The 140,683-nt window shown below is 37.0% G+C and overlaps 13 protein-coding genes and 1 non-coding gene across 14 annotated transcripts; 9 read left to right on the top strand and 5 right to left on the bottom strand.

Annotated features, from left to right (window-relative positions):
• Positions 1-18,275: 18,275 nt before the first annotated feature.
• Positions 18,276-18,382, bottom strand: LOC140813385 (small nucleolar RNA R71). Its single transcript, XR_012113920.1, has one exon. It is a non-coding gene; the product is annotated as a small nucleolar RNA R71 (small nucleolar RNA).
• A 563-nt stretch (positions 18,383-18,945) lies between these two features.
• Positions 18,946-22,419, top strand: LOC140811085 (uncharacterized). The gene is made up of 8 exons (XM_073168959.1): positions 18,946-19,423; positions 19,744-19,905; positions 19,960-20,206; positions 20,248-20,422; positions 20,927-21,009; positions 21,252-21,400; positions 21,763-21,927; positions 22,292-22,419. The coding sequence occupies exons 1-8, from the start codon at positions 18,946-18,948 to the stop codon at positions 22,417-22,419; spliced, it is 1,587 nt and encodes a 528-aa protein (XP_073025060.1).
• Positions 22,420-22,432: 13 nt separating this feature from the next.
• LOC140811083 (uncharacterized) lies at positions 22,433-23,034 on the top strand. The gene is made up of 2 exons (XM_073168958.1): positions 22,433-22,446; positions 22,545-23,034. The coding sequence occupies exons 1-2, from the start codon at positions 22,433-22,435 to the stop codon at positions 23,032-23,034; spliced, it is 504 nt and encodes a 167-aa protein (XP_073025059.1).
• Positions 23,035-46,344: 23,310 nt separating this feature from the next.
• LOC140811910 (ferredoxin--nitrite reductase, chloroplastic-like) lies at positions 46,345-49,150 on the bottom strand. The gene is made up of 4 exons (XM_073170034.1): positions 48,649-49,150; positions 47,865-48,219; positions 47,463-47,751; positions 46,345-47,220 (listed from the first exon to the last, which is right to left on the bottom strand). Exons 1-4 carry the CDS (start codon positions 49,025-49,027, stop codon positions 46,480-46,482), a joined length of 1,764 nt encoding a protein of 587 aa, XP_073026135.1. The 5' UTR covers positions 49,028-49,150; the 3' UTR covers positions 46,345-46,479.
• A 4,611-nt stretch (positions 49,151-53,761) lies between these two features.
• Positions 53,762-67,447, bottom strand: LOC140811082 (uncharacterized). Its single transcript, XM_073168957.1, has 2 exons — positions 67,078-67,447; positions 53,762-53,883 (listed from the first exon to the last, which is right to left on the bottom strand). Exons 1-2 carry the CDS (start codon positions 67,445-67,447, stop codon positions 53,762-53,764), a joined length of 492 nt encoding a protein of 163 aa, XP_073025058.1.
• A 4,769-nt stretch (positions 67,448-72,216) lies between these two features.
• LOC140813149 (U-box domain-containing protein 26-like) lies at positions 72,217-73,918 on the top strand. Its single transcript, XM_073171601.1, has one exon. It carries the CDS (start codon positions 72,573-72,575, stop codon positions 73,818-73,820), a length of 1,248 nt encoding a protein of 415 aa, XP_073027702.1. The 5' UTR covers positions 72,217-72,572; the 3' UTR covers positions 73,821-73,918.
• A 12,346-nt stretch (positions 73,919-86,264) lies between these two features.
• Positions 86,265-87,644, top strand: LOC140811081 (uncharacterized). Its single transcript, XM_073168956.1, has one exon. The coding sequence runs from the start codon at positions 86,265-86,267 to the stop codon at positions 87,642-87,644; it is 1,380 nt and encodes a 459-aa protein (XP_073025057.1).
• A 22-nt stretch (positions 87,645-87,666) lies between these two features.
• On the top strand, positions 87,667-88,494 carry LOC140811080 (uncharacterized). The gene is made up of 2 exons (XM_073168955.1): positions 87,667-88,034; positions 88,122-88,494. Exons 1-2 carry the CDS (start codon positions 87,667-87,669, stop codon positions 88,492-88,494), a joined length of 741 nt encoding a protein of 246 aa, XP_073025056.1.
• Positions 88,495-92,623: 4,129 nt separating this feature from the next.
• LOC140812978 (uncharacterized) lies at positions 92,624-93,918 on the bottom strand. The gene is made up of 2 exons (XM_073171367.1): positions 93,218-93,918; positions 92,624-93,101 (listed from the first exon to the last, which is right to left on the bottom strand). Exons 1-2 carry the CDS (start codon positions 93,708-93,710, stop codon positions 92,650-92,652), a joined length of 945 nt encoding a protein of 314 aa, XP_073027468.1. The 5' UTR covers positions 93,711-93,918; the 3' UTR covers positions 92,624-92,649.
• A 4,202-nt stretch (positions 93,919-98,120) lies between these two features.
• LOC140811079 (transcription factor bHLH95-like) lies at positions 98,121-100,032 on the bottom strand. Its single transcript, XM_073168954.1, is given in 4 exon segments — positions 98,121-98,204; positions 98,865-99,041; positions 99,043-99,348; positions 99,591-100,032. Coding segments are annotated over 4 exon segments (981 nt in total). The 5' UTR covers positions 100,005-100,032.
• Positions 100,033-102,147: 2,115 nt separating this feature from the next.
• LOC140812782 (small ribosomal subunit protein uS9) lies at positions 102,148-102,877 on the top strand. The gene has a single exon (XM_073171138.1). The coding sequence runs from the start codon at positions 102,217-102,219 to the stop codon at positions 102,649-102,651; it is 435 nt and encodes a 144-aa protein (XP_073027239.1). The 5' UTR covers positions 102,148-102,216; the 3' UTR covers positions 102,652-102,877.
• A 2,468-nt stretch (positions 102,878-105,345) lies between these two features.
• LOC140812781 (uncharacterized) lies at positions 105,346-114,616 on the top strand. The gene is made up of 14 exons (XM_073171137.1): positions 105,346-105,465; positions 105,695-105,956; positions 106,588-106,707; positions 107,220-107,287; positions 108,424-108,523; positions 108,740-108,811; positions 108,935-108,994; positions 109,075-109,204; positions 109,279-109,472; positions 109,570-109,754; positions 110,431-110,558; positions 111,646-111,911; positions 112,924-113,167; positions 113,484-114,616. Exons 2-14 carry the CDS (start codon positions 105,696-105,698, stop codon positions 114,029-114,031), a joined length of 2,376 nt encoding a protein of 791 aa, XP_073027238.1. The 5' UTR covers positions 105,346-105,465; position 105,695; the 3' UTR covers positions 114,032-114,616.
• Positions 114,617-122,870: 8,254 nt separating this feature from the next.
• On the top strand, positions 122,871-127,374 carry LOC140811923 (CBS domain-containing protein CBSX2, chloroplastic-like). Its single transcript, XM_073170048.1, has 8 exons — positions 122,871-123,153; positions 123,894-123,981; positions 124,061-124,125; positions 124,438-124,486; positions 124,933-124,985; positions 125,610-125,725; positions 126,770-126,827; positions 126,940-127,374. The coding sequence occupies exons 1-8, from the start codon at positions 122,935-122,937 to the stop codon at positions 127,009-127,011; spliced, it is 720 nt and encodes a 239-aa protein (XP_073026149.1). The 5' UTR covers positions 122,871-122,934; the 3' UTR covers positions 127,012-127,374.
• A 2,312-nt stretch (positions 127,375-129,686) lies between these two features.
• LOC140812869 (abscisate beta-glucosyltransferase-like) lies at positions 129,687-131,330 on the top strand. The gene is given in 2 exon segments (XM_073171236.1): positions 129,687-130,893; positions 130,895-131,330. Coding segments are annotated over 2 exon segments (1,437 nt in total). The 5' UTR covers positions 129,687-129,789; the 3' UTR covers positions 131,228-131,330.
• Positions 131,331-140,683: the final 9,353 nt, after the last annotated feature.

The following is a 140,683-nucleotide window of genomic DNA, read 5'->3' as shown; positions in this document are numbered from 1 at the left end:
AAAACTAAAAATAACATAATAGTGAATTTTATGAAAATCGAAATAAAAAACACAATGTACTTAAATGGAGCACATATAGACAAACGGTTGTCAAACGAAATTCTCTTAATTAAATAAATTATCATAATAATATTAAAATAAAACCACTAATCTTGTTATTAAGTTAAATATCAATTGTGATTTTGTTAACTTTTAACTCTTGCGTATTTTGTTTAACTTTCTCAGTTTTTTTAAAAAATACATATTATACATAGTCAATTTTATATCAGAATGGATCATTTGTAAATTAATATTGATTATTAATAATTATTTGTGTCACTCATGAAAAATTATTATTGCTAACTTGGGAGTCACTCATGTTTGCTGATAACATCGATGCTTAAATACAATTTACATACTTGTGATGATAATTAGATATCGGAAATCTGATTTCTAGTAATTCTCACATAACATTAACTGACACTTTTGCAAATACAGAGATGATCTACGTAATTTTTCTCAATATCTTTGGGTCTGTTTTCTTTGTTTATTGTCCATTGTTAGCCCTATTGAGCCTCGAGTTGATTGAGATGCTTGACTTTTCTTTATGCACTTATCTCATTTATCATTTTGATTGAACAATGCATGTCATTGGTTTATATGAGATGACTAATGGATTGAAGGAAATCTAGAACCCTGCCTGAACACTTTTCGAGGCGAAATACGGATAATATGTGATATATGAATGATTTAGGCAATCTTTGCAACCTGTTTAAGCCTTCAAGCCTATCAAATGAACATGAAATATCTCTAGTGTCCCATTTTGAGCCTATTAAAAATCAAGTGGTATGTGTCAATGACATATAATTAGCCACCACTTATATCTATTCTACATCACATAACAACTACCTAATGAAGCTTATACACTTAGTATCCTACCTAATTTTGAGAGAAATAAGTTCATTGGTGTTATAATGATTCAAATACTCCTCGAAAAGAAAAAAAAAGTTAAATGTGCATGAAGGAGTTGAAAAAGAGACAAAAAAAAAAAAAAAACAATCGAAGGAATGAGTCAAAAAAATGGTGAAAAAGAAAAATATGGGAAATGGAGGATATGATTGTGAAGAAAACAATAAGGGACAGTGAATGAAAGGAGAGTGAAAATTATGAAAATTCAAATATTTCTCTCAAATTTTGATTTCCATAACTTTTATTGTAGCCATGAGCCATAGCCTAATGTTATAAGCCTACAAGACCTATTAACCTTGTCACATTTATCCAATATACTAATGGAGAAAAGTTGTTCAAGTCAAGCCTATGGATACCTGAGAAACATGGTTAGCAAGTATGAACTTAAATCGTTTGCATGTAAGCATCTCATTGTGTGACATCCATTTTGGTATACATGTGTTGAAAACCTTATGAGCCAAATAATCACCAATAAAGTCATATGCGATCTGTGTAAGTGAATTTGTAATCTAAATGAAGTGTGAGTTGAACTGAACTAGCGATCTTTTGAATTTATAAGGCGAACGAGTGTTGTAAATTTATTTGAGCATTTGATTGGATAAATGAATATTTACATATCTCACACACACGTGACTCTTGAGCGATTGTGAAGTTGTTGCGTGTTTTTTTGATTGCTCGTAAGCGCACGATGTCAAGTTATAGTAACACGAAGTTGTAAGTACAAATGTTGATCCCACGAGGAGTGTAAACTAAAATTATATCAATGTTTGTAATTAAAATAGTCTCAACTTTATTTAGAAAAATTAAAAAAGATTTGGTTTACTTAAACGAATTAATTGAAAACAAATAAATAATCTAATCACCGAGTTAAGAAATAACAATGAGAGAAAATATCTAGAGAAATGATTTCACCAAGTTTTCACGCTAATTATTCCCAATTTAATTTATATTCATGAATTCCATTTGTTTAATGGTCAAGAGCACTTAATTATTTTATTCCCCCTTTCCCAAGTGATGAATAAATTATATCAATCAAACTTCTGATTCAATTATTCCTAATAAAATCTAAGTTTAATTGATAAGTGCAAACAATGTTCTTACCTAAGCCTCGCTAAATTTATACGCCTTCCGAATGATATAAACATTCAACGATGTGTCTCTAATGATCTACAATCCTAGTTCCTCTCCTGAGTTATAGAATTAATCAGACAATACAAAATTTATGGCCAGTAAATTGCAATTGAAATAAATACAGAGAAACACAATTAAATAAAAATGAATTCGATCATATAAAATAACCACGTCAAATTATCGTATCCACAAGGCTACATCATTCTCTAGACTGCAGAATTAGTTCATCGCAAAATCCAAGTGAAAACAAGACATGTTCAACAATTTAGACATCACAGCACAATAAAATATAGAAAGCGAAAGAAGAGATGACAAATCAGAAGTGACATCTCCGTCCCCAGATTCGTTGTTCTTCGTCTTCGTGATCTCTATTTGTGCTTCTTTCTGTTTTGTGCGTGTTCTCTACGGCTCTCGCGTGTCAATTTCTCTCACGGCGGCTGACCCCCCAGATTCTGACCTAACTTGCAGCAATTTATAAGATTCTGGACGCACGGCACGCGCGGTTGCGCGTGATGTCGCGCAGTCGTGCGTGAGTCTCTGCTCGTGTGCTGTGTCGTTGTGCGCGCGGTCGCGCATGAAGTGGCGTGGTTGCGCGTGCCTTGCTGTCGATCTTCTTGCATATCATCGCGCGCGGCTGCGCGCGAGGTTCTGGCCGAAGGCTTCATGGCACTATGTTTTCTTGACTCTACTTGGTTTCGTGTGCACTCTTTTCTCCATTCTCGGAATGACAACGAAAAAAAAAACCAAAAATGCATAATTCCGTTTGAAACTAACATAATTAAATATGGATTCTTATATAAATTAAGTGCAAATTTTGCACTTATCAAATCTCACAAACTTGAACTTTTGCTAGTCCCAAGCAAAATAAAATAAAATCAAATACTCAAGGAAAAAAATAACGCTAACGACTATAGTCATGTATATGCAAAAAGTGATATTGATCTCCGAATTTGCCTAGTTTAATGTGATTCATGATTTCCCAAGGGTCACATGCGTGTGTGATATGTCAATGTTCATTAACCCAATCGAATGCTCAAATAGAGTTGTCATACCCATTCGCCTTACAAATTCAAGAAATCCTCGGCTCAGTTTGAATCACATTTCATTAAAATACAAATTCACATTCACATATCACCTAGGACTTTATCGGTGAGTAATTGGTTCGATAAATATTCAACACAAATATACCAAAAATGAAATCACATAATGAGATGCTTGCATGCATATGATTAAAGTCTATACTCATTAACTATTTCTCAGGCATCCATAAGTTTGATTTGAACAACTTTCTCCAAGAGTATATTGGATAAATGTGACAAAGTTAATAGGTCATGTAAGCTTGTAGCGTTAGGCTATGGCTTTTGGTTACAATAGAAAGTATGGAAATCAAAATTTGAGAGAAATAATCGAATTTTCATCATCTTTACTTTCATTTTATTCATCATCCCCTTATTGTTTTCTTTCCAATCATATCCTCCATTTCCCATATTTTCTTTCTTTTTCACCACTTTTGATTCATTCTTTTCATTGTTTTTCTTCTTCTTCTCCTTGCCAACTCCTTTATACACATTCAATTTTTCTTTTTCTTTTCAAGAAGTATTGGAATCATTACAACACCAATGAACTTATTTCTCTCAAAATTTAGGTAGGATATAAGTGTATAAGCTTCATTAGGTAGTTGCTGTGGGATGAAGAATAGATACAAGTGGCGCCTAATTGTATGGCATAGACACACACCACTTGATTTTTTAGATAGACTCAAAATGGGACACTAGGGATATTTCATGTTGATTTGGTAGGCTCAAATGCTCAAACGGTTCCAAAGATTGCCTAAATCATTCATATGTCACATATTATCCGTATTTCGCCTCGAAAAGTGTTCAAGCAAGTTCTAGATTTCCTTCAATCCATAGGTCAACTCATACAACCCAATCACATGCACTTTTCAATAAAAAAGATTATGAGATAGGTGTACAAAGAAAAATCAAGCATCTCAATCTACTCGAGGCTCAATTGGTTAACGAATGATAATAACAATGAAACAGGCCCAAATACATTGAGAAAGATTGCTTAGGTCATTTCTGTGTTTGCAAATATGTCATCAATGTCATGCAAGAATTACTAAAAATCAGATCTCTATCGTCTATTTAGCATCACAAGCTTGCAACTTGTCTCTAAGCATCAATAATATCAATAACACGACAGTGCAAAATAATTGTGACTCCCAAGTTATCATGAACACATATACAATTCAAGACCATAAGTCCATTTTCATCATCGGCTACACATTTTACTTATCCGTGACTCTTCCTGACAATTATAATAAGTAGTAAAAAAAAATTCTACTAGACTCCTACTAAATACGAAAACTCTAGCTATTGTGCAGAAAATAAATGAATTAACTACTCAAACAATCAATACACAAAGCAATTTGTCCCCCCAAACTTACAGTATGCATTGTCCTCAATATATAATTTTAAAGATAAACGTGACAACACATACCTTTTGCACGAGTGTCAGAACTCGTCGCTCAAATTGTCGGCCGCAACATCTTCATCATCCTCATCCATAGGCTGCGGCGGTGGTAGGGTGGTAGAAAGGGAGCATGTACGCGGCGCGCGCAGTCGCGCGAGAAGTGGCGCGCGCATTCTGTCCTCTCGCAATAATTGAGCGCGCACTGCTGCGCGTGATGTCACGCGGTGGCGCGCATAAATCTGCCTCATCATATATATTTTTTTATTTTTTTTAAACACCTGCAAAAATAAAACAATTGAATCAATATTCGAATAATGAAAATTTAAAATTTACAAATAAAAGATTAAAATGAAATAACATAAACAAAACGAATGTATTGTGGGTTGCCTCCCACACAACGCTTGGTTTAACGTCGTCAGCCCGACTGTCACCAGTTTTGTAAGGCCCGAGATTTAAGTTCGATACTTTTGAATTGAATTATATAGTATGAATAAGAAATGCAAGAACAGACTGGAAGAAACGATGTTGCAAAAATTGAATATTTTTAAAATGAAGGACTGCACCCGCAGTGTAGTGGCAGTAAGTTGGACATTTTTACAGTAGCCAGACCGCACCCGCGGTGCTAGACAGACCGCACCCGCGGTGCTGCTACAGTAGGGTAACCGCACCCACGGTCTAGAACCAAGCGCACCCGCGGTCAAGCTTCGGGAAATTTTGGATGAGGATCAGTACGCATAGCGCACCCGCGGTCATGTAATGAGCGCACCCGCGGTGCAACGTGCAGAACAAAGAATTAGCCACTTGTTTGACATGCAATTGAGCTATATATATATATTGTCATCTCCCTTCAGAATCAGAACAAGAAAGCCGAGAGTTCCTCTCCCCTTTTTCCTTAAAAGTTTTCCAATTGTTATAAAGTGTGATTTCGAGGAATCCGTGTATCAGAATTCAAATCTGAACGCAGTACCGTACTCCTCTTGCTAGGGGCTACACAAAGACGTAAGTTTTGTTACGTTTAGACATGATTTGAATTTATGATGTTGCCAGAACTGAATATGATTCAGATATGGTGTTTCTACTACCGTAGGTATTGTATAATCGAAGTCAGATTGACGAGTAGACTGTTTATACAATTGTTATGATTTTTGGAGTCGATTTCACTGAATTTTCATATCAGATGTGTATCAGTATTGATTATGAGTTCTAGTATTATATCTGTGATGTTGAGATTGACGGAGTTATTCAGATTGTATTGTTATGTCGTCGAAACATCAGTTGATTTAGATTGATCAGATTCAGATATGATTTCGATTATATTGTGATGTCGATGATATGAATTAGATTGTATCTTGTTCAGACATTGATCAGATTACGTACTGATTTGAGTATTGATCAGAACAGATTGTGTATTGAGTTATTCACTGACACAGCGTATTTGATATTGTCATTTCAGATTTGATATGGACAGATTTGAATACAGGTCATCGTCTTCGTCAGACAGGGACGACAAAGGTATAATTCATGTGATATTCGGGAAGATACAACTCAAATAAGATCCCATTTGAGTTTCCCAACAAAATCACGTACTAGAATTATTGTTGTTTATTTTATGATATGATTATGATGTGTTTATAGATGATATATTCATATCTTTTGAGATGATTATGCTTTGTTAGAGATTGTTATTCATTACATTTAAGATAGGGAGTCTTGACAGAACAGTCAAACTTCTAGACGTTCGGTGATATCACAGCTTAGGGGAAGATCAGTCTCCTATTGTAGATGTGGATACAGATCAGGCCGGAGTCTAGGAATAAGACGTACAGTCACCCCGATTGGGAGGGTAGGTGATAAATCGTCTTATTCACACCGGGATCCCTAGAGTTATAGTTGAGTCGAGTCTAGACATGATTTGACTAGAACTGCATGCGTTTATGGATGTGGTTTCATAGACTATGAAACCCATTTTTATTGCTTTCAGTCATGATAGCATGTTTTATGATTTAATTTGAGCAGCATGTTTAGCTGATTTGAGTTGCATGCTTATTTTGAGTTAATTTCACAGACTATGAAATCTATTGCTTTTAATTTTATTCATGATAGAATATTTCATGATTTACTCTATGTATATGCATGTTTACATGTTTTATACTGGGATTTATTCTCACTGGAGTATCCGGCTGTTGTCTTGTTTTGTATGTGTGCATGACAACAGGTGGGACAAGATCGGGGTCAGAAGATGATGAGGGAAGACGAGTTTAGAGTGGTGATTCCAGACTTATTGTAGACCTGGTTTAATACTTGAAATTAGTAGTTAAACCTTAGACTAATTTGATCTAGAAACATGTTGTACAAGATTTGTATTATTATACTGATTTGTATAATACATTGATTCCATTACCTTCCGCAGATAAGATTTTAGATTTGCTTTATATCAGAAAGATAGATTTCAGAATTGAATCCAGGTCAGATACTGATTGTTGTTTTAGAATTCAGTATAGAATAACATTGAATGTACAGAATGATACAGAGTGAATTGAAAGAATTGAAAGATCAGTAGAAGAGTACTAACACATCTGATTTAGTGTTGCTCTTTGGCGTGTTTCAGTATCTTCAGAGATGTTCTGATGATTCTATGTCTGTTATATCTATGAAATTTTAATATAATTGCAGCATTCAATTGATCGAATCGAATATCTGAAGAGTGTATTGAATATTCTGAGAACTGTGATGATTGTATACAAAAATCATTCAGATAAGAATCCTGCTTGAAACAGATTGTATTCAGAGTATGCGATATCTGAAGTTAGTATACCGATTGATTTTGATACAGTTGAGATTGCGATCAGTGACTGATAAGATACCGATATCAAAAAGACCAGAACGTTCAGAAATGTCAGAATGTCAGAAATGTATTTTGTCTGATTTGGCAGATTATTTTATTCGACTGTCGCTTTATATCTGCGGAATATTATTATTGTTCTAAATCAGTAGTTGATACATCTTATATTGTTCTGAGGAGCATATTTGATTTGCAGAGGAGATATAACAGTTGATCAGAATGACATGAAGATATTTACCAGGAATCATTGTTTTATTAGTTCACTGAACTCACTAGATCTGTATAGGATATTGATATTTGTCTTTGATTTGATATTACTGTTGTTTTGAATCCGTATATGCTATAGATTATTGTAACCGTTGAGATTATATACAGTTCAAATCGAATCAGAGCTGAATTCGAGAATTACAGCAGTTCAGAAATGTGATCAGAATGTTCAGAACTTGAATGTGATAATCAGAGCAGAACATCGAGCAGAGTAGCAGATACGTGATTTGTACCGTATAAGAATGATTATCTTGTAATATCAGAATGTTTCAGAATTGTCAACAGAATTTGATATCGACAGTCAGAACAGAATACCAGGTAGGTATTTCTTCTTTAATTTATGTTATTAACTGATTTGTTTATGTCAGTAGTTCGGATCTGAAATCACAGATAGGGTCAGAAATGCACCGTAGTGGATTCAGTTTTCAGTTTGATGATTGAGAATGTATTATATTTGAGCAGATAATATTGATATAGACAGATTAAATCGGTTATGGCAGAATTTATGCTGAAAGGTTGGCAGAATTTGTACGGAAATGTCTGAATCGCCAATAAATGAAGATCGAAAGATAAAGATCAGAAGATTTATTACAGAATTTGTATATTTTTAATTAGACATGGGAAGTATATTTCGATGAATTTCATAATGAGATCACTATAATACTTTCCAGATTGTGATATAATATGATTGTGATTGACAGATTGTTCAATCTATATTTATTAGTTTGTACAAGATGACGTACAAACATAATCAAATGACACAGATTGATGTCAGGAAAAATGGTCAGAATAATTAGAATACAGAAATAGAGTATATCAGATTGTGATTTCCGGGTGATTTGTACTTATGACAGAGTATACCATGAGCTTTCTTTTAGATTTGTCACAGATTGACAGACAGTTAGAGTATATTTTATTCAGATATTAGAAGATTTTAGTAGAGTTATAGAGTGCTAGATGTTAGCACTAGTTGATATAATTTATTATCACTGCGTGACAATAGCTATCAGTTTATCAGATGGGTGATGAGATAGTTATAGACAAGACAGTATACAGTGAATACTACAGATTTCTTTTGAAGAAAATTCGAAGGAAGATGAAGATAGTTCAGAATGAACCGATTTAAGAAACTAACGTCAGATGATGACGATTGGTATTTGAAGCTGAAGACCGTATATGTCCTTGATTGGCCAAACAGATTAGATAACAATTACTGGTATTGTTTTGTTATGAACTGTGATTGGTTTATACGGATGGAGTATAAACAACATAGTAAGATTGATTCTGTCAGAGTTAGTTTAAGAAGTATTATGATAGTATACTTCATGAAGTCTTATTCCAGATTTGAAATCAGAGGTTGATACAAGAAAGAGATTTCAGAATGGATTCATTGAGATGAGGGTTTAATTTAAACTCTATTATATATATCTTCTGATATATCTGAATTGATTGTTTGTGAGTTCGAGGACGAACTCAGATCTAAGAGAGGGAGAAAATGTAAGGCCCGAGATTTAAGTTTGATACTTTTGAATTGAATTATATAGTATGAATAAGAAATGCAAGAACAGACGGGAAGAAATGATGTTGCAAAAATTGAATATTTTGAAAAATGAAGGACCGCACCCGCGGTGAGGAAAAACCGCACCCGCGGTGTAGTGGCAGTAAGTTGGACATTTTTACAGTAGCCAGACCGCACCCGCGGTGCTAGACAGACCGCACCCGCGGTGCTGCTACAGTAGGGTAACCGTACCCGCGGTCTAGGACCAAGCGCACCCGCGGTCAAGCTTCGGGAAATTTTGGATGAGGATCAGTACGCATAGCGCACCCGCGGTCATGTAATGAGCGCACCCGCGGTGCAACGTGCAGAACAAAGAATTAGCCACTTGTTTGACATGCAATTGAGCTATATATATTGTCATCTCCCTTCAGAATCAGAACAAGAAAGCCGAGAGTTCCTCTCCCCTTTTTCCTTAAAAATTTTCCAATTGTTATAATGTGTGATATCGAGGAATCCGTGTATCAGAATTCGAATCTGAACGCAGTACCGTACTCCTCTTGCTAGGGGCTACACAAAGACGTAAGTTTTGTTACGTTTAGACATGATTTGAATTTATGATGTTGCCAGAACTGAATATGATTCAGATATGGTGTTTCTACTACCATAGGTATTGTATAATCGAAGTCAGATTGACGAGTAGACTGTTTATACAATTGTTATGATTTTTGGAGTCGATTTGACTGAATTTTCATATCAGATGTGTATCAGTATTGATTATGAATTCTAGTATTATATCTGTGATGTTGAGATTGACGGGGTTATTCAGATTGTATTGTTATGCCGTGGAAACATCAGTTGATTTAGATTGATCAGATTCAGATATGATTTCGATTATATTGTGATGTCGATGATATGAATTAGATTGTATCTTGTTCAGACATTGATCAGATTATGTACTGATTTGAGTATTGATCAGAACATATTGTGTATTGAGTTATTCACTGACACAGCATATTCGATATTGTAATTTCAGATTTGATATGGACAGATTTGAATACAGGTCATCGTCTTCGTCAGACAGGGACGACAAAGGTATAATTCATGTGATATTCGGGAAGATACAACTCAAATAAGATCCCATTTGAGTTTCCCAACAAAATCACGTACTAGAATTATTGTTGTTTATTTTATGATATGATTATGATGTGTTTATAGATGATATATTCATATCTTTTGAGATGATTATGCTTTGTTTACAGATTGTTATTCATTTCATTTAAGGTAGGGAGTCTTGACAGAACAGTCAAACTTCTAGACGTTCGGTGATATCACAGCTTAGGGGAAGATCAGTCTCCTATTGTAGATGTGGATACAGATCAGGCCGAAGTCTAGGAATAAGACGTACAGTCACCCCGATTGGGAGGGTAGGTGATAGATCGTCTTATTCACACCGGGATCCCTAGAGTTATAGTTGAGTCGAGTCTAGACATGATTTGACTAGAACTGCATGCGTTTATGGATGTGGTTTCATAGACTATGAAACCCATTTTTATTGCTTTCAGTCATGATAGCATGTTTTATGATTTAATTTGAGCAGCATGTTTAGCTGATTTGAGTTGCATGCTTATTTTGAGTTAATTTCACAGACTATGAAATCTATTTCTTTTAATTTTATTCATGATAGAATATTTCATGATTTACTCTATGTATATGCATGTTTACATGTTTTATACTGGGATTTATTCTCACCGGAGTATCCGGCTGTTGTCTTGTTTTGTATGTGTGCATGACAACAGGTGGGACAAGATTGGGGTCAGAAGATGATGAGGGAAGACGAGTTTAGAGTGGTGATTCCGGACTTATTGTAGACCTGGTTTAATACTTGAAATTAGTAGTTAAACCTTAGACTAATTTGATATAGAAACATGTTGTACAAGATTTGTATTATTATACTGATTTGTATAATACATTGATTCCATTACCTTCCGCATGTTAAAAAAAAAAATTTAGACTCTGTTTTATCTTAATTGATAATTAAATCCCAAAGATGATTAAGAAAATGATTAGCATCCGGGTCCCCACAAGTTTATTCAAGGTGGGTTGTGAGAACTTTTGGGTGCCTTGATTGCCACCCTTTGACCTTCAACTTCCATGGTCAACTTTCCTCGTTTCACGTCAATGATGGCTCCAACAGTTGCCAATAATGGTCGTCCTAGGATGACATGAACTTTCTAACTGTTCTCCATGTCAAGTACCACGAACTCTGCTAGAACCTTCAATTTATCGATCTGAAGTTCAACATCTTTCACAATACCCAACGGTGTCCTGACTGATTTATCTGCCATCTGTAAGCTTAGTCATGTGGGCTTTATACTGCTTAATCCCAGTAACGCTCGCTCCTAGGTCACAGGTAGCTTTTTCCACCGATTTACCCCTATTTCACATGATATAACAAATTCCCATGGATCTTGCAGCTTCTGGGGAAGATTTCTTCGTGTTCCTTCTGGAAATTCCACTTCCTGGTGATCTGCAGATTCAATATTAGTGTGTAGGTTCTTGAGATCTTCAAGACCTTTTTTCTTTTGAAATTCTTCTTGTAATTGTAAAAATCTTTGGTTGGTAAGGAAGTAAAGAAATATCAATGCTTTGATTTGAATCATACCTCTCAAATTTCTTACCTCGAACTCTTTTGGTTGGAGTTGGCTTTTCATCTCGGATAGGTATGGGTTTAACCTTTTTCTCTTCTCTGTTTACCACTCCAATCTCCTCGTGCTGTATAAAAATGGCATTCACCTCTATTAGATTTTGTTCTGCAGTCTTTTGTACTGCGCCTGACGGTTGAGACGTGAATTGCTTCGTTATCTGCCCCACTTGCGACTCAAGGATTTTCAAGGAAGCACCAATATTCGCCATGTGTGTCTCAAGGTTGTCAAGTCTAGACTCAGTCCTAGCCATCCTCTTGCCAGATTTAGCAACAAATGTTCCAACCAACTCCTCAAATGATGGCTTCCCTTCCCCATTTGATGTATTAAACGCCGGTGGAGGATTCCATACATTCTTATTATTCGCGTATGAATTTTCATGGTTTCTCAAAACAGAATGATAAGTGTTAGGGGGAAGGTTACCTCGATATCCTCCATAGCCTACAAAATTCTTGTTGTTGATGTATTGAACTTCTTCAGGAAATTGTGATTCTTCAACAACAACCGATGGTCCCCCAGTGTTTTATGTACTCACTTTATTCATAGTCGCTATCTGTGTAGTCAATGTTGATAATTGTGCAGTGAGTGATGTGATATGATCCACAACATAAACTTCAGCTGTCTTTTTTACTCTTGCTCTTTCAGACGGCCATTGGTATGTATTAATAGTCATCTGCTCAAGCAAGTCATAGGCTTGAGCAGGAGATTTGGCAAAGATCGTGTCACCTGCCGCTGCATCCACTGTTGTCCGTGTTTGGCCATTCAACCCGTTATAGAAAAGCTCAATCTGTACCCAGTCTTAAAAGCCATGGTTCGGGCACTTTCTCAACAGCTCCTTGTACCTTTCCCACGCCTCATAGAGTTGCTCAAAATCAGTCTGCCTGAACGTACTAATCTCAATCTTCAACTGTGTAGACTTTGCAGGGGGAAGTATTTTGCCAGAAATTTAGTCGCCAACTCTTGCCATGTTGTGATACTCCCCAAAAGAAGCGATTGAAGCCATCTTCTTGCTTGGTTCCAGAGAGAAAATGGAAACAAACGCAATCAAATAATATTATCAGGAACATTATTAATTTTTACCGTGTCCGTGATCTCCAGGAATGTCCTCAAATGAACGTGAGGATCAGAAGTGGCAGTTCCAACAAACTGATTTTGCTGAACCATATTGATTAGAGCAGGCTTCAGCTCGAAATTATTGATGGTCCCTCGGGCAATGCCAGAATAATGATTGTTGATCGCTGGTCGGAAGTGATCTCTGATAGGTATAGCCTCTGGCGGGATGTGTCTGTCGTTCTCTCTGTGTTCAGCAATTACTTGCATCTCTTCTCTTCATGATTTTCTTAATCTTCTCGCAGTTCTTTCGATCTCCGGATAAAAAATAAGCACGTCAGGGTTTTGCGATCTTAGAATGCACTGTCAAACAGAAAAAATGAAAAACTCGATCAATATAAAACAAAAATAAAAAGCTCTAAATTAAAATCTAGATAATTGGTAACAATACTTATATAAATTCAAATTCCGACACTCCTCGGAAACGGTGCCAAAAACTTGTTGCGTGTTTTCTTGATTGCTAGCAAGCGCACGACGTCAAGTTATATTAAAATGAAGTTTTAAGTACAAGTGTCGATCCCACGAGGAGCGTAAACTAAAATTATATCAATGCTTGTAATTAAAATAGTCTCGACTTTATTTAGAAAAATTAAAAGAGATTTGGTTTACTTAAACGAATTAATTGAAAACAAATAAATAATCTAATCACCGAGTTGAGAACTAACAATGAGAGAAAATATCTAGAGAAATGATTTCACCAAGTTTCCACGCTAATTATTCCCAATTAATTTATATTCATGAATTCCAGTTGTTTAATGGTCAAGAGCACTTAATTATTTTATTCCCTCTTTCCCAAGTGACGAATAAATTATATCAATCCAACTTCGATTCAATTATTCCTAATAAAATCTAAGTTTCATTGATAAGTGCAAACGATGTTCTTACCTAAACCTCGCTAAAGTTATATACCTTCCGAAAGATATAAACATTCAACGATGTGTCTCTAATGATCTATAATCCTAGTGTTTCTCCCGAGTTGTAGAATTAATCGGACAACACACAATTTATGGTCAGTAAATTGCAGTAGAAATAAATACAGGAAAACACAACTAAATAAAAATGGAATTCAATCATATAAAATAACCACGTCAAATTATCGTATCCACAAGGCTACATCATTTTCTAGGCTGCAGAATTAGTTCATCACAAAATCCAAGTAAAAACAAGACATGTTCAACAATTTAGACATCGCAACACAATAAAATATAGAAAGCGAAAGAAGAGATGACAAATCAGAAGTGGCGTCTCCGTCCCCAGATTCGTTGTTCTTCGTCTTCTTGATCTCTATTTGTGCTTCTTTCCGTTTTGTGTGTGTTCTCTGCAGCTCTCACGTGTCAATTTCTCTCACGGCGGCTGACCCTCCCGATTCTGACCTAACTTCCGCAATTTATAAGATTCTGGACGCACGACGCACGCGGTTGCGTGTGATGTCGCATGGTCGCGTGCGAGTCTCTGCTTGTGTGCTGTGTCGTTGCGCACGCGGTCGCGTGTGCCTTTCTGTCGATCTTCTTGCATATCGTTGCGCACGGTTGCGCGTGATCTCGCACAGCTGCACGCAAGGTTCTGTCCGATGGCTTCATGGCACTATTTTTTCTTCACTCTACTTGGTTTCGTGTGCACTCTGTTCTCCATTCCTGGAATGACAACAAAAATAAAACGAAAAACGTATAATTCCGTTCGAAACTAACACAATTCAATATGGATTCTTATATAAATTAAGTGCAAATCTTGCACTTATAAGAAGTACAAGAAAATGGATAAGTCGGAGGCCAATATCACTGATTGCATATCCATGACTTATAGTTGTTAGTATTTTAGTTTTGATTGAGTTCTTGTTTTTATTTTGCTCGGAACTAGCAAAAATTCAAGTTTGGGGGGGTTTGATAAGTGTAAAAATTGCACGTAATTTATATGTTAATCCATTTGAATTATATTAGTTTCGAACAGTATTACACTTGGTTTTTGTTTTTTTTTTTGTCGTGCAGGAGATAACCTATTGGAATGGTTGAGAGCAATTAGAGGTATTTTTGAGCGTGAAAAGATGATGTACTAGAGCCGCAGCACCAAAAAACTAGATCCGCAATGCTAAGAAGATTATACAAGAAACGAGCGCCGCAGCGCTACAGTGCCCCTTTGTGCGAAAGAGAAGCTCCGCAGTGCAAGTCTGAAAGCGCCGCAGCGCTATATCATCGAAAAACAAGCGCCTAGGCCCTGTCCAAGCAGCACCGTGGCGCCTTACTGCCGAAGAACAAGCGCCTAGGCGCTAAGTAACAAGTGCCAGCGACGCCTATCCCCACGAAGAACGGGCGCCTAGGCGCTGCACACTCAGCGACACGGTGCTAATGATGGCAAAGCAAGCATTTGGGCTTTCAACTTACGGCCCAGACGAGGAAACAAAAGAAAGAACGAGGGTTCAGAAGAAGGGAGCCGCCTTTAGGGAAAAAAAACGCACGGAAGAGCAGGAGCGAACAGGAGACGAAGATCCGGAGTGCGAAGATCGATCAGTAATATGAAGAACGACGGAACTGGGGACAGAAACGACACTTCGGATTTGTCATCTATTCTTTCGCTTCTATATTTTATTGTGTTGCGATGTCTAAAACTTTGAACATGTTTTGTTTTGCTTAGATTTCGTTATGAACTAATTTTCCATTCTAGAGGATGACGTAGCTTTGTCGATACGATGATTTGACGTGATTGTTTATATTATTGCATTCCGTTTGGTTTAATTGTGTTTCTTGTTTTTATTCAATGCAATTTACTGGCCATAAATTGTGTGTTGTTTGATTAATTCTACAACTCGAGAGAGGGATTAGGATTATAGATCCTAAGAGACACATCGTTGAATGTTTATATCGTTCAGAAGGCATATAACTTTAGTGATGCTTAATGAGAACATCGTTTGCATTTATCAATGAAACTTAGATTTTTATTAATGTTTAAATCGAAGTTTGATTGATACAATTTATTCGTCACTTTGGAAAAGGAGAATAAAATAATTAAGTGATCTTGGTCATTAAATAATTGGAATTCATGAATATAAATTCAATTGAGAATAATTATCGTGGAAACTTAGTGAAATAATTCCTTTAGAAATATTCTATCGTTTATATTTCCCCATTCGATTTTAGATTAATCATTCATTTGCGATTAATTCATTTTCAAAGCAAACCAAACTATTTATTGATCTTTATAGATAAAGTTTTGACTATTTTAATTACAAGCTGATAAGTGCATTTTATGCACTTAAATTATCTTTATAAATCATACAGACTGTTAGTCTTTTTGAGCGGAATTACGCGCTTTTGTTGTTTTTTTGTGTGATTGCAGGAATCTAGGTGCGGATACAACACGTGCATGAAAACGAGCTAAAATGGCTCCCAGGAGAAGAAGTGGGAGCAATGGCTCGAAGGGTGGAATGCAGTAAGTCCTGCGCACATGCGCGACTTATTCCCGCGCACATGCGCGCAACTGGAAAAAAGATTGGAGCATATGCGCCCCCAAAGACGCGCACATGCGCGACCCATACAGAGAGTTCAGCGCATATGCGCCACTTAAGCCGCGCATATGCGCGAGAGACAACATGCGACAACCCGAGAGCAGCGCGCATATGCGCCGCTCATGGCGCGCAAGACGAGGAGCAGCATCAGAAGCACCCGCGCATATGCGCGAGTTTGTGCCGCGCATATGCACGCGGCGCGATGTCCACAAATAAAAGGGTTCGGCGTTGATTTTAAAAGGGGTTCCGAAATATTTTTAGCGCAGCCGTCACACCACTCGAGAGAAAGGAGAAAAAGTGAGAGCGCACGGAGCACGGGACACGAAGAACGGAGATAGAAGACGTTGAATCGGACACGGAGAAGCACTTTCATCTTTCGCCAACACGTTCTTAATTCGGTTTCTTACTTTTACGTTTTTAATGATTACAAACAGGTTTTGTGGTGATTTAAATTCGAGCATGGACTAATTTTATTTTCTAGAGATTGATGTAATCGTGGTTGAACCTATGTGAATGACGATTTGAATTTTCATTGAATTATTTCATCGTGTTTATTTGTGATTTCTTGTTTTTAATGCTTTTGAATTACTGGCCATAATTCGATCGATTACATAATTGAAATCTAACACTCGACAGAGGGGATTGAAATTAGGACAGAAGAAATCACATCGTTAGATATTTATAACGTGCAAAAGACGTATAACTCTGACGAATCCATAAAAGAACCTTGTTTACATTTATTACGTGTTACGTGATTTTGAATAGACATATTAAAATCAGTAATAGGTAGTACATTTCTATTTATCACTCGACAGAGGGAATAGAAAATATTGTGAGTTCTTGGTTAATACACATGGTGCAAAATTTAATTAAATGTTAGTCAATGTTAATTTAGCATAGGGGAGACTCGATGAAATCATATCTCTAGATTTATTTCCTCAGTGAATTTTCTGCTGCGTGCTAGAATTACAGGAATTGTTATTTTATTTGGATTGATTTTAAACCAACTATTTGATTTGTTTAAATAAATTCGAGCTATGTCAATTATGGTAATTATTATACAGTTTTAAATATTTACTCTTCGTGGGATCGATATCTGTACTCTAACCAGTACTAAAACTTGACACCGTATACTTGCGGTAGTGAAAACACGCAACAAGTTTTTGGCGCCGTTGCCGGGGAGTAAACTATTTAATTGCATATTAATATCGTTACTAAGTAGTATTGATTTTAATTTAGACTTTATTTTATTTTGTTTTATTTACTTGGTTAATATATAATCTTTTTGTTTTGCACTGCATGCGAAGATTTCAAAATCCCGACTTGCTGATTTTTGATCCGGAAATCGAAAGAACTACCAGGAGATTAAGGAAAGCAAGGAGAGACGAAATTAAAGCAATGGCTGAAAACAGAGATAATCAGAATGAGCTCCCAAGAGAGGTGCCAATCCGGGAACATTTCCGCCCAGTCATAAACGCTCACTACTCTGGAATAGCTCGTGGAACTATTGCTGCTAATAATTTCAAGCTAAAGCCCGCACTCATCAACATGGTTCAACAGAACCAATTTGGAGGAGCAGCCACCGCAGATCCCCATCTTCACCTCAGAACTTTTCTGGAGATCACGGATACGGTAAAAATTAACGGTGTTTCTGACGAAATTATTCGATTGCGCCTGTTTCCGTTTTCTCTTAGGGATCAAACAAGGAGTTAGCTCCAATCTCTACCGCTGGGAAGTGTTACTACTTGGGCAGATTTGGTTACGAAGTTTCTGTCAAAGTACTTCCCTCCTGCTAAATCTGCTCAGCTGAAAATAGATATCACCAACTTCAGGCAGAGAGAATTTGAAGTGTTATATGAGGCTTGGGAGCGATACAAGGAATTACTCAGGAAGTGCCCGAATCATGGCTATGCAGATTGAGTTATTTTACAATGGTTTAGATGGGCCAACTAGAGGGAATGTGGATGCAGCCGCCGGAGGTACTATTTTTTCTAAAACACCTGATGAGGCCTATGATTTGCTTGAACAGATGACCATCAACAGTTATCAGTGGCCGAGTGAAAGATCTGGATCAAGGAAACCGGCTGGAGTGTATGCTGTAGACCCGATCACATCACTTACTGCACAGGTTTAGGCATTGACCGCACATATTGCAGCGATGAACAAGCCAGGCCAATCTACGTCTGATGTAGCATTGGTGACTGCTGAGGAAGAGCCAGCTGTGGAGGAAGCTCAGTACATCAACAATCGTGGCTTTGGAGGTTATCGAGGTAATCCTCCCCCTAATACTTATCATCCAGGTTTTAGGAATCACGAGAATTTCTCCTATGCAAACAACAAGAACGTGTTGAATCTCCCACCGGGGTTCAATACACAAAAAGGGGAAGGAAAGCCATCTTTTGAAGATCTAGTTGGCACATTTGTGACTGAGTCTGGGAAGAGGATGGCGAGAACTTAGTCTCGTCTTGATAACATGGAGACACACATGGGTAATATGGGTGCCACGATGAAATCCTTGGAAACACAGATTGGGCAACTAGCCAATGCTTTAAAAGATCAGAATCGAGGACAGTTTCCCAGCAATACCGAGGTGAATCCTAGGGAACAGTGCAAAGCTGTCACACTGAGGAGTGGCAAGGAAATTGGGATCCCAGAGCCTACTGAAGAAAGTGTAGAGATTACAGTTGAGGAAGATGAGGGAAAGAGCGCAAGTGTTGGAGAAGAGAAAGTAGAGGAACCAGAGAAATTACTTAAACAGCAGTCCTTACCGAAGGTAAATTTTCCATATCCACAGAGGTTCAAGAAGAAAGGGTTGGATGATCAGTTTGCGAAGTTCCTGGAAATTTTCAAGAAAATACACATCAACATCCCATTTGCCGATGCATTGGAGCAAATGCCCAATTATGATAAGTTCATCAAGGATGTAATGTCCAAAAGAGGAAACTTCAAGAGTTTGAGACTGTAAAGCTGACCGAAGAGTGCAGTTCAATACTTCAAAGGAAATTACCACAGAAACTCAAAAATCCTGGGAGTTTTACTATTCCTTGTGTTATTGGTGGTTCTAGAGTAAATAGAGCTTTATGTGATTTGGGTGCTAGTATAAATTTAATGCCTTTTTCTATTTACAGGACTTTGGAGCTTGGCGAGGTGAAACCTAGCACCATTACTTTGCAGCTGGCGGACAGATCACTTACCTATCCACGAGGGATAGTAGAGGATGTGCTGGTAAAGGTAGACAAATTCATATTTCCTGCTGACTTTGTCATTTTAGATATGGAAGAAGACCAGGAGACGCCACTTATCTTTGGAAGGCCATTCTTGGCCACCGGGAAAGCATTGATTGATGTGCACAAGGGCGAGCTCACATTGAGAGTAGGTGGAGATGAAGTCGTGTTCAACATCTACAACACCATCAAGGGACCAAATGAGGTAAGTACTTGTAAGAGTATTGATATAATTGATTCATGTGTATCTCATATTGGTGCAGGAAAGTTGACAAAAGACTCTTTGGAGAGATGCTTGTTGGAATCAGCTTCTACACTGGATGAAGATGATTGGGATGTGCAAGAGGAGTTACTTGCTCTCAATACACTACCTAAGGAAAAGAGTGATGCCCAACTTGAAGAGTTACTTGAGGATGCAAGTAAAGAGGTACCAAAAGCATCCCCTGTATTGAAGGATTTACCTGAGTCACTTGTGCTACGCGTTCCTAGACGAGAGTTCAGTCACATCCGGTAATTATTTCGTCTGCTCTTACTATTGATGAAAAGGATAGGTTGTTGAGGGTGTTGCGAGAATTTAAATCTGCGTTGGGATGGACAATTGCTGATATAAAGAGGATTAGCCCCACTGTTTGTATACATAAAATATTGATGCAGGAGTCCTATTCCCCCTACGTTGATCATCAGAGGAGGCTTAATCCAGCCATGAAAGAAGTTGTGAGGGCTGAGGTATTAAAATTGTTAAATGCTGGTGTTATTAATGCTATATCTGACAGTTCTTGGGTTTCACCAGTACAAGTAGTGCCTAAAAAAAGAGATATAACTGTAGTTAGAAATGAGAATAACGAATTGATTTCAACTCGTCCAGTGACTGGTTGGCGAGTGTGTATAGACTACAGGAAATTGAATGATGCGACTAGGAAAGATCACTTCCCTCTTCCCTTTATTGACCAGATGCTTGATAGAGTAGGTGGTTATTATTATTATTGCTTTCTAGATGGTTATTCAGGTTACAATCAGATTGTCATTGCACCGGAGGATCAAGAGAAGACTACCTTCACTTGTCTCTATGGTACATTTGCTTTCAGGAGCATGCCATTTGGTCTCTGCAATGCACCTGCTACTTTTCAGCGGTGTATGATGGCCATATTTTCTGACATGGTCGAGGAAATAATGGAAGTTTTTATGGATGATATCTCTGTGTTTGGTACATCTTTTGATCATTGTTTGCAGAATCTAACAGCTTGTTTTGCAGAGATGTCAAGCAAAGAATCTAGTGCTGAATTAGGAAAAATGTCACTTCATGGTCTCAGAAGGTATTGTGCTTGGGCATAAAATTTCAGCTAGAGGGATAGAAGTGGACAGAGCCAAAGTTGTGGCAATTGAAAATCTCCCACCGCCGAAGAATGTGAAAGGGATCCGAAGTTTCTTGGGACATGCCAGGGTTCTATCGTCATTATATTAAATGATTCTCTAAAATTACTAGACCTTTATGTAATTTGTTAGAAAAAGATTCAACATTTATTTTTGACGATGATTGTTTGCAGGCGTTTAACAGGATCAAGGCAGCACTGATTTCTGCACCCATTATGATAGTTCCTGATTGGAAGGAGCCCTTTGAGCTCATGTGTGATGCTAGCGATTATGCTGTGGGCGCAGCATTGGGACAAAGACGAGACAAGATGTTTAAAGCCATCTACTATGCAAGTCGTACACTCAATGCAGCCCAACAGAATTACACCACTACTGAGAAAGAGATGCTAGCACTGGTGTTTACATTCGACAAATTCAGAACATATCTCATTGTCACCAAGGTAACTGTTTTCACTGACCATGCAGCTCTTCGCTACTTGTTTGCCAAAAAGGATGCCAAGCCCAGGTTGATACGATGGATACTCCTACTTCAAGAATTTGACTTTGAAGTTAAAGACAAGAAAGGTTGTGAGAACCAGGTGGCTGATCACCTGTCACGACTAGAGCTGGAAGAAGAACTGAAGGTGGAGCCGTCAACGAGTCGTTCCCAGATGAACAACTTTTCAAGGTAAGTGTTACACATCCGTGGTTTGCAGATATAGCTAATTTCCTTGCTGCAGGAGAATTACCTTCAGATTTAACGTATCATCAAAAGAAGAAATTTCTTCATGATGCCAAGTTTTATCTGTGGGACGATCCGTTCTTGTTCAAGAGATGCGCTGATCAGATAATTAGACGATGTGTAGCAGAGGAAGAAGAGGGTACGATTCTAGAGCAGTGTCATTCCTCACCCTACGGTGGACACTTTGGAGCATCTAGAACAGCAGCTAATGTATTACAGTCAGGTTTCTATTGGCCTAATTTATTTAAAGACAGTTATACTTTAGTCAAGTCATGTGATAAATGCCAAAGAGTTGGCAATATTTCTAGACAACATGAATTACCACTAACAAATATTTTGGAGGTGGAACTCTTTGATGTCTGGGGTATTGACTTTATGGGTCCCTTCCCATCTTATTTTGGTCAATCTTACATTTTACTTGCTGTTGATTATGTGTCAAAATGGGTGGAAGCAATCGCTACCAGTACTAATGATGCTCGAGTTGTTGTTAAGTTTGTCCACAGGAACATCTTCACAAGATTCGGAACGCCTAGAGCCATTATCAGTGATGAAGGATACGCATTTCTGTAACAAAATTTTTAACTCACTATTGGCCAAGTATGATGTGAAGCACAGGGTGACACTGGCATAGCAGCCGCAAGCTAATGGGCAAGCAGAGGTATCCAACCGGGAGATCAAGCAAATATTAGAAAAGACAGTGAAGACAAACCGGAAGGATTGAGCGATCAAGCTAGATGACGCGTTATGGGCGTACAGGACTGCATACAAGACACCTATCAGGATGTCTCCTTATAGGTTGGTCTTTGGAAAAGCTTGTCATCTCCCTGTGGAACTGGAGCACAAAGCATATTGGGCTGTGAAAAAGCTCAATTTTGATATGGGAGCATCGGGAGAGCAACGACTGTTGCAGTTGAATGAGATGGAAGAATTCAGGAATGATGCATACGAAAATGCCAAGATATACAAGGAAAAGACCAAGAAATGGCACGACAAGCAGATTCTTCGACGAGACTTCGAACCAGGGCAACAGGCGTTATTATTCAATTCCCGACTGAGGTTGTTCCCTGGTAAGTTAAAATCACGATGGTCTGGACCATTCATAGTGGAAACAGTGTATCCACTTGGTGCAATTGAGCTAAAATGCAAAAATGGTGAGACATTCAAAGTCAATGATCAGAGGGTCAAGCATTACTTTGAAAATGAAGTACGACACATGGACAACATCCCACCGGGAGAACCAAAGTAGACTGAAGAAAGTCAGGCTTATGACGTTAAACCAAACGCTGTGTGGGAGGCAACCCATGTTTATTTAATTTTTGAATTCGTTTTGTTTTTATTATTTTATTTCGATTCCTTAGTTTATTAATTTTAATTTTCTCGAATCAAGTATTAATTTGCATTTTGTTATTTTTTTGCAGGTATTTAAAAAAAAAAATGCAAAGGATAGTGTGCCCTGCGCACATGCGCGACGAATTTTCGCGCATATGCGCGACATTGGCCGAGAGCTCGGCGCATATGCGCCATTCCGAGCGCGCACATGCGCGATATTTACAGAGAGGTCGGCGCATATGCGCCAATCCGAGCTGCGTATATGCGCCACATTCCAGCATGCCGACAGTAGCTGCGGTGCATATGCACCACTTTAGGTCGCGCATATGCGCGCGACCTGTTATAAAAAAAAAATCGGCCACAGCGAATCAGACAGCAGCCCCCTCACCAAAAACACTGAACCCTTGTCCTCACACACCACCGATCGCCGCCGCCACTCGAAGAAAACCGGTCGCCGCCGCTCAAGCACCGACCCAAATTCCGGCACACTCCTAATTCCGGTCATCCTCTCGTTCAAGTAAGGGGTTTCTCTTCAGATTTTGTTAAAATTTTCAGATTTCATAGAAATTTGTTCAAGTAATTTGGGGGAACTCTTGATATCGTGAAGTGGGTACGTCGAATTGGTATACATTCTCTATGACTGGGTTGTACGTTGCATTGATTATTGGATTTGTTGGTGTGGTGAGATATTTGCTCTGCTACTTGATTTGTTGAATTTAGTTGGTGTTGGTGTGAATTGTGAGACATTAATTGAGATGGCACCAAAAAAGAAGTCAAAGAAGGGTGCTTCTTCCTCTTCGAGCTTTGATTCGCACCGATTTTGGATTGAAGAAGCCCAACAGGTGTATGAGAGCTCGATGACTCGGTCGATTATCCTAGAGAGGGGATTTAATTTATCAACATTACGTGGTTTTATTAAGCGCGAACTGCAAAGAAGACAGTGGGTTGAATTTGCTCAACCGCCTCTAGACGCTGTGATTTCTATCGTGCGAGAATTCTATGCCAATCTGCGGATACGGCATGATGAGTCAAAGGTACTAGTGCGAGGTAAATTGGTATCGTTTGATTCTCAGACGATAAATACGATATATCAGATGCCAAGCCTCGAAGAAGATGAGTACAGTGCATTTTTAGACGATGGGGTTGATTATTCAGAGGTCATCCGGACGGTGTGTCAGGCAGGCGCCGTATGGAAAATGAGCGCGAGAGGTCCAATCTCACTGAAGTAATCCGAGATGAACCCTAATGCAAGTGCGTGAACGTCATTCGTGTTGGCTCGGGTTCTCCCATACTCACATTGCCACGATGTAACCAAAGACAAGGTTGCGCTTGTCTTTGCTATTTTGATGGGCAAATCTGTTAACTTGGGAAAAATAATATATGGATCGATCATGAGAGCCGGCATAGAATTAGCTCCAGTCGCCCTTCCATGCCCTCACATTGTTACAGAACTATGCATACAGGCCGGCGTCTCTTGGTCGCCTGATGAGCAAGTGCTTATCGTTGCTCCCTATATGTCCTCCTGTTGATTCAGATGACGAGGACCTGCCACAGGCACCTGCTTCAACCACCACCACCACCTGAGGGAGCCCGACAGCGCAGGGGAGACAGATTGAGGCGACTAGAGATTGAGATGCAGGATCAGAGGCAGTTACTAGTCGAGTAGCGCCAGGTGCTAGATTCACTTCAGTACCGCACGGACCACATTATGGGATTCATGATGGATTTCACCTCTGTGCTCGCTCAGCGGTTCCCGCCTTTAGGTCCAGAAGATCCCATGTTTCCTCCGCCACCTGCTTGGCCACCACAGTATCCACCACCACCACCACCACAGTATCCAGGACCTCCTCCACAGTACCCACCCCAGCACATGGATGATGACGACGGTAACGGCGAGCAATGACGCTCGTCGTGGAAGGTATGCTTGTCCCATTTCTTTCTTGTTTATACATTGAGGACAATGCATATTTTAAGTTTGGGGGGGGGGGGGGGGTGATTTGATTATTTGATCTGAGCTGAATTTGATCTGAGTTGATTTGTGCTTTGATGTTATTTTGTTTATGTTTATTTTTTAAAAAAATAGTTAATTCAGTCTTTATGTTTTTTTCTAAGTCGTTAATTTATTTTTTCTTTTTTTAGAGTTGTGGAATTAAGGTGATAACCAAACAATGATGAGAGTTGACCCGAACTTCATGTTTTTCCTTGATTACGAATCTGAATGCATGCAATCTTTACTTAACTGTTTACACATTGACTCACGATTGCTATGATTGTTGATACATCCGATGTCGAGAGAGTGTTCATGTGGTTGTGATTTGAAATGAATGAATGGACTCCAAAACATGCATGTTGATTACTTGTTGTTGAGTTACATGTTCACTAACACAAAAATGATTCAGGCAGTTTTTTATTTATGTTGGGCCTGTTTTTTCTTGAATAATTTGTCAATTGTTAGCCCTTTGAGCCTAAATGAGAATGAGATGTGGAATTCTTTCTGTTTGAATATCCGAAAACATGATCTATCTGTGTGTTGATTGGTAAATTGAAAGTAGTCTAGAACTTGGTTTGGCACTCTTCGAGGCGAGATACGGGTATTGTGTGACTTAGGGATGATTTAGGCGATTTTTGGAACGTTTGAGCCTTTCAAGCCTACCCATAACATCATATACACCCTATTGTCCCATGTTTGAGTTAATGAAAATCGAATGGAGTGTGCCAAGGCACACAAAAGCCCACATTCGTATCAATTCTAAACTCCTACGTCAACTACCAACTTTTGAGCATATACACTAGTGCCTACCGAAAACTGGGAGAAAACGAACATGTGTATCACTACAAAAGTTCTTCTCCCTTGTGTGCATATAAGAATATCATGAAAAGGTGAAAAGAAAGAAAGAAATGTCTATATAAAAAAAAAGTTGAATAAAGAGGAAAAGAGTATGACATGTGATGTAAAAAGGAGGACAAAATGATGAAAATGTTGTGGCAAGGCAAGTGAAAGTGAAACAAAAGAAAGGAGACGCGTGTTGAAAAATAAATTTGTTTGTTTTCTCTCACTTTTGACTCCCTACCTTCATTTGAAGCCATAGCCTAACGTTATAAGCTTAAAAGACCTATTAACTGAGTCACACGTACCCAATATACTATTGGAGAAGAGTTGTCAAGGTTAAGCCTATGGACACTTGAAAAATACCGTCGATAGACACAGGATTTGATTGTGTACATGTGCGCATCTCATGATATTGGATTTTATTTGGTTAATTGTTGTCTTCATAATACCACTTTGTTTAGCCAAATGTTACCCTATAAGTCATGTTGATTTGTGAAGGTAAATGTGTGCTTCAATGATTTTGCTAATTACATGTGTGTCGAGGAGTCCAGAATTTTATGAGATGAACAGCTATGAACTTATCTTGGCATTTGGAGTGGGTAAACGAGAATAGCAGAACACACACGCACGTGAACTTTGAGTAATTTGGCATGTGTTCGATTCAACATCATGGAAACTATAATCTTTGATGCTAGAGGTTATCCTTTTATTCCACAATTCTTGCTCGTTTAGTTATTTATGTTCTTTAGGATGTGTTTAGTTTAGTTTAGTCTAGTTAATGTTTTATTTACTTTTAGTTTTATTTTGCTCGGGACTAGCAAAAGTTTAAGTTTGGGGGGATTTGATAAGTGCATTTTATGCACTTAAATTATCTTTATAAATCATACTGACTGTTAGTCTTTTTGAGAGAAATTACGTGCTTTTGTTGTTTTTTGGTGTGATTGCAGGAATCTAGGTGCGGATACAACACGTGCGTGAAAACGAGCTAAAATGGCGCCCAGGAGAAGAAGTGGGAGCAATGCCTCGAAGGGCTGAATGCAGTAAGTCCCGCGCACATGTGCGACTTATTCCCGCGCACTTGCGCGCAACTGGCAGAAAGATTGGCGCATATGCGCCCCCAAAGACGCGCACATGCGCGACCCATACAGAGAGTTCAGCGCATATGCGCCACTTAAGCCGCGCATATGCGCGAGAGACAACAGGCGACAACCCGAGAGCAGCGCGCATATGCGCCGCTCATGGCGCTCATATGCGCGCAAGACGAAGAGCAGCATCAGAAGCACCCGCGCATATGCGCGAGTTTGTGCCGCGCATATGCGCGCGGCGCGATGTCCAGAAATAAAAGGGTTTGGCGTTGATTTTAAAAGGGGTTCCGAAATATTTTTAGCACAGCCGTCACACCACTCGAGAGAAAGGAGAAAAAGTGAGAGCGCACGGAGCACGGGACGCGAAGAACGGAGATAGAAGACGTTGAATCCGGACACGGAGAAGCACTTTCATCTTTCGCCAACACGTTCTTAATTCGGTTTCTTACTTTTACATTTTTAATGATTACAAACAGGTTTTGTGGTGATTTAAATTCGAGCATGAACTAATTTTATTTTCTAGAGATTGATGTAATCGTGGTTGAACCTATGTGAATGACGATTTGAATTTTCATTGAATTATTTCATCGTGTTTATTTGTGATTTTTTGTTTTTAATGCTTTTGAATTACTGGCTATAATTCGATTGATTACATAATTGAAATCTAACACTCAACAGAGGGGATTGAAATTAGGACAGAAGAAATCACATCATTAGATATTTATAACGTGCAAAAGACGTATAACTCTGACGATTCCATAAAAGAACCTTGTTTACATTTATTATGTGTTACGTGATTTTGAATAGACAGTATTAAAATCAGTAATAGGTAGTACATTTCTATTTATCACTCGACAGAAGGAATAGAAAATATTGTGAGTTCTTGGTTAATACACATGGTGCAAAATTTAATTAAATGTTATTCAATGTTAATTTAGCATAGGGGAGACTCGATGAAATCATATCTCTAGATTTATTTCCTCAGTGAATTTTCTGCTGCGTGCTAGAATTACAGGAATTGTTATTTTATTTAGATTGATTTTAAACCAACTATTTGATTGTTTAAATAAAGTTGAGCTATGTCAATTATGGTAATTATTATACAGTTTTAAATATTTACTCTTCGTGGGATCGATATCTGTACTCTAACCAGTACTAAAACTTGACACCGTATACTTGCGGTAGTGAAAACACGCAACACAAGCACTGATATATTTTCACATACACACTCCTCGTGGGATCGATACTATACTTCCATATATTAAAACTTGACAACCATACGTTTGTGAGCGAAAAACGCACAACAGTAGACATTCCGACGCTCAAGTTAATATGTTGAAGAGAGTGAATATTTCATTTGAGAGGGAATATTTCTCAATGAATCAATATCATGAAAACCTGGTATTTATAGGAGAAGGAAATAAGGACTTTGTTTTCTGTGCCCAACTGCTACTCATGATGGATTGATTACACATGCCCTGCTTACTGACACTGTTAAGTCTGACAACACATGCTCTGATGAAGTCATATCATTCTTACGTGTGTCAAAAGATCTCACAATGATGATCAATTCATGGTATCCTATACTTGCGACTTTGAACACGTCACCTGTACCGAAAAGCCAGGTAAATATCCTAGGGGCAAAATATTGTTCTGATTTGTGCTACCCGGGCTCTGGCTTCCTAGGCCTTCACCCCCCGAGATCTAAGATAACCTTTGCTCCACTCTCCTGGCTATCTTAAATTCATTCTGGAGATAAATCCTGATATTTACGGAGAATTTAGGGTCCGATTCCAGCATTGTCACTAGTCCAGACGCAGGTTTCGAAATTATCCTAGGCCTGAAGTCACGAATAAGACCGTTAGAATGGGGCCAGGAGGGTGTCATGGCGTAGTCCCTCCGACGCTCAAGTCAGACGCTGAGGATATGAGTGGAGAGCAGCTAAAGGTGCTGCTGAAAAATGATATAGTGAATTCCCTAAGTGAATACTCAAACCTGGTATATATAGAAGAATACATGGGCCCTTGATGGCCTTGTCTTTCATTTGGGCTAGAGATGGGCCAGAGGTAGTGGTCTCATCCATGGGATATCACTAGTCTCTAGGGTCCGATTCCAGCAAGTGTCACTAGTCCAGATGCAGGTTTCGAAATCGTCCTAGGACTGAAGTCACGAATAAGACCGTTAGAAGGGGGCCAGGAGGGTGTCCTGGCGTAGACACTCCGACGCTCAAGTCAGACGCTGAGGATATGAGTGGAGAGCAGCTAAAGGTGCTGCTGAAAAATGATATAGTGAATCATCTAACTGAATACTCAAACCTGGTATTTATAGGAGAATACATGGACTCTTGATTGTCTTGTCTCCCATTTGGGCTAGAGATGAGTCAGAGGTAGTGGACTCATCTATGAGGTATCAAATCGGATACAAGTATTTCCCAAAAATCACCCGTTAACATACCATGCAAGCACTTTTATTATAGTTGTGAATTAACTTTTTCAATTGTTTATTTTATGTTGTTCGGTAGGGACTAACTCTTTGTCAAAACAATACGGGCTAATAGCATGAAAAGTCTTAAAAATATAAATTGACATTATAATATATTTTCTTTTAAAAAAATCAAGCACATTTAACACGTGTTAAAACAATTCAAACACATTTACCTGATTTTTAAGGTGTTTTATGCCTCGTTTTTTAAAATTTTAATATAAAACTTTCTGTTTTTTAAAATTTGTGTCCGATGCTAGTGTAACTTGCCGGAAACAATGAGTGAAACAAGTAAAAGAAAAACATTGTGTGAGAACCCGAATTTCCAGCAGCATTATTCAGTAGCAATGGAAAATTTCAGTAGAAGCTAACAATTCCAGCAGCAGTCAATAATTCAGAAGATGATATTTTTCCAGCAGACACAATTCCAGCAGACGGAATTCCAGCATATAGAATCCAGCAGCAGAAGAATTCAGCAGCGCAAGATTCCAGCAGACAGTTACTGATTCAGCTTAGACTTGTAACTGAAGCATTAACATGGAATAAAGGCTGTTAATGGCAGATTATGGCCATTAATTGAGAGTCTAACAGTCAGAAACATTGCCTATAAATATCACCCTCAAACACCTGAATTGGTTTACCAAAATCTTGAGTTGTCACTTGAAATATTTGAGCTAAGAGAGTGCTGATTTTCGAGCAGCAGAAACCAGTAGCAAGAACAAGCAGACTTCAGATTTCAACCGAAATACTTTTAGCAAATTACGGTAAATGGGCTTATGAATAAATATCTTGAAATCCGTTTGATAATTCTGTTTTAAAGTTCAGTTTCTGCATGATTTCTGATATATGATTTTGAAGCACTGAAACTCCCTAGTGAACTAATTGTAGGAATATATATTCTGAACATTTCTGAATTCTGATTCTGATTCTGGCCTCACCCCTTAGAGGAGAGAACATATAGGGGACTGATATCAGTTTAACCATGAAATTCACTAACATGTTCAGTGCTTACTAATTCTGAATTCTGTTCTGAAACCTGTAAATTTTGAATTCTGATTTCTGTTATGAAATACGAGTTTTCAGTATATTGTTGTATTTTTGTTTCTGTTGAAAACGATTTCGAAAACTGGGAGTTATTCCCGCCCCTGCTTACTGAGTGACAATCATATCACTCACCCACCAAACCCATCTCAGATAAGAACGAGGAAGAGTTGATAGAAGAAGATGAGCAACGTCAGTTTTGGGGCTGGTGATGAAGATCGTTGTTCTTAGTTCTGATTTATGTTTTATTTTCCGCTGCATCTGTTCAGACAATGTAATTTTATGGTTTTACATTTCCGCTGTAAAACATTTGTCATTGAGTTGTAACAGACAATGATTATTATGAATAAAAGACGGGTTTCTGAAATTCTGTACTTCTGAGGCTTGTTGTTTTCGAATGAATATTTGAGAGCAACGCCGGTGTCAACCAACCCCCGTCCCGGGGCGTGACATTGAAGTCGTATCAGAGCAGAACCGGGTTTCATAATCTGGGGAGGAGGAACTAGAAATAATAAGTTCTTATAGACTTCTGAGAATAAGTTCTGAAGGTTACTAAAATAGACAACTGAAAATAAGCTACTGTAATAGACTACTGAAACGAGTTTTAAAAAAAAAATATATTCAGTAGGCCAAAACCAGTAGACGAAAAACAGTAGGATAAGACCAGTAGTCTGAAACCAGAACCAGTAGAAGGAAACCAGTAGATCTGAATGCAGAAGACTGGGTCAGTAGACTCGGAATGCAGCAGACAATGCTGGAAAAGCAGCAGACTGAATGCAGTAGCATCAGAATTGCAATAGCAAGTGTATTACAGCAAGGGAATGCAGTTGTGGGGACCCGGGCTCTAAATCTTTTTCTTGGGATTAAATGGATTGTTATTCTAAAATGTGGGTCAATTTTTCGCTTTTATATTTAAATCAAAATGTAACTAGACAAGCACAAGTTCTTTATTTAATTTACAACATACAAACATAAAATCTATGTCCTGTTCCGTATATCCTCAACTAACCAGTAATAAAATACAGTACATAACAAAAGACAACTACTGGTCCGTCTGCTAGGCCCGAGATCTCCACGCTAACACGATCATCTCTGTCTCGACCCAAATCCTGCCCCACCTGTTGTTATGCACACATACAGACATAACAACAGCCGGAAAACCGGTGAGAACAAATCCCAGTATAAACATGTGAACATGCATATAAATACTATAAAACAGGAAACATGCTGATATGATTGTCATTCATATAAAATCATGAAATGCGAGCCTAATCATGTCTAGATGCGACTCGACTAAAACTCTAGGGATCCCGGTGTGAATAAGACGATCTATCACCTACCCTCCCAATCGGGGTGACGGTACGTCTTATTCCTAGACTTCGGCCTGATCTGTATCCACGTCTACAATAGGGGGGTGATCTTCCCCTAAGCTGGGATAGAACCGAACGTCTAGAAGTCTGCCTGATCTCCAGACTGTCCTATCTTAATGCATGAATACAAAATCTGTAAACAAGCATAATCATCTAATGCAATGTAACATGATCTGTAAACAAAGCATAATAGGAATTGAATACAAGTTCTAATAAACATCTAATGCAATGTAACATGATCTGTAAACAAAGCATAACGAGATTTGCATATAAACAAATCTATAATAATACCTATATCAAGATATAAACAATAAAACTCGTATGTGATTTTAGTTGGGAAACTCAAATGTGATCTCATTTGAGTCGTGATTCCCCAAAACAAAGCATGTAGTATACCTTCCGTCGTAGAATTGCTGTCACAGTCGAGAAGATGAATCTGAAATAGAAATGACTTTCTAACACTTCTAATTCTACTGAGACCTCGTAGGAATGACTCTAAACTGAGACCTCGCGCTTCTATTTATAGACAACGATCGGAAGATCCGATCTACTTCGGACGATCCGATCTGACATACTTCGGACGCTCCGAACTCACTTCGGACGTTCCGAATCCTGCATGTCTTCCACGTCTCCAGCCAACTGTCTCGGATGATCCGAACTACGATCGGTCGATCCGAACTATTGCATGCCATCCATGTGTCCAGCCACCTGGCTCGGACGCTCCGAACTCCGAACGGACGATGCGAACTCTGATCGTACGTTCCGATCTCGGTTCGGTCCTTCCGGTCTCACCGAAATATAAATACTCCAATATTCTCGATATCGGTCAACCTAATTCTCAATAGATATCAACACTATCATATTCTCAATCATAATCCAATACAGTACTTCTGTCCCAACAAGTCATAATCATACTGAAAATCATATATGATATCATTTCTTATTTCTTATGGTTATGTACAATCTTCACAACATATTCGTATATGTCAATCATTGTTCCGGGCATTACATTTCTCCCCCTCTAAGACAGAAGTTCGTCCTCGAACTGAAGTAACCATACAAAGTATCTAAAACAGTTTGATAATCTAAAACTGAATACATACTCATATCATATAAATAACTCGGGGTGTTTCTGCCTCATGTTTTCTTCCGTTTCCCACGTCGCTTCCTCAATGCCATGTCGACTCCACTGAACTTTCACAAGTGGAATGGTCTTCGTTCTGAGCTGTTTGTCCTTTCGATCAAGAATCTGTATCGGTCGTTCTATATAGCTCAAGGTGTGATCAAGTTCAGCTTCGTTCGGTTGAATAACATGAGAAACATCTGGTATATATCTGCGTAACATTGATACATGAAATACGTCATGTATTCCGGATAAGGAAGGAGGAAGAGCAAGTCGATAAGCTCGATCGCCAATCTTTTCAAGAATCTCGTAAGGACCAATGTATCGAGGAGAGAGTTTTCCGCGTTTGCCAAATCGAACAACGCCTCTGAATGGAGAAATCTTTAAAAACACTCTATCTCCCGCCTCAAATACTAACGGTCTACGTCTGATATTGGCGTACTTTGCTTGTCGATCTTGTGCTGTCTTCATTCGTTTCTGAATGATCTTTACCTTCTCAGTCATGTCACGAATCATATCTGGCCCAAGTTCTGGTACTTCTGAAACATCATCCCAATATAGCGGAGATCTGCACCTCTTGCCATACAAAGCTTCAAACGGTGCCATCTCAATGCTTGTCTGATAGCTGTTATTATAAGAGAATTCGCAAAGAGGTAGAGAATCTTGCCAATCAATGCCAAAATCTAGCACTACGGCTCTTAACATATCCTCTAATGTCTGTATAGTCCGCTCTGACTGTCCGTCTGTCTGAGGATGATAAGCAGTACTCAGGTGTAATGTCGTACCTAAGGCCTGCTGTAAACTGTGCCAGAAGTGAGAAGTGAATCGTGGATCACGATCTGATACGATAGACTTCGGCACTCCATGCAATCTGACTACCTCGCGAATATAAATCTCCGCCATCTGATCCTGTCTAAACGTCATTCTATATGGAATGAAACATGCGGATTTGGTCAGTCTGTCAATAATGACCCAAATCGCATCACAGCCTTTGGATGATCGTGGTAACTTCGTCACAAAATCCATGGAAATGTGGTCCCATTTCCATTCTGGAATGGATAAACTCTGAAGTAAACCCCCCGGCTTCTTCCTCTCGGCCTTCACCTGTTGGCAGTTCAAGCATTTAGACACAAATTCGGCAATGTCTGACTTCATTTGCTTCCACCAGAACTGTGTCTTCAAGTCATTGTACATCTTTCTGCCACCAGGATGGATGCTGAACCGACTACAATGTGCCTCCGTCAGAATCTGCTGTCTCAAATCTGCAACATCTGGCACAACTAGACGGTTATTCACGTACAACACATGATCTCGTACCTGATATTCTGATACATGCCCTGATCTGACCATTTGGATTGATCTTTGCACATTCTGATCAGTTCTTTGTGCTTCCTTAATCCTCATAATCAAATTGGGCTCAACTTGGATCGTAAAGAGTCGTAGTGGCTTACTATCTGTATCAAATTCTAATCCAGATGTACAGCAATTTTCAACTAACTTGTTAACACCTATCGTCGATAAGGACAAAGAACATACCTTACGACTCAAGGCATCGGCTGCTGCATTTGACTTTCTTGGATAATATTTGATTTCACAGTCAAAGTCTTTCAGAAGATCTAGCCATCTACGTTGCCTCATATTCAATTCTGATTGCGAAAATAGGTACTTCAGGCTCTTGTGATCTGAAAATATTTCAAATTTTTCGCCATAGAGATAATGACGCCAAATCTTTAATGCAAACACGATAGCCGCCAATTCAAGATCATGAATGGGGTATCGAACTTCATGTGGCTTCAATTGTCTCGAGGCGTATGCGATCACATGACCTCGCTGCATAAGAACACATCCCAAACCTCTATGAGAAGCATCACAATATACAACAAAATCACCTGTACCTGAAGGTATCGTCAATACTGGAGCACTGGTCAGCCTTTTCTTCAATTCAACAAAGCTAGACTCACACTCCTCTGACCAAACAAATGGTGCATTCTTTTGTGTTAATTGAGTTATTGGTTTTGCAATACTGGAGAAATCTTTTATAAATCTTCTGTAATATCCGGCTAAGCCCATGAAACTGCGTATTTCTGGTACAGAAGTTGGTCTCGACCAACTGATCACAGCTTCCACTTTACTTGGATCAACAGAAATACCATCTCCAGAAATGATATGTCCTAAGAAGACAACTCTATTCAACCAAAACTCACATTTTGACAATTTAGCATACAGTCGCTCATTTCTCAACGTCTGCAACACAATTCTGAGATGCTCTGCATGCTCATTTCTGTTCTTCGAATACACCAAAATGTCATCAATGAAGACAATCACAAATTCATCTAGATATCTCTGAAACACTTGGTTCATCAAGCCCATAAATACCGCAGGAGCATTTGTTAAACCAAAAGGCATGACAATAAATTCGTAATGTCCATACCTGGTTCGAAACGCTGTCTTTGGTATGTCTATATCTCGAACTCTGAGCTGATGATAACCAGAACGTAAATCAATCTTAGAATAGACCGAGGATCCCTGCAACTGATCAAATAGGTCATCGATCCTAGGCAAAGGATATTTATTCTTGATCGTTGCCTTGTTCAACTGCCGGTAATCGATACACAACCGCATCGACCCATCTTTCTTTCGCACGAACAGCACCGGAGCGCCCCAAAGAGATACACTAGGTCTGATATATCCCTTGGCTAGAAGATCTTCTAATTGTGCTTTCAATTCTTTGAGTTCGATGGGTGCCATCCTATATGGAGCTCTCGAAATAGGTACGGTACCTGGCGCAAGTTCAATGCTAAAATCTATCTCACGAACCGGAGGTAATCCTGGGATCTCATCTGGAAAAATATCTGGAAATTCCCGTACTACTGGCAGATCTGCCAATGCCGGGCTCGACTTCTGCATATCTACAGCATAAACAAAGAAACCATCCGCTCCTTTCTGTAACAGTCTGTTCATAGTAAGAGCCGAAATCAAGGGAATCCGAGATCTGGAACCCTTCCCGTAGAATTTCCACTCGTCTGTCATCTCGGGTCTGAATCTGACAATCTTGTGGAAACAATCCACGGTGGCTCTATACTTCGTTAGCATGTCAATACCGACTATACAATCAAAATCAGCTAGACCCAACACTATACAATCTAGGTCAATCTCATGCCCCTCAAACTGTAGAATGCAATGTCTAACCGTAGTTACAGATATTAATCCACTTCCCAACGGAGAATTAATAGACACAACGTCTAACAAAGACTCAACAGGCAATGAATGCAACAATGCAAATCGTTCTGAGATGAATGTATGCGATGCACCTGTATCTATCAAGATATAAGCAGGATAACCATAAAGGAGACAGTTACCTGCTATAACATCATCTGGTGCATCTTGTGCTTGCTCCTCTGTCAACGCAAACACTTGGGCCTGTTGCCTCGGAGGTTGAGTCACAGTCTGACTACCTCGGCCTCTGGGTGGAGTCGGTGCTGGTGGAGGCTGAAAAGAGTGAACCGACGATGCCTGCCGCTCAAACTGAGGTACTGAACCGGATGCTCTTCCACTCTGGCCTTGCTGTACACCTCTCTGTGGACAGACTTTGGCAAAATGCCCTGGTTGCCTACAAACGTTGCATCGGCCTGTAACTCCCTGGCACTGTTCAGTCGCATGCTTTCCTCCACAGGAACTGCAATAACCACCGATAAACCTTGAACTTTGATCAAAACCACTCTGTTTTGATCCGCTGGAGCTCGACGAACTGCTCCCTGGTCTTTTAAACTGTTTCCCCTTCGCCTTCAGCTGTTCTTTGCGTCCACTACCACTACCACCACTTTCGACTCGAGGAGGAGGAACTTGGGATGGAGGTAGTGGCGGTCTTGGACTCGGTGCAACATACGGAGCACTCCGTTGTCTAAGCAATCCTGCTTCAGCTCCTTTGGCACGATTCAATGCATCCGAGAAGTTATCGGGTCTCCCAGTATTGACTAACGTAAAGATATCTGGATTCAGGCCATTTATAAACTGATCCGCCATGGCCTCGTCATTTCCTGAAACATGAGGTGCGAAACGAAGCAAAGAGGAAAATTTAGCAACGTACTCTTCGATGTTCAATGGCCCTTGCCTCAGGTTTGCGAATTCAGCGCCTTTATCTTTACGGTAAGATACAGGGAAGAATCGTTGATAAAACTCGGTCTTGAATATCTTCCAAGAAATTTCGGTACCCCGCTGCTCTAAAGCTCTCCTAATGTTCAACCACCAATTCTTTGCTATATCTTGCAATTGATGGCCAATTAGCTTGATCCTCTTCTCATCACTGTACTCCAACGAGTCGAATAGCATCTCAATATCTTCAAGCCAACTTTCGCACTCGATGGCATTCTCGGTACCTTTTAAAGTGGGAGGTCGAAAGGATTGGAATCACTTCAGCAACGTCTCCATAGGGGTCGCCGTAACATCCATAGAATCTCCGGATGTACTCCCCTGCTCTGGCGCTGCTGGTCGTAGAGGTACGGCTGCTCTTCTAGGAGGCATATCTAATAATCCAACTGATTAGTAAACAAGATATACAACTGTCTCAGCCATCATCTAGTCAGTTACCTCTGATCTAGACTCGGTTCTGATTCAGTCAATCACATGCTGAAATTAATCAAATACCAAACAACATGTAATAAGAAAGCAATAATCATGCTAGCACATCATCAAGCAAGGAAGAAGACTCGATCTACCCCGCTCATTCTATCCTATTTCAGTCTAACGGAACTATCGGCTCTGATACCACCTGTTGTGGGGACCCGGGCTCTAAATCTTTTTCTTGGGATTAAATGGATTGTTATTCTAAAATGTGGGTCAATTTTTCGCTTTTATATTTAAATCAAAATGTAACTAGACAAGCACAAGTTCTTTATTTAATTTACAACATACAAACATAAAATCTATGTCCTGTTCCGTATATCCTCAACTAACCAGTAATAAAATACAGTACATAACAAAAGACAACTACTGGTCCGTCTGCTAGGCCCGAGATCTCCACGCTAACACGATCATCTCTGTCTCGACCCAAATCCTGCCCCACCTGTTGTTATGCACACATACAGACATAACAACAGCCGGAAAACCGGTGAGAACAAATCCCAGTATAAACATGTGAACATGCATATAAATACTATAAAACAGGAAACATGCTGATATGATTGTCATTCATATAAAATCATGAAATGCGAGCCTAATCATGTCTAGATGCGACTCGACTAAAACTCTAGGGATCCCGGTGTGAATAAGACGATCTATCACCTACCCTCCCAATCGGGGTGACGGTACGTCTTATTCCTAGACTTCGGCCTGATCTGTATCCACGTCTACAATAGGGGGGTGATCTTCCCCTAAGCCGGGATAGAACCGAACGTCTAGAAGTCTGCCTGATCTCCAGACTGTCCTATCTTAATGCATGAATACAAAATCTGTAAACAAGCATAATCATCTAATGCAATGTAACATGATCTGTAAACAAAGCATAATAGGAATTGAATACAAGTTCTAATAAACATCTAATGCAATGTAACATGATCTGTAAACAAAGCATAACGAGATTTGCATATAAACAAATCTATAATAATACCTATATCAAGATATAAACAATAAAACTCGTATGTGATTTTAGTTGGGAAACTCAAATGTGATCTCATTTGAGTCGTGATTCCCCAAAACAAAGCATGTAGTATACCTTCCGTCGTAGAATTGCTGTCACAGTCGAGAAGATGAATCTGAAATAGAAATGACTTTCTAACACTTCTAATTCTACTGAGACCTCGTAGGAATGACTCTAAACTGAGACCTCGCGCTTCTATTTATAGACAACGATCGGAAGATCCGATCTACTTCGGACGATCCGATCTGACATACTTCGGACGCTCCGAACTCACTTCGGACGTTCCGAATCCTGCATGTCTTCCACGTCTCCAGCCAACTGTCTCGGATGATCCGAACTACGATCGGTCGATCCGAACTATTGCATGCCATCCATGTGTCCAGCCACCTGGCTCGGACGCTCCGAACTCCGAACGGACGATGCGAACTCTGATCGTACGTTCCGATCTCGGTTCGGTCCTTCCGGTCTCACCGAAATATAAATACTCCAATATTCTCGATATCGGTCAACCTAATTCTCAATAGATATCAACACTATCATATTCTCAATCATAATCCAATACAGTACTTCTGTCCCAACAAGTCATAATCATACTGAAAATCATATATGATATCATTTCTTATTTCTTATGGTTATGTACAATCTTCACAACATATTCGTATATGTCAATCATTGTTCCGGGCATTACAGCAGTAGACCTTGCAAATGGCATAGAAGTTGAGGTGTTTTTCGCGCAAACTTCAAACGGCCATAACTTTTGATCCAGGAGGAATTTTTACCATTAAAAGTAGGCGTTGGAAAAAGCTCTCGACGAGGAGAACCTAACCTAGAACCAAATCGATTTAGCACCACCGACGAAGCCCAAAATCCATCGTTTAGATAGGGATATCATCATTTCCGTAAAATTTTCCAACTTTTCGAAACTTTGAGGAATTTTCATTTTCAAATGGCTTAGTATTTTTGCACCAAACTTGGTACCATTCATGTTCTTGATGTGAACGATTTTTAGTAAAATTTTCACACCATTCTGAGACCGAAAATTTTTGAGCTATTTTTCTGCTATTGAATGTTATAGGCTTACTGACTCTATTCATTCCAGTATTTGTCTATAACTCGACCTATATTCTTGAGATCATTTCTGAACATTTACCCTTATGCTTTTGGATGTAGGATATGGCGGACCAAAGTAGCTACATTAAGAGCTTAGAAAGGAAACTAGAAAAGCTCAAGGGGAATAACTACTGTTTAAAGTTGGACAAAGATGAGTTAGAGCATCGAGCAGAGCACTTAGAGGGTGATGTTCAACGTTATGCTCACTATCTGCATGAAGCAGAAGAGAGGAATAGGAAGATTCAAGAGGAGTTTGAAATATCCCAAGAGACTGTGGCAGAGTTCATCGAGCTACGTGATACACTTGTTGACAAGATCCAAATACTCAAGGATCATAATCACCAACTTGTGCACCAGCATAATCAGTATAGTGAGCAGACCGATGCTCAAATTCATGAGTTGCAGAGTACTGTTGAAGTTCTTAGCGACCAGAATGCAGTTCTGCATGGTCATATTGAACATCTACAAACAGTAATAGCCAACCAAGATGAACCTGAAAAAGAACCAGAAGAGGAAAAAGAAGTTGGAGAGGATCTTATGGATTTGGGATTAGGAGAAGTAGTAGATTAGTTTATCAGTAGTTGTTTTCTTTGTAATAACACTTGTTCCATTTATCTTCTTGTTAACAATTTCGATATTTCGTTGTAATTGCAATTTCTTGGGAAATCAATAAAATCTCTTTCGATCAATTGGTTTCATATTTAATTCTCGGGCAATTACATAAACATTGTGTTTCTTTTGTTTAGTCTCTATTCTGCCATCAATCTTAGAACTTTCATAACTGTAGGAAATGGACAGAAGACCAGTTAGAAACAATCGCAATCCTCGTTACGGCAACCGCAACAATAACCGCAACGATGAGGAAGCACAACAACAACAACCACCTCAACCACCACCAGCAGTTGGCCTCAGTCAGACCGATTTGATGGCCATAGCCACGATCGTGGCAACTACGCTGCAAGGGTTTGTCAACCCAAATGCTAATCAACCACCGCCACCACCTCCAGCTCAGAATGGAACGAAGCAGCACTATGAGGCTCTCCGAAGAGCAAGATTCCCTAACTTCGATGGAAGCACCGATCCAGAAGTGGGACAGAATTGGATGAAAGAGGTAGAAAACCATCTTCGACTACTTGAGGTTCCCCAAAGGGTCAGAGTAGAGGTGATTACACCTTTCCTTGTGGATAAAGCTGCCAAATGGTGGGAAGGAGTCTCACCAGCTATGATAGAGGCGGGACCTATCACTTGGCAAAGGTTCCGAGAAGCATTCCTGAGGCAGTACTTTCCAACAGCAGTTCGAGTGCAAAAGCTGTCAGAATTTGAAAGTTTGGTTCAAGAACCAAACATGACAGTGGTGGAGTATTCATCCAAGTTCCACTCATTGGGAACTTACTCCCCAACCATAATGGGAGACGTGGCCTTGAAGATGCATCGCTTCAAGAAGGGATTGAACAGCCGTATTCAATCTGCCCTTGCCGTTATCGAGCCCAATAGTTTTGATGAATTGATGGGAGCCGCCATCAGGGCTGAGAATGACATCAAGAGGCGTGAAGGCGAGAACAAACTCAAACGTCCTCAGCCAAGCCAGTACCAATCGGGCCAGCAATTCAAGAGGCCTAGGTTTTCGAGCAACCAATTTACCAGTACTCCATCCAAAGGAACCACTTCTTCTCAATCAAACAAAGAAGGAGTCAAGTGCCAAACTTGCGGATTCACACACACTGGTGAATGTCGTAGGAATTCCGGAGCTTGTTTCCGTTGTGGAAAGATGGACCATCGCATTGCTCAATGTCCTATGCCAGATCCAAGGAATAATCCAGCAGGTGGAACAACTCCAAATAAACCAAAGGAGAACAAGCCCAATGCTCGAGTCTATGCTATCACTCAAGAAGAGGCGGACAACTCGAATGATGTCGTAGCTGGTACCATTCTAATCGATAATATACCTGCCTATGTGTTATTTGATTGTGGTGCTACGCATTCATTCATGTCTAAGAGAATTGCCAAGAGGTTAGGAGCTAAGCCTGATAACTTAAAAGAACCATATAGAGTAGCAACTCCTGCCAATCGAATTTTAGAAACTCGCACTCTATATCGGAATATTGGTGTTCTCATAGAAGATCAGAATTTCAAGGCAAACCTGATTCAACTAAACATGGTGGAATTCGACGTAATTCTTGGAATGGATTGGTTAGCCAAGAATCATGCCGTAGTAGACTGTCATGGAAAGACGGTAACTATCCAAACTCCACACCAAGAGAAACTTTTATTTCATGGCAAGACGACCAAAGAACGAAAGACTCTTCTTTCTGCTTCTCAAGCTTGGGCAGCCATGAAAAGTGGAGAAGAAGTTTACCTAGCTATGCTAAGCGAGGTAAAGAAAGAAACCACACTCCCGCTTGAAGAGATTCCAGTAGTACAAGAATTTCCAGATGTCTTTCCAGAAGAACTCCCTGGCGAACTTCCTGATCGCGAAGTGGAATTTGAGATTAACCTAGTGCCCAATGCTACACCAATCTCAAAAACACCATACCGAATGGCTCCAGCAGAGTTAAAAGAACTCAAAGAGCAACTTCAAGAGTTGTTGGACAAGAAGCAAATCCGACCAAGCGCATCTCCGTGGGGAGCTCCTGTCCTATTTGTAAAGAAGAAGGACGGAAGCATGAGGATGTGTATCGATTACAGAGAGCTGAACAAGATCACAATCAAAAACAAGTATCCGCTTCCACGGATAGATGACTTGTTTGACCAACTCAAAGGAGCTTCAGTCTTTTCCAAGCTCGACTTAAGGTCAGGCTATCACCAACTCAAGGTTAAGACAGACGACATTCCGAAGACAGCCTTCAGAACAAGGTATGGACACTATGAGTTCACAGTGATGCCGTTCGGATTAACAAACGCTCCGGCAGTATTCATGGATCTCATGAACAGAGTGTTTAAACCATTTTTAGACAAGTTTGTTGTGGTATTCATCGACGATATTCTAGTATATTCGTCAACTGAAGAAGACCACAAAGAACATCTTCGTCTTACCCTACAGAAGTTGAGAGAAAAGGAACTATACGCCAAGTTCAAGAAATGCGAATTCTGGCTAGAGAGCGTCGCATTCTTGGGACACATAATATCAGCAGCAGGAGTATCTGTGGACCCTAAGAAAGTGGAGGCAATCTCAGATTGGCCTACACCAAAGAATGTGACAGAAGTACGAAGCTTCTTGGGACTAGCAGGCTATTACCGAAAATTTGTTGAAGGATTTTCCTCAATAGCCATACCTCTCACCAAGCTCACACAGAAGAACTCTAAGTTTCAATGGAGTGAAAAATGTGAGCAAAGCAAAGCTTCGAGACCTTGAAGAAGAAGCTTACATCCACACCAGTGCCAGTATTACCTATGGAAGGTAAGGACTACACCGTCTATAGTGATGCATCCAAAGAAGGTTTAGGATGTGTACTCATGCAAGAGGGAAGGGTGATTGCATACGCGTCAAGACAGTTGAAGCCGTATGAACAGAATTACCCAACACATGACCTTGAATTAGCTGCAGTGGTGTTCGCACTAAAGATTTGGAGACACTATCTTTATGGAGCCAAGTGTGAGATTTTCACCGATCATCAAAGTCTCAAATATTTGTTCACTCAAAAAGAACTAAATATGAGACAAAGACGATGGATCGAACTCATGAAGGATTACGACTTGACAATAAGCTACCATCCAGGCAAAGCCAACAAAGTAGCAGATGCTTTAAGTCGAAAGAATATGAGTAAGGTGATCCTGACATCACTTTCAGCACAACCATGTCTTCGAGAGACAATCAAGATGAGTCAAGATAGAGATCCCGCTTTGGTGAAACTAAAAGAGCAAGTTAAAGAAGGGAAATCACCAGATTTCGAGACGGATAACAAAGGAACATTGTGGATGAAAGGACGATTGTGCGTACCAGAGATCGATAATCTTCGACAAGAAGTAATGTCTGAGGCACATAAGTCGAAATTTTCAGTCCATCTGGGCAGTACCAAGATGTACAGAGATTTGAAGAAAAATTTTTGGTGGAGTGGAATGAAGAAAGACGTGGCAATATTTGTTTCCAAGTGTCCCGTGTGTCAGCAAGTCAAGGCAGAGCACCAAAGACCTGGTGGACTTCTTCAACCATTAGAAATCCCGGAATGGAAATCTGAACATATTTCCATGGATTTTGTAGTTGGTTTACCAAAGTCGAGACAAAGTCATGACGGAATATGGGTAATCGTGGATAGACTCACAAAATCTGCACATTTCTTACCTATCCGCATGAATTATAATTTGGATAAGCTAGCCACATTGTACATGAATGAGATCGTACGATTGCATGGAGTTCCAGCTAGCATACTGTCAGACAGAGATCCTAGATTTACATCTCGATTTTGGAAGAGCTTTCAACAAGCTATGGGGACTAAGGTTACTCTTAGCACGGCCTACCATCGGCAAACTGATGTCCAAACTGAGATGACAATACAAACTCTAGAAGATATGCTGAGAGCATGTGCCTTGGACTTCAGTGGTAATTGGAGCGAACATCTGCCCTTAATCGAGTTCGCATACAATAATAGTTACCACAGCAGCATTGAAATGGCACCATACGAAGCTCTGTATGGACGAAAATGTCGATCACCACTGTATTGGGATGAAGTAGGAGAAAAAGCCATCGTTGGACCTGAACTGATCCAAGAAACAGTGGATAAAGTTGCTATGATCAAAGAGCGACTAAAAGCTGCACAAGATCGACAGAAAAGTTGGGCACTTGAAAAGAAGACCTGTTGAATTCGAAGTTGGAGAGAAGGCATATGTGAAAGTGTCACCCATGAAGGGTGTAATCCGATTCAATAAGGCTGGGAAATTGAATCCTAGATACGTCGGACCATTTGAAATTCTTGAGAAAGTGGGAACGCTTGCTTATAGATTAGCACTTCCACCCGACATGTCAAGAATTCATAATGTATTCCACGTCTCGCAGCTGAGGAGATATATTCCTGATCCAAGTCACATACTGGAAGCTGGACCACTTCTGGCGGAGAGTAATCTAAATGAAGAGCTGAAATATGAAGAGATTCCGATTCGAATTGTGGATCACAAAGACCAAGTACTGAGGCGACGAACTATTCCATATGTCAAGGTACAATGGTCCAACCACACCGAAAGAGAAGCTACTTGGGAGTTGGAAGAAAAGATGCGAATACAATATCCCTATCTCTTTGAAGATCAAGTATAGCCAAGTTTCGAGGACGAAACTTTTCATAAGGAGGGAGGGATGTGAGAACCCGAATTTCCAGCAGCATTATTCAGTAGCAATGGAAAATTTCAGTAGAAGCTAACAATTCCAGCAGCAGTCAATAATTCAGAAGATGATATTTTTCCAGCAGACAGAATTCCAGCATATAGAATCCAGCAGCAAAAGAATTCAGCAGCGCAAGATTCCAGCAGACAGTTACTGATTCAGCTTAGACTTGTAACTGAAGCATTAACATGGAATAAAGGCTGTTAATGGCAGATTATGGCCATTAATTGAGAGTCTAACAGTCAGAAACATTGCCTATAAATATCACCCACAAACACCTGAATTGGTTTACCAAAATCTTGAGTTATCACTTGAAATATTTGAGCTAAGAGAGTGCTGATTTTCGAGCAGCAGAAACCAGTAGCAAGAACAAGCAGACTTCATATTTCAACCGAAATACTTTTAGCAAATTACGGTAAGTGGGCTTATGTATAAATATCTTGAAATCCGTTTGATAATTCTGTTTTAAAGTTCAGTTTCTGCATTATTTCTGATATATGATTTTGAAGCACTGAAACTCCCTAGTGAACTAATGGTAGGAATATATATTCTGAACATTTCTGACTTCTGATTCTGATTCTGGCCTCACCCCTTAGAGGAGAGAACATATAGGGGACTGATATCAGTTTAGCCATGAAATTCACTAACATGTTCAGTGCTTACTAATTCTGAATTCTGTTCTGAAACCTGTAAATTTTGAATTCTGATTTCTGTTATGAAATACGAGTTTTCAGTATATTATTGTATTTCTGTTTCTGTTGAAAACGATTTCGAAAACTGGGAGTTATTCCCGCCCCTGCTTACTGAGTGACAATCATATCACTCACCCACCAAACCCATCTCAGATAAGAACGAGGAAGAGTTGATAGAAGAAGATGAGCAACGTCAGTTTTGGGGCTGGTGATGAAGATCGTTGTTCTTAGTTCTGATTTATGTTTTATTTTCCGCTGCATCTGTTCAGACAATGTAATTTTATGGTTTTACATTTCCGCTGTAAAACATTTGTCATTGAGTTGTAACAGACAATGATTATTATGAATAAAAGACGGGTTTCTGAAATTCTGTACTTCTGAGGCTTGTTGTTTTCGAATGAATATTTGAGAGCAACGCCGGTGTCAACCAACCCACGTCCCGGGGCGTGACACATTGTCCTTCCATTATCTACCATAATATCATAAATTTTTACCGGGACGCACGTATAAGTTTCCAGAAAGAATACCATAATATCATAAAAAAATTCAAGAAAGAATACCATAATATCATAAAAAAATTCAGTATGATTCATAACACTTGGTATGAGTTAACAAATCTTTATAAACAGATAGCACAGGTTAAAGCTATTTCGTTCCTTATTACATATCCAACCAACAACAGAATCAATCTTCACTTTCTTCCCTGTCTCTAGGAACTGCACCAAACTTTTTGACCAACAAATCCACAATCAATGGAACCAAGTCATCACAAGGCACACCCTTCTTATAAACGTCTCCCAAATGCGAGTCACTCCCAATCCTCCCCCCAACGAAAACATCAGCCCCCTCGACTACTTTCCCCTCTCCGTTCCTCGTCATGCATCCCATGAACCCGATATCTGCCACCTGCACTTGGCCACACGTGTTAGGGCAACCAGTCCAATGCATCCTCACCGGTCTCGTGACAGAGACGAGCCTTTGAACCTCCTCGGTTACCTTTAGTGCACGTGCTTTCGTCTCGATTATGGCTTGTCCGCAAAATTGGTTGCCAGTGCAAGCCACCAAGCCTTTCATTAGAAGAGGTGGCTCTGGGAAGAACCGGTCCCTAAGAAGGGGCTCGTTGAGCAGTGCCTTGATTTTCGAGTTCTCTACATTTGGGATTATTATGTTCTGTTCAACCGTGAGGCGGAGTTCTCCTGATCCATACAAGTCTGCTAGTCGTGCGAGTTCGTCCATGTCATCAGCTTGGACCCGACCGACAGGTATGTGAATGCCGATGAAGCTATAGCCTTTTTGCTTTTGAGGGTGGACTCCAAAGTAGTCTCTTCTCTCCCAGTTGCTTTGGACAAGATCTTCCGATGATGCTCTCTCTAAATGCAACTGAGGCATCCTCTGCACAACTTCTTCTCTAAATCCTTCAATCCCCTGTGTCATCAGGAAAGTGCAAGTTCAATATTAAGAAACTCGATTATCCTAAACATGTACTCCGGAAATGACTAAAAATATACACCCCCGGCTGGAGGCCGAATTAAGTTGTATCTTGGCTCACGACATGCAGCTGAAAATTCAATAATTTTAACCAGCTAAAGCTCATTAACAAAATCGTTTCGTATTCAACGTAGGAGAAGCGGAGAAGGGAAATTACAAGAAGAGACAGAATTACTTACTAGTTCATCAATAAGCCACATCATTCTCGTTTTCTGCCTGTTTCCTCTCAAACCTAGATCTCTAAATGTTTCGAGTATAGCTTTGCAGATCGGGAGTATATCATCACCAGGAACCCAAGCATCAAGAGGGATCGCCTCTGCACATCTCTTTGGGCTGAAGAACCCCCCAACGAGAATATTAAATCCAAATCGACCATTTTTCGTGGCTGGCATGTATGCAAGGTCGTTAATGTGCGGATGCTCGTACAGATCGTGTGAGCCTATGACACATACATTCCACTTTCTCGGCCTGCAAAAGTTGCACCAACAGAGACTTTAGCCTAAAAAACCAAATCCCCTGTACATTTTCCATAAAACCTTTACAGATATATTGAATTATGCTTCAAAGTAGTACTAACTAACAGGTTGGTAAAAGCTGGATTGCCCCGCGAATTAGCAGTAATGAATTGTGAGAGCAGATTGTTATAAGGCCTCGTATCGATGATTTCATGAGGATCAATACCAGCAAGGGGATTCCCGACTGGATTCCGCACATTGTCCATTCCACTCTGCAGACTAGTCAATCCAACTGCTTCGAGCCCTTTAAAAATCTCCGGTACATCAGGCAAAACAACGCCACGAATCTGCCAGTTCTGCCTCGTGGTAACATCAGCACAACCATCCTTCCCATATTTCCTGATAACACTCGCCAAATATCGGGTTTGGGCACTTGTCGATACCCCATTTGGGAGCTTAAGTCTCATCATGAACCGTCCATCTGTCCATCAAGAACAGCAAATTTACAGTTCAATAATTAGGAAAATAATTTCATTGATCGAGATATTTTCAGAAAATAGTAGATGTAGCAGATAACTATAGAGGCAAAAGAAACAAACTTTCGATCTCCTAAACATAAATTAATCAAAGGGATCAAGAAATAACCAAATATTGTCTCCACCATTCATAAGCTCTTATCAAGAACTTCTTAGCCACATATATTACTGCCAAGAAATTCATGAAACTTCCTATAAAATGGTTTGCTCTTCATCTTATCCACAGATTTATAAGATGTAAATTTCATCAAAGATTAAAAATTATTACATGATTGCTCAGGGAAACAAAATTAATCTAAAATCTTAATTATCTAAGTTTTCCAAATAAATGTCTTAGTTGGTCCGGATGGAAACAGTACGGAATCAGAACTTACACTGATGCTTTCTCCTGTGAAAAAGACCGAGCCACTTGAGCCTGATATCAATATCATCCTTACTAATCTTCGATTTCTCGATTTCTTCAAGTGGGATTTTGGCAAGCTCTTCAATTCCATTCTCCATGAACAATTTCATCGGCTCCTTCTCAATCTTGGCTTTCTCCGGAGGAGATATCCCTTGCCTGAACTTCTCCTTCAGCACAAAATACCCATCCTTCTCTTCAACTCTAGGCTCCAACCTGTCGCACCCGATATTCGCCGGCGATTTCGGTGGAGCCACAGTCTGCGGTGGGATGGCATGAAGCCTGCTGCTCTTGAACCTCGTAGTGCAATTTGGCAGTGAAGTTGCCAAGAATTTGACAGAAATTGATTCCATATCGTGATGAATATCCAACAAAAGTGAGAATATCAATGCAGCTTACAGAGGCTGCGGCTGCGGCGGTGGCGAGTGGTGGAGGGAGGAAGAGGGGAGGTGAGACCATTTTGTAGGATGGGGGGGAATGCACCTTAAGTAGCGGTGTGTGTGGGACTCTTGAACGTTGCTAAAGGCCATTTTTCTATTCATAGTTGACAGTTATTGTTATATGACCAAAATGACCTCTTGATCGCATTGTCTGAGACGATGTGCCACGTGTCAGGACCACAACCATGGGGATATTTTGGACCTTCCAGACCTACTATTTCAGGTAATAATCTATGTACGAGGTAAAATTTATGTTATAATTTTTTTATATAAATATTATAATATAATTAATGAAATGAAATATATAATATAATATATTTTAAAATTTATGAGCATATAGTGGGCCATTTGTGGATTCAGTATTAATTTGAAATAAACCATGTAACAAAGTTGTCAATTCAAATGGTACGCCATTTGTAAGATAATGGCTTGTGGTGTTTTACAAAATTAGTGCGCTTCTCGGGTGGATTAGACGGTTCGATATAATATTTTTATATAAAAAATAAATTTATTTATGAGTCGAATTGAATATATGATCAGTATCATAAAATTGACTCGTATAAAATTTGTCCCGAAAGTTCTCTAAAAATAATTTCAGACAAGTTTTTCGTCAAATTCGACATATGATTTGAGCATGACACGAAGAGACGAGAATAAAAATGTTCTTTGGAGATTATTAATTTTCAATGACGCGTGGTGTACACTAAGTAGATCCATTTGGCCGGGCGGGGTAGCCATCTCGATGGTACGGAAATTAAATGTAGGTACTGAGTGTACGACAACGTTGTTTATTTTCTTTGGGAAAATATTTAATTTTCGAAATGAAAACAAAACAATATTCGTATTATTTTATAATGATGTCCCAAAAATATGTTTTCACAATTTGCAGTATAATCAGCCTCTTGTATTTAATTTTTTATAATTTCAAAAATATATATTATTATACTATATCCTAACAAAATATATAATTATATTTTGAAATTTCAGAATAATCATATGATATCCAAAAAAGAAAAAAACCAACATATTTTCATATTATAATCCATAAATTAACACAAAAACTCTTATTAGAGGGTCTCACAGATCAATTTTGTGGGTCGAATCTCTTATTTGAGTTATCCATGAAAAAATATTATTAAGTATTACTTTATATTGTGAATATCGATAGGGTTGACCCGTCTCACAAATAAAGATTCGTGAGACCGTCTCACAAGACACATATTCATAAAATAAAACATCTCCTCGGAAAGACACAGTAGAACTAGAACATCCTTCGTACTCGTAAATTCATTTTTTAGGAACATTTCCTAAAAAATAAACTTTAGAAAATAAAATAAAACACATAATTGAACAAAAAAAATGAAAAATAATAAATCGTCTATGATTTTTTTTTTTTATTGACGTAATATTACACGCACAAACTTGTAAATAGTTGGGTGGTTCTTCTGTTTGTATTTATTCGGATTCCAAAGAGGCGGTTCGTGTAGTTCTCAACCCAGATTTGGACACTGGTCTTTGTGGTGCATTGGCTCTTGAAGTTAATTCTATGTTCCTAGTGAATCATTTTGTGTCGATCAAGCATATGTATCGTTCTTCCAATTCCGTGGCACACTCTCTTGCTCATAGAGCATTCAATAGCTCTTCTAATTTACTTTGACAAGATGAAAATATTTCATCTTGACTTTCTAATATTATAACTCGAGATTTACCGATTCGATGTTATGAATGTTTACTTTTCAAAAAAAAAAACTTGTAAGCTAAAGTTTAAATTCTGAAAAGCAAACTGTTTAAATACTAAGCTGATTGATTAGTGACAAAACTAGCACCTTTAAATTAAAAGATTATTTTTTTCAAGTATATATGTAAAAAAAAAATTTATATTTTTTTGAAAAATTAGAAAAAAAACAATTTGTTTTTATAATAATATTGGATAAATTTTTTAACGTTGATGTAATAATCGATGAAGAGTCAACGTGTGACGCTTAGAGCCTATTTCCTAGGTGGTATGTAATTACTTGACAATATGAAATGTCAATGACTGGAAGATGAAAATCACACGAATGACTCGACAAAAGAGTGCATGGATGAATCGATCACATATCAAAATAAGAAACATAATATAATTTACCGTACTTGATTGGGCACCCTGAAATGTTTCTCAATATGCGTTTTCGTGATTACATAAGCACGCCAAAAATATTTGTGTCGGTTGGGATACGAAGACAATCGTCAAATTTAGAACGCATCGATCGGGGACTGGAACAACAAACGTTTATTTTTAAAAATATTGTATAGAATTTTTTTTAGTTGGGATATGATTATTATAATTATATGTCAAACCCAATCATTGTCTCGAGACCTTGGTGTCAAACGGAGAGGTTCGATGCCTTAAAACACAACCTAAGGGGTCGTCCGACCCTTGTTGACTTTAAAAATGAATGAAAATTAAAGAACCCGAGGGGGTGGCCTCACATAAAAGTGAAAGGGCAAGAGCCAACCACCCCCAAGCCGCCTCATTTTTTGTTTAAAAAACAAATTCTAGCAACTCAACAACTTGATTACTCCAAAACATGTGGCGCCTGTGTTTATTTACATTTATCTATGGGTTGAAATAATTATATGGGTATCGTAATTTGTAATTCATCTGATACAAAAGTTTTAAATTCGAGGTGAAATTCTATGTTCGAGATCTAATTATAACAAATTTGTCCTATGTTGAAAGAAAAATAGTGATTCTACAGCTACGGTTGAAATCATTTTCAGAAAAAATTTAGTTTCGAAAGATAAATCAAATACTTGTTACGATGTTAAATGAATATGGTTTAATGTATATCCCTTTTAATGCCTTTTTGGTCACTACTCGGTACGAAATAACATTATTAGACAATAATCAAGAATTGAAACTCCTCCAATCTATATCTATTTGTGGTCTACATTTTAGATAGTGCTATATTGATACTCCATGTTTGTATGATCATTGTACATTAGGAGTACCAAGGGTGAATCTAGGATTTCGATTGTGTAGGAGACGCTTATAAAATACAGACAAAATGTTAAAAGAGGAAAGACAAAAATTACATCGGTTATATTCAACTAAACATCAACAATACGTTCTAAAAAGAAAATTTCTAACTAAAAAGTATTCGACATTCCTTAAAATTTTCAACTCTTCAATAATAACATCTATACAAATATTTTAAGTAATTTCTCTTTAAATAAATAGCATCAATACATCCGAGAGAAAATTATCATTCATTTTGCTCTGAATCCTAGTTATGACGATATTCATAGTTGAGAATCACCGTTCTGTAGTAACGATAAAAACTGGAAGAGTCGACAGGCTCATCACCTGATAGTAAGGATGGTAATTTCCTCCGAACCCGTTGGAGGATCCGATACCCGACCCGAATAGAAGAGGGTATGGAGGGATTTTTAGACCCGATTAAATAATTGGGTAATCGGGTATGGGGATTTTCGGGTTTGGGTATGGAGACGGTTTTGATATAATCCGACCCACACCCGACCCGAATACCCGTTTAAATTAAATATATATATATATATATATATATATATATATATATATATATATATATATATATATATATATGTATGTATATATATAGTAATTATATTTGTTTATTAAAGATTCATTTTCTCAAATCCAATTAAATCATACATATATAGTAATTATATTTATTTATATTAAAGATGCATTTTCTCAAATTCAAGTAAATAGATACTTTTTCTTTTTTCTTCCCTTTCGCTTTCACTTTTACGTTTCAAGGTTTTACCGCTATTTTATTTTTCATTCAATTTTTCATCTTCTCCATTGGTAAGTTTATTCCATGTTTGACTTCAAAAATTGAAAAATATTATATTTTTGTTGAATTGCGTACTTTTATTCAACTAATATAAACTATTTTTAATATTTTGTTATTTTTCTATACAATTTATTTTGTAATTTTTATCATTAATAATTTTTCATAATGTTCATTTAAATAATTTTTTAAATATTCATAACTTCATTTAAACAATTTAAATTTGAAAAAATTCAATTTTACAAAAATGACATCCTAGAAAATTGTAAAAGAATCTTTTTATATTTTTTTAAAATTTTTTTGGTCCACATTTTTTTAATTAATTTTATTGTTTATTTTTTATCTCTTTTTAATTTATTTGAATTGTTTTATTTTTCGTTAATTAATTGTAATTTAACTATTTATAATAAAATCAATAAAAATAACGAACAAGGTCATTACCAAAAATACACAACACAATTTATTACGAATATTTATTATCGAATTAATTTAACTTGATAAATATGTGATATTTTTTTACAAAGAAAAATAGACAATATTAAATGACATATCACAAATAAATTGAAAAAAACACACTCAAACAATAAAATAAACACAATTTTAGTTCATTGCAATCATGACAATATACTGGTACACTCGTACACTGGAAGTTCGAATTCAGACGGTGAATTTTCTCTGAAGAATTGTCCAAACGGCGTAAAATTCAGTCGGAGGTATCCCCCTTCGCTACTCTTTTTTGTCAAATTTTTTATTGCTCTTTGATCAAGTATGCACGCACTGACGCACATTGTGTTCATCTTTAGTATTTTATTTTCTTCCTTAAAAGCCATTATCGCATCCTTTGTTTCTCAACATCAATCAGTTGTTGCCGATGGACAATGGTGAAAAGGTCCTTCAAGTATTCTTCATTAGATTTTCCTTTGATTTTGGCCTTTTTTATGTCAATTGGACCTGCCGTCAAAGTGGATGAAAATCATTAGACCTGCACGAGTGCTGCATAATATCACGACATGCATTATAATACATAATATGATTATTGAATATGAAAGGGACAAAGATGTGTCAGTCACAAATTATCACAAAACACCCACCCAGATGTTGAAATAGCACGTCACACGCATGCCAATTTCAAGAGTTTCTTGCACGTCATCGTCAAATAAAAGATAATTCGCCTCATAGTGCACTTCAGGATGCTCTTATTGATCATTTGTGGGAGGAGTACAATAATTCGAAATATTAGTATTTTTAATGATCAATTTTTGTGTTGTTCTTTAAATCATATACGTCATTTATATTTTTTTTAATTTATATTTTATGTCTGTATGATTAATGTTGTATGTTGATTGCAAGTTGAAGAAAAAATAAGTGCATTATTTTAAATAAATCAAGTCGAATACACATTTAATTGTGTTATGTTTAATAATATAACACTTAGTTATTTAATATATTATACAATTTATTTCAAACTTATCGAATTAATTAAGTTGAATAATATATTATATAATTATTTAACTATATATACGTGTGTATGTCTAAGTTTGAAAATGAAAAAAAGATTTAGGATGATAGATGATGAAAAATAGAGAATATGAATCAGAGATAACCTACAAATTTCTTTTAGGCTATGAAATATCGGAAACCTAGAGTTGGTCTCGGGAAGCCAAGAGGAGACCAAATAAAAACCATCCCGGGTAAACAAATAGCATCATGTTTAAACCATGTCAGGTTATGTCTCAACCCTGAAAAGCTACAACACAAGAAGATTGAGACAATTGATCATGGAACTTGTCCGCCGATAATCAAGGGGTCTATTCCCATCCACGTTGTCAAATCGTGTTGAAACCTAGTCGTGGGACATGTTGTCCTGAGTAACTTGGAGTGGTCACCGACTCCGATATATTATAAATACCCCATCTCCCCACATATGTTTCTATTTTTCAAGCTTTCAGAACAACCAGCTCGAGTTCGTTTTACTCGGTAACAGCACTCACAGGGAAGGAAAACATCTATGCCCAGGAAATTATCCACACAGCTCACCTGATTTTTCCGAGCATCATCAGATTCTATATAATCTGTAATTATATCATCGGTGCCAATTATATTATGTAACATGGGCGATGGAATGTCTCTGTCATAGACATGATTAATAGATTGAATCCACTCGGAATCGATCCAAATTGGGTTTGGTTTAATCCAGTTAAATCTGGAACTAATATAATTGCTTTCTGGCTGAATTGGATTCAACACTAACCGTTAACCGGATTGGATTGCTCCAAAATAGATCCTGAACTATTTTAATTCGATCCATTTAAATCCGATACTGAAGCTATTTAGGACCAATTTCATGTAGTTATACTAGATATCATGTACATTAATTATATGACAAAAACTTGTATGAGACGGTCTCATGGGTCGAAATTGTGAGACGGATCTCTTATTTGGATTATCCATGAAAAAGTATAATTTTTTATGCTAAGAGTATTACTTTTTATTATAAATATGGGTAAAGTTGACCCGGTCTCACATGATACCTACTCTAATTATATATATAATTGATAAATAAATTAAGACATGAAAGAGACTTGTATCTATTTTTTTTAGTTAAATAATGATTTTTTTATACAAAAAAATAGTTGATTCCATTTGGTGTAAATATGGTCCAATCCGATTTCAATAGAACTTCATTCAATTAGATTTTTGGATTGAATTACGCTCTCAATACAGTAAATTTAGAACTGATCAAACCCGATATTATGCATAATTGGTTCGGTTTCATCACTAGACAATCCGAAACCGTTTCAAAACCAGTCTGATTTGGTCCAGTAACAATAACATGCCTAGACTCTTGGTTGGTTTAAATAGTAATTAAGAGTTTCTAATTGGCTTGCGATGTTATATTTTAATCAACTAATTATTCTGGGTTGGACATTTCAAATTGATTTTGTAAAAAACATGGGGCAGTTTCGTTTACATTCAGGCCCGTTATAATAAAAATAAAAAAAAATGTCTTCAAAGCAATATATCTCTAGGCACCATTGGGTACCAAGAATAAACTTTGAATAGGTCTTTTGTGAGATGATCTCACGAATTTTTATCTGTGAGATGAGTCAACTATATCGATATTAACAACAAAAAGTAATATTATTAGCATAAAAAATGATATTTTTCATGGATGACTCAAATAAGATATCTATCTCATAAAATACGACCCGTGAAACCGTCTCACAGAAGTTTTTGTCATAAACTTTTTACTCATCATTGTTAAACATTTGACCCATTTCTACAATAATTTGTCTTCCATATCCTTGTAATTTCAATACGTCTAAATTTATTTTCTCCAATTTAATCGGGTCATATTCAATTAATTGATACTAAAATAAAAAGGAAACACTTTATCCCATTTGATGTTCATGTTATGTTTTTTTTTCCTATTTCGTATTTGAAATAAAAAAAATACTTGTTTGATTGTTATATTCACAAAAACTCCTAATGTTGCACCACTTTTATCATTTTGTTTTAATTTTTTTATTTAAAAATAGTTAAAAATAAACATTAAAGATAATCCAAGTTAACCGAAAACCAATTTACTTCGGTCCGATTATTACATAAATTAGTTAATTTTTATTTATTCCGACTCATCATATACAAAACCAATATATATATATAGTTTTGATATGCTGCACACCTACTGTGTACACCTATGTGAGCACCGATGAGGTGTCACTCACCTATTGGATGCGCAATTTTTTTATATTTCATCACATCCAATAAGTGAGTGACACCTCATCAGTGCTCACATAGGTATGTACGGTAGATGTGTAGCATATCAAAACTATATATATATATATATATATATATATATATATATATATAATATATATATATTTTGTGTATGTCATAAAATGACATGTTGATGTACTTTTCAACTTGTGTTTACCATACGAGTCCACAAGATTCAACGCAACAATCAACATGTAAAGCAATAGTCATATGTGGTTTATTCCTTAAACCCAGCTGGCAAGATTCTTTTCTCTCTCTTTACTAAGAAAGAGCTGGAAAGATTTAGAATCGTTTGACTAATTTTACTCATTAAATATGTGTGAGGTTTGTTTAACACAATCTCGACGATTCCTCTTAACTTTTTTTTATACTTAAATTTCGATGATATATCCGCCAAATCAACATTGTACTATTCAAACATTACACTAAAGTGGAACATAAAATTAACATTGCACTTTTGATCTTTGTCCATCGATCTCGTTGAGTTTTGGTTCAAGCTTATTCTTCATGTTTCCAATATCAAAATCAGACATAAGAAGCTCAATACCAAACACAAAACATAAAACACAAAAAGAAGTAAGTTGATTCTACTTCTAATTTTGATAAATAAATTAACCTCTAATTTGTTGATCTTTTTCTAGTTTATATAAACAAACAATATAACTAATAAACATAAAACGAAATTAGGATTATCAAAATATAATAGCAGTTACATTCAAATCTTCACAAGAAAATATTTTTTTGAGTAGCAATAAAAAGTAAAATATTCGTGCCAATTTACATGTCAAAACCAACCAGATAAATCAGGAGTTCATTCATCACTCAAAAATAATTTATAACAAGAACCCCAAAATGAGCATCATATTAATATCAATCATATATATATAATTTTTAAACTTTTTAGATACTCATACCACACAATAATCTACACAAGTTTCTCAATCCAAACTCACACATCATTCAACCATATGATTTCCATAACATCTTTGATTTCTTACACGATTCAAAGATCACCAAAACCGTGAAAAACCCGAATCTTCCTTCTCTTTTCCCACTCAAACAAAGGTTAGTTAGCTTGACATGACGCTAAAGAATGAAACCATTTATTTTGAAGGACTAGACCTTGCCCCGAAGAAAAAAAAAAAAAAAACCTCTTAGAGATTCAAACACAAAATATCATAGAAGTTCAGCCTCACAAAGAGTTAAACAGAGTTTCCTTTAACACATGAATTGAACGTTAAAATTTGTCTTGTAAGATATATATATATATATATATATATATATATATATATATATATATATATATATATATATATATATATATATATATATATATATTGTTAGTTGTCTCATATCGGCTGGATAAAATACCTGGGAGTTGTATAAATAAACTTAGACAATCTTCCTCATTTGAGCTACATTTTGAGGTTGAGTTAGTGAAAGGGGATCGGTTACGGTGACCGGAAGCGCAACGGAAGTTCAAAAATTTTATTTTTCATACAATATTTTCGGCCACCTCATGAATCTTGTGTAGCAAATACAAAAACACCAAAAATGACATACATAGGGTGTTTATAGAAATGTACCTATCAATCTTAAAAGATTGATGATGGCTCCAACTTAGTTGATATACAACTAAGCTCTTCAATGACAAGACAATCTTCAAGCTTCCTTTGAGCCCACCTTGCTCAAATATTAAGCCCACCACCAACTAGCTAGAACCACTCTAATTTTGCACTAGAAAAATTATAGCATTTTTCTTTGAGAAGTGTATTGTTTCTCCAACAATTGAAGAACAAAAATTAGAGAGAAAAGAGAGGAGAATTTCGGCCATGGGAGGTTGGAATGGAGGGAAGGGAGACTTGTCTTGGTCTTGCAAAAAGTAGAGACAAAAGTAGCATGCCATGCCTAGATATTTGAAAAAGTTGTCTCCAACCCTTCACCTCACATGCATGCATATATTATATGGTTTTTAACAAATAAAAAACCATGGACTAATTTAATTATCTCAAACACATTTGAGACTAATTAAACATTACTTGAATTTACTCAAGTCCCACTAGTTAAATAATTAATTTAAATTGAGCTCTACAAGACTCAATATGATTTAATTAATTCAACACTTGAATTAATTAATTATTGGACTCTACTAGATCCACTAGTGTTTAATTAATTCAACACTTGAATTAATTTAATTTAGTCCATAATAATGTTTATGAAAATCACAATTTTCAAATACATTATTTATTTGGCCAACTTTTAATTTAGGAACACTTCCACAAATTAAAAGTTACATTTCTCTCATAGAAGTCATACTTTTATTTTTTTCTTACGCTTATAAACTCTTTTATAAGCCGTTCAACACATTGAACTAATTTCTCCTTTATAGAAGTCAAACTTCTAATTTTCATTACGCTTATAAACTCCTTTATAAGCCGTTCAACACATTGAACTATTTTTACTTCTCAACGGGTTCTAGAAAGCCAGCACTTGTGTGGCCCTCAATGGTTCATTGATACGACTAGCCATGGGTTCACATCTCCATGTGATTCGGACTAAACATGTCCTTATACAAGCATACCCCAATTGCTCCATTCTTACTTATCAACTCCTTGATAACAAGAACGTCAGAACTCAAGTCTGATAGTACCCAACCAATCATGTTAAACGCCTAGCAGCATCGCTTACATGATTCCCTAGGTATCAAATGATAGTGCCTGCAAGAACCATTCAATTATGGTTAGCGTACAGTACGGTCCCTTCAACTCATATATCCCGATCGATTCGACAACCATTGGTTTATCGAGAGTTGTCAATGAATCGATACTATGTGTCATGTCGTAGTTGCATCGATGGTGTAATCTATGAAACCCCTTTCATAATTACAACCATACTCTGGCCAGAGATTTCAACCTACATACACATGATAACACATAGGATATCCATACCCGAAGGTAAGCGGTGAATCCCCGACTACAATGCATCGACTCCTATGTGTTTCGACAGAACACCCAACCTTGCCACCTGATGACCCCATGAGAGTCGGTAAACAAGTCAAAGTGTAATTCTAACACATAGAGTCTCAATGTTGTCCCGGGTCATAAGGACTAATTCTGTACAACCATAAACCAGGACTTTTCCACTCGATAAGTGAGAACCACTTGGAAAGTCCTTTAATGGAGGGTTGTTCAGTGCACTCTACCAGGAGCACCTATCTGCATGCTCGGACATCACAATGTCCCCTACCAATGAAACATGGTACTCACATCGCAGATACTAGTCTCTAACTCGAGCGGCCTATATCCTTCTTAGCGGCGGCTGAATCGACTAGGAACCGTTTAGAATATACAGTATTACAAATATGAGTTTCATGATACTCATCATATGAGCATCTCATATTCTTTCTACTATTTGTATATTCAAGGGCTTTATCTATGCAACTAGCATGGGTATACAGATAAAGATGTGCCAAAATAATAATTTCAAATATTACTAAAATAAAGATTGCTTATACATAGAGTTTCATTGTGAACACTCGGCCAACACTTGGCTCGACGGGCACCTACTCTAACAGTTAAGTTCAAATTTCAATCTTAACATGGTATCAGAGCATTTTAAGATCAAAACTTATACCTAACTCAAACTCAACCTCAAAACTAGCTCGATGAGAGATGATTGTCCAAATAATATATATATATATATATATATATATATATATATATATATATATATATATATATATATATATTTAAGGAATAAATCACACATGACTGCAACAATCAACATATATCGTTCAACTTGACTATTGCTTTACATGTTGATTGTTGCAGTCATGTGTGATTTATTCCTTAAACCCAACTGGAAAGATTCTTTTTTCTCTCTTTACTAAGAAAGAGCTGGCACCCAGCCTCCTTCCTATTGATAGTTAATAGCTATTGCCCACATCCCATTATTTTTTTTAATAAAAAAATATCAATGGATTTTTTATAAATAAATAAAATTATTCAAAAATTTTGAAGCTTAAAATTTTACGGGTTAATTTAAGGGCAATTTGGAAAAAAATACATCTGCACATGATTTACTTAAGATTCAGTACCTATCAGTTTTTTTTTCTATTTTAATACCTGACAAAAGACAAACTTAGTTTTTAGTACATGTTTCATGCATTTTTACCTTTTTACCCTTATAATTAATAAAAAATTATATAAATACATATTTTTGTTTGTTATCTTCTCTTTCCACTCATGACCGATGCATTTGGATGATATGTATATTTAATTTAAATATTTTTTTATTTAAAAAAAATAAATTCACAACTAAGAATTGAACTTTTTGAAATACTTAGTTTTACTTACGAAATACTTAATTTAAATTTTAAAATACTTAATTTAGTAAATTAAATACTCAGAATGTGTATTAAAATACTGGATATTTGAATATACAACGCAAGTTAACCAAATGCTCTCCTTTTCATCCAAGATGCATTTGGATGACACATTCATTTCATTTAATTATTTTTTTACTGTTAAAAAACAAATTGCAACTAAGCATTGAAGTTTTTCAAGTACTTAATTTTACTTGTGAAATACCTAATTTCAGTTTTAAAATACTTGATTTGGTAAATGAGATACTCAGAATGTGTATTAAAATACTAGATATTCAAATATGCAACATAAGTTCACCAAATGCTCGCATTTCCATCCAATATGCATTTGGATGACATGTTCATTTCATTTAATTATTTTCTTTATTTAAAAAACAAAAACAAATTCACAACTAAGCATTGAACATTTAGAACTATTTACTTTTATGCGCGAAATACATAATTTCAATTTTAAAATACTTGATTTGATAATTGAGATACCCATAAAAGTTAATAAAATACTGGATATTATAGTAGACAATGTAAGTTCACAAAGTGCTGGCATGTCCATTCAAGATGCATTTGGATGACATGTACATTTCATTTAAATATTTTTTATTTAAAAAAAAATTTGCAACTAAGCATTGAACTTTTCTAAGTACTTAGTTTTACTTTCGAAATACTTAATTTCAATGTCAAAATACTTGATTTGGTAAATGAAATACTCAGAATGAGTATTAAAATATTGGATATTAAAATATGCAATGTAAGTTCACCAAATGCTCGCATTTTCATCCAAGATGCATTTGGATGATATGTTCATTTCATTAAATTATTTTTTTATTGTTAAAAAACAAATTTGTAACTAAGCATTGAAATTTTTCAAGTACTTAGTTTTACTTGCGAAATACCTAATTTCAATTTTAAAATACTTGATTTGGCAAATGAGATACTCAGAATAGGTATTAAAATACTGGATATTCGAATATGCAACGTAAGTTCATCAAGTGCTCGCATTTCCATCCAAGATGCATTTGGAAGACATGTTCATTTCATTTAATTATTTTCTTTATTTAAAAAATCGCAACTAAGTATAGAACATTTTAAAGTACTTACTTTTATTTGCGAAATAACTATTTACAATTTTAAAATACTTGATTTGGTAAATGAGATACTCAGAATGCATATTAAAATACTGAATATTCGAATATGCAATGTAAGTTTACCAAGTGCTCGCATTTCTATCCAAGCTATATTTGGATGACATATTCATTTAATTTAATTGTTTTTTATTGTAAAAAAACAAATTTGCAACTAAGCATTGAACTTTTTTAAGTACTTAGTTTATTGTGAAATACCTAATTTCAGTTTTAAAATACTTGATTTGGTAAATGAGATACTCATAATGAGTTTTAAAACACTGGATATTCGAATATGCAACGTAAGTTCACCAAGTGCTCGAATTTCCTTCTAAGATGCATTTGGATGACATGTTCAAGGACTTTTCAGCAGCTACAAAGTTTTGAAAGAGAAAAATAGGCTTGAAGCGAATATTTGAAGATTCCAGGCAATGTTCTTCGAGAGAATAGCCTCTGATAGGAACGAGTAGCATAATCCGTGGATTTACAATTTACATAGAAATATGAAGTCGGATACCCGTCGATAGTCATAGTCCAGTAGGTCGAAATAAAACGACATGCAATTCACCCTTGATAAATAATTAAAGAGATTTAGTTACTTCATTGAGTTGAATTAGTTTGACATAGCTTGAGAGGGCATGTTCAATTGGATAGAAAATCTCTTCGAAAGAATAGATCATTGTCGAACGAATTAAGTAGATTAGCGAGGGGTAGGTGAACCGAGATTCTCAACAAATTCATTTCTCATTGAACTTTAATCAATCATTCTAGCTTATTTATTTCATCATTTAATCCTTGAATCATTCCATTGAGTTTTTATTTAATAATTGTAGTAGTAAACAATAATCTGAAGTATCGCTGCTAAAAATTGAATAAATGAGAATAATAATTGAGAAATACAGTCCTTAAAGGAACGATAATCATGCTCTTGTACACTATATTATTACTTGATATCGTGCACTTGCGATTATTTCGATCTTGAATATTATTAATTTTTACTAAGAATTTTACAATGAAAGATTTGCTCGATCACTAAGCATTGAACATTTTGAAATACTTACATTTACTTGCGAAATACCTAATTTTAATTTTAAAATACTTGATTTGGTAAATGAGATACTCATAATATGTGATATAATACTGGATATTTGAATATGCAACTTAAATTCAGTCATGGTTGATTTTTCCAACTAAGATTTATTAAAATACTTATTCATGTCATTTAAAGAAATGAAGTTCATTACCAATCGTGGAGTAAGAGTAAGTTGTTTGTAGATCAAAATAAGCTTGTTTGTAGATCAAAATAAGCACTTACTTTTAACAAAAATATAGTAGCATACTTGTCCCGGAGTAAAAGTAAGTTCTTTCTTTGTAAACCGAAATAAATTGTTATTTTTATTTCATGAGGAGTGATGAACAATATATTAGTTAAAATTTCAATTGCATTGAAATTTCATCATGATGAATATTAGAAATATCCAGTATTTTATTACCTATTCTGAGTATCTCATTTATGAAATCAAGTATTTTAAAACTGAAATTAAGTACTTATCAAGTAAACTAAGTACTTTAAAAGTTTTATGCTTAGTTGAGAATTTGATATTTTTTTTACAAAATAGACATCACATGAGAATGATATGTCGTCCAAATGCATCTTTCGAGGAAAGACCAATAATTGGTGAATTTACGTTGCATATTCGAATATCCAGTATTTTAATACCCATTATGAGTATCTCATTTATCAAATTAAGTATTTTAAAATTGAAATTAGGTATTTCGCAAATAAAAGTAAGTATTTGAAAAAAATTAATGCTTAGTTACGAATTTTTTTTTTTTTTTTTTTACAAAATATATATCACATGAGAAGGATATGTCGTCCAAATGCATCTTTCGAGGAAAGACCAACACTTGGTGAACTTACGTTGCATATTCGAATATCCATTATTTTAATACCCATTATGAGTATCTTATTTATCAAATCAAGTATTTTAAAATTGAAATTAGGTATTTCGCAAGTAAAAGTAAGTATTTGAAAAAATTCAATGCTTAGTTACGAATTTTTTTTTTTTTTACAATAAAAAAATAATTAAATGAAATGAACATGTCATCCAAATACATCTTGAATGGAAATGCGAGCATTTGGTGAACTAACATTGCATATTCGAATATTCAGTATTTAATATTCATTCTGAGTATTTCATTTACTAAATCAAGTATTTTAAAATTGAAATTAGGTATTTCGCAAGTAAAAATAAGTACTTCAAAAAGTTCAATGCTTAGTTGTGAATTTGTTTTTCTTTTAAAAATAAAAAAATATTTAAATGAAATGTACATGTCATCCAAATGCATCTTGGATGGAAATGAGAGCATTTGGTGAACTTACATTGCCTACTAGAATATCTAGTATTTTATTAACTTTTATGAGTATCTCAATTACCAAATTAAGTATTTTAAAACTGAAATTAGATATTTCGCAAATAAAACGAAGTACTTGAAAAAGTTCAATGCGTAATTGTGAAATTGTTTTTTAAAAATAAAAAATAATTAAATGAAATGAACATGTCATCAAAATGGATCTTGGATGGAAATACGAGCACTTGGTGAACTTGAATTGCATATTCGAATATCCAGTTTTTTAATACCTATTCGGAGTATCTCATTTACCAAATCAAGTATTTTAAAACTGAAATTAGGTATTTCGCAAGTAAAACTAAGTACTTGAAAATGTTCAATGCTTAGTTGCGAATTTATGTTTTTAAAAATAAAAAAAATAATTAAATGAAATGAACATGTCATCCAAATAGATCTTGGATGGAAATACGAGCACTTGGTGAACTTGCGTTACATTTTCGAATATTCAGTATTTTAATACCAATTCTGAGTATGTCATTTACTAAATCAAGTATTTTAAAATTGAAATTTAGTATTTCCAAGTAAAACAAAGTATTTCAAAAAGTTCAATGCTTAGTTGTGATTTTTTTTAAATAAAAAAATATTTTAATTCAATGTACATGTCATCCAAATGTATTTGTGAATTATGAGTGGAAAGAGAAGGACTAACAAAAATAAGAATTTAAATTGTTTTTTATTAGTTAAAAAGGGTAAAAAGGTAAAAATACTTGAAACAAGTAGTAAAAACTAAGTTGATCTTGTGTCAGGTACTAAAATACAAAAAAAAAACTTGTGGGTACTGATTCTTAAATAAATCATTGGCAGATGCATTTTTCTCCAAATTACCGTTAATTTAATTGGTTGGTTGAATTATTATGTGGGATAAAATATAAGACCCTTACAAAATAAGAATTATAATCAGCATTTCTTTTGTCTCTCACATTGTTGAAAGTAACAGGTCAGATTTCAATTATATATGTTTATTAGATATTTTGATATGTAGGAATGATGGATAGACATAGAAAAATGACAAAAACTTGTGTGAGATGGTCTCACATGTTGTATTTGTGAGACGTATATCTTATTTAGATCATCCATGAAATTTTATTACTTTTTATGCTAAAGGTATTCTTTTTATTGTGAATATCGGTAAGATTGACACGTCTCATATATTAAGATCTGTGAGACGGTCTCATATGAGACTCACTATAAAAAAATAGATCCAATGTAAATTTGATATTTGAAATGAAATATACATGAAATTTTATTTTATATTGAGAAAAAAACATTCATCATCTTAGCCCGGTTTGGTCCTCCACTCTTCTCAATGGAGTGAATTGGTTCACCACCTTGTTTTTAATTTAGATTTAAATATCCAAATCCATGGATTTATTCTTAGGAATTTTAAATTTGTATCATTATATTTAAAGAGTGGATCCTCGTGACTTCAATGAATATAGTTAATTACTAATAGTAAAATTAGTACGTCTCGTGTAAGACGATATATTCAATTTTACTTGAGTCATTTTTACCGTCAACAATACTTTTGTCAGAAAAATAATATTTGTTCATAATTCGTTTCACAAACTTATTACTGGAATCATTTTTTGTAATAATGGAATCATCATTCCACCATCTTTTGTATTACAATTAAATTAAGCAAAAGATAATGCAAAATTTTCAAAACTGTTTATTTTTAAATTTTGAATCTGATCCATAAAATTCATACCAAAATACAAAGTTAGAACTTTAAATAGCATTTAAGTTCATCAAATAATACAAGAGGTCAAAATAATGGCATCACATTTCAAAATTGTAGGACTTCAATGCATAAGCACTAAATTATATCTCGTAATCCTTCCGAATTTGGGTTCATTTCACCCTATCTTGTGTGGTACTGGCCCATGAGGTGATCAAAGGCCCAGATTTACACACACATACACCACATGAAGTGATCAAAAGCCCAATCAACATATAAAATCAATGGCTGAGATCCTGTGAGGGCACTACCCCACAGGTAGCATCTACTCTACCCGAATTTGGGAGAGAAGTTCTAAACTTGAAATTTTAGGGTTCCAGAAAAAAGGAAAAATTGTAATCACATCAGCAACCCTAATTTTGGCAAAACAATTCAACTGCTGTTGAAATAAGCCCCAAAATTCCAGCAGCTAGCTAGCTATATACAATTGAAGCAAGAATTTATCCAACGAAAAAGCTAGGGGAAGAAGAAAATTGAGAAATTAATTTACAAAATTGGACGAACATTACGAAGTTTTTTCACAATATCCCGATTGATCAACGATTAGATTCGGTGAATATTGACGCACCGAACACGCCACCACCTGCGCCCACTGCCTCAATCTGTTCTTCACTGTCTCCGGGCTATCACCTATTTTTGGATAAGAATCTTCAGTTTTGCCAACAGAAATCGAATGCTTAACTCAGTAAATAAGGCCATTGATTGAATTTTACCTCTATCAATAAAACTAGAGGTGCCTCCGACGGACGACAGCATCGAATCAGAGTCTGAAAACGAGGCTGAAGAAGACCGAGACAGAGAATTGCTGTACTGCCTGTTCACGGCGTGGTAAAACCCGAGCGCCGGAAAGGTAGACGAGAGCTTCGGATCCAAATCCGGGGAATCGAAGTTAAATCCCAAGTCGAAGCAGGCGCGGAGCTCGTCCAAGTCATCGTCCGTGACGCTGCGGCCGCGCCGTTGTCGATGATTCCTGCGGCGATTGTTCCAAACCTCGTCGCGGATGATATCCGGAGACCACGAATTCTGCTTCTGCAACGGAGGAGGATCTCCGAGGCTGAGGCGTGGTGGCTCGGATTGCGACATTGGGGGGGGGGGGGGGGGGGGGGGGGGGGGGGGGGGGGGGGGGGGGGGGGGGGGGGGGGGGGGGGGGGGGGGGGGGGGGGGGGTGGGGGGGGGGGGGGGGGGGGGCGCCGCCGTGCGGAGCGGAGAAGAGATCGGGGGAATTTATATGGGAATATTTATTTATTTGGGGCGGAGCGGGAATGGTGGGGATAGGGGATTTGTGGTTTATATAATGGGGAAAGGTTATCAGCTTGCTGAGTTGTACTCTTGTTAGATCCTACGACGATAGTGGGTCCCATGTTATGAAACATTTTTCATTTTAAAATTAAATTAAAATAAAATAATAATATTTAATTTCTGATCATTAGTTTGAAAATTAATCAACGCTGTTTTTGTTTTAAAGTTTGACAAAAACTTATCAGAAACTATTTCGCGGATCATATTTTGTGAGACGAATTTCTTATTTAGATCATCTATGAAAAAGTAATACCTTTTATGCTAAGAATATTACTTGTTATTGTGAATCGGTAGGGTTGACCCGTCTCACAGATAAAGATTCGTGAGACCGTCTCACAAGAGACCTACTTTTTTAGAAGAATAATAATTTTTTTCTTTTTCTAAAAAGAATTTCTTCTAATACATGTTTTAATAAACATTATCTTTACAACTAAATATATACAACAAAAAATATGTGCTACAAATAAAAAATTTCAAGATAATACTAAATTTGGTGTCATCGTATCTCGTAGCTCTACGCATTTTGAGATTAAAAGATCTGGTAAAACTTCTTAAATTCGAGACAAATAAGTAAAATCTACATCAAATCTTAAAAAAAAAAAAGACAATTAATATTGCTGACCACAAATTTTTCAAAGTTTTGAGGTTTGAAATCTTAATTCGTCGGTTAACATATCCAAGAAATAATTCCAGACATTTTGATAACTGTTTAACTTTCAAATTCAAATTTGAAGTGTAATTTATTAATTTCAAACTTTGGTGCATTTACAATTCAGGAAAATTCCCAAGTGTAATTAAATTTTGTTGGCTCCCTCTCCAATAATATTAATTAATTAATGATGATGAATCAGTAATTATAATACTTAATAGAATATTTGCTAATCTGGCGCCTTTGATTGGGCTTTACTTTTAATACCTTGGATTATACATTTATTTGTTTCAATAAAATAAAATAACCTCCGTACCCATAAAACCAGAGCACTACTGCCTATTAATTGTACATTTTAATCAAATAAATTATGATTTTGAATCCGTGCCACATAAAATGGGATATCTATTAGTAAGTAGGTATAAGTTTTTAGGGCAACAACTTGTGTGAGACGGCCACGATCTCTTATTTGGGTCAACCATAAAAAAATATTACTTTTTATGTTAAGAGTGTTACTTTTTATTGTGAATTGAGTAGGGTCGACCCGTCTCACAGATAAAAATTCGTGTGACCGTCTCACAAGATATCTGCTCTAAAATTAGTTTTCTTGTCACGTGATGCGGTTAAGATCCCATGTTATTTGAGTTGATTTTGAGTGGAGTTTATTACCTAATATCCGATCAACTTACGCACCTCTCGTTCATCGTTCGCCGTCGACCGTCGCTCCTAGGCTTGGGCTCTTAACTAGAGTAGTTGGACTATTTTTTCTTTTTCCCTTTGGGCTGATTCGGCGCAAGAGCATTTCTAAAATTAATTTTGGACCGCTTCAATAACAACTTTTTGAATAAAGCTTCTTACACGGCCCAATTTTTAACTTGACAAATCTAAATGCCGAATCTCAAAATCTTCAAGATAATGTAAAATAAATCAAACATAATAAAAATATATATTTAAATTACAACAGAGAATCAACTTTTTGTTTAAAAAAAGGGAGAAAATTAATAAAATAATAAGACAGAATGCACAAGGCTCAATGTTGAAAATTTAAAAGTCCAAGGTAGATAACATGTGAAACCTGCAGCAAACTCAATTTAACACAGATAATTGCTTCCTTAATTGAGTCAAAATCATAGACTAACTTCATAGAATACATAATATTTGGTGGGAACCAATTTATACATGACAAAGTGGACTTTTGGATATTGGTAAACTAATATATATATATATATATATATATATCAGTTTTGATATCCTGTACACCTACCGTGCACACTTTTGTGAGCACCGATGAAGTATTACTCACCTATTGGATGTGATGAAATATAAAAAAATTGTGCATCTCATGGGTGAGTGACACCTCATCGGTACTCACAAATGCGTGATAGGTGTACATGATATCAAAACTATATATATATATATATATATATATATATATATATATATATTTGAAAACTCACTTGAAGTCTTTTAAATTCAATGGCCTAGGCTTCACGTGGACAGTGAACTCAATAATTTTGTCGACTGGATCCTAATTAAATAGATATTTAGATTTCCATGCACAACCAAAAAGCTTTAGTCCCCCGATCTTTTAAACAATTGGGATTCATTAAAATAATCAAAAGAATATCATTATTGTGACACAAAGGAAAGCAAAAGTTGGACAAGTTTTACATTTTTTTAACTTACACTATCCCTTATGTTGAAGCATGTGCTTGGGTTATATTGAATCCGATTCAATGGGAGTAAAAGTAGCTAATGCTCCCACTCTTTCTCAAATATAAGGGTTTTTTTATATATAAAAAAAGTATCCATGTTTTCTATAAAATTCCAAACCATTTATTATTATTATTATTGTTATTTTTTTAACACTGGGAACATGCCACCATTATCTTATGGTGCGTTCCAAGTAAACTCAAAGGCTCAACACAGTAGTTTACAAATCACGTTGATCAATTAAACCACACTAGATAAGTTATATGACAGACTCAAACTGAGATGATAGAGTGGAAAAAATGAAACTTTTTCGTACTTGTCCAACAGACCTTAACATCCCAACAACTCACTCCTGAATCATATTCCAACCTAATTATTGAACTAAAGCGGTTTAATCTCTTTTCACCTAAAACGTTTCCGAAAGAATGTTCAATTATTTGTGTGTTTGGAGACAAGACAGCATGATATCTCGTGTCTGATTTCTTTGTTCGGAATTGGAATATATACACAAACAAAGGCCTATGAATAAATGAGATGGTCCCTCCCACGTACGTCGTCAACTAAGGCAATTTTATGCACGCCACAAATATTATAATGTATCGGACAAATATATTACCACTTAGCATAATCAATATCATTTCATTTAATTGTTTTTGAAATTTTCGTAAAAATAAATATGTAATATAATCTCATCCAAATTTACATAAGAGACTATTCGAGGGAAAGATGGTTCCTAGTTACAAATAAATAATGAGAAAAACTTGTGTGAAACGGTCTCAAAGGTCGTATTTTGTGAGATAGATATCTTATTTGGGTCATCCATTATAAAATATTACTTTTGAATATCAGTAAGGTTGACCCATCTCACAGAGATTCACGAGACCTTCTCACAATATACCTACTCGTGAATAATACAGTTTCCTAATATTGATGTTGCTTAGCTGGAGAGCACGTGCGAAGGAGAAGTGACTTCACGTGCGCCGTTGGGAACCAAAAGAAAGGCTAGTAAGCTGTGGTGGCAATATCTTGCCCGGTTGACCAAAGACAAAACAGTGTCTTCCGCCTTCCCTACAGCCACGGAAATTGAAAGGCTATAGTCCTTTTGCATTCAAACCAATTAATATCACTCCTTTTTTTTTCTTTTTTTTTCTTTTCTAAAGATTAAAAGATTATCATCTATTCAAGTTGGTTAGGTTTTGTGTTCAACTAATTAATGGCGTTGGTCATACCATATTACTGTAAATGTACAGTGGTTGAATAGTCCTACACCCAACTTATAGGTCAAAGAATAGTCCTAGTTACATCAGAAGTTGGGTCGTTTTAAGCCTCACGAGTCACAATCTTCAACATTGGGATATATTTTGTCTAACCACATTCAATAATTTGTGGTGCCTGAGTTTAATGGTTGTCTGCACGCATGACATTAGGTAGTTCAATGTTAGAAGGTGGAGTGGGTAACCAAATCTAAGAAGATATCTTTTGAGTCAAAAAGATGTGTGAGCCGATCTCACGGGTCGTATTTGTGAGACAGATATCTTATTTGGGTCATCCATGAAAAAATATTACTTTTTATGATTAGAGTATTATTTTTTTATTGTGAATATGAGTAGGATTGACTCGTCTCACAGATTAAAATCCGTGAGACTCATCTTTTAATCACCAATTTAGATTATTTTTAGGGGGTTCATGTATGTAAATATCGGGTTAGTGCATTTAGATTCATGTTTTATAAAAACAAAATCAAATTTTCATACGACACTATTTAAGGGTTCTTTTCTATATCATATGAGTCGATCAATCCATATGGTGTGACAAAACTCCAACCATTGGATTGTCCAAAATAAGTACGGATCTCTCGTATGATATGAGATTTTCAGAGGGTCTTTTAATTAAAGTGTGCAATAACCTCGTTTAAAATAGGACGCTTCATAGGTAAAATATGGGACAACAGATAAAAGACATTTCCAATTTTTAACATTTTGCATCATTTTGGAAAGTTATGTTTGGTATCCTAAAATTTAACTACTTCGCTTCCATTTCCGTGAATTGAAATGTGTAAACAAGAAGTTGGAACAAGAATAGAGCAGCAAAATGGACCAACCAAACAAGCCAAGAACAGAAGAGGTAACATAATCAAGCTCAAAACAAAAAATTTTCCATTTATTTATTTATAATCATTTCCATTCCCTGTGATGTAAACAGGAGATAGGAGGTGGAGGCCACACACCCACCCACATTCCCTTTGACCAGCCTACCCCACCCGACCTTAAACTAACCATGGCAGAGTAAATAACCACACGTGTGGTGGATGGATACATGTAGTACAAGTTGGTCAGAACAAAAACTGAGAAAAATGTCCCTTTGTTCCCAAATTCTTTATATATAATCAAAATCCCACCACCCAACAAAGAAGAAAGAGAATTCGGAGCTCCCCACTGCATTTTTGGCATTAATTATTCTCTCGCTGCCTCTACTTCTTGTCACTCTTTATATTTTCTTGATTCTTGATTTTTTCCTCGGAAAAAAATTTGGTTGAGTTTAGAAAACATGCCTGTTGGTTTGGAGCCGTTGGATGTAGGCGTGCAGATCCCGTCTTACTTCAGGTGCCCGATTTCTTTAGAGCTGATGAGTGACCCGGTTACCGTTTGTACGGGTCAGACGTACGACCGTTCAAGCATTGAATCATGGGTGGCAACCGGGAATACGACGTGTCCGGTTACCCGGGTTCTGCTGACGGATTTCACGCTTATTCCGAATCATACTCTCCGGCGGTTGATTCAGGATTGGTGTGTGGCGAACCGGTCCTTTGGAGTGGAGCGGATACCCACTCCGAAGCAGCCTGCGGACCCGGATTTTGTTCGGTCTTTGCTGAACCAGGCGTCGTCTGGATCGGCGTTGTTTGGAGTGAGGGTTTCTGCTTTGAGGAAGCTCGGAGGACTCGCTCGTGACTCGGAGAAGAATCGAGTGGTTATTGCTGCTAGTAATGCTCGGGAGGTTTTGCTTTATATGGTGTTTGCCAATGTTCGGTCGGATTTATCGGAATTGAGTCACGAATCGCTCGCGGTTCTGTCGATGTTCACGTTATCGGAGGCGGAGTGTACGTACGTGGCAGCGGATTCGAGTCGGGTTAGATACCTGGTGAACCTACTGTTCCATTCATCGATTGAAGTTCGAGTAAACTCGGCGGCCATTGTAGAGAATGTCGTGGCAAGGATAAGATCGCCGGAACTCCGATCGCAAATCAGCAGCTCAGGAGAGGTGTTTGATGGCATTATCGCTATTTTAACTCATCCACGAGCGTATCCCAGGGCGCTTAAGATCGGAATCAAAGCATTGTTCGCTTTGTGCCTGGTGAAGCAGCACCGCCACAAGGCGGTGGCAGCTGGTGCAGTGGACGTTCTGGTAGACAAGCTGGCGGTGTTCGAGAAATGCGACGCGGAGAGAGCGCTGGCTACGGTGGAGCTCCTCTGCCGTGTCCCGTCCGGTTGTGCCGCGTTTGCGTCGCATGAGATGGCGGTGCCGTTTCTGGTGAAGATTATACTGAAGATCTCCGTCCGCGCCACAGAGTACGCCACCGGGGCCCTACTGTCGCTGTGCTCGGCGTCGGAGAGAGCTCAAAACGACGCCGTGGCTTCCGGCGTGTTGACCCAGCTTGTGATGCTGGTCCAGAGCGACTGCACGGCGAGGGCGAAGCGTAAAGCTCAGATGCTGCTCAAGTTACTCCGCGACTCATGGCCCGATGATTCAATCGCCAACTCGGATACTTTTCCCGGAAGCGACGTCGCACAGCTATGAGTCAACTGTATATCAATTTTAAAATATTATTATGCCTTTTTTATGGTAAATATTTTTCAACGGACAATTGATAATATATATTATTGTATAATATATACTCTTTTATTGAAAAATTCAAAGAAAAACACTTTTACCGTTTTACGTATATAAAAACTAAAAATAAAACGAAATACTGTTCCATAAGAAACTAAATTAGAGAAAATTCAATCTGTATAATTCTTTATAATTCAATTTTAAAATTAGAACGTAAATTGAAAATCAACAAAAAAAAAAACATAAACATAATCGTTATTCGTCAATGTTCGCGAATTCGATCATACTTTACGCCAAAAAAATTCCGATTTATTTTTAAAAAAACCTTATAACGTATTGATGAAAATAAATTCTTGGCTGGTTGTGTATTGTTTGGCCATTGTTGAGAAAGGAGACAATATGTGATGTGAAGTAGATAAAGATAAGGGACAAGAGGAGTCCCAGATTAAAGTTGGGGACATTAATATAATGTTAGGCTGTGAAATTATTGTCACATCATTTTATAACTATATTATCTAAATATATATTAATGTTTGTATGTGTGGTGTAATAATTAGAAGATGTATGCATATCAAATAAGATTATTGATTGGGCTAAAATTATGTGGTTGAGCTTGCTTTGACGGGAATGATATTGCATACAAACCGGTCTATTAGGTATATAACTTGCTCTCGACCGAGTGTGGCCCTTGTTTCATATATTTAAATACAAATATATTATACATATCATATATATTTATTAGAATACGTCTTTTGTGAGACGGTCTCATAAATCTTTATCTGTGACACGAGTCAATCTTATCGATATTAACAATAAAAATTAATACTCTTAACATAAAAATTAATATATTTTCATGGATGACCCAAATAAGATATCGGTCTCACAAAATACGACCCGTGATACTGTCTTACACAAGTTTTTGTCATATTATTAAATGATGATATTTTGTGACGGGCTAACTTAGTGTATATATGACAATAAACAAAGACATTTTTTGGCTTGTGATGAACGATGTATGATATAAAAATAATATGGGATGAATAAAGATGTAGAATTAATTAACGTCTAATGTATGTTACCAAAATTTAAAATATCAATTATCTCAAGGTTAATTAATCAAATTTTACAAAACTAGATTACGAGTACAATTAATTATCCTAATTTCATTTAGGATATTCTTGTCAATTTGTTTGCGCGTATAAACCTGGAAAATTTAAAATCTTTAAACAAAACAAGAGTCCTAGTGGGACAAATATACATTGCCTACTTATGCATATGTGTGTATAAACTTTCCAGGTGGTAAAATCTCGTCGGAGTACAAGGAATTTCGGAGTGGCGCAGACTTCCGGCAACCCCCATCTGCAGGTTTAAAGTCGTTTCCAAACAATGGCTTTATTTGATTTCAAGCCCTTGTTTTCTACGTATGTATGCTTCCCGGGCATAATCGTTGTCTCCGCACACTATAAGAAATTCCACATTCAACAACATTCAAAAGACAACGGTTTTCAAAACAGTTGTCTTTGTGCTGGTTTTTATTTAGCTCAGAAAACGGTTTTAGTTTTGCTAATCAAAACCATCGCATGTTTTAAATTAGCAACGGTTTTGCTTAAACTGTCGCTAAATATAACGAAGGTTTAAGCAAAACCTCGCTAAATTTAACAAAACCGTAGGACTTTTTAAATTATAAAAGCAAATTTTTTTATTCTCCTGAAAATATTAGTGACGGATTAAGTTTGTATACCGTCGCTAAATTAGCGAGGATTTTAACACTGTCACTAATTTTAGTGACGGCATACAAACCGTAATTAGCGGCAGTTTTCGAAAATCCGTCGCAAATAAAACCTACGACAATGGTGTTTCACCGTTGTCTTTGAGCGCACTCTTTAACCACTTGGTTTTTAACAACGGTTTTACAAGACCTACGATAACGGGTTTTTACCATCGTCTTTAGACGTCTACAACAATGGTTTTTCACCTTTGTCTTTGAGCGCACCCTTTAAGCACTTGGCCTTTAACAACAATTTTACAAGACCTACGACAACGGTTTTTCACCGTTGTCTTTAGCCTTTTTTTTGTAGTATATGAAGTTTGCACACAAACTTTTGGGATGAATTGTTGTGTGGAATTTGTCCGGTGTATCCAAAAGATAAATCCATATAGACTTCCTCTGACGGGTCACCATTGAGAAAGGCATTGTTCACGTCCAATTGAACAAGATTCCAATTTTGACTGGCCGTTAGTGCTAACAACACTTTGAAAATGGCTAATTTGGCCATATGTGAAAATGTTTCAAAGAAATCAACACCTTCATGTTGAGTGAATCCTTTGGCTACAAGGCGAGCCTTGTGTCTTTCCACCAAACCATTTGAAGCATATTTAATCTTGTAAATATGTATACTGAATTCAGGATCCAAGAAATTACAATGTTGTTGTTTCGAGTCCAAAAATTCAGGAGATTTGAATCTGCCTCCGATGGTTTGATGATCGTTCCGTTGACAAACCAAATTTGTTCTTGACGGAAAGTGCGATTTTCATGGCTCTGCTCCAGGATGAATAATTTTCTCCCGTAAGTGATTGTGATACCAACGTGAGACTTGGATTATCTGAGTGCTGCAAGAAGTATGGACTTATAGGATAGTCAATGGCGGACTCACCAATTGAGCAAGAAGATTCAGATGAATTTACAAGAGCCATAGATCATCCAGCTTAAAATTACTGAAGAAAAAGAAATAGAGATCAAAGCGAAAATATCAAAAATCAATGTGCCAAATTTGATCGACAAATTCTGTGCGGAAGCTTCTGCTCTGATACCATATTATATGAATATGTGAAGCGCATATGAATCCATTTTCGTTGACCATAATTGAGAATATTAAGCCCCGCGGCTTACAAGAGTCCTTATTTATCCAATATGCTAACTATCAATTAACTGTCATCTAACGCTGCGTTTGGTTGGGGAGATAAGGTGGGTTTATGAATTTTTAACCCACCTAATCCAATGTTTGGTAGGATATTTATTTAACCAAGTGAATCCTCCTATGAATGATTATGTTATATTAACTGGGATAAAATATTCACTCTCACCCCCTAGGATTATCTATCATACTCTTAATCTATCATATTCTTCCAATTTTACTCTTCTGATCTTCTCTTAAATCCAAACTCACCACCACTTTCCTCCACCTACCGCCCGCCGACCGACCACCCCCGCCCCCCGCCTCTACCGTCCTCCATTGCCGACTACCCCGGCCGACCGCCGGCCTACAGACGCAGCCGCTGCCGACCATCTCCTCCTCCGGTCGGCCGATCGTCGCAAAAGTGGAAGGGCAATTTTGTCAATTTATCAAAAGATTATTAATTATCTCATTTTTAACAATCATACCAAACATAATATTATTTTATCATTATCTACTTCAATCATTCTTTTTATCATTTCTCTCTTAATCATTTCATAATTTTATCATCCAACCAAACGTAGCCTAACTAGCTAACTAACTATTAACTTAATATATTTGATAGCTTCTGCCATATCTCATCTTCATACGAATTTTTCTTGGAACCGCCATAGCTAGCAAACACTTTCACTCTCACCTTTCTTGTGATGAGTTGTGGAAAGGATAGGGACTGTATATATAGCTCATATCATGTCGAAGGGACACTTGAGATTTGCTATGAATATTTGGGTCTTCTTATCTTTGAGAGAAATAGGAAAGTTGGTGAGGAAAATGAGAGACATCCTCCTTGTTCGGTAGAGTGTTCTGTTTTCGGTAGAATGTTTAGTGAGATGTGTGTGGGTGTTTAATGTGTACTTTACTAGTTTACAATAACAATAAATCCAAATTTAATATCAATATTTTTTATTACATTTAAGATTAATATTTGTGAACCACAAAAATACATGCGCCAAAGTTAAATTTTTTCTTTATAAATTAGTTAGTATGGTTTGAAAAAAAATTGCATAAAATACTTGTACAAAAACACGTGTCTTATAATTATGATATGATTTATAAACTATATATATGTTATTAAGTTTTTAGAAGAGGAAAGTGATGTATCTTGCTTATCCTCATGGATTGATTCTATAGGACAATTGTCACGCCTCAAAATCGGGGTTAGTCGACACCGACATTTTACAACCACACAATTGCGAACAACAAGCCTTGTAGTATAGTATAAACCAAAAACCAGTTTATTACTCATAATCAATAATAATATTGTCTTTACAAAGTAGATTCTTAAAATGATAAAAATATGCGAAAGCTTTTACAACTTACTAAACGAAAACTAAAATAAACTTATTGATTCTTCTTATTATCAACATCTAAATTAGTCTTGTTCGTCTTCCTCGATTTTCTCTTCATATTTATCTGGGTAGGGTAGAATAAGGGGTGAGTGATATAATCGTCACTCAGTAAACGGTGGCCGTTCGAGCATATACTCAACAAATACACATGAATTTGAAAAACCACATATCATATCATGCATAACATGATTATCATAACATATCATCATAACCATAAACATAATTTTGGTCAAGGTACTGAGATTCCTCTACTTTCCATGATTTACTGATATCAGTATTTAATTTTTATTCTCTAAGAGGCCAATGCTATATAACGGTTACAATCCTACTACCATTACAATAAAAATGACTTTTCGCAGCACGCAAATTCTCTTTCCGTGGCGCACATTGCACGCTGCAAAATTGCAAGCTGTTGAAAGTTCAAGATTATCCGCGGCGCACATTTGCACTCTGTTAATACTATTATCCACGACGTGCATATGTATGTCGTTAATACAACTATCCGCAGCATGCCATGTATGACGTTAATATTAATAGAACATCTAAACATTAGCGAAGGTTTTTGACAAAACCATCGGTAGTTTAAAAATTCGCACCCATTTTCCACAGTGTGCTAATGATATGCATGTCGTGAATAATACTATTGACGGCGTATGATTAATGTACGCCGTTAATGTCTAAACAAGAATTTTTTTAAAAAATTATTTACTTTTAACAGCGCACATAAACATGCACGCTGTTAATAATACTATTAACGGCGTGCCTTTATTGTGCGCTGCGAAAATTACATAGGTTATTAACAGCTCACATATAACTGCACGCTATAGTTTATATAATTTATTAACATCACACATAAATGCATGTTGCGGATAGTAGTGCTTTTAATGCACGCCGTTATTTATATCAAGTGTAACAATACTAACAACACACGTATGAGTGCACGCCGTTAAAAGTACTATTCGCAGCATGCTTTTAATGCACGCTGTGGATGACGTGCTGCGAAAAATCTTTTTCTTGTAGTGTACGTAAGTGCCAGAAACATATCGTGAATATTGGGATTCTCACCAATATCCAGTTGAATAATCACAGTGCCCAAAACATAAAAGATACGATAATCATATCAAGAAGGGTTAGAAACAGAATAACGGTACTCGATCGAAACTTTCAAAAACGAAATGATTCATACGCAACATATTTTAAAACAAGTCCACTTACGGAAGACAAGTGTGCAATTATGATATAACAATAATCCAGTTACCTTTGAATGAGAGAAAACGTGAAGAACTCGAAAACCATAGAATAATCATTCTACCGACAATTCGAAAACGCAGCAGCACATCTACCAAAAAGTCAGCTGCATTATAAAATAACTTACACCTTATTGAACTGTTGGATCGGGCTTAAACCTTTACAGTACGTCAAACAAATTATGAATGGTGGAGATCAGGTTTCGAAGTCGTTTTAACCTGTTCATGCACAAAAAACCGTATGTATGTTGTTTCCGTCTAGAATCTGTCATTGTTTTTACGAAGGCTATAAAAAAAAAGTAACCGTTGGATTTGGCTGCAATTTGGATATGTTATTCAAAACATATGAAAGCATATTTTGAACGGTGAAGATCGGAGTCCCAAGAATCAAGCGAGAGAAACAAAATTTTGAACTTGGAAAGAGTTTTGATCATTCGTGCAAAATTTTTTTTGGTTCTCACAAAAATTGTATTAAATGCAACAACACTAACAGTGCTCTGCAAAAAGCAAAACAAGAAGTGCCATAATTAAAAAATTTTGGAGTAAAGGTGGTTTAACCATAAACATAATTTCGTCTAAGGTGGTTTACTGATATCATTATTTAATTTTTATTCTTTTAAGGAGCCGATGTCATATAACGGTTACAATCTCACCACTTAAGGGCCATAAACATACCGTGCATATTGAGATTCCCACTCAAATCCAGTTGAATCATCACAGAGCCCAAAACAAGATACGATAATCATATCAAGAATAGGGTAGAAACAGAATAACGGTGCTCGACCGAAACTTTAAAAAACGAAATGATTCATACACAACATATTTTAAAACAAGTTCACTTATGAAAGACAAGTGTGCAAATTATAATATAACAAAAATCTACTTACCTTAGACTGGAAGAAAACGTGGAGAACTCGGAAACCATAGAATAATCATTCAACTGACACTTCGAAAACACAGCAGCACATCTGCTGAAAAGTTAGCCGTATTATAAAATACTTGTGCCTTATGAACCGTTGGATCGAGCTTAAACTTTTCCAGTATGTTCACAAGTACGTCAAACAAATTATGAACGGTGGAGATCTGGTTTAAGTCTTTTTAACCTGTTCATGTACGAAAAACCGTATGTATGTTGTTTCCATCTAGAATTTGAGCAGTTTTTTACGAAGTATATAAAAGGAACACTAACCGTTGGATTTGGATGCAATTTGGATATTTTATTCAAAACATAGGAAATCATATTTTGAACAATGAAGATCGGAGTCCGATTCCTGAACGAGAGAAACAAAATTTTGAACTTGGAAAGAGTTTTGACGATTCATGGAGAATTTTTTTGGGTTCTCACAAAAATTGTATTAAATGCAACAACACTCACAGTGCTCTGCAAAGAAAAACTAACAGTGCCATATTTAACAATTTTTGGAGTAGCCCTGTCAAGGTGGTTTAGCCAATAATGCTAAATCTGAAAAAGAAATTTTGAAATAATATATAATTAAACTCGTATATTGCTAATCCTTTAAAATTATGATTAGAAGTTTTAAAAATGAGGTGGGTTAAGCTATATATAATTCGCCATATTAGCATTGATATATTAGACGACCATCTAGACTCGATCGAATATGTCGAATTGAGCTCAATACTAAGCTTTAGATGTATCAATTTTCCATGTTAATTTGATTATTACTTGCATATTTTAGGGGTGGAAATTTTCAGAGAAAGCCTTGGGCAACTTAGTATGTTCGTAAAAGGCATGTGCTCGACTTAATCTACATTTAATTTTGTGCCATGTATATATTTTGGACATATCAAGAATAGAACACATGATTTCTTGAATTTAATTATTATCAACCTAGAATACAAGAAACATTTTGTGTCCGTTTCATATATAATTTAACAAATAGAAATCATTAACGTATGGTTATATTAAATTTGATTTTAAATTTTGTTTTCTTAGATAACCCAATCCATGAAAGTTAAATTATGTATTGTAATTTAACAGTAAATTGTAATCTTCAAAAGAATTTCGATCAAGGAATTTTATATTGTACATCGTAATTTGAATTTAAATTTAGTTTTCTTTCTAGTCGAGGTGACATACATGGAGAAACGGCATGGCCTGAGTTTAATTTATATTGAAAAGATCAAGAGTAAGTTTTTTTATTCCAAGAAATTAAAGAAAGAAACATATTTTTCAATATTGATATAGCAAGGGTACATTAATAATAATAGATAGATGATCACAAATCGCTTGCGAGCTGAAAAGTACGCAAATTTGACTTTTAATTGGATGTTGTGAGTCTCAGTTCGTCCGTTTCTTCAAAAGTTAAATAATCACATATTAATTCAATCATCTCCACAACTTGATCGTATGTGCTTAAATAATTAAAATAAGAGTGAGTTTCATGCATATCTCTTCTAATGTTAAAAAAACGGTGTTACTTCTTGTATGACAATATTTTATTTCCAAAATGTAATATAGTTTTTTTAATTCATAAATTGAGCACCATTATATATTAATCAAAATTTAAAAGCTCTAGAAGTTTAGGCAGATTTTAATATGTGTAATATCATCTTTATTTTGTCAATTATATGTGCATATAGTAAAGTTCAAATGAATTTATTCAAAGATTAAAATTGTTAGGTTCAAATTCATTTATTGATCTATAAAAATTCAAACTAAAGAATATTATGAAATGGTTGAGGAGTCCTATTCAAGGATTGCTAGTATCACTAAATCACAGGTAAAATTTTAGGCCATATATTGCATTTTATATAATAATCCAAACACTATTTTTTTAAGGTTTGTGAACCGATAGTATAAATTATTTTGGAAAAATTGTAATTTTCTTCTAGCTCTATATTAGATTGATCATGCGTGTATATTCCGATTTCGATTTCGATTTCGATTTCGATTTCGAGAGATGGTCTAGTGATATATCCAAACGCAAATCCCATCCCAAAGCAACGTATTGTCCTCCATCCGTTCATTAGTGGGCATTGCAATGTTGATAATTGGGGATTTCTAACAGAAATTGAAGGTGGGGGTTCTTAAAAGTTACGCGGTAGTGGTGCCCTTCCTGCAACAGTGTAGATTTGAAGTATTATTTTCTAAAACTGGAAAGTGAGAGGCCTACACCGTGTCAACATGCTCACCAATCTCCATCCCCTTGTCTCTTCAGTTAAATTATTCCCATCATCGTTCATCTTAATTCCAAGCTAGTTCATTTGGATTTAGCCCTTGCATACTATTGCACACACACACATATATATTTTTGATATGCTGCACACCTACCGTGCACACCTATGTGAGCACCGATGAGGTGTCACTCACCTATTGGATGTGATGAAATATAGAAAAATTGTGCATCCAATGGGTGAGTGACACCTCATCGGTGCTCACATAGATGTGCAAGATAGGTGTGCAGCATATCAAAACTATATATATATATATATATATCTTTGTTATAAAAAATTGAAACAGAGGATGTACCAAATTATCATTTTTACAAAACATTTTATGAGAAATTTTTGAAATGTGGACAGTGCTCGTGTCTGGTTCCAAAAATCCTAAAATTTTGGTAGTGCTTATGTATTTTACATCATAATCTTCGTTGAAATTGAGATATTGCGATTGGCATGTTTTGGGTATTTTGCCGTTAATTTTATTTATGAGAAAGGATTGTATGAGAGTGTTTTCAGACAACCTTAGTTTGTAGTTTCTAATGAAGATGATATTGGGCAATTTACCTTATCTTGTTTGCCTTTTTTCCTTGTTTATGTTAAACATGTGTTTTGATGTTAGTTTTGTTAGAGTATATGCTCAGCAAGTCAACTTGTGGCTTGAGCTTTATTGACTCTTATGTAAAAAAAAATCTTTATTTTAATAATATTTTACGGTTTTATCAAATTGTGATATTTACTTTATCTGTATACATATGCAATCTACATAAATAAAGCACTTTAATATACAAAGGTAACATGAGGTCAGTCTAGCAATATAAGATCATGATACTCATTAGAAAGTGTATCGTATATTCTAAACAGGTTTCTAGTCGAATCAACCCCCTAAACTAAGGATAAAGATTGCTTGAGCTTAAGACTAGCATATGTGATGTGATCATCATGTTTCGTTGGTAAGAGCATGAAGATGTTCGTTCATACATATGAATGATCATTTAATGATGCACTGAATAACTTTCGATCGGATTTTCTAACTGGTTAACAGTTTTCGAGTGGAAAAGTCCGCGTTTATGGTTAACATCATTAGTCCTTTGACCCGAAACAACATGGAGGCTCCGCGTACTAGCACTGCACTTCAACTCATTTTCCGACTCCATTGAGGGTCATTAGGTGGCGAGGTTTGGTGTAGTTTCGAAATATGTAGGAGTCAATGCATTATAGTCAATGATTCAATGTTTTCCTATGGATGAAAATATCGTATGTAATATGATGAGTTAATACTGCAAGAAGTATCGGGCTAGAACAAGACATATGTTTTGGGGAAATGTGTTTTCCGAGTTGCAGAGCATCAGATCGTTATCGAATTTGTTTGCCACTCTCGATATACCAATGCTTGCAGATTCTATCAGGATATATGAGTTATAGTATTGTATGCTAACCATAACTTAAGATTCTATCAGGATATATGAGTTATAGTACTATCATGGGGCGATGCTACTAAACGCTCTTACCATGATCCGATAGGTGTTCTGATATTTTTGATCAAGGAGTTGATAAAAAGAATGCGACTAATTAAGGTTAGTCCAGATAAGAATAAATGTTATTCTGAATCATAATGTAACTGTGCACTCACAGCTAGTTGTATCCCTGAATTATTGAGTGTCACACACAAGTATTGAGTTCTATGTTCTAGTTGAGATATTCAAATTCAAAGAGTTGAATCTGGCAGCTGTAGTTTTATGAAGATCAAACAAATTGATTATAAATGAGTTTATAAGTAGATTCCATGTAATAGAGGTTATGAAAATTAGATTATTGCAAATTAAATGATGATAATGGAACTACTAGTTTTAGTAAAGTAGTTTACAAAACTAGCAACTGCTAGCTAAAAATGTACAAGTGAAAATTTTAATTTTCATTATATGAACGAGATTTATACCTTCGATAAATCGACGCAGTCTGATCATCGATCAAAATTATAATGAGTTCACAATTATTTATTTAATAATTTAGAATATATTAATTAAATAATAAATGTTATTTGTGGTTACTACTAAATGTACGTGTTCTGATAAAATATTGTAGAGGGGTCTAAAATTTATTAATCAATTGAAAATTAATTAAGAAAGTAAATGTTGAAAATTAATCATGCTGGGATTATGATTATGAATCCTAGTAGTATTTGGTTGATGTATTTTTATTAATGCGTTATTAAATTTTGATAACATGAAACATAACCGAAAAATACATAAAATCTCCTCTCCTAGAAGCAAAATTTCGGTGACCTCTTTAATTTCACAAGGAAATTTTGGCCACCCTTCTACCACCATCGCGCCGCCTCGACGTCGCTTCAACACTGTCGAATTTATAAAATTCCGGTGATCACGCTAAATTATTTAGATCTCTGGTGCAATCTATATGAATAATCCAATATCTAATTGTGAACCTTATTTTGACGATCGAAGAAGCAGAAAGATCTATTTGTAGAGATTTACAAGAAGTACCAACTCCGCTAATCCCAGACAGGTCTGGTGTTCAACGTTAAATATGCAAAGATAAACAGATGTAAACATCTTATGAATGTTTTAAAACATATGATGCCAAAGAACGTTTTGGACGTCAAAATTAAACGAGAAATTTTAAACTCGACCACTGTGTTTCTGTATGTTTTGGGATTTGATGCTGCAATATCGAAATCAATATTGGACAATGTGGAACTGGTATTGAATACCTTGATGTTAAAGGATTCGATGAAGCCAAAGATATGCAAACGTTGAGTGGTGTTGTAGTATATTGTTCTGCCTAATATTCTCTGTCATAGTATCTGATACCCTCAATATTTGACCGTGCTCGAGTCCTATGCCCGACCGATCATCTCTCGTCTCCTTGAGAACCTTGGCCGAGCCCAGGGTAATGCTCGGCTAGCTGGGTAGTGCTCGGCTATCTCGACCGATCCCTGTGCTCGGCTGTCTCGGCCGAGCCCCGGGGCCCGAGCCAAACCATTGGTATCATGTCCAATTAATCCGGAGCGAGCTCTTGTCAAACACAGATGCTTATATTACGAATCTCAAGCCCATGTACTCTGCCTATATCTTAATAACTTTGTCAAAAATAAAAGGCGTAAATGAGCCTTGAATATGCCAGAATCTCGCCGTGTGATTAGAGGCGACAAGGGATCAGGCCGGAATTTCGCCATGTGATTAGAGGTGGCGAGAGATCCGGCCCTAACTTGCAGTGATTGGAGAAGAGTTTAATTTTATAAGGAAATTTACCTAAAATAGACTTCGGCTCAATATGGTAAGAAGTCCCCTCAACCACTATTAATATCATGTACATTTTCATGGTGAAGGGCATTCAGGATATAAGACTTTCTTGAGAATTATTTCAGATTTTGCATTCTCCCATTCCTTTTTCCAAAACACAAAAATCCAATTGAAAAATCGGAGTGATCATGCCGGAAAAATTCTCAGCACCTCCCAATACCTACTAGTTTCATACAAGCCGGTAGTGTTCCATCCGCCCCGGTCCAAACAGTGTTGATCTAAAGTTCAAGCTCACCAGACCGAACCCAGGAAAGATTTGGTATCATCAAATTGGCGCCGTCTGTGGGAAATTGAAAAAAGAGATAAGATGGCAAGTACCAGGAGTCGATCGGGAGAAGACAATCAACCAACGTCCAACATGGCGGAGCTCGTCCGGTTGATCACTACGACTGTAGAACAAGTCTTAGCACAGAGACCAGACAACAATCCTCCTCCAGGACAGGATCATGAAGCCCAAAGGCAAGAGATACAGAGTTTAAGGGAGGAGATGGAACGCCTTAAAGAAGAGAGGAATGCACCCCCTCTTCCACCCCTTCTGGCTCGGGGGATCCCTTTCTCGGCCGAGATATTAGCCGCTGAATTGCCTCAAAATTTCAGATTCCCTAACGTCGGAGAATACGACGGCTCGGGAGATCCGGAAGAGCATCTGTCCCGATTTGAGAACGCGGCTTTATTGCACCAATACTCAGACCCGATCAAGTGTAGGGTCTTCTTGACCACTTTGGTCAGGTCATCACAGCAGTGGTTCAATTTGCTTCGGCCGGGGACCATCAGCACTTTTCAAGACTTCGGAAGAGCTTTTCTCCACCAATTTGCTAGCAGCAAAAAGCATCCATTGACGGCTCTGAGTCTATTCAATGTTAAACAAGAACAGGAAAGCCTACGAGATTTCGTTAAGAGGTTTAACAAGATGGTCATCGATGTTCCCTCAGATACTCCGGACATACTAATAAGCGCCTTTACACAAGGGCTAAGAGGTGGTGACTTTTTCAAGTCATTGGTAAAGAAACCTCCGACTACTTTTGAAGAACTGTTGGCCAAAGCCGAGAAATACATGAACGTGGAAGAAGTACATATGGCTAGGAGAAGTGAACCGAAGGCCTTAGCCAAGGTTACACGAGATGTTCGACACACCCACATTGTACCAAAGGTCGGGCGTTTCGAACCACCTACGTTGCTTGGGCAGTTCGCTGCTTACACACCTTTGAAAGTCAACAAATCTCGAGCATTGGAGCTGTGTGACGAGCGACAACTCATTCGAAGACCTCGGAGTAGTGACAGAGGACCTCGTAATCCCAGGTCAGAAAGGTATTGTGAATTTCACAAGGATTATGGTCATACTACCGATGAATGTCATCACTTGAATCAAGAAATAGAACGGATCATCCAGAGAGATCCAGAAATGAAAGCAATTCTAGCCAGTACGGGTGGTGGATACCGACCCCCTAAGAGAACACGGGAGGAAAATGATCCTGAAAGGAGGAGGGCTCCGAATCAAAGGGAAAACTTTCAAAATGCTAACCCGAATATGCGGAGGGCAGAACCTCGTGAGCAATTACCCCCTCGCGGGGTAATTAATATGATATCGGGTGGGCCTACAGACGGAGACTCCAACCGGGCCAGGAAAGCTAGCAGCCGGAGATTGGAAAACATGGAGATTAGTAGCACTCAAACACGCTCCGGACCGATAATTTCTTTTGGACCCGAGGACACTGAAGGGAGTGGCCGACCCGCATAATGATGCTTTGGTTATCCGAGCTATGATCGCCAATTATGAGGTTGCTCGTATCTTTGTGGACTCCGGAAGTTCTGTCAATGTTCTGTTTAAAGAAGCGATGGATCAGATGGACTTGGGCGAATACACGGTAGAGCCTATCTCCACGGCTTTGTTTGGATTCACAGGCCATGCAATACACCCCCTTGGGGTCGTCAATCTCCCTCTCTCTCTGGGGAGTGGGGATATTAGAGAGACCCGGGTTATCAACTTTGTGATAGTTGATGCCCCCTCATCGTATAATGCTATTATGGGGAGACCAGCCATGGCTGCTTTCATGGCAATTGCCTCGGCTCTGCACCAGAAGATCAAATTCCCTGTCGGAGAAGCTGTAGGAGAGGTTAGGGGAGATCAGTAGATTTCTCGAAAATGTTACGTGGAAGAAGTAAGGGTTGAGCAAAAGTCAGCCAAAATTGAACATCCAAGTCGACCTGAATCCAGGGGATTCGATCAACTACATCTAATCGAAGAAGCAGGAGAGGTTACTTCGGAAGACGTGTGTGAGGAGCTTATCCTAAAACCCCCATCCGGAGTCGTGAGGATAGCCCGAGCCTTGGAAGAGTCCTTGAAAGAACGATTGGTCCAGTGTTTGGAGAAGAATAAAGATATATTCGCTTGGTCTCCGTCCGAACTCCAAGGGGTTAGGAGGGAGGTGATGGAGCATAAGTTGAATGTCTTGGACGAATGCCGACCTGTGATTCAGAAGAAGAGGCACTTCGGCCCTGAAAAAGACGTTATCATCAAGGTAGCAAGTGCAAGATTTATTAAAAGCAGGACACATTCAAGAAATCCATTTCCCGACATGGTTATCTAATGTGGTCTTAGTTCCTAAATCGGCTGGAAAATGGCGGATGTGTGTGGATTTTCCGCGACTTAAACCGGGCCTGCCCTAAAGACTGTTATCCTCTCCCAAGGATAGATCAATTGGTCGATTCTACGGCAGGACACGAGCTCCTTTGTTTTCTCGATGCATATCAAGGATATCACCAAGTTCCCTTGGCAGGAAAAAGACAGAAGCAAGGTCAGTTTTATCACATCCGAAGGAACATTCTGTTACGTAGTAATGCCCTTCGGGTTAAAGAATGCCGGTGCTACATATCAAAGGCTTATGGATAAGGTCTTCAAAAGGCAGATTGGGAGGAACGTTGAGGTCTATGTGGATGATATATTGATCAAGTCCAAGGCAGTCGATCAGTTTGTGACAGATCTGGAGGAAACATTTCAGACTTTGCGGGAGTACAGGCTGAAGCTGAACCCTAGCAAGTGTGTGTTCGGGGTTCAGACGGGGAAGTTTTTGGGATACATGGTGACTCGCAGAGGCATTGAGGCTAATCCAGAAAAGGTGCAAGCACTATCCTCTATGGGTTCTCCTCGAAACATACAAGAAGTGCAGCGATTGACAGGGAGAGTTGCCGCTCTAGCCCGATTCATATCTCGATCCGCAGATCGAAGTTTCCCATTCTTTAAGGTACTTCGGAAAACTAAAAATTTCGAGTGGAACGATCAAAGTGAAAAAGCATTGCAGGAGCTGAAAACTTATCTTAGGGAACTCCCTGTCTTGAACAAACCCGTCCCTAGAGAAGAGCTCTTTGTGTACTTAGCAGTCACTCCCCAGGCTGCGAGTTCGGTTCTAGTCAGAAGAGATGATGCAGTTCATCAGCCGGTCTATTTTGTGAGTCACGCTTTAAAGGGAGCAGAGCTCAATTATACGACTCAGGAAAAGTTGGCATTGGCCCTCGTCATCATGGCCAGAAAATTGAGGCCGTATTTCTTATCGCAGTCCTATCACTGTCCTCACCAACAGCGTCCTGGGGAAGATTGTCTCACATCCAGATACCTCAGGAAGATTGATTAAGTGGGTAACCGAGCTCAGTGAATACGATATCAAGTTTGAGCCCAGAACTGCAATTAAAGCCCAGGCTTTAGCAGACTTTCTGGCGGAGACTGTGCAAGTATCGGAGGAGAAACAATGGAAGATTTTCGTAGATGGTTCTTCTTGTCGAACAGGGAGTGGGGTCGGAATCGTGATGATATCTCCTTGGGGAGAAGAAACTGAGGTAGCGGTGAGGCTGAACCTCCGGGCCTCCAATAATGAGGCCGAATACGAAGCGGTTTTGGTAGGGCTAAGGGCTGTCCCGAAGCATGGGTGTTACTCGGGCCGTCCTCTATTCTGATTCTCAATTGGTAATACAGCAAAGCAAAGGTAAGTTTGAGGTGAAAAATGAAAAAATGATGAGATACGCCCAAGCTATTGAAAAAGCTAAGGAGGACTTCTCCGAGTTAATCCTGAAACAAATCTCTCGAACTGAGAACGAGAAAGCGGATAGATTGGCCAAGATGGCCAGTTCTCTTGATCATCCCACGGGGTCAGAACTAGTCGGACAAGAGCTTATCTCTCAAATTTACCATCTTCAGGCAGGAGAAGTAAAGATGATAGAAGAAGATTGGAGGTATGAGGTTCAACAATACTTATGTGATGGGAAAGTCCCAGCTGAACCAAAAAGGGCTCGAGAAGTCAAAAGGAGAGCACTCCGTTTCACGCTCTTAGATGGGACATTGTATAAGAGGTCTTTTGCTAGGCCTCTCTTGAAATGCTTGGGCCCGGAAGAAGCTGATTATGTCCTCCGAGAAGTCCATGAAGGATGCTTGTGGTAACCTATCTGGGAAGCGTAGCTTTGGCTCGGAAGGCTTTGATGGCAGGTTTCTTCTGGCCAACTATGAAAAAGGATGCGCTAAGGGTGGTGAGGTCCTGTCATAATTGTCAAAAACATGCTAATTTACAATGGCAACCAGCCGAACTTATGAGGTCAGTCATTTCCCCTTGTCCTTTTGATCAATGGGGCATAGACATTGTCGGACCATTTCCCATAAGCACAGGACAAAGAAAATTCTTATTGGTAGCAGTCAACTATTTCTCTAAGTGGGCGGAAGCAGAACCGTTGGCCAAAATTACTGAAGGAGAGGTCTTAAAATTTTTATGGAAGAACCTGGTATGTCGGTTTGGGATACCAAGGAGACTTATATCTGACAATGGGAGACAGTTCTACGGCTCCAAAATTCGAGAATGGTGCAGAGAGATGAAGATAGAGTAGATATTCACATCCGTGGCTTATCCTCAGAGTAATGGACAAGTCGAGGTCACTAACAGATCCATTGTGCACGCTCTTAAAGCACGTCTGGACTCTGCCAAAGGGAAGTGGGTTGATGAATTACCTAGTGTATTGTGGGCTTACCGAACCACAGCTCGGATAGGAACTGGAGAAACACCCTATAACCTTGTATATGGTACTGAGGCCGTCTTGCCAGCGGAGATCGGACAAGAAAGTGCTCGGGTGATAGGGTATGGGTTGAATAATGATGAATTAAGGGCCATGGATTTGGACCTCATAGAGGAAAAGAGAAACCGAGCAGCTGTTCAGATGGCTGCCTATCAGAAGAGGATGGCTCGAGCATATAACAAAAGGGTGCGGCCTCGATCGTTCGAAACAGGGGATCTGGTCATGAAGAAAATCCAGTTTCAAGGAGAGAGAGGGAAATTAGATCCGAAATACGAGGGGCCTTATAAAGTTGTCAGGAAAGCAGGGATTGCAGCCTACTATTTAGAAGACGCTGATGGAAAGAAAACCAAGCGCCCGTGGAACGTCCAACACTTGAAGAAATACTATGCTTAGTCATAGTCTCAATTTACAATGTTAGTTTTATCTTTACTTTATTGGAATTATGTCTTTATTTTCAAAATCATGAATAATATTAAGCGTTGATATATCATTTTTACCCCTAGCAAAGTCCGGCCTAGCACTCAAAATCCGACCTCGCGTTCGGCAACAAAAACAAAGCCCGACCTCGCGTTCGGCAACAAAAACAAAGCCCGACCTCGCGTTCGGCAACGAAAAGAAAGTCCGACCTCGCATCGGCACGATTAAAAATCCGACCTCGCGTTCGGCACGATTAAAAGCCCGACCTCGCGCTCGGCAATAAAAGCAAAGTCCGACCTCGCGATCGGCACGATTAAAAGCCCGACCTCGCGTTCGGCACGATTAAAAGCCCGACCTCGCGCTCGGCAATAAAAACAAAGTCCGACCTCGCGATCGGCTATAGAAAGAAAGTCCGACCTCATCCGACCTCGCGTTCGGCACGATTAAAAACCCGACCTCGCGCTCGGCAATAAAAGCAAAGTCCGACCTCGCGCTCCGCACGATTAAAAGCCTGACCTCGCGCTCGGCAATAAAAACAAAGTCCGACCTCGCGATAAGTTTATAAGATAGGCTAATTCGATTTCTCAACATGTCTTTCGAACAAAGTACTTGTTTAGTAGCATTTCAATAATAGTAGATCAAAGTTAGAGGCATGGGTTCAAAACATTGACTGATGATAGGGAAACATGACTAGAAAACATTCAGAAACATAAACATTTGAAGCAAATAAATAAAAGGAGAAGATCCCGCCCGAAGGGCTCCTTCTTCAAGGTGTCTGAGCTTTCACTCTCTATCACCCCTCTCCGCCTCTTCCGGCATGTCTTCAAGGGCCCTAAACATATCTAGGAAGGAAAAAGGGTGTTCGGCTTCGGAATACCCGTTGGCTCGTAGCTGAGCGATGCTCTCATTAAATCCATGCTCGAAGTATGAGGTAGCTTTGTCTGAGCACAAGGATTCAAATTCCGAAGAGCGGATGAACTCCTCTTTCTTCTGACGCCATATGACCTCGGCTTCATTGTCCTTCCGGCGCAGTTCTTCCTCAAGCTGAAGGGTTCTTTGTTCCACCCAAACGGCTTTGTCCTCAAAGATTTGTGCTTGAGTTCGGGCGGCTTCGACCTCGGCAAGGAAAGCAGCTCTCTCTGCCTCACTCCGGGTGTGGATATCTTCCATTCTCTTCATAAGTTCCCTGTGTCGGCTGAGCATATCACTCATCCGATCAGTGACTTCCCCCCCCCCCCAAGACAAGAGCCTGCCAAGCACATGTATAAGTTTCGTTAAAGAAGAACTGTGAATACAAAAGAGACAAAAATATTCACCTGCATGAAATTAAGAGACATAGACTCCATGGCTTGAAGGTCAGTAGCGGCCTTCACAAGGGCGAGATCCTCGGAGGAAACCAAATGCCGAACAAAGTTTAGAGCTTTCGGTCCGGAAGGGCGGGCTATGAAAGAGGTCCCATGGTCGAGAGGTGCCTCCCGATTGACCTCTTCAAAATCGCGGGTGTCGGGAACAGTGGAAGAACTGAGGGGCCCCTTCCCAGAGCCTTTGGAGATCGGGGACGAAGTAGTAATCCTAAGAACTTTCTTCACGGGCTGCTCATCAGAATCAAGGGGCAATTTCTTCTGCTTCCCCCTGGCCTCAGCAGTAGAGGATTTCGAAGAATTTCCGGCCTCGCCTTTCCTCCTTTTCATGTTCTCAAGCATGGCGGACTTCATAATTCTTTCGTCTAAAAAAAAAAAAAAGAGAGAGAAGAAGCGAAGAAGAAGAAAAGATGGGGAAGAAGCATAGAGTCAGCATAATATTATTTTTCAGTATAAAAGGGAAAGGTTGAGGAAAATATACCAATGTCCCCCTCCACTTCTATTCCTTTTCTGCAGAACCTAAACTCGCAAAGGAGATCGTCCTGGATCAAGCTCTTTACGTCGAAACACTTCTCCGAGATACTAGCTAAAAAGTTGGTCAAATCGATGGCACGTCCAGGTGCAGGCGGATCTCTAAGGGTTAACTGTTCGGCCCAAGTCATATCGCAATACCAAGGAAACGGCTCGGACTCCACATAAAAATAACGGTTCATCCAACCTTTATGAGAGGAGGGGTTCCCGACCAGAAAGTCACACCCGGGCCGAGGTGATACATAAAACCGACCTATTTCCTTTCTTTTGATCTGCACAAAGCGATCTAAGAGGGCTACGGAGAGGGGTATCCCAAAATACTTAAGTAAGACTCCTAAGGCTAACAGCGTGCTAAAGGAATTAGGAGCTAATTGACTGGGACATATAAGATAGTGCTCGCAAAGATACTGAACGGCTTTGGGGATGGGAAATCGAAGACCCATCTCTAGTTGATCCAAATAAAAGGTGTGGTATCCGTTTGGGGGGAGATGAGCCCTATCCGTAATCTCGGGGATCAAAATATCAATTTTCGGAGACAAGCCCGATAACTCTCTAATCCTAGAGACATCGTCATATCCTAGGGCCGAAGCCTTGACTTCGTACCAGGGGAGCTCCGCCGAAGTCTTCGAAGGGGAGGGGGAAGAAGTGCTTATAGCTTCATCCATTCCTTAATCAAACTATTGCAATTAACACGGGAAGAAGAACTTATCGAAGTGGTCAAGAAGAGCAGAGTTGGGAGCGAGAGGTTACCGAACCCAAAACAGTTGGCCGAACCGAGAGCGTCGAAAGGATGGGAGATGCTTTGTGCTTTGAGAGAGAAATGGAAGAATGGTAAGATTTATGAATGAAGAAAAGCCATATTTATAGGAAGGTCAGACGAAGGAGAGACGTCCGATTAACTCAAGAATGGACGACTAGGATCATGCCTATTCAGGGCCTTGGGATTCATACGCCCATCCGATCTTATCCGACCAAAATTTTACAAAAAACTCGAACGGTCTAGATCTTCCCACGACCAATGTTGAACTCAAGGGCTTAAGGCTCAATCCTAGCGATTCACTAGTCTAAAATTCAATACTTCTTTTAGACCACATAGGGGGGGTTACTACTGATGCTCTCAATATTTGACCGTGCTCGAGTCCTATGCCCGGCCGATCATCTCTCGTCTCCTTGAGAACCTTGGCCGAGCCCAGGGTAATGCTCGGCTAGCTGGGTAGTGCTCGGCTATCTCGGCCGAGCCCTGTGCTCGGCCGAGCTCGGGGTATTGCTCGGCCGAGCCCCGGGGGCCGAGCCAAACTATTGGTATCATGTCCAATTAATCCGGAGCGAACTCTTGTCAAACACAGATGCTTATATTACGAATCTCAAGCCCATGTACTCTGCCTATATCTTAATAACTTTGTCAAAAATAAAAGGCGTAAATGAGCCTTGAATATGCCAGAATCTCGCCGTGTGATTAGAGGCGACAAGAGATCAGGCCGGAATTTCGCCATGTGATTAGAGGTGGCGTGAGATCCGGCCCTAACTTGCAGTGATTGGAGAAGAGTTTAATTTTATAAGTAAATTTACCTAAAATAGACTTCGGCTCAATATGGTAAGAAGTCCCCTCAACCACTATTAATATCATGTACATTTTCATGGTGAAGGGCATTCAGGATATAAGACTTTCTTGAGAATTATTTCAGATTTTGCATTCTCCCATTCCTTTTTCCAAAACACAAAAATCCAATTGAAAAATCGGAGTGATCATGCCGGAAAAATTCTCAGCACCTCCCAATACCTACTAGTTTCATACAAGCCGGTAGTGTTCCATCCGCCCCGGTCCAAACAGTGTTGATCTAAAGTTCAAGCTCACCAGACCGAACCCAGGAAAGATTTGGTATCATCAGTATCGAATCCAATTATCTGCATTTATGCGATTTGTGGCCACTTAACATTGTAACTATATTCGGTTGGTTTGAAGTACAATCTTATTACTGGAGATGTGAAGCAATGATTAGAACTTCATTTCATTTGTGATATAATATTTTATGAGGATTTAAACTCCTAGGGTGTTTCTCCTATCTTTAGAACCACTGAGAAAATGAAATGTATACTGGCTTACCAAATTTTTTTTCATAATTGAGGTTTTATCAAAGATGGTTTCTATTGTTCAATGTGTTTTTTCATGAGCTAAATTTTGGTCATAATACTCTCTCGGAAACAAATTCACATTCACAGGGTAATGGACCAGCATGCAGTGGCGGAGCCACATGAAATTAAGCTCGAGTAGTCCAATTTTTTTTAAAAAAAATTTATATATAAATTTTGTAAAATTTTGGAATAATATGATATTAGTTCGGGTAGATCGATTTAAAATATTAAAAGATTTTAGAGTTTAAAATTCTTACCCGGACATAGCCATATTTCTGGCTCCGCCACTGCCTACATGGGCTGTGGATATATAAGGGATAACTGAAATAACGTTCATGAACAGGGCATCATAAGACAATTTTTTTTTTTGGTCGAATTATTGATTGGTTGGTTGTATATAAATGTATGTATTCAGAACCGCCCATGTCTATATGATCTCTTCTTCTTTGACAGTGAGAAATTCGAGAGAGGGAAAAGATATGGCATTCCTGGAACAAATATCATTAAAGTTCGTCGGAACGGTTGCGGTGCTTTGAACGGCAACTACCGTTCCAGTTCCAATGTTATGTTGCGGAACGGTTGTATAAAAAACTAATAAATTCAAAAAATTGGTAAATAATTTTAAATATAAATTACATCATACTAAAAAATAAAATATATGAAGTTATTACAAATTAATATATCAATACAAAACTATTTTACAATAATAGCACAATAAGAAATACACACTAAAAATTATAACATACCAAAGCTAATACCATGAAGAGTGACGTGGAGGAGCGAAATCATTGTTATATTCTTCATCACTCTCAATTTAATTCGAACATTTGGATATTGATGTGATTGTCCATAGAAATATTGATTAGATTGAGATGACGAAAGATCATTAGAATGGGATGACTGGTTTTGTAATAGTGTTTCGTCACGACGATTATAGTATCTGAATCCACGATATACAGTAAAACTATCAGCTGTACTTGCAGATCTATACACGGGACCATGACGTCCAACACCCCGCTTGATGATGAAGATTCATTGTATTTTTAACAAATATATTGAGACGACCCATAATCAAATCCACGATGTCTAGTTCCATGTGTACCAGATGTTGAAAAATCAAATGATCTATCAAAACATTAAAGTTATAGCCTTATATCTTATCTTTCTAATGGAAGTGACTTCACAACAATTGGATCAATATACAAGACATTATACTAAAAACCACAACTACTGTCACATTTTTCATATCGTTTATGCACTTCCATTTCCTATTTGGCTCAAAATCAACTTTCTATTCTATACATTTATTTTCATAATCATCAACAACTATGAAATATAATACCAATAACATAATCATTTTATTACCATTCTAATAAACATAACCATAAACAATAACCATCTACATTAACCATTACCATACCTTACCGTAATGAACCATGAATATCTCATAACCATATTTTTTAAACACCAAACCGTTCCGCTCGGCCGTTCCGTTCCGCTTCGCCGATAAAATGTCGAAGAAAAGCGCTACAAAACAATCACCGATTTGTCCTGGAACTTTGGAACGACGGTCACCGTTTTCGTTCCGGTGAACCATGCATTAAAGTGTTCACAAAAACTTTTGTGAGACAATAGTCACCCATGAAAAGTATTATTTTATATGTAAAAAAAATTACTTATTATTGTAAAATAGACAGAGTTGACCCGTTTATCCATGAGACTGTCTCAAAAGGCACATATATAAAGTGTCACGGAGAGGATTACGTGTTGGTTTCGTAAACTGTATTTAAAAAAAAAAAAGATAATATAGAATATAACTTTGTTTAATGAGATTGAAATGCTTTGAGTTATATGACACCGTAATCCTTCCATGCCTACTCTCCTGAACCAACAAACTGACGTGTGGATGTCGTCGAACTCTTCTTAGTATTTTTTGATATTTTTTTTATTAGAACTTTTTGTATTCTCACCCGTGCAAACTAATTTATCTCCCTTTATATCTTTCTCAAATGTGATCTTCCATACATATTATATATAACTTTTGTTTGAAATTTGAACACCACCTCCTCTTTTGAGGGAAGTGATTGACGTGTAGATTGATGTTGTGGAGGAGGCATGATTTACCCCGCGACTCAATGTTTTATTATATATAGTTTTGTTACGTTATATATCAATTATATTGACTAATGAGGTGACAATTAACTATAGATGTGATGAATTATATCATATTTGTATATTTAATAGACGGGTGTTATCTTATCACTGGACACGAAGATAAATACATAATTAAAATTTTATCGAGCTTGCCATATTCTATTTCTTATTTTCTCGAGATATAACAACAACAACAACAACAACAATAATAATAATAATAATAATGCATGCCACCAAATTTTAATAATATTAATTTTAAACTTAATCATCTCAAGGTAGATTAATCAAAGCTTACTTCAATTGTGCTTAGTTTGAGGGTAATCGAGTGCTTGAAGAAAAAAAGAGATTGGATATGATACAAAAACTACATATGCATTGCAATCATTTGAAGACTATAGCATATATATTCTTAAGCTATGCAATTAAATTTTTCATGAAAAAATTCTATATTAAATTTGAGGTAGCAATGTCACAGATTAATAAACAACGATTTAATGTTGTCATTTTATTTGACTAATAATTATAATGATCTGCACATCATACACAGGAAAATAATTAGATATTAATTAAATAAGCCAAGATAATATTTCTGCCGCAGCTTGCTTGCATATTTCTTCCCCTGGAAATTGGTCATACCCCACATTGTTTGTCTATAAAACACAAAACATTAATCAATTATATTATTCAAAAGAATGTGAAAATTTTCTATATTTAATTATATCATGAATGGCAAAAAAAAATCTAAATTAAAATTCTCATTTGATTTTTTAATAAAATTCTTGATTGATTTCTTTATATATATATATATATATATATATATATATATATATATATATATATATATATATATATATATATATATATATATATATTGTTTTTTTAACAAATTAATATAGGGAAATTGCCATTTTGATCTTATGTTGGTCTTGTTGCCACTTTGGTCATTTAAATAGTGAAATTTCAATTTTAATTATCCATTATTGTTTTTGTTTTTGTCTTTTTTGTTGTTGCAATTTTAGTTATTTTTCCCGGGAAGTTCTGATATGACAATGGTCATTGTTAAGATGTTCGACACTATACGAGTGGTTGTGTGAGAAAAAATAGACCAAAACTGCAAATAAATTACTAAAATAACAAAAAATTAAGGTATTAAAAGAAGAGCCAAAATCATGAAAAGGGAACAAGTTAGAAAACTTACTTGGGCGAGACCAGGGCAGTGGCCCAATGGTTCTCATTTGTAATCCCAGTCTAATGGCATGGGTTCGATCCCCCACCCCTTAGTTTAGGAATTCAAAAAAAAGAAAACTTACTTGGGCATGAAACATGTACATGCATCTATTGGCATCAGACGAAACCAGAGCAGCAACCACTTCCATTCCATACTTCTCCATCACAAAACAAATGGCAGTCAGCAGGCCGGGCTTCCTCGGCCCGCACAGGCTGATATGTGCATCCTCACCACACACACTTAGCGTCACATTTGGCGAAGGTCCATGTCTTGAAAAAGGCTGGGAACTGAGATCCTGAAAACAACATCGGGCTTCGAATATTAGGGTTTGATAGAGTGACGGCCGAGTTTCTTGTTGCTGAGCCCTGCCCCTGATCTGCTAGAAATGCCTCTCTTGATTGGATGAATCCTAGATTTTGTCGATTGATTTTGAAGGGATCGTAGGTTATGGGATTAGTTTTCCCATGTTGAAGCTTTTGAACCTTCTGCTTCTCAAGATTTTGGAGGGTTCTCTGCATTTTTCTGATGTAGTTGATTGCTTCATCAACAATGGTGGATTTATCCGCCTGGATTAATCATCCTCTTTGCCACATTAGTCCACCAAATTTATGCATGCAAATCATGAGACCAGCGATACTTATAAAACTAATTACTTGATTTCTTATATATCTAATTTAGTTCAAAATAAAGCATTTTTTTCTCCAGTGTAACATAAAACTTGTACCATATATCTTTGATTAGCAAACATTTATCGGCTTTTTAATTATAAGTTATAACTGGGAATTATTTGAAAAAAAAAAATTGATACCTTTGCAGGAAGTTGAGGAAGCAAGGCATGAAGATTAGCAAACATGTTCCTCATCTTCTTTCTTCTCTCTCTTTCCGTCCATATATGCAACTCATGCTCAGATTCTCGGCAGCCATTTTCATGATCAACCTCCTCATCACCTCCACCGGTGCCACCTTTACTCGAGGTGGAACTTCTTTTCCTCCCCTTTGCAGTTGGTGGTGCTTCCTCACTATGTGTCGCCGGCTTCTGCCCATCTGAGTTATTGCTAGTTTCAACGGATTTCTTCTCACAATTCTGTTCATCATTCGTGCCTAAATTCGGAAATGACCATTCCTGTTCATCGTCCCACGAGAGGCTATCGTCATGGCTGCCATGTCCTTTAGCCATTGCTAACATGGCAATGAAAGCTGTATTATGCACGTATTTATACATGTATGATTCAGAATTGTTTTCTATACGTTGAAGGATTAGGCTACGCATGGCTATTATATTATTATTATCTCCCACCCTAGGGTCGGGGGGGGGGGGGGGGGGGGGGGGGAGTTGGGCGTGGTTTGTGTTTTGCAAATAAAATTCATGTTGGGTTTATTATTAAAAAAAAAAAGATATATTATTTTAGCTCTGCTTACCAATAGTATATTGTATAACATAGTAATAGAATATATATTATATATTTATGGAAAATAAAATAAATTAATAAAAATAAACATGATCATATCGAGATATATCAAAAAAAATTGGAAAAAGATAAAAATAATTTTATTTACCAATTTTGTTGATTAAATATTAGTTTATATATATGTGTGTATATATACGACCATCATTCATTTTAAGAGTAAGTCTCTTGTAAAACAGTCTCATGAATCTTTATCTGTGAGACGGGTCAATCCAACCAATATTCACAATAAAAAGTAATATTTTTTCATGGATGACCCAAATAAAATATCTGTCTCACAAAATATGACATTTGAAACCGTCTCAAATAAATTTTTACCTAATTTTAAATACGACAAATTAAAACAAATTTGCTCCTAAGCTGTGGTCCAACTTGCGAACAAAAAGCATTGCCAAAGAGTTATTTATTTTATTTGCTAATTTAGTAACAAGTGAATAAGCACACTATGTTTTTTTACTTAGCCAATCATATATTGATTATGACAATGAATAAAATATAATACTCAAATTTTAAAATCCAAGGACATAAATTACTTATATACAAAAAAAAAAAAACTATAGATTAGAAAAACATTACAATAAATCGTTTAGATAAATAAAAGTAAACAAGTCGGGTCTCGTTTTATCAATGATGAAGTGTGTGAATGTATGAATAACACACCCCATTTATCCCGTGAGAATGGTAAAAAAAAAAGCACTTAGTTAGGGTGTAAGAGATCCATTTTTTAAATATAGTAGGTCTCTTGTGAGACGGTCACACAAATCTTTATTCGTGAGACATGTTAAACATGCTCATATTTACAATAATAAGTAATACTTTTGACATAAAAAGTAATATTTTTTTATGAGTAACACAAATAGAGATATGTCTCACGATTTTTTTTATATTTTCAACAATTATGAATTGTTACACCCGCCTTTATCGTGTGTATGTTTACATGTGATGATTGTTTAACTTTGTATAAAACGTGAATACTTACTGTTTTACATGAAAATGCACTTTTCACTTTTCACCGAAAAGTTTAAGTAGGACGAAAGGAGCGTATTAGCGTAAGTATGAATAATTACATTGTAATATTCGACAAAAGTTACCCAAAAAATTGTTCTTGTCATTTATTTGAAATGGAACCTCCAACATCTTATGATACTCCTATATATTAGATTAGATTCAGACAATAAAATGTCTTATTATCTCTATTTATTACCTAACCAAGGATTTCAAATAAATGAATTTCAAATGTATTTTTGTTATTTAGAGAAGTAAGATCATAAATTTCAAATCTACCTCTGGTATGTTTATATATTATTTCATGTTAATTAAGATACAAATAATGGAGTAGGTCTCTTGTGAGACGGTCTCACGAACATTTATCCGTGAGACGAGTCAACCCTACAGATATTCACAATAAAAAAGTAATACTCCTAACATAAAAATAATATTTTTTCATGGATGACCCAAATAAGATATATGTCTCACAAAATACGACCCGTGAGATCGTCACACACAAGTTTTTACCTAAAGAATGATGTCATTTGAAATTCATTCTACATTGTATAACTAATATGTAAATTAGTAAGATATGAATTTAAAATTTGATCAATTGTAAACTTTAATCGAAATCTATGAGTTTCAAATTCATACATAAAGTGCAACCTAAATTATTGTACTTCTTTCCTTTATTAAATTTCTTAGGTTAATTCTAATGGATGTGGCATACTTTGTACCATAATTCAGAATTAGAGGATTTCAAATGTAAACATCCTATAAAGACCAAACTAGAGGTTTGTTGATGAGGACTGTGCTGAGAATGGGGGCCCAATCTAATATTATCAATGGGCCTTGATATTTGATCCATCAATCTAAGGCCCAAGAGTAAGTATTTCATCCAATGCAATAAACCCTACTGGAGTCCTTCGATCTCTCACCCCCTATTAAGGTTACCCTCCGCCGCAGCTAGAGGCCTCGACCATGGCGGCGCCAACCGAATCCGTCCAGTGCTTCGGGCGTAAGAAAACAGCCGTAGCAGTCACACACTGCAAGCGCGGCCGCGGATTGATCAAGATCAACGGAGTTCCGATCGAGCTTGTCCAGCCAGAAATACTCCGCTACAAGGCGTTCGAACCGATCCTGCTACTCGGACGCCAGCGCTTTGCCGGTGTTGACATGCGCATCCGTGTTAAAGGAGGCGGTCACACGTCTCAGATTTACGCAATCCGTCAGTCCATCGCGAAAGCGCTTGTGGCCTTCTACCAGAAGTACGTGGACGAGCAGTCAAAGAAGGAGATCAAGGATATTCTCGTGAGGTACGACAGGACTTTGCTCGTGGCTGATCCCAGGCGCTGTGAGCCGAAGAAGTTTGGTGGACGCGGTGCGCGTGCGAGGTTCCAGAAATCCTACCGTTGAAATGTTGGTAGTGCTTATGCATTTTACTACTTAATCTTATTTTCCTACGTTACTCCTGCGATGAAATTGCTATTGTCATGTTTTGGATATTTTACCGTTTGTTTTATTTTATGAGAAAGGATTGTATCGTAGTTTTTTTCGTAATGTGTAATGGAGAAGATATTGGGTAATTCACCTTATGTTTGTCTCATTTCCTTGTTTATGTTAAATGTGCGTTTTGATGTTTCGTCCATGGCCGCCGTGTTTTTGTATGTTTTGGGATTTGGTGCTGCAATAACGGAATTATTCGACAGTGTTTTTGTTTGTTTTTGTGATTGATGTTGCAATAACTGAATTATTCGACAATGACGAATTGTGGAACTGGTGTGATTACCTTGAGATTAAAGGATTCGGCCTAATGTGTATAGGCCGCCGTGTTCCGGCATGTTTTGGGATTCGATGCTGCAATAACTGAATTATTCAACAATGACGAATTGTGGAACTGGTATTGATGATTACCTTGAGATTAAAGGATTCGACGTAGCAAAAGATGCGCAAACGTTGGTGTAGTGTTGCAGTATCGAATCCAATTGCCATCTCAACCTGTTGTGCTCTTTAATCATCTGCGTTTATACTTTTGGTGGACATTTAACATTGTAACTAGACTCCTCCAATCTATGGGGGTTGGTTTGAAGTACAATCTTATCACTTGAGATGTGAAGCAATGCTCTGAGCCTCTTTTCAGTTGTGAAATAGCCCTTTCTAATATTTGCAAACTTTTATAAGATAGTATATGGATAGGGTAATTTTAAACTCCTAGGCGATTTCTCCTATCTTGAGAACATGTGAGAAAATGAAATGCTTTTCTTCTCATGTGCAAATTTTAAACTTGAAATTTTATTAGCTCGCCCATCTTATTCCATGGTTCTCTGACCCGCTCGAATATGGTTTTGTGGCTTCGGATGGTTCAAGATGGATACCCCATATGTCCGGGTAGGTAAGTTTACTACATGTTATGATGTGTTTTGGGTACCCAACTATCAAATACCTGGTAAATTTTGTGTGCGATGAGTTGGACTCTCTTTTCTGCGAGGAGTTGGGCACTGGTTTCTTCTCTTCTACCTGTCGTAATGTTTTTTGGTGCGATGAGTTGGGCACTGGTTTCTTTTTCTACCTGTCGTAATGTTTTTTGGTACCTGACTAGTGACTATCAGATACCCAGTAAATTTGGGTGCAATGCGTTGGGCACTCGCTCCTCCTCTTCTCCCTCTCACGTGACTCCTGATTGTCCATCCCTGATGTCAACGTGACGGGTCTGGAACGGATTTGAACAATCCCCAGCCCTGTTTCGCCTCACATTATAATACCCCGCTAGCCCAATCGGAGTTGGACCAACTGTACCTACAATTTTTTTTAACTTTTTTTTAAAATTATAATTTTTTAAAGATAGTCACTATACAATAATAAAACGTTTAAAATTAATAAATCATCGAAGTTATTTCATATTTATATTTATAATATTTAGTAACCAAAAAATATTATCACAACAATTAAAATTTATTAATTCATATTTAAAAGTAGCATAACGTCGATAAATCTTCCAAATATTCACAAAATATTAATTATACGCTAGTGTTCCACAAAGCACCGGATACTTGAAATACTTGAATGCAGAAATTGAGAATTGTGGTTGTAAACTTAAAAGTAATATTAACCAAACGCTAAAATAATGTGAAATTAAATCGATCGACAACCTTCTTCACTTTTTTTGTGCATGTTATCAAAAATTTGTTGTTCTTGATTATATCCAAATTTTGATGTCTGAATAGCTCGTGCTGTTGTCTGATTAGTTGATGATGTGCCGCATCCTCTTTTTTCATTTTGACCAGATCATTTACCATTTTTTTGGAAAAAACATTGGTCACTTGAAATACTTTAGCATAAATTGAGAAACTGTGATTGTAAACTTGACTACCACAACCAATTTTCTAAAAAGCGTGAAGTGCTTCGGATGTCAAGCTCTAAACTTTTCAAATTTAAACGAGATTAGCACAAGTTTAATCATGAAAAAGCGTTTTTTATCTTTTAGTGTAATTGTAATTATCTCAAACCAATAAATAGATAAAATAATACATAAATATGATAATTTTAAATCTGATGCATTAATTCTCATATTTATAAAAACATAGAAATCTCAATAGTACAATTTTTATTTGTTTTTGTAACTAGACCACATTAAAAAATACTAATTATTTGTCAAATCATTATCATATATGCTTAATCATAATTAAAATTTAAAAATAAACATCTAAATTATAAACTTAATTTATTATTTTAAAATAAAAAGACATACCTTCAAAATAAAAAAATTAAAAATAAATAGATGTGATTAATTGTTCTTAAGTACATTTAATTAAACGCTTTAGTTATGTTTAATTCAATAAAACTGCAGTTTAACCGTTTTTTTTTAGAACCATGAGCACAACAACGATAAACCTTTCAAATATTCATCAAAAAGTAATTGCACACTAACTTTTTCCAAAAATTTCACTATTTTCGGGTTGAATCGTGTCGAGTTGGTGGGTCGTGTCTAATTTTGACACCCCTATTTATTTGTACTAAATAACATTTATTTTATTTTTTTTACACTATTAACAATATATATTACATAAATTTTCCCTAGATATTTTTAAATTTATTATTATATTTAATATTGAACAAAATTCTAACCTTTAAATAGGTCCAAACCCATTTTACCTTAGAAATAGAATAAAACCTATTTTCCCCATCTCTTCTCCGTAAACCCCCCCAAAGCCTCTGCGACCTCCCTGTAAGGTTAGTCTTTTCTCCCATGTTTTTGGTGAATTTATTTGAGTTTTTACTCAATGGAATTTTATGATGTTTGAAATTGATTTTGTTATGGGATACGAGAAAAACTTGGGTTTTGAATAAAAGGTTTCAATTTTGGCTTTGTTTAGCCTATGAAGCTTTATTTTGGTTGTTTAAGATAACGTTAAGGAGTAAATTTTATTTCAACTTTTCGATTTTTCAACCTTCATCACAGAATGGTATTCGGGGAGGACACTGGCGGCTTGTATGATGATGAGCTTAAACCAAAGCTTCTTCTTTCTCTGTTGAGAAAGTATGTCCCCGATGATAAGCACATTTTTCTCCACCCCTCAGACCTGTTGTACGTTGTGACGACTATCAAGACTCACAAATTGTTGCTTGAGCGGGGTCTAGGCAAGCAAGAGGTGATGGATAGCTGGAAAAAGGCAGTGGATTCGTGGGACCATCGAGTGCGTTCTCTTTTGGCTGGCCACATGGTAAGACAAGTCGCATTTTTTCATCATATCCAGTAGAGTATTTGTATGAAAAATATTCAAGGATGGAGCATATGTTAGTTTCATTGTTCCATTTTTATGATTTCTTTTATTAGCGTGTATATTGCTCTTACTTCAAATAGTGCCGATATTACTTCTTTTTTCATTTCGTTCTTTTGGCTAGCTATACGGTAAGATGAATCATGTTTTGTAATCATAGTCTGATAGAATATTTTTATGAAGAATATTTATTGACAGAAGCATCTATTAGCTTCGTTGTTCAATTTTTATGATTTCTTTAATTAGCATGTACATTGCTCTTAATACAAATAGTAACCATGGGGCGTCTTTTTTCATTTCTTAACATAGGTTTAACTTTTCCTTTCTGTTTTTCATTACTACGTAAGAAAAGGGAATGGTCAAGGGATGTGTGTGTGCTGGAGGTTGAACTACTAAGAAAGAATTCATTTTGCCACTGTGTAGAAATTTGATGCTGAGTTCATTGTTTTTTAATTGATGGCTATACTTGGTTCTTAAACTTTTAGAATAGTGGACCTTTTTTTGTTCTACTGAATGTAGAGAAAAAAAAACAAATTTTGCACCAAAATGTTCTAATTTTGTTAATGCGCTTTAGCCAGCAGATAAGCGTTGGGCTGGGATAAGTTTGCTTGCAGTGACATGTCAAGAATGCAGTTCACAACGTTTCTTAGCTTCATATTTTTCATGGTTAAATGAGCTACTCAATCACATCCAGGTATGATTACTGTTGAGCATTGTAAGTTTTGGTGGGATTCCTTGTTGGGTTGGGTGGGGACGTGGGGTGGCATTGATCTTTGTATTGCTCTGACAAATTTATCTCTTCATTTCCAAAGTTCAAATTGTTGAAAGGGCTTTTAAGATCTTGAACTCAGTTTCATTTGCTATAACCCATTAAAATGAGGGAAATATACCAATATCCTTAAAAAGGATTGTTGAAGAGTTTTTAATTTACCATATGATCTTCTAATCGGAGTGATGCAGAAGTTCCCTGATAGCTTTTTATGGTATTTTATTACATGTCATATGCAAAGTTTCATTTTCAACTCAATTAGTTCCTGGGGTTTGTAGAGATTCTTTTGTTATACATTTCCACAGTGGAGGGATCACATATATATACCATTTAATAAGTGTCATTTGTTATGCATTTTTTTTCTGTAAATGATTCAGTTTATAGGCACTTTGTATTGTTTGTTTTAAATCTTACACCTTTTATTTGGTCATTGTCAGCATCTTTCTGCAGCTTCTCCTTCTGTGAAGGTGGCTGCTTTTGCGGCTCTGTCAGATTTGTTTACCAGGTTCGTCAATAATAATTTTTTAGCGAAATGCTAGATTTTTCTTATTTGTTTCTTCAGCTTAGCTGTGAAAAAGATGTATAGGTGAATTTGATGTATAGGTGAATTTGTTTGTCATCATCATTCATGATTGTTTGTGATAATTTGAGCATTTGAGTGACCAATCTGAATAGTAAAGTTACTAATTTGTCAATATGAGTCGCGAGGACTATTTTTGAGAAAAAGTCCACGTCTTCATGCTTTTGTCCTTGTATCATTAAATTTTCATATTTACTGCTCTAAATTGATCTTCACTTTTTGTGGGATCAGAGATGAGAAATAAAAAACCGATCTTTGCAAAAGGGGTCTTAGTTTTACATCAAGCATGGTGAGGTGACTAGCATTTTTATTTGTGTTTTGGTTGGAGTTCACAAGTTAGCTATATATTTGGCTTGGGTTTGGCCATAAAATCGAGAGAAAATTATCCTTCTCATTAGCTTGCTCTATACCAATATAGGCTACGATTGGCTAGGAGGATGAGATTACCGAATGATTTGGCTAGGAGGATGAGATTATTGAATGATTAGTACATAGATGATAAAAAAAATGATTGACGTAGAAATGTAACATATGGTGATAAAATGGTATTGTGTGAGGTATGATTTTTGATTGTGGGATAAATTAAGAATCTTTTGACTTTTGGACAAAATTACCCTTGTGCTATATTAAAATTACTTTTTTTTTGGTGTAGAGAAATGCTAGAATTGGAAACAAGGGTGTGATTAAAAAAGTGATAGTACAAGAGCGTGATTTAAAAAGTAATAGTTAGTACAAGGGAGTGGGATATGTTTATTTTCCTTCATTTAATATGACTTGGTCCTTTGCAGAATGGATTGAGCAGAATTATTAAAAATCCAACCAAACACTGGATAAACCTGTTAAACTAACCACAGTCCAAACCAATCCCTTGTACCAAACGGCATTTATTGTAGCTGTTTGCTTCTATTTAGTGACATGGTATATATATTGAATAAAGTTTATGTTAATCTTTTTTTTCTTCAGTTCTTTGGTCTTTCTTTTAATTTTACATTTCTACTATTATACTAAGATACGGAGGTGAGTGGTTAATTATTTTGATCTTTTCTCATGACATGAGTTAGATTGAGTAGATTCCCGGAAGCAAAGAAGGACGGTACTTCACTGGCTTTGAAAGTTATTGAGCCAACTTTGAAGATGTTAAATGCGGGTAGCTCTGGTGCGGTATGTACTTATATATATCTCTGCTTTACATTGTTTTATGAATTAAATCAGTTATGTTATTCTGTTGCACATGTGGGTCTCATATGTCTGTAAATGTTCTGTTTCATTATTTCCGATATTCTTATTTATTTTTCTTAGCCTTCATCTATTTAGTGGGAAAAGGTTCCTTGCTACTTTGTTCATTCACACTCCTCCTCTGGCATATTCACTTTGCAGGAAGAGCTGCTTAGTCTTTTATGCACCCTGATGAATTTCTTCCCAGTATCTATCCACCGACATTATGATGATGTAAGTCTCCATTTTTTACTTTATTTGTCAGTTATTGAACTTTTTTCGGTGGTGGACTTCAATCACTGTTGATTTTTTATTCCATGATGTTAGAAAGTAAACTTTGTTTTCTCTTGGGTGCAGGTTGAAGCTGCTATCGTCTCAAAAATCATGTCTGGAGAATGTAGTGCTAGTGTTCTAAAGGTGAGAAAATTTTCCCATGTTTTGATACAGCATTTTATTAGCCAAACCAGTTGGCTTCATTTGAGGTTTTTCATTTGCAGAAACTTATTCATGGCTTGTCATTGCTTCCGAAATCAAGAGGAGACAAGGATTGCTGGTGGTTCATGATGGTGAAAATTTTGCTGTCAATAGACAGTCATCTGGGTGAAGCCTTTCAAGGTCTAGAAGAAGGTATTAACCAAAGGTGTTATCCCATAGGTTGTTAATTTTGGTTCGAACTTTGTAACTTACAAATTTTCTTTCAGATTCCAGCCGCAGTGAGGCCATGAAGGTATTATTTCTTTCAGGTAAAGAATCCCCACCACCACTAGGAGGATTAGTGGTGCCTGAACAGACCTCTAATTTTTCAACCAGGAGGCCTGAGCGAGTGCTGGGGTCTAAAATTTGTGCTCTAATGAGTTGCTGTAGCATGATGCTCACAAGATTTTACCCTGTTCAGGTAGCATATGATTTCTATGCTGATGCTTTTATGTTAGAGAAGCAGATGAGGATTTCAAAACTGATGCATGTTAAATACCATTCGTGTGGGATGGCAGGTTACTGTGCCAATTCATGCTCTAGTAGCTCTTGCCTGGAGAGTTCTGCTGGTTGATGGCTCATTGTCTCAAAGATCATTACCTTTCGGGACTACCCTGAAACAAGAATTGATATGTTTAGAACTTCCACTCTTGCAGTTGCATACTCTTGAGATTATCGCAGCAGTTATCAAGGGTTTAAGAAGGTGAATGCTGTTAGTGTCTTTCATTATTTACAGATGCCAAACTTGTGTTGTAATTCTCTAGCAGTATTAAGTTTATGCAATCTTGCTTGAAGTTTCCTCTCCACTAAATACTAAAATGTTGTTAATAAAGCCATCAAGCTATCTGAATCATGGAGGGCTGAAAGAAGGTACAAGATTACCAAAGCCCAAAAAAATGAAACCAAAGTTTATGAAAATATAAACATCATTGACAATTTCGAGTCTTCTTGTTAAGGCCTAAGATTCTCGGCAAGACGTATTATAATTATTCTGTGGGTAAAAGAAATGCAAAAACTGGTATTAAATCCAATTGAAAGAGTGAACCTAAGCGTTGGTCCGTGCAGAGTGATGCTGCAGATTTAGTATAAATGTTCGGGATAGCAGTTCGGCATTGCAGTGTGATTTCAGTTCACCTTATGTATTTGCAACTAGTGCAACAATTCTTTTCCCCTTCTTGGAGTTGAATTGTTAATGATCAATGAAATATTCGTAGGTCGATGGACTGATTTTGTTGCTGCAGTTAAAATCTTAGAAATGGCATAGTCCCTTTTTTTTATTCCTGAAAAAGGTTTTTGAAGTCCTAACTGCCTCATTTTGATGTCAATTTTGTCAAGTACTTAAAGATGTTTAAACCAGTGAATTTCTATTCTTTGTGCAGCAATGTATTACCACATGCTCCAGATATTTTACGACTGCTGACGGAATACATGAGGAGATGCACGTTTCCGGAGCTGAGAGTGAGAGCATACTCGATATTGAAAGTCCTGATATCAATGGAGGGTTGCGGTATGCATCCAAATTATTAGATAGTTCTTTTTATTTTTTGTCTGGTACGCAAAAGCAATTTCTTTTTATGTTTGAACTGCACTTAACCGTGATCTCTCACACTCAAGTATAGTGAATCACTGGTGCATGCTCTTGTACATTTCTAAAACAAATTGGATCTTAAGTTTCCAATTCGCAAAATTCTTGGAAAAATCTGTCTTGCTATGTAGGGTGGAAAAATCTGTCTTGCATTTACTGTTTGTTACTTTCATGGTGTCTTTGATATTCTCGTTTTTTTGTCATCAATGTTGTTAAATTGTCACTAAAGATGAGTCTATTAGAAGTATTAAAGGATGAAAGAAGGCTAAGAGGTAGTTTGTGTTATGACATAGTTTCGTGCAAGCTATATAAGTGTATTCATATAACATGCACGTCTATCAGCAAATTCTAAATATCCTAGCTACAGGTGCTTTACTTTTAATTGCGAAATGGATCCATCTGATGGGAACTTTGATTGGTCTTGTCAGTTGTTGCAGCTTGATAGAACACTTAATGTCAAAAACTGATAATTCATTTGTGAAATCTTGTCTTGAAACTATAGTCATCATGTTGTTTTAGCTTTTGATTGGGCGTCATTTTGGTTGTTCGCTGTAGAAACTAGAAAAGGTAAGATCTTATATTTTGAGACTCGTAGATCATATAGCCTCTGTATTTTATAGACTGAAGTTTGTATGAGAGGATGGAAGTTGCTGTGATTGGAAGCTTTATATGCTCATTGGCAGGGTTGTGGTGGCTGGAAGGTACCAGGCATTACGCAATCAAAGAGGATGTTGAAAACAATATCTTGCTATAGTGCCAAGGACCTGTGTACATGATTTTCTTGGTTAAATGCCCCTGTTAAATGCAAACATGTTCTATCACAGGCTGTTAACTTGGCCAAACTCTTCTTTCCGTCTTCTTTTTATTCTTGATAGTGGTGCCGAAACTGTAATCATTTATCCATCTTTCTTTCCATGCCCCTTGGGGTAGGCGACATTTGTAGCGAGCCTGTAACTTATATCAGACACTGAGTTATATCTTTGACGAATTTAAGCACTTTTTTTTACAGGAACTGCAATTCATGTGATCCCAGATGTTATCAACATTGTATTTGTTGATTTAGATCCCCTTGCTCATAAGAAGGATGGCACAAGTGCCAAAGCTGCTTCGGAGGTAGTGACAAAATCTCGTCGGAAGAGAAAGAAGCATTTTAGTACGACAGGATCATTTCAAGAACAGCCTGTTAAAGATGTAGAAGTTGAAATGCCACAGAATTCGTTTCCGACATCTGTGAAGATAGCTGCATTGGAGGTGTTAGAAGCTCTTCTTGCTGTGGTATGTGTCCGATCTGATGATGATGAGCATATCACTAGTCATTATTTCTCTTCCTTTTTTTTCCTCAATTTTTCTCGTGTGAGTATGATATCCTGTTTATGATCATTTGGTTTAGTGAATCTGACTACTGACTTGACTGAGACCAGTGGATTAGCTAACTAGTGCAAAGCTTCTACGAAAATGTAGTCAAACATTAACTTGTATACTAAGGGAACCTAGTTTCTGATGAAAGGAACAAGAAACATTGACCCTTTTCTTCTTCATGATAATTCTGTTTGACAAAAACTGGTTAATTAAGGTGGTCTAATTTTTGCAAAAGTGGGTCGTTTATTTTACTAGGGTCTCGATAATCTAGATCGATGTCATTCAAAGCTTAGAACGACCCCGACTTTATATGATTCCTACAAGTACTTCTTGATAAATTTGAAATCTCCTCGATGTATTTGTTATTTGTGAGGACCTAAACCAGATTTTGGCATAGCCACTTTCCAAAATTTTCCAATAACCTCCAAGTTGAAGATAGTTTGTTGTGCAATGCCATCTCCTTTTATAACCATATTACGGAACACTGTAAATTAATAGCTTACCCCAATATACCAACATTGACAAATAAATATAGAATAATAGAACACCTGTCATGGGTAAAATCACAGTAGGAAACATAATCCAGGTAGTCTTTTCTAAATGCATTTCTCAATTTTGTTTTCTTAATCAGGATCTATTTCTATTTATCCGAGTTCTTGTTGCCTCTCTATGACAATTTCATTACTCGCTTGGATGGTTCTCAAGGTTTGATAATATTAATACTTTTTATCATTTTCAAATGGGCAATTTGCTGTAGTTTGAGCTCACCATTTCATAATGATGTAGCCACTCAAAATATATTGAATTTATTACAATAATGCAATTGAGTTGGAATTTTATTATTTTAAATAAACTGACATCAGTTACAGCTTTCTGACCTTCTCTTTGTTTATCTTTAATGTATAACTACTGAAATTGTCACTACCAGGGTGGTTATTTGAAATCTGATAGCTGGAGACCAAAAGTTGATCATCTTCTCATTTCTATAGCTGCGAATGCTTGTGAAGGAGGATGGTCCAAGGAAGAAAGAAATGTCTTCATTGCTAGTGAACCAAGCCTTGTCTGGACCGACTTTCAACTAGCTTCGTTACGGGCGCTTTATGCATCTCTTATTTCTCCAGGACGTACTTGCCCATCACATTTTGCATCGGGTCTGGAACTTTTCCGTTCAGGTGATCCATTCTGTATATTTTCTAAGCCATAAAAGTGAAAAGGCATACTCATCATACTTATTGCAGTTCATGCTGAAATTGTCCTAATAAGGAGCATCATCTAAAGTAGTTATTTCTGTTACATTTTTTGATAAATTGACTTAGCAGAAAATTCTCTCACGGCTATTCTGGCAGAACTTCTGACTTTTCTATGTCCACATAAGCTTAACAAAATCATCACCCCAGTACCGGTTATGTGGTTCTGCTATGCTATACAATGATTCGATTCCCCCTCGTTTTACTTGCTTCCAGATTCTGAAAGTTGAATGTACTGTAGGAATCCAAGAAAGAGGAACGAAGCTCGCTGACTACTGCAGACAGGCATTGGACGGGCTTATACACCCGAGGACCTATCCTACGTCAGACACCAGTTTGAGTATTAATGACTATAAAGGTCAAGGCCACAAGTTTCCCGATAGAAGCCATCTGTCCACATTTCAAGTCGGGATACAAGAGATAGACCCATCTGAGCCTGAATCAGAAAATGATGACTTGTATGAAAACTGGGTTGGAAATGATGAAACGGAAATGCAAGTCACTGAAACACACAAGAATGCTAATGATGCCGCAAAACCTCTCGCGACCACAGTAGGTGGTACAATTGTTCCCGTTCTTTCCAAGGAAAACGATTTAGTTGTGTCAACTAGCAGTCCATCTGAGAAAATGGGGGTTAGTGGGAATGATTTTACAGTCGAATCACCACCGATCTCGGAAACCATCAAGAAACAAAGACGAGATAGTGTGTCAACGACATCATCAAATCTGCTTACCAGTGCTCAATCTGAAGCGGTTATTTCAGAACGTGCTGCTATTCAAACCATTTAGCCAAGAAACAGTTAAAAGTAATCTTGATAATGGGATATCTGCCAAAGATGAGATGAACGCTTCTACCTCGGAACAACTTGTGTCAGAGACCAAGAATGATGATGTTTCTCCAATAGTCGAAAGATTATCTGCTTTTTTATCACGTTCAGAAAAAAGTAGAGGCACAACTTTAGAATCAGATAATGAATCTACAGATTCAATCCCAGAGATTGTTGATGGCGATCCAGATTCAGATTAAAACGTTCGAGGTTGGATCACGTATACCTCACAGAAGAAAAGAATACGCCCCAAACTGATTGTTTGTGGTGATTTTTTCCCCTCAAGTTTTAGCAACATCGAGCTGATCCTCACGCAGGAGGGAACCAGATGGGACATAAGATCTTCAATCGGGGAACTGTTTTTGCGTATTTTATTTTACCCTTGTATTACAATGCACTAAAAATATGTTATTGCCGCATATCAAAATTTTGGTTGCATTCATGAGTTGAGAGCAGTGTTGATGTATTCTTAGAAATTGTTGAGTGTTCAAACTATCTGAATCTCGATAATCATAAATGATAGCGTCGCTTTCCAATTATTTTTTTAGATTTAGGAGTTTGTTACAATGGAGTTTCGAACTAAAATTCGTTGATATCTATTTTATTCATGTTTTGCCATTTCAGCTTGTTCGTCAAGGTGATGATAAACCATGTAAGAATCCAAATCGTGGAACCAGTTTTCTCCAGCTGAGTCCCATGTGAATAATCATGTGTTTACATGATTATTATTATAGTTGATGGTAAAATTAAAGAATGATTTACAAAAATTACATTTATGTGTGATCACACCCAACTTGAAATTGCATCGACAACCTGATTAAATAAAAATACACATCCTATCGTCATTGGGGCTTTTTGGTAATTTTTTTTCCCTTTTCCCCTTTCATGCCTCACCTCTCCCATTTAATTTTTTTTCCCTTTTCCCCTTTCATGCCTTCACCTCTCCTCATGTTTGATATATCTATCAATAAGATAACCTGATATGTGAGGTTCATTTTTTAAAAAATGACTCTCTCCAAATGTATTCGAACATTTTTAAATATGTTACAACTTGAGATAACAATATAAAAATAAAGTACAATGCTAGACACCGAGATTGACGAGAAAAATCCTTAAAAATTATTAGGGTAAAAACCACGGGTAAAATGAAAAAAATTCATTATAATATTTATAATGTATAATTATTCACTGTATTTCCAAAAATAACACGCACTCTCTTAATACATGAGAACAAACATATCACAAATATTATAATTATAAAACTAAGCATTCAAATGCTATAAGATAACAGAAAGAACTCGACGGAGGGATGATACGAAATGAGATAATTGATGTGAAACACATTTCATATTAATTGAAACGTGTATCCATCTTTTTCCCAACCAACAATAAATGATTTGCTCCAACCACTGCATTAATTTTGTTGACATTTCTCCCACTTGGAGACTTGATTGAAAATCAAACACATATCCACACATCATTTCAATCTTGTCATTATCTGCTGTTTACGTTTCCGTTATGCCACTTGAGGATCTACACCAGTCAAACTTATCAATGTTCACTGGCTTGGTCAGAAAATCAGATACATTGTCCTTTGTATGAATTCTCTGCATATCCACACTTTTTTCTTCTACTACTTCTTGCAAAAAATGAAATTGAACTCCAATGTGTTTAGTCTTAGAATGAAAGGTTGGATTCCTAGAGATGTACAAGACACTCTGATTGTCACAAAACAAAAGAACTTTTTCTTGTTTGTACCCAATTTTCTCCATCAACTTTTTAATCTATATTGCTTACTTGCAAGTTTGAGTAGCTGCAATATATTCTGTTTACGTCGTAGATAACGTCACAACTGTTTGCAGTTTTGAAACACAGCTTATTATTTCCCCTGCAAGTGTAAACATATAACCACTAGTAGATTTTCTCTTATCAGGAACAGCTGCATAATCTGAATCGACATAACCCTTGAGTATAAAATCTCATCTTCCATAACATAATGCAGCATTTAAGGTACCCTTAATGTATCTAAGGATCCTCTTAACAGTAATCCAATGTTCTATTTCAGAATTCGTCATATACCGACTAATTACTCCCCTTACTTGAGCAATGTCTTGTTTTGTACAGATCATGGTGAATATCAAACTTCTCATTGCTGATGCATATAGTATTCGAGACATCTCCATCCTCTCTGATTCACTGCTATGACACATTTCAGAGGATAAATTGAAATTAACAGGAAGAAGGGTCAAGATTGACTTACTATCTTGTATGTTGAAGCGTTGCTAGACTTTTTTCAAATAATTTTTATAGGAAAGCCAAATCTTTTCTGTTACTTCTATCTCGTTGAACTTACATCCTTAGAATTTTGTTTGTTTTATCCCAAGTCCTTCATATAAAATTCCCTAGCCAACTGTATTTTCAATCTTTGGACCTGATCTTTGTTGGGGCCTGATACCAACATGTCGTCTACATACAATGACAAAATGATATAATCATCACAAGAACTCTTGAAATACGTACAAAGGTCTACAATCAGTCTATTGTATCCTAGGCTTATGATGTAGGAATCAAATCTTTTGACCAACACCTCGACGCCTATTTGAGATCGTACATGGATTTGTTCTACCTGCAAACCAAGTTCTCTTTATCTTTTTCTGCAAAACTTTCTGGCTGGAGCATATAGATTCTTCTACAAGATTTCTATAAAGAAATGTGGTTTTCACATCTAACTGTTCCAGATATATGTCAAACACCGCATACAATGCTAACACTATTCTAACTGTTGTAAGCCGAACCACATGAGAAAATATCTCATTTAAGTCAATGTCTTCTTTCTGAGTATACTTTTTACTATCAATCTAGCACGATACCGCTCCACTTGGTTAATTTCATCACACTTGATTTTATAGACCTATCTATTATCAATGGCTTTTCTGTCTCCTGGTAGTGTAATAATATCCCAAGTTTTATTCTTTTCTAATGTCTCCAATTCTTCCTGCATTGCTATAATTCACATGGGCATATTCGAGCTTTGAGTAGCCTCATAGAAACATCGAAGGCTCACCATCCATGATAATAAATAATATGCAATATTGCTTTCAGTGACTATAATTTGAAACCAACTTGGTGGTCTTCTGTCGTTGACTGCTTCATATTGGAAACTTCAGACTCACATGTTCTTGTTCCTCGTGCTCTGGTACTGCTTCACAAGAAATTTGATCTTCGTCTGGCTTATTTTCAACCTGAAATATAGTAGTTTCTGAATTCGAGTGTGCCTTTTGTCACCCTTTACTTATCTTTCTCGAATATAACATCTCTGGTTGATGACAAGCTTCTGGACAGTATGAACCCACAAGCCAAACTCCTTTACTCATTCAGCATAACCTAAGAGATATTCTTTCTGGATTTAAATCCAACTTTGATAGTTCTTATATCATTATACAGAATGTACACATGACTTTCAAATATATGCAAATGAGAATAATCAGCTGGCTTCTAAGTCTACATATTCATCAGAGTCTTCAACATAGCTCTTTTTCTGTCCAACAAGGTTATGTTCATCCACTCTATCATTCCATTATGTTGATGTGTGTAAGTTATCGTGAATTGTCTTTTGATTCCATGTTGATAAAATGAATTAAATTCGTCACTTTTATATTCTTCTCCATTGTTAGTCCTCAAACATTTGATTTTCTTTTTAGAATCAAGTTCAACCCGCGCTTTGAAATCTTTGAAGATCTGAAAAACATCCGATTTTTCTTGATTGGATATACCCAACATCTCCTAGAGAAATCATCAATGAACGAGACAAAATATCTCGCTTATCCTAGGGATACAACCAGTGCTTTCCAAACATCCGAATGAATCCGTTCTAATATGATTTTGTTTCTGACAGTAGAAGTGCCAAAATTTTGTCTGTATTGTTTACTGGTAACACAATGTTCACAAAAAGTAATGACACTTTGTAAGTTTCGGCAGCAACTTTCATTCTGAAAAAATTTTCAACCCTCGTTCTGACATTTGCCCGAGCTTTCTATGCCATAACGCTATATATATATTTGCAGCAACTTTTTCCACCTTCATAACCACAAGCAGATCCTTCACAATTTTTATGATATAGTTCTCGATACGGATTTTGCACCTGATATCATCCAACTGCCCCAAGGACAAAAAAAATTTGTTAGTCTCTTCACATGTTGTACCTCCTCTATGGTGCGAATTGTGTCATCAAAATTTTTATTTTGATAGTACTGACTCCAGCGATTTCCAAGACATTATCATTTTTCATGAATATAGATCCTACTCAGACTAGTTCATAATGATCAAATAATTCTCTTCGAGATATCATGTGTCACGTCGCTCCTAAATCAATAATCCATGTGTCACAAAATTTTTGCCTTCCTTCTGCAATTGTTGCCGCTTAACTGAATAATATTTCACCACCGCCTGAAGTACTGACCACATTTCCTTGATAACTCTTCTCGATACTCGTACACTCTTTCTTGAAGTGCTCTTTACCGTTGCATTTAAAGTAGTAAATATTTTTCTACTTTCTTCTCGACTTTGATCTACCTCGTCTTTTGAGCTCACGAGGTACATAATCTTCCTCTTATCATCGGTAAAGCCTAAGGCTTCTTTGAAGTTACTAACCTATCTTTTTATTTTTGCGCCGACTTTCTTCTCTGAGAACTAAAGTTAAGACATTGTCGAATTTTAGATAGCCCATTAGAATATTGTTGGTTAAGTTAATGATAAGTTGATCATATGAATCCGGTAGACTTTGAAGTAGAAGCTCTACACGTTCATTTTCCTCTATTTTATGCCCCGTAAAAGTGAGTTGGGCAAATAGAGTATTTAGAGTGTGGATACGGCCGGTCATCGATGAGTATTCCGCCATCTGAAGAATATAAAGTCTTCTCTTTAGGAAAATCTTGTTGTGTAGTGACTTACTCTTGTAATTCCAATTTTATCGTCCTTCATTTCCACCGGTCTATCTCCAATATCCGTCAAACAATTTTTTTTTCTTAAAACTGATTGTATTTTTATTTTTCACAACATAAAATTGCTTCCATTGAACTTTTTTATTTCATATCTGTCTGCCATTATGTTTATAACAATTTAGTAAACTGGACAAAATAATCACGCCTTAATAAAAAAATTCAAAAAAAATCTTTTCTGATGTGGAATATCAGTCTAGGCAGCAACCATCTAGCATAGTCGTAATTTTAAGAAACTTTAAACCAATACTCTGATACCACTTATTGGTCTCACGTGCGACAACTTGAGATAATAATATGAAAATAAAATATAAAACCAGAACCGAGATTTACGTGAAAATCTCTAAAAATTGTTAAGGTGAAAATCACGGGCAAAATAAAAAGAATTTCACTATAATATTTTATGGTGTCAATCACTGATTTCACTATAATATTTTATGATGTTAACCACTCATTGTGTTTCCAAAGAGAACACATGCTATCTTAATACAAGAGAATAAACACCTCACAAATATTATAGAACTAATCACTCAAATGTTATAAGTAAGATAAATAACTCGATGAAGGTATAATATGAAATGAGATGAAAGAACTTTATTTATAGAATTCTCTCATTACTGTGAAACACGTTTTATAATAATTGATCATTTTCATTTTTTTCACAACCAACAATAAATGATTTGTCTCCACCACTACATTAATTTTGCATACACATATTAAGACCATTTTTTTAAAAAAAAAAAATATTTGATTAATGTTATTTTGTCAACTACCCATAATAACTTACTCTTAGTGAATGTTCTCTCCCCCAATTTTGCTTTTTCGTTTTGGAATGGATGGCACCAGCTTCCTCTACTCGTATTACATGCAATCGGCTTCGGTCTCATTTAGCGTCAATTCCGAAGAGTCCATAATTGGCGTGCTTACTTTTGTGGCTATAACATGTTTGGTAAAAGGTCTTGCTTTCGATCGTGTGTGCGGTGTGCCAACAGGCTAGTATAAAATAATCATTTTTACATTTTAACTAATTACTTTCCTAAACACTATTTGATGATAAAAGAAGATTTTTTCATATAACATTTGAATCAAGTTTTCCAGAAGATTATAGTTATAAATCTTTATGTTATTTATATTTATTGACTATGGATATCCATATATTGTATATCATTCGTCTATTATTTTTCAAAACAAACGATGTTTTAATATTAAATATAACCACATAAATTGACGTGTAAGCTACTAAACAACTGCTTATATTCTTATTTGGGCAAAAGTTTGTGTGAGACGGTTTGATGGATCATATTTTGTCTTATTTGGGTCATCCATGAAAAACTATTAAATTTTATGCTAAGAGTATTACTTTTTATTGTGAATATCGGTAGGGTTGACTGGTCTCACAGATAAAATAAGATCGCCTCACAAGAGACCTACTCCTATTCTTTACCACCTACCTGTCAAGAATTGAAATTGGTTTCTCCATATCAAAGATAAATTTGATTGTTGATTATTAGTAGCTTTCAATTGAAAGCCAGTATATTGCCTATGTGTCCATTGTATGATCCATGTTGAATAATTTACTCTTTATTTCAATATCATACACTCTCTTTTATATTTTTCTTAAACAAAAATTGTTATAAACCAATGAAATTGTGAATTCCTAATAAATTTTAAATATTATATTTTAAATAATATTTGAATTACTCATCGATCCCACATGTGAGTGCCGGTCGTAGGAGCCACAGCAATTGGCCTCATCTGGGGAAAAAAGGAGAAGTTGTTCACGGCGGGTTGCCAAATGTCAACTATTCAACTTCCAATTATTTCTTGCATACACTTGTTCCCTTCATTTCATTGTCAACATTTCTTGTTTCAACAAGAACAATGCATAGGTGTTCAAAATGTCCAAGTGTATTCTAATTGGCAGAGAAAGTGTACGTCTGATCAATAGTCCAAAGTTCGATTTTCTATATCAATACTTTCTCCGACAAACATGTCACACATTGTTTATTCAGTACTATTTACTTGGTTAACAGCTAAAAATAATGACTAACGGATTCTCATGTCATTAAAAGAAAAAAAATCAAAACAAAATTTCACTTCGTATTTTACCATATTTCACGTGAAACAAAAAAGACTTTATCTTACTTTGATTGATTTATAAGGCTGCGTTTGGTTCGGGTGATTAGCCGGGATAGATTATTTTATCCCGGCTAATCACCCGTTTGGTTGGATTTTTAGGAAATACGAGGGCCCGTGATAAAATTGAAAAGCCCGCACTGTAGCTACTATTTGTTGGACAAAATAATACAGACAATTTAGGTGTGATAAATTATCCCACTCTTAATACCTCCTATTTTTCCAATTTTACCCTTCTCCTAAATTCAAACTCAAGTTAGCGACGGTTTGTAAAAATCCGTCCCAAATAGCGACGGTTTTCTCAAAAACCGTCGCTAATAGCCACGGTTTTCTCAAAAACCGTCGCTAATAGCGACGGTTTTTCAGAAATTGTCGCCGATCTAAACAAGATCGGCGACGGTAAATCCGTCGCAAGACCATTTCCGGCAGACCATTTCCGGCAAATCCGTCGCTAGTAGCGACGTTTCAGGCCCTCTCACCCGCCGACCTTTTCCGGCAGACCTTTTCCGCCCGACCGCCGGCCACCACCGCCACTGTCGCCGTCGCGAAGGGGAAGGGCAAATTCGTCTTTTCATCAAAAAATTCAAAATAATCCTACACTTAAAAATCTTACCAAACATAATATTATTTTACACCATATATTACAATCCTATCACAATCATTTTCTTTATCATTTACGTACTAATCATTAGTTTACTCTATCCTTCAACCAAACGTAGCCTAAATGGCAAAAACTTATGTAAGACGGTCTCACGGGTCATATTTGTGAGACGGATCTCTTATTTAGGTCACCTATTAAAAAGTATTACTTTTTATGTTAAGAGTATTACTTTTTATGTGAATATGAGTAAGGTTGACCGTCTCACAGATTATGATCCGTGAGACGGTCTCACATGAGATTCACTCTTTATAATGATAATTTTATGTATATTATATTATAAAAACCCACTTTAAACGCTTTTAACTCCTTAGTCTTAGGTACACTCAATTTCTCAAATAATAATTCCACCCTCATCTCAAAAAAAGAGCATGAAAATTTTAACCTACGAAACAAATCATGTACGGTGATATTGTATGCAATAAATGATTAAAATTAGTAAGGATTAACATTTAGATATTTATTAAAATTATTTATATAATATAATTAATATATTTAAAATAGAATAAAAAATAATTATATAAAAAATATTTATATTATTTGAGATAACAAAATTTAATTCTTTATCTCGCTGAGTGAAACTGTTATTTATTAAAATTATATCTAAAAAACTTAAATTATTTTGTCTATTAAAATTTTAAACAAAAAATGTTTTTTAAAAAAAAATCACTTTTTTTATTTTTGAATAAATTTTTTTAAAATTTTCGAACATTTTTAAGATATCTTACAAAATATTTATATTGAAGTTGTAATTAAGATATATATTAATAATAATTACGAACAATAATATAGCAAAAAAATTGAAAAACATAATATTATATAATATAGTTATATTTTATTTAAACGATAGAAAATTAAATAAAAATAAATATATAAAAATAACACAACTAAATTCATGACCAAAATTAAATGAAACATTGGAGCAAAGTCACGTGTGGCAAAGTGAACAGAAAACGACCCTTTCCAGAAAGCGAGCTATACTTTTGCACACCAAACACGCCCTTGGCCGACTCAACGAGGATATTATTCTCATTTCTCCCCCTCTTTTTTCTTACCCATCGACGTTGCCTAATAATGGACTCCATTGCTGCTCTTCTTCCGGGAGCTATCTCCACCGTCCATTGCCACTCTTCACCCTGCACCCTCATGTACTATTCAAATTCCGGCCTCCCCAAGCCCGCCGTTGCTGTTGATTCATCTATCTGCGTCCGATGGCGCCAGTGGCACCGTGATTCTCGATTTCGACGGTCCCAGAATCTTCAGAACGCCGCGGGTACCGCAAATTCAGTCCCCGTAAGTTGTTCGGGAAAGACTCTGTTTTGTTTCTGGTTAAACACTTTTAGGTTGGTTGTGCTGTTTTTGGCATGTTGCTTTCAATTTATAACTATGGTCAGCTTGAATGGAAGCCTATAAACGTGGATCGGTCATCGGACAAAGTTGTGTGCTTTTGGATATCTTAATCAGAGAAGGGGTGCTTGGTTTCAAGATTTCCCCCGATGTGAGGTGTTGTGACGGGAAATTAGTGGGATCAGGTTTTGAAATCTAGGCAGAGAAAGTGAACTATGTTCTTGTTTGGAGTGGGGGAAACTCATTAGAACGATTGTTATGCTTGAGAATATGGCCATCTGAGTAAGAAACGTTGTCTCAATATAGAGAGCACAATCTTCTAAATATAGCACGCAGTCTCTACTCTCTAGACACGTCTTATATGGTATCACTTATTTGGGTTTCACTAATTCATATTCCCTAACTAGCTGATTTGGTAATTCATATAGCGACAACCATCTGATACGCTAACAAACGGACTTGTAAATTGTAATCATCTGCTTCCATATGCTGCCAAATGGTGTAATTTTTTCGCAACTTTTGAACCCAATTGCAATTGCCTAAATTTAGTTCATAATAAAGAGGACCAATTGATGAAACCATGTAGTTATGTCCTTGAAAAGTTGTTTGGTGAAGCGTTATCGTCATGTAAATGATTTCTTTTTTAGTTTAAATCCTGCCTAGTGCTCATCTTTGTCATCTGACAGACACGAGAAGGAATTTACACTGTTGGTGATTTTATGACAACTAAAGAGCATTTGTATGTTGTAAGACCTTCAACTACTGTCTCTGAAGGTATTGCTGACCCTCTATTTGGTTTAAGAATGTTATTTTTTTTCTTCTTTGATTATAGTGTTTTTTCTTGGATGTACAGCACTAGAGACTCTTGTTGAGAAAAGAATTACTGGATTTCCTGTGATTGATGACAACTGGAAGTTGGTAATACCATGTTTTTCATATATGTGCATAAATTTTTGCATGCAACATTTCCATCATCCATGTGCATTAGATATTGTGAGCTACAAGGAACGGACATCTTTTGCTTTGTAAATGCTTGGTTGGGTGGCATTTACATTAGATGTCATGGTTTAAGGTTTTCGTCAAAGTTTCAATTTGCGAGTTTTAATAGTGAGAGATTTTTTCCCGGAGTTCGTCAATTCTTTTGCACTTCTTTAAGGTTTTGTTTCATTTAGTATTAAATATGGATTTTCTTATAACTCAAGTTAACCTATTCTAAGGTGTTTGATGCAGGTCGGTGTGGTTTCTGACTATGATTTGTTGGCACTTGACTCCATTTCAGGTACCATTGAATATGAGTCTTAGCTAAATTTCCTAGAATTCTATGGTGTGTGCTTGATTAGATGGAGAGGTCATCTCGATGATCAAGTTATATGTTAGAAAACAGGGGGCTGATGTGGTAGCATGAAGGAATTACTCTATAGTGCAATAGGTTCACATCTCCCTGCCCCTAAATTCGTTCCAAATTACATAAAAGAAAGAACACGGTACATATGACCAATTGCCAGCTCAACACGTTTTTTTAAGTCTTTAGGTTTTGAGTTGTTTCCCAAGGGATTACTATACCTTCTGCATCGTACAATAGCTTTTTATTATGCTATAGATCTTATAAAATTACCTCTAAACTCTTTTCTTCTATTGAGTAGAACAGTGGATATGTCTTTCACAAGTTCAGTACCTTACATAAGTTATGATATCTAATCATGTGACATTCTCTTCTGCAAGTAGGTGGCAGTCAACAGGAGACAAATATGTTTCCAGATGTCGACAGTACCTGGAAAGTATGGGAAACTCATATTTCTTTGTTTAAGATCTCTACTTTATATAATATTCAAACACCACATTCTGGTCTTGTAGATACCCACGTAATATGAGCTTTATACTCAAGATGCTACAAGTATTTAGCACAATCTCTGCCTAATTTTCATTTTTATGATATTTTTTTGAGGAATCATTTTTATGAATTTTGTAATATGTGAAAAGTGGTTTTTACTTGGTCGTATACATGATATGCCAATAAAAAATTATTTTTAGACTCTACAGGACTAAAGAGTTGGCATAATATTCAAGTTAATCATATTTAATTGGTCAAATGTTTTTCACGGCCGATTAGATGAGAATTCTCCTGTCATTAGAGCGCAAGACTGCAATCAATGAACTTGTTGGTTCTTCATGTGTTTTAATTCAACAATTGAAATGTCATGTGATGATGCATGCCGCATGCTTTACAACTCTAGGACCATTTGATGTTCTTTGAACTTGTTTCTTATGTATTTTCACTGTATTGAAATAGATATACTGTGAGAATGAACTTAAGCTGCTCCAATTGATACTGTTTCGTGAGCATCTTTAAGCTGATTGATTGGGATATTCTCATCAGTTTCTAATACTTCATATCATTGCAGACATTCAATGAAATTCAGAGGCTATTAGGTAAAACTAGTGGGAAGGTTGTTGGGGACGTTATGACTCCCACCCCCCTTGCTGTGCGTGAAAACACCAATCTTGAGGATGCTGCAAGGTATTTGCCCTTGTTCTTGCATCTCTGTTTTAATACTTCAATAATTATTACTGAGCATCGTTCTGGGTTATTCATGTCGGACGAAAACTGTATTACGAATCACTATTTGTGAGTGTTTGTCATCCAGTTTTAAGAATGACAGTACAATACTTCCATAAGTTCCATTGATATAGATATGAAATTTGGAGATAAAGCCTTTTTTCTGTAATGTCCATTCAAAGTTCTCACAAGATCCATCAAATTTAAAGGTGAACCTTGTGACTTCTGAGGTACTGAACTTTGGCATGGATTAATAGAGAAAATCATAAACTGGAGGGATCAGATATTTGTTACACCTAAAGGTGCAATAATGGCACTTCGGAGAAATAATTTTTCAGCGGACAAAGAAATTCCAGTCTGATTGTACCTCTAATTAACGTTTTTTGTATGACTTGAAGGTTGTGTTGTCCATGCGGTTATCCTATTTAACTGTGGGTAATTGGTTTTAGGGCCTGTAGTAGTTTCTATGTATTTGTGGGAACGAGGCATTTTTTGGGCATACTGTCTGATGCCTAGCAGTTATGATGAAAAAGTACTTGTTATATTAGAAGACCTTCAGATTTTGACTTGGATCGGTACATAATATGCTGAAAGGGAAAGACTATCGTCGTTTATTATTTTTTACTTAAAAACGATGGTTGGAGACAAAATAAGAAAAAGAAAAAGAGTAGTTGAATTAGGGTGAATAAAAAAGATCTTGAATTGGTGATATACCCCACAATTCCTTTCTGATACTTCACAGAATGGAGCCTTGCATTAAAATAAGTAACTAATATTTCGCGTTACGATCTTGTGTCTAATGTGACTTGAATCCAGCACGTTTGTCTGTAGAAAAACTACCTTTATTATTAATATCCAATCATTGGTCAGCTTCTCTTATTTTTTCCTTGTCATTGTATTTTTAAGAGTAGAGAGGCTTGGAGAAAGTTTGGGACATTGCATGTTTTGTATATTTATTTGCTCGTACATTAAATCGTAATTCGAGGAATTTCTTGCACTTGCTAGGTTATTGCTCAGAACAAAATACCGCCGGCTACCAGTTGTTGATGGTGAAGGGAAGTTGGTAATGTCATGCATCCTATTCTACCTCTCATTTTACATATATCAGCAAAACAGAACTCTTACGATTTTTAAATTTTCTTTGAGAACATGACATTCAATTTTCTATATGATAGATTGGAATTATTACTCGGGGCAATGTTGTTCAAGCTGCCCTTCAGATTAAGCAAGCTAACGAGAAAATGTGACGACTCCCCTCCATATCTGTATCATCGGTATGTGAAATATAAGCGCGATTTTCCATTATTGGATTGGGTTTGCTATATCCCCATGTTGTGGGAGGGTTTTAGGGATTACTAGCTATATTTACGGTCCTTAGCAATTGTGATATGGGAAGAGATGAGCAAGGTTTTGAAGATGCTTCAAGATTCTTGTGTGGCGTCTGCAAAGAAATTCCTTGGTTATAATCTGGTATCCTGTTTGAGACTGGAGATTGGTAGACTAGTAGACTTTGTTTACATTATGAAGTGGTTCTCGAGGAATTCGATTATGTTAAAATGAACACATTTATTGGACTTTGTGGAATTATGATCATTATAATTTGGATTTTATTGATGACTAGCATTGTGACACACACGAGATATAGGTATTATGCGTTTGTTCATATGTATAATATTTTTATTTTTCAAATATTTGGTTATATTTTTTCATAAAATGGAGATTTCCAAGTGATTATAGTATTATTACATTAAAAAATATGAATAAATAAATAAATTAAAAGTGATTAAAGGAAGGGTAATTTGGAGAAAAATACATCTGTCAATGATTTTATTAAGATTCAGTATCCATGAGTTTTTTTTTTTTTTGTATTTTAATACCTGACAAAAGACCAACTTAGTTTTTACTAAATGTTTCATGTATTTTTACTTTTTTTACCCTTTTTAATTAATAAAAAATTATATAAATCTTTTTTGTCGGTCATCTTCTCTTTCCATTCATCATTCCCGATGCATTTGGATGACATGTACATTGAATTAAAATAATTTTTTATTAAAAAAAACTAATTCACAACTAAACATTGAACTTTTTTGAAATATTTAGTTAAATATTACTTGTGAAATACTTAATTTCAATTTTAAAATATTTGATTTAGTAAATAACATACTCAGAATGTGTATTAAAATACTGGATATTCGAAAATGCAACGCAAGTTAACCAAGTGCTCGTATTTTCATCGTAGATCTATTTGGATGACATATTCATTTCATTTAATTATTTTTTATTTAAAAAAAAAAAAACAAATTGATCACAACTAAGCATTGAAATTGCATTATAATGCATATTAGAAATATCCAATATTTTATTACCTATTCTGAGTATCTTATTTATGAAATCAAGTATTTGAAACTGAAATTAGGTACTTATCAAGTAAACTAAGTATTTTAAAAGTTTTATGTTTAGTTGAGAATTTGAAATTTTTTTTACAAAATAGATATCACACGAGAAGAATATGTCGTCCAAATGCATCTTCCAAGGAAAAACCAACATTTGGTGAACTTACGTTGCATATTCGAATATCCAGTATTTTAATACCTATTTTCAGTATCTCATTTACCAAATCAAGTATTTTAAAATTGAAAGTAATGTTTCTCAAGTAAAACTAAGTACTTGAAAATATTCAATGCTTAGTTACGAATTTGTTTTTTTAACAATAAAAAATAATTAAATGACATGAACATGTTATCTAAATGCATTTTAGATGGAAATGCGAGAATTTGGTGAACTTATGTTGCATATTCTAATATCCAGTATTTTAATACTCATTCTGAGTATTTAGTTTACCAAATCAAGTATTTTAAAATTGAAATTATGTATTTCGCAAGTAAAACTAAGTACTTCAAAAAGTTCATTGCTTAGTTGTGAATTTAAGAATAAAAATATTTAAATGAAATGTACATGTCATCCAAATGCATCTTGGATGGAAATGCGAGCACTTGGCGAACTTACATTGCCTACTAGAATATCCAATATTTTATTAACTATTATGAGTATCTCAATTACCAAATCAAGTATTTTAAAACTGAAATTAGGTATTTCGCAAGTAAAACTAAGTACTTGAAAAAGTTCAATGCTTAGTTGCGAATTTGTTTTTTTAAAAATAAAAAAATAATAAAATGAAATGAACAAGTTATCCAAATGGATTTTGGATGGAAATACGAGTACTTTGTGAACTTGTGTTGCAAATTCGAATATCCAGTATTTTAATACTCATTCTGAGTATCTCATTTACCAAATCAAGTATTTTAAAACTGCAAGTAGGTATTTCACATGTAAAAATAAGTACTCGAAAAAGTTTAATACTTAGTTGCGAATTTGTTTTTTTTTTAAATTAAAACATAATTAAATGAAATGAACATGTCATCCAAATGGATCTTGGATGGAAATACGAACACTTGATAAACTTGCATTGCATATTCGAATATCCAGTATTTTAATATATATTCTGAGTATGTCATTTACTAAATCAAATATTTTAAAATTGCAATTAAATATTTCACAAGTAAAACTAAGTATTTAAAAAATTTCAATGTTTAGGTGTGAATTGTTTTTTTTAAATAAAAAAATATTTTAATTCAATATACATGTCATCCAAATACATCGAGAATGATGATTGGAAAGAGAAGATAACCAAAAAAAATTAGAGATTTATATATATTTTTTCTTAGTTAAATAAAAATGTATAAAATATAGTAAAAATTAAGTTTTTTTTTTTCAGATAGTAAAATACAAAAAAAAATTGATGTACATTGAATCTTTAAAAAATGATTGACAGATATATTTTTGTCAGAATTATCCTTGATAGAATATGTAGGAGTTATCTGAGGAAAAAATGAAAATAAAATATAAAATATCCGCAAATGGGGCCCACTGATTTGACAATAATTTGACATGCAGCAGCGTCAACAATAAATAATACGAGGAAAATTGAACCCTTGTGTTGGCTCGAATTCGATCGCTCATCTTTCATGGCTTCCCAATCCATTCGTCGGCAGCGGGTCCACATCTTCTTCTTTCCATTCGTTGGCGGCGGCCATTTTATCCCGATGATCGATCTCTCCAGGCTCTTCGCCTCCCACGGCGCTACCTCCGTTATCCTCACCATCCCAAACGATGCTGCCGTGTTCCAGAATTCCATCCAAAGAGACCAAGAATCCGGCCTCCAAATCCACCTCCACACCCTCCAACTGCCGCCTGATTCCGCCGTCCTCAAGACCACCGATATGTCAGCGCCGCCGTTGACTGATACCTCATGCCTTCAAGAACCACTCCACAACCTCCTCCTCAGCCGCCGCCCCGACTGCATTATCACCGACACCTTCCACCGCTGGGCTGCTGATGTCATCGACGTTACTGGAGTTCCAAGAATTATATTCAATGGAAACTGCTGTTTTTCCAGATGCTGCGACCACGTTCTTGAAACCCAATTGCCGCATAACAAAGTGGAATCTGATTCGGAGCCTTTTTTGTTGCCGGGACGTCCGGATAAGATAAAACTTTGTAGATCCCAGCTGCCGATTTTCCTCAGAAATGGAATCGAATTCCCTGGAAAGTCCAAGAAATCTGAGCAGAACAGTTTCGGACAGGTAATCAATAGCTTCTACGCCCTGGAGCCAGCATATGTGGATTATTACAGAAATGTAACCGGGAAAAAAACTTGGATGGTGGGGCCTGTTTCTTTATACAACAGGAATCAAGAGGACAAGGCGGAAAGAGGGCAGCCATCCGCCATTGATAAGTATAGCTGCTTGAATTGGCTTGATTCACATAAACCCAATTCAGTTCTCTACGTAAGTTTCGGCAGTTTAGCTCGAATGAGCAGTGTGCAGATATACGAACTTGCTTCTGGACTTGAAGCATCGGGGAAAAGTTTTATATGGGTAGTCGGAAAAATTCTTGGAATCGAAGAGAATGGAGAGGCTAAAAAACACTTTCCAGATGGATTTGAAGAGAGAATCTCAAGTTCTAAACGGGGATTGATCATCAAGGGATGGGCCCCACAGTTGTTGATCTTGGAACATGAATCAGTTGGAGGATTCATGACGCATTGCGGATGGAATTCGACGCTCGAGGGCAGTTTGCGCTGGCGTGCCGATGATCACGTGGCCTCTTTCGGCGGAGCAGTTTTATAATGAGAAGCTGGTGGCTGAGGTGTTGAAGATTGGGTTGAGGGTGGGGAGCGAGGAGTGGGCTTCGTGGAATATGGAGAGGAAGGTGGTGGTGGGGAGGGAGAAGGTGGAGGCGGCGGTGCGTAGGTTGATGGGCGATGACGGCGGTGAGGTGGTAGAAATGAGGCGGCGGGCTAAGGGTCTGGCGGTGGAGGGAAGGAGGGCGGTGGAGGAAGGAGGCTCTTCCTTTAGTGATATGGATGCTTTGATTAAAGAGATCGAGTCCTTTTCCCGGTAAATCAAAAAATTAATAAAATTAGTATTATCTTTATTATTCTCCCTCAAAAATAATTTTAATAGTGACTCGCATGTATTGTATAATTTAATAATATATATTTTTTTATAAAATTTGTATTGCCAAATTTATTATTGTCTCTCAGAATTATTTCAATATTTCATGAGCTCTCATTTGTGAAAATAAAATAATCTATAATTAATACACATATATGGTGGAGATTGATTTAGGAGGGTTGAATAAATAATCTCAATAAATTATGAAAGTATTTCGATTGGGTTAATAATATTGAAATGTAATTCTTATCGGTAAAATTTCAATAAGCCAGTAATTGGTTATTGTGCAGAAAAATGTTCATTGATAAGGGTTGAGCACAACAAAATGGTTTAGGGTAAAAACAGTCTGGCTCAAATATTGAGCAAAATAGGCTAATTGATAACACAAGTTTGTTTCTAGATATTTGGATACTTGAATTTACTCATATGTCACCCCCTCTTCCATGCAGAATGATTTCATTTAAAAATTTGACAATTCAACACTTTGAAACTACCTACATCAATAGGATTTACCATACATCATGACTAAAACTTTTAATATTTTAGAAATTTAAATAATATGAGCAGTAAAACTTCTTACTTTCAATTACAATTATTTTTCATGAAATTCTAAGCATAAATTGATCATTAATGATCAAATCACCAAGTATAAGCTTGTGCTTGATATGATCAGTTGGGTTCTAAAAAATCTCTTTTATCTCGAAGAAATTTGCTTAGACAAACAAAAAAGTTGAAGTTCGGAGGAGAGAGAGAGAGTTCTGAAGTAAGCCTAATTGATGTATATATAGGCATAGCCTATAACGGTCGTCTTTTTTTAATCTAGAAATTAATTGCCGATGCTCAAATTGTACTCGCTCATTCTCAGTCTCGAGCTTTTTAATCTCTGCCTTAAGACAAAACACTTCACTTGACTGTTCCTATTTAGGCTCTGTATCCCTATCAGTTAGTTTTGTTTGTTTTTCTTTAACTTCTTGGAATGATTGGGAAAGTCTCTTGTACTCATTTACTATATCATGAGTACATTAATGAGACTATTTCATGTAAAAACAATTAAGCTAAAATCAAATATATATTTCACTAGTGGAATCCAGCTCGACATCCGCCATGAGGCACTGCACCTAATCTTTATCGCTTCCACTAGTGGAGGATGAGTCAGAATCAGAATCTACCCACTTGGTTTTACTGTCCTCATCCATCAGTACCTTCTGCTCTCTTCTCTTCTTGAATGACTTGTCATCTTTGGACGACTTCTTCTTCTTTTTCTTTTCATGAGATCGGTCTTATTTTTCAGTCGGCCTTCTCTTTCCTTCTTCGATTTAAGATAGTCGGCTATGAAATGACCAACTTTCTCACATTTGAAATATGCATTGTCTTCATTAGTGGTCTATTTTTGGTAATTATTGAACAGACTACAATCTTCCTTAAAAACTTGCCAATTTTTTTCACAAATAATGATGCTGCATCATTGCTTAACTCCTCGACTGTAACGCCCCGAAAATTTTAAGGTCCACGCAAATCATGTACATGCAATTATTAAATTCTTTTGTATTTTTAATTAAATGTTTTAATTGCATGAATTATTTATGTGGTGCATTTTGACATGTTTAAAATATAATTTCTGCATGGTTGCATTAAACTGTATTTTTTAAAAGGATATTCTAGTGACGATCGAGGAACGGAGACCGGGGGCTGAAAAATGTTTTAATTAAATAATTAATTTTATTTATTTAATTCAAGGGAGATGGCTTCTCGTATTTTTGAAAACTAGAAATTTTGCGGTGATTTTATACGCCAGGACTATATTTTTATCGGTGTTGGACTTTCAACTAAAATTCAATCTTTTAAGCAGTCCGGCTATTTAATTCACTATTTCTTTTATGAAAACGATTTTTTTTAAACTTTTCTAAATTTAATTAAAGCCTAGCTTGCACTAGTGGGCTTAATTAAGAGTTAATAGGCCTTAAGCCTATTAAATAATTGATTAGCATATAAATAACACACACAAACCTATTCTACGCACGAAAACTCACGCCGCTCAGTTGGTGAAAGGCAAAACTCCTCCCTCGGTGCTTCAGCAGCTCTCGGCCGAGAGGAACAAGCTTTTCCCTTCAAAAGTTTTAAGGATTTCAAGCCTCGGTTCTCCCCGTTCTTCGTCGCCATCGTTATTTCGTGCGTTTACGACGCAAAGGCACGCCTATGTCTTCCTTTTCTCATCCATTACATCATAATATCGATTCAAATTCTGTGTGTACAAAGATCTTGAAGTTTTATTTTCAGAAATTCGTTTTTCTCATGAACATGCTATGAACTAATGATTTTTGTGTACCAAACCATGTCTTGATTGTGTTTAGGGACTGCCATGGGGTTACCTAACGTTTAGGTAAAGGTTTCAAGGAAAGATACAGCCCCCTTCACGAACACACACACGACATCAACCAAAAGAAATCAGGAAAACGGGAATCGGTAACTACGGCCTTGATCGATGGGGTCGGGTGTCGTGAGGGAAGGCTGGTCTTGGCTTGGGGCTGAAGCTAGGGCTCGGCCAGGGCTTGTACAGGGTCTAGGGAGCGTCCTAGCCATGCTAGGACTCGAACCAGGGGCTCGGGAAGAGTCCTAGCACAGCTAGGACACCACCCGAGAACCCTGCACAGATTTGTGCAGGGTTCGCGCCACTCTCAGGCGTTGGTGGCTCGTTGCATGGGGCACGGGCTGGGCTAGGAAGGTTCACGAGGGTCCTAAGCAAGTGTCCATGGGTTGGTTTCGGTCAGTATTGTAGTAGCCCGAATTCCAAATTGGGTAATTAACGGATTAATGGTGATTAAGAAGGTTTAATGTGTAATTTTGACCGTGGTCATGATCGGACGGACCGAAGATGGTTCGGTAGCACCGACGAGTTCGGACGATCCGAAGTGAGTTCGGTGGATCCGATCATGAGGTGTCAAGAGCTGATGGACACGTGGGAGTTCGGACGTTCCGAAGTGTAGGTTCGGTGGATCCGATCATGAGGTGTCAAGAGCTGATGGACACGTGGGAGTTCGGACGTTCCGAAGTGTAGGTTCGGTGGATCCGATCATGAGGTGTCAAGAGCTGATGGACACGTGGGAGTTCGGACGTTCCGAAGTGTAGGTTCGGTGGATCCGATCGTGAGGTGTCAAGAGCTGATGGACACGTAGGAGTTCGGACGTTCCGAAGTTGGTTCGGTGGATCCGAACATAGCTTATAAATAGTGCTCGGATTTCCTCATTTTGTATTGACAATCCTTGAGTTGTGTCTCATTTTGAGAGATTTGGAAGGTTTCTAGGGTTAGTTGCCGGTCGAGCGATAGCCAAGAGCTGCCAGGATTGGTAGTGTAGCGACGCCTGAGTTACGAGGCAATCGACATCAAAGGGCTGTCGACGGACGAAGGTAAACCCTAAACCTTTGGTAGTACTGGTTTTGCTAGTTGAGCATGGTAGTATTGTTCATTGGGTGCTTTTGATGCATAGGCTTGTTCTAGACCTGATTAGCGGTGTTGCATAAGGCTAGGCTTGCTGTGATAGAGGTACGAAAGTACTATCCGAGATATCCTGGTTGAGTATACATTCTTATATGTGTTGCATGATTATGTGGTGCATTGATATATGTCATATGATGCATGCTATTATGTCACGTTTATTACTGCACGTTGCATTTCATGTTGAGCCGTATCTCCTTCGAGATAGCCTTTACTGTTGAGCTGTATCTCTTTCGAGATAAGCTATATCTTGTGGGGCCGCTCAGCCCTGTCTTATCTTGTGGACGCATGGACACCGAGAGTACACAGTGGCCGACGGGTCGGGAGGGCTTCGGTGATCCGGGACATTTTAGGTCCACGTCTGTTCTTGCAGTGGATGCAGTGACCCAGAGGTTGGACCGCGCGGCACTATCCACTTGGCGCCTCTAGACTGAGCATTTTGAGATCCTTTGTTACTCCTGTTTCTTGACTACCCTGGTATCATATCATAGCATGTGCATTTCATATAGGTTTGTATACTCATGCTTTTGTACTGGGCGTTCTTATCGCTCACGTCCTCGGTTTTGTTTATCTTGGACACCCCATTTCCACGGGGCAGGCCTCAGGTTGGACAGCTCAGGAAGAGCAGGAGGAGGACAGTGAGTATCTGGTTGGTTTAGTTTTCAGTACTATTCTATTTCGATATGGTTGTACCGAATATATTTTGAGTTGTTCTGATTTCGATTGGGTTGTATAACAATCATTTGTTGGTATTTCCGCTGTTATCTCTGATTTTTATTAATTAAGTTAGTTGCATGCTTAGTTCTCAACTAGTAGGTGATTCTGGAACGGGTCACTACATTTATGGTATCAGAGCATGCTTACGATTTTGGGATATAGATTCTGTTTTGGGATTTTTCCGTTGACCATTTTACCATTTTCCCTATTCTATCTTGTAGCGATGGCTGACCACTTTGGTGATGAGAGTAGTCAGGGAAGTGTAGGTCGTTGGGGTGACCAGGACGATCGTAGGCGTCATCGTGAACATCGTCATCGTCGGGATGGTCCTAGGCGTTTTGATTTGCATCGTTTTATTCAGATGGGGCCTAAGCCTTTAGTTGGTGGTGAGACTCCCGATGATGCTGAGGATTGGTTAGAGCGCATGGAGAGTTGTTTCCGTGCATTCCAGTGCACCGAGGAGCAGAAGATAGAGACCCTTAGTTTTCTTCTCGAGGGCCGTGCGCGCAAGTGGTGGCGATCGACTTCTGCACCGATAGTCCAGTCCCAGGGTAGTGTGACTTGGGCCGATTTCCGTGCAGCTTTCATGCAGCTGTATTTTCCTCCAGCCCTTCGCCAGGCGAAGACGATTGAGCTCCTGAACCTTAAGCAGGGTAGTATGTCTGTTGATGAGTATCAGCAGAAATTCTTCGAATTGTTACCCTTCGCCCCTCATATCAGTGGCAGTTCTGAGGCCAAGTATGATCATTTCCTTCAGGGCCTTAACCAGGAGATCTTTGATCGAGTCACTGTCTGTGATAATCCTACTTCTTACGATGGGTTAGTGAACCGGTGTCGCCAGGCAGAGATCAGTCTCCAGCGTGGTAGGGCTATTTTTTCTTCTAGACCTCCGAGTACTTTGAGCCCTAGGTCTCAGTCGTTCAAGAAATCTGGTTCGTCTTCTTCTGGATCTGGATCACGGTCTAGCGGTGTTTTCCGCTTTGGTGATAAGAAGGATGCTTGTGTGCATTGTGGGAAGAACCATCCCTCGGAGCAATGCCGATCAGTCGCGGGAGCTTGTTTTCAGTGCGGAGAGATGGGGCATATTAAGAAGTATTGTCCTCAGTTGCGAGGTGGAGCAGGATCTGGTTCCGGATCACAGACGACTGTTCAGCAGAGGAGGCAGGGTCAGGCAGTGGGTAGTTCGAATCTTCGACCTCGTGCCCAAGGTCAGGTATTTGCGCTGAACCAGGATCAGGCTGCAGATGACTGAGAGAGTCATAGCAGGTACTTTTCGTTTATGCGGTATTCCTGCTTTTGTTCTTATTGATACCGGAGCATCGCATTCATTCATTTCTGCACGATTTGTTAAGCGTCATAAGTTACCGTATGTTTCTCTAGACGTTATTCTTTCTGTGTCTACCCGATGGGTCATTCGGTTTTAGCCAAGCGTCTAGTGATGGGTTGTCCCTTAGATTTTGAGGGTAACGATGTTGTTATTTCGTTTTGTTCATCCTCTAAGCTTGATTTCGAGGACGAAATCGTTTTAAGGGGGGGAGAATGTAGTAGCCCGAATTCCAAATTGGGTAATTAACGGATTAATGGTGATTAAGAAGGTTTAATGTGTAATTTTGACCGTGGTCATGATCGGACGGACCGAAGATGGTTCGGTAGCACCGACGAGTTCGGACGATCCGAAGTGAGTTCGGTGGATCCGATCATGAGGTGTCAAGAGCTGATGGACACGTGGGAGTTCGGACGTTCCGAAGTGTAGGTTCGGTGGATCCGATCATGAGGTGTCAAGAGCTGATGGACACGTGGGAGTTCGGACGTTCCGAAGTGTAGGTTCGGTGGATCCGATCATGAGGTGTCAAGAGCTGATGGACACGTGGGAGTTCGGACGTTCCGAAGTGTAGGTTCGGTGGATCCGATCGTGAGGTGTCAAGAGCTGATGGACACGTAGGAGTTCGGACGTTCCGAAGTTGGTTCGGTGGATCCGAACATAGCTTATAAATAGTGCTCGGATTTCCTCATTTTGTATTGACAATCCTTGAGTTGTGTCTCATTTTGAGAGATTTGGAAGGTTTCTAGGGTTAGTTGCCGGTCGAGCGATAGCCAAGAGCTGCCAGGATTGGTAGTGTAGCGACGCCTGAGTTACGAGGCAATCGACATCAAAGGGCTGTCGACGGACGAAGGTAAACCCTAAACCTTTGGTAGTACTGGTTTTGCTAGTTGAGCATGGTAGTATTGTTCATTGGGTGCTTTTGATGCATAGGCTTGTTCTAGACCTGATTAGCGGTGTTGCATAAGGCTAGGCTTGCTGTGATAGAGGTACGAAAGTACTATCCGAGATATCCTGGTTGAGTATACATTCTTATATGTGTTGCATGATTATGTGGTGCATTGATATATGTCATATGATGCATGCTATTATGTCACGTTTATTACTGCACGTTGCATTTCATGTTGAGCCGTATCTCCTTCGAGATAGCCTTTACTGTTGAGCTGTATCTCTTTCGAGATAAGCTATATCTTGTGGGGTCGCTCAGCCCTGTCTTATCTTGTGGACGCATGGACACCGAGAGTACACAGTGGCCGACGGGTCGGGAGGGCTTCGGTGATCCGGGACATTTTAGGTCCACGTCTGTTCTTGCAGTGGATGCAGTGACCCAGAGGTTGGACCGCGCGGCACTATCCACTTGGCGCCTCTAGACTGAGCATTTTGAGATCCTTTGTTACTCCTGTTTCTTGACTACCCTGGTATCATATCATAGCATGTGCATTTCATATAGGTTTGTATACTCATGCTTTTGTACTGGGCGTTCTTATCGCTCACGTCCTCGGTTTTGTTTATCTTGGACACCCCATTTCCACGGGGCAGGCCTCAGGTTGGACAGCTCAGGAAGAGCAGGAGGAGGACAGTGAGTATCTGGTTGGTTTAGTTTTCAGTACTATTCTATTTCGATATGGTTGTACCGAATATATTTTGAGTTGTTCTGATTTCGATTGGGTTGTATAACAATCATTTGTTGGTATTTCCGCTGTTATCTCTGATTTTTATTAATTAAGTTAGTTGCATGCTTAGTTCTCAACTAGTAGGTGATTCTGGAACGGGTCACTACAAGTATAGTGTTGGATAAAGGCACTTGATCACACACACAGATTTCTTGCACTTGATCTCTCGGCCAGTACATGGGGGAGTGACTTGAGCATCTCGTTTTTGGGTTCTTGGGTGTTTCCTTGTCAAACATAGTCTCCAGTAGGCTAAATTAACATGTTGGGCACCTTTTGGCTCGATTTGGTTCGGGGGTAACTCGATAAAATTAAGAGATGGCTCGGGGTCGAAGTTTAGGTGTCAGAACGAGTTTTAAAATAAAGAATATTTGGGAAACGACTCACGGGGGTCGAGTCGTGGTCCATAAGGGCTAAAATAATATAAAAAGACTAAATTTAGAATTTAGGAATTTTATATTAAAGTTTGGTATTTTTCGAGATTAAAACACCGTTAAAATAATTAAGAAATGATAATTGAAAAAGTCTAAGTTTTAAGCCAAATAAAATTACGAAAAAATTCACGTAAGCTTAAATAACTATTTGGGACATGTTAGAGTCAAGAAATCAAGAAAAAAGTCAGAAACGTAAAATGTCACGGTTAGGGGTAAAACGGTCTTTTTACACCTAGAAATTTGTAACGGTCATGGCAGTGCCCTAAATGCTGTTTTTATGATATCATGTTCATTTTTAAATGTTTATGAAATGTTCATGATTTATTTATGATTTATTTTAAATGTCCATGAAATTTTATGATTAAAATTGACATTTAAAATACATGGTGCATGCTTGGTTTCAAAAGAAAATATATTCATGCATAATTTTATAAGGTGATGAAAACATGGAAATATTGATGAAAGTGAAGTAATTGTGACTATGAGGAGTTCAGGATTTGAGGTTATGATCAAGAATAGGCCAAGGCTCAGTCGACGATCTTGTGTCGCTGTTGTCCCCGCCGCCCAGTACTGTGGTTTCATGCAGATGGTACCATCGTCATGTCATGTCATGTCACGTCAGGAAAGTCACAATTAATGATCTGAATTCAATCAAGGAAAAGATAAAGTTACGATCATGAAAAGAATCACGTCATATTATTATGTCATGTTATCATGTCATGTTATGATCAAGAAAAAGGTAAAGGTGAGGTTCATGTTATGCATATCATGAAAAGGTTCACGAAAATGTTTACGAAAATGTTCATGTTCAAGTTTATGCATTTTCATGAAATGATATTTTAAGTACAAGTATTTTCACTGTTGCATGTGGTTTTATATCTATTACTCGTTACAAAGATTTGGTGTGTTGAGTCTTTAGACTCACTAGGTGTGATGGATGCAGGTGAGGATGAGGGAGGACTTGACGCATGAGATGACTGGACTGAAGGTGCACACAACCCGAGGACCAGCGCTTCTACTATTTTCCGCACTCATGATTATGGATTATAATTTTACGTTAAAAGATTTTTAAAACCATTTATTTATGCTTTAGAGTGGTTTTGGAGAGGATAATATGTTTCACGATTATTGTTTTTTTTTTTTGGTCTGGTAACTCATGCGATGATTTCATTTTTATGTCTATTCATTTGATTTTAAAATGCTAGCTAGCGAATGTCCTAGATCATGGGCAAAATATTTTATTAAAATATTTTCATGGGTGGACCGAATTTTAAACAAAAAAAAATTTCTAGTACATTTTAAACAAAAGAACACTAGACGTTTCATCGACTGTCTTTGTTTTCCGAGAAAAACTGATAATTGATGTAGCTGCCAGAGCCTTCGTCAGTTTGGATGTTATTCACAATCAGTTTTTGAATCAAGTTCAAATTTATATGCCTTAAGGTCTTCAAACAAATCGTGAGTTCAATCTTATTAACGTCTTTTGATTAACGAATGCCCATTGTTTTGACATCTCATTCTCATGGGAATGCCTTCATCACCTTCAGAGCTATCTCACAATTTCCATTATTTTTTCCCAGAACAGCCAACTCGATTATAATGCTCACTCGTTCATCAAAGTCTGACATAGACTCCCCCACATTCATCTTGATGCCATCAAACTTATATAAAGCAACAAACAATTGTTGTCTTTCATTTGGTCATTGCCCTAGCACAACTGGGTCGGTTTCTCCTAGATGTTTTTAGCAGTATAACATATCTTGATTTT

The sequence above is a fragment of the Primulina eburnea genome, chromosome 14 (assembly GCF_022965805.1).
Source record: "Primulina eburnea isolate SZY01 chromosome 14, ASM2296580v1, whole genome shotgun sequence".
NCBI lineage: Eukaryota > Viridiplantae > Streptophyta > Magnoliopsida > Lamiales > Gesneriaceae > Primulina > Primulina eburnea.
The sequence above is the reverse complement of the archived record's forward strand: the minus strand, read 5'-3'. Positions and strand labels throughout refer to the sequence as shown.

What these genes read in the sequence shown, in the direction of transcription:
- LOC140811080 (XM_073168955.1), top strand. Translation starts at nt 87,667, where the DNA reads ATGATCGCCAATTATGAGGTTGCTCGTATCTTTGTGGACTCCGGAAGT. An exon ending in GGAGAGGTTAGGGGAGATCA is followed by an intron (nt 88,035 to 88,121) that starts GTAGATTTCTCG and finishes ACCTGAATCCAG; the next exon opens with GGGATTCGATCAACTACATC.
- LOC140812782 (XM_073171138.1), top strand. Translation starts at nt 102,217, where the DNA reads ATGGCGGCGCCAACCGAATCCGTCCAGTGCTTCGGGCGTAAGAAAACA.
- LOC140811910 (XM_073170034.1), bottom strand. Translation starts at nt 49,027, where the DNA reads ATGGAATCAATTTCTGTCAAATTCTTGGCAACTTCACTGCCAAATTGC. An exon ending in TCACAGGAGAAAGCATCAGT is followed by an intron (nt 48,220 to 48,648) that starts GTAAGTTCTGAT and finishes CTTGATGGACAG; the next exon opens with ATGGACGGTTCATGATGAGA. An exon ending in AATCCAGCTTTTACCAACCT is followed by an intron (nt 47,752 to 47,864) that starts GTTAGTTAGTAC and finishes CAACTTTTGCAG; the next exon opens with GCCGAGAAAGTGGAATGTAT.
- LOC140812781 (XM_073171137.1), top strand. Translation starts at nt 105,696, where the DNA reads ATGGTATTCGGGGAGGACACTGGCGGCTTGTATGATGATGAGCTTAAA. An exon ending in TCCACCGACATTATGATGAT is followed by an intron (nt 108,812 to 108,934) that starts GTAAGTCTCCAT and finishes TCTTGGGTGCAG; the next exon opens with GTTGAAGCTGCTATCGTCTC. An exon ending in TAGAAGCTCTTCTTGCTGTG is followed by an intron (nt 111,912 to 112,923) that starts GTATGTGTCCGA and finishes TGTCACTACCAG; the next exon opens with GGTGGTTATTTGAAATCTGA.
- LOC140811081 (XM_073168956.1), top strand. Translation starts at nt 86,265, where the DNA reads ATGGCGGAGCTCGTCCGGTTGATCACTACGACTGTAGAACAAGTCTTA.
- LOC140812978 (XM_073171367.1), bottom strand. Translation starts at nt 93,710, where the DNA reads ATGGGTCTTCGATTTCCCATCCCCAAAGCCGTTCAGTATCTTTGCGAG. An exon ending in AGAAGTGGAGGGGGACATTG is followed by an intron (nt 93,102 to 93,217) that starts GTATATTTTCCT and finishes TTTTTTTTTTAG; the next exon opens with ACGAAAGAATTATGAAGTCC.
- LOC140811085 (XM_073168959.1), top strand. Translation starts at nt 18,946, where the DNA reads ATGGAGACACACATGGGTAATATGGGTGCCACGATGAAATCCTTGGAA. An exon ending in TCACTTCATGGTCTCAGAAG is followed by an intron (nt 21,010 to 21,251) that starts GTATTGTGCTTG and finishes GGCGTTTAACAG; the next exon opens with GATCAAGGCAGCACTGATTT. An exon ending in TGTAGCAGAGGAAGAAGAGG is followed by an intron (nt 21,928 to 22,291) that starts GTACGATTCTAG and finishes GTTTGTCCACAG; the next exon opens with GAACATCTTCACAAGATTCG.
- LOC140813149 (XM_073171601.1), top strand. Translation starts at nt 72,573, where the DNA reads ATGCCTGTTGGTTTGGAGCCGTTGGATGTAGGCGTGCAGATCCCGTCT.
- LOC140811923 (XM_073170048.1), top strand. Translation starts at nt 122,935, where the DNA reads ATGGACTCCATTGCTGCTCTTCTTCCGGGAGCTATCTCCACCGTCCAT. An exon ending in ATGTCGACAGTACCTGGAAA is followed by an intron (nt 124,986 to 125,609) that starts GTATGGGAAACT and finishes ATATCATTGCAG; the next exon opens with ACATTCAATGAAATTCAGAG. An exon ending in TTGATGGTGAAGGGAAGTTG is followed by an intron (nt 126,828 to 126,939) that starts GTAATGTCATGC and finishes TCTATATGATAG; the next exon opens with ATTGGAATTATTACTCGGGG.
- LOC140811082 (XM_073168957.1), bottom strand. Translation starts at nt 67,447, where the DNA reads ATGTCGCAATCCGAGCCACCACGCCTCAGCCTCGGAGATCCTCCTCCG. An exon ending in CTCTAGTTTTATTGATAGAG is followed by an intron (nt 53,884 to 67,077) that starts GTAAAATTCAAT and finishes CTTTGACGGCAG; the next exon opens with GTCCAATTGACATAAAAAAG.